Consider the following 121,010-nt stretch of genomic DNA (forward strand, 5'->3'; position numbering starts at 1 on the left):
GAAAAGCAGCGCCCACCAGCTGCTCCCTGCTCTGGTCTCCAACTGAGGTGCTAAGGTTGTGGCTGCGGCCGATCTTCAGGCCGCCATGGTCTCCCGGCCGCTGCTGCCATTCCGGAGGGGGGGCCTCCACGCTGCAAAAAGCGGTGCCCGCCAGCTGTTCCCTGCTCCAACCCTCCATTCGGCTTCCCGAGCCTCCATTGGGCTTCCCGAACTGCCCAAACTGCAAAAGCCCGTCGTGGAGCTCACAGAGCTCAGCCGAAGACCGCCTCCATCTTAGGCAAAAAAAACCCTGTCATATACTTATGACAGTTGCAGTGTCCTGGGGTCATGTGATCCTCATTTGTAACCTTCCCAGCTGGCTTCTGACAAGCAAAGTCAATGGGGAAGCCAGATTCACTTAAAAACTGCAGTGATTTGCTGTGGCAAAAAAGGTTGCAAAATGGGTCACAACTTAACAATTGTCTTGCTTAGCAATGAAAATATTGGGCTCAATTGTGATCATAAGTCGAGAAATAAATGTATACGATCCAACTTCCCTTAAGCTCTGAGAGCAGAAAAATAAAGAGATATGTTATGTCATGCCCACATCTTCTGGTTTTATATGATTCTCACTGTGCCCTTTCCTTTCCTATCACCCAGAAGCTTTTCAGAACCACAGCCAACTTCCTCTATCAAGCACTGGTCCAGTTTACAATTTATGGCCGTCTCTGTTGAGTGACAGATCAGCCATTAGATGATCTCATTTGCTGTATGCTTTGTATCATCCTGTCTTCAATGGGAAGGAGGGAATGGCAGATCTGCCAAAGGCAATCATTGCAGGGGGAAGAATTATCCAAAAGCAGGTCCCACAGACAAGCAGGGAGAAGGAGAAGCATGCACTTTTCACCAGATAATTTCCACAAAGCCCTAACTGAGAAGCCTCCAGAAAGACACTTTGGTAGGCAAGATCGCAGTTAGTCTAATTCCAAATGCCACTGCAAGGAATCCGTGTAGATCCCAAGGGACTGGAGTCTGTCCATTCCCTCACAGACTGATGTCTGGGTGTGGAAAGAGAAGAAAGTATCAGAAAGAAGAAAAGCATACTGGGTGTTCTAAAATATAAAGGAATATGTGGCTTTACCCTGTCTTTGTTCTGACCTGCCCCTTCATACTTACTACCTTCACCACTGCCACGGGATGCAGCTTTCAGGAGACTACTACTGACAAAAGGCAGCCTTCCACAGACTCCAATTTCTCATGGGCCACCAAGTCTTTTTTTTGCCCGTCCCTTTCATTACACAAGAGTTCACGAGCTGATGATGAATCACTGGCTTGCATGGTTATTTCAGCCATAAGCACCTAAAGTACAGTATATTCCATGGGGTTGCCTTCTTATACATTAGTTTGCCATTGATGGGCAAAACCAACTCTATTTTCAAGCCTTCCCATCTCTTTGTCCTCCTCTCTTAGTTTTCCTCAGCCCCCCCTTTGGCACCTGCACCCTTCCTTAGATTACTAGCATGGTCTCCCTGACACCCACCTGCCCGTTCCAAATTGTGGCCTTCTCTGCCAATGCAGCACTTTCACACTTGATGTCTTGTCACTTGCTGTCTTTTCCTCTTCCTTCACTGTGCCCTTAAGCCCTCATCTAAATTTTGTAATATGTCTGTAGAAATTAAAGATGGACTACAAAACCATTTTGATTTTATTTTTTTTTTATCTCCTTTGTGTGGCAAGAGACTTTCAATAATTACCGTTTTCCCTGTAAGAGGATCTACAGCGTGTACCCAAACAGTTTCTCTTGTCACAGCATGGGTCAAGTATGTCAGGGTGACATCCCTAGCTATGGAATTGACTGTAGGAAAATGACCACCTTACCCCAGACTCCTGTGTTCCTACCTCATGGTTCCTCTCACCCATTGGCCTTGAACTCCGAACCCTGCCTAGGCCAGAAACACCAGCAAACTGGCAAGGCAAATTTCTTCAATTTGCTGGCTTATTATGCTTATTATGCTCATACTGAAGTAACTGACAAGCAAGAGGATTTGCCAGGAGGGGCCTTGTCCTGTTGTGTGTTGGGGGAGAGTAGGGTAGCTTCCCCAGTGACCTACTTTCAGGGACAAATCAAGATTGTGAGTTTCCATTCAGGCAGAAGATGAGGGAGGCCTGAGCAAATGAAGGAATCACTGAATGTATCTTCCTAGCTTCCAATCACTAGTATTCTAGCATGTTATTAGACACCCATCAAACCAAATAAGATTCCTTAGAAGTCGGGGTTTCCTTTTGTAAAGCCCCAAATATGAAATCAAGAACACAAAGGACAACAGAAGATAAGATGGCCTTTCCATAGAAGTTGCAAAGTCTTAGAAAGTGAAGTCGTAAATCATAACGAAATCAAAACACTTAAATTTATAACGGCTAAAGTAAAAATAAGCCTTAGGCTGCAATCTTTTGTCTGCTTATATAAGCGGAAGCCACCATTAAACAAGCTTCCTGTTGCGTGACATAACTAATACATTGCCCTCCTAGTTAGTTTAAGATGAGGAGTGAGCAAATGGAGTTTGGCAGGATTTATATTTATATTTATTTATTAATCATTAATCATTTATTAATCCAAGTGGGAAAGCCTTCGGGTCCTTCCAGTTATTGCAGGGCTATACCTCTCCTTTCCCTGACCGTGAAATATTGACAGAGGCTTACATTATCCTGAAGACTTTTGTCAAAATGGCTAAGTTTTTATGACACAATTGCCAATCCTGTACAATTTCAGCATCTTTATTATTCCCTTCATAGCAGTTTTGTATTACGAGGTTTTTGTTTTTTATTCTGTCACTCTGGGAAAGAATGTGAGGTGAGAAAGCTATGTACTCTTCTTTTTCTTGATGAACCTTTCATCTTCACCTTTGATAGGGTAGCTCACTGGCAGGAAATAAGAAATTGTCCTTCATAGCCTTACAGTTATCACTCAAGCTTGGAAGATTGACCATTTATTTATTTTGACACACTTCATGCACAGTTGGGGAGACTGCTCTTTGAAAATCTGCAAAGAAAAAAGAAACACCTATGTTTGCTGTGAGAAGTTACCAAGGGTGTCAAATCAGTGTTCCTTTCACTGGAAAGGGAGAATTTCTTTCAACATTAAAAGGTGAGGATAGATTTTAAGGACACCTTTTAAGTATTCTCAAGGAGGAGAAAGGCGACCAAAGCATTACAAGAGTGAAAAAGCTCCAGAATACTAGAGGAGCTAGGAGATCCAAAGGCAAAACCAACAGCCATGAGGATACATAATTAACAAGGTACACCTCTATATAGCAAAATGCCATGTTTTGTTCTCCATTATTTTTCTTAGGTTGATTAAGTGACTTTCCTGGGTGTGTCCTTCTGCAGTGCACAGTACCTTAGAGAGAGTGAAAAATCAAGTGATGAAAAAACTTTTTGAAAGTGAGTGAAGTGGGCTAAACAAGGAGGTTTCAACAGAGTGAATGGAATGAAAAATAAAAGCGGTGACGTGATCTGGGATGTGACTGAAGCTAAGAAGGCCTGGAGGGAGAATTTAAACATTTGTATGTGAATCAAAGCGATCTATCAAGCAATGTGATAGAAACAAATAAATATTAGTATCCAAGTAAAAAAGGATAAAGATAAAGTCTTAGATACTACATAAATGTTGGCTGCAGGTGTACAGCAAGTGGAGAAATGTTAAAATATGGTTGTGTTTTATTAACAGAGAAAAGGTACATCATATCTCACATACAGTATGTGCAAACACTGCATTTGTGCCTGATGATTGTAAGAATGTCATTAGTATTCTTTTAACCAAGAGAAAAGTGATAGGAGCAAATACAAAAACTACATGGGAGATTTTGTTAATTGCCTCAGAAAGTGACAGAAAGGGTACAAGAAGTGAAAAAGAAGTGCAGTGCCGTGTATATCAGGCAGGTGACGTACAGTCCAAATTTTTGCTCAACTGTCATGAGAAATGTCAGAAAAAAGATGTTTTGTAAGTTTGTTGATTTAAAGAGTATGAGAAAATGAATAAGATTGAATTAAGGAATATTTGAGTGAATATAAAGTTGAAGGGTGGTTTTGAAGTTGGTGAGCAGGCCATGGTGAAAGTCAAACATGCACGAGAATAAATGAAATATTTTGTAAATGATTCAACACAAAGATGACATTAAAAAAGGATACGCCATCATCCCGTGATTATATCATATATTTTGTAAATGAATGCAGAGAGTGATGTTTAAAGATATGGTGTTGCAAATATGTATGGGCAAGTGCTTTTAAATATAGATGATGTTCTGCCATTGACTGAGAACCCCAATGATTTGCAGAAAATGTTGAATAGATTTGAAACTAAATATTTCAAAGATCAAGAAAGCTATGTTTAATAAGGAAAACGGAGGAAATGGAGTGAATGATTGCAAGTTATAAATGATCTGAAGATAGAATAATTTGAACCTGCTCATTTCTGCTTCTACTGAAAATTCTGGGTTGATTTGTTCAATAATCCAGCGTTATTTGACCATGGTATTCTCAGTTGTCTTCTCCAACATTTAAAAGTTCAAGTGTCAATACTTTTCCAATCCTGCTTCTCCAAAATCCAACTTTAGCTTCCAGGTAGTGTCACAGGTCACCTTTGCTTTCATAGTTCTGGTTTTTGTAGGCATAAAGGTATGGCATTTGAATACAGGGTAGGTCTTGGTAAGTGCAGATAATTAAACCCATGAAATGGTAGCATTATTCAAATCCATACTATAACCAAGTGACAGTTCTATGGAAAATATGATAATTAGTTCCAGCTTGACATAAATAGGCAATAAAAAATTTTAAACATAAAATTTTATACAGATATAAATAAAATATTAGTGAAGGATAAAACAAGTTTTTAATTTAAATTTATGATTTACAAAGTCACAGTGTAATTATAGAAAGCAAAATAAAAAATTAAATTCTACAATAGATTCAGGCATCTCATTCTATTTTAGTGTTGCTATGACCACGTTCATGTTATTCAATTATATCAAATTTTTGCTCCAATGTAATAAGCCTCTTTTTTTAAAAAAACAAAAACCACCTTGTACTGTTTTTGTCGAAGTCTACGTTTTCTCCATTTTGTACACCCAAAGATCAGCAGTGTCTAAAACCCCAACAGCAACTGTGGATGCCCTAGCCTCAATTGTGCATTGAATTTGGGGTTGCATTAAATGCAACCTGGTTTCAATTTACAATTCACATTAAATCAAATACAGGTACTCAACTTAGGAACATAATTGGGCCTGGCAATAAGTTGTGATTGTCATGAAATGGGTCATCAAGTGACCAATTTTATAACCTCTTTTGTGGTGGTCATTAAATGAACATCATGGTTGGAAAGCAACCACTGCAATTGTTAAGTGAACCCATTGTTCGCTATGGGTGGTTTTTGCTGAAAACTAGAAGTAAACATTGGTGTCCGGCAAAAATGTCATAAATCAGACTGCGGGATGCTGCAAATAGACCAGTTGCTGAGCACCCAAAATGTGATCACATGACTGCAGGGGTTGGAGTGGGCAGCCATCATAATTAGTTTGGGGGGGGGGGTTCTGTTGTAATTTTCAACAGTTGCTAAACAACTGGTCCTAAATCAAGGCTTACCTGTATCACATTACTTGAACTCACACCAATTGCAACCATCCTATCTTTTCCAATGTCTTCATGGCTACTCTGCCAAGCACTAATCTGCCCATTTCTTGACTGATTCTTCCTTTTCTGTTGATGGCTGATGCTAAAGAGCCTAAGAACAGATGCATAAAAGAATGAATGAATCAAGGAGAAAACTGAGAAGGTTGTGGTGGCATAAAAGAGACTGGCAAGACGAAAAGGCAATGCATAAATTAATGTATGGACATTTTGAAAACAAGGTTGCTTAGAAAGGTATGGAGAGGTACAGTGAATGTTAAATATGTAACTTATTTCCTTCCCCCCTCTGTCTCTTGCTTATCTCAAAACACACATCCATTGTTATTAGAATGCATTCTAAGAAATTGCAATAGTTTGGTGTAGCATTTAAGGCTCCAGGCTAGAAAGTAGGAGACTGTGAATTCTAGTCCAGCAAAGCTCACTGGGTGACTGTGAGCCAGTTGCTCTCTCCCAGCCATGGGAAGGAGGCAATGGCAAATCACTTCTGAAATGTTGCTGAGAAAACTTGCCAGTTGCCAGTTGCAAAAAATTGACTCAAAGGGACCCAAAAAACCTCCTGACACCAGCCAATAAGAATGTAAATGACAATCATGCCAAAATTCAATGAAAGTTTTTTTTATAATAAATCGTCCTTTTGCTGGATTTTGCAGTGTTGTTTCTCTGTGTCATATATGTTGATATATGCATAGTTCTGTCTTTATTTGTTTTTGTCATATTTATGTAGTGTATATTGGAGGTGATGACCCTTTAAGAACTGTGTGCAATGAAATTTCATTTTAATGTATGCCGATTAGTGTACATTCAAAATAACAATAACTATTCTATTCTATTCTATTCTATTCTATTCTATTCTATTCTATTCTATTCTATTCTATTCTATTCCTAATTCTAATTCTAATTCTAATTCTATTCGATTCCTCTGTTGAGGAATATTAGTTGGATGTATACATGTAAATAAAATTATACCTAGTTTAAATAGATAATATTTTGGCTTACTATTGTAGCTTATTCATGGTTAAACGCAGCTAAACATGAGAAATGAACCTGTCCAGCACATAATTGGGGTTCAACTTGGTCAGGAACTTTTCTATTATCAATTTTATTTATAAATATGTTTAGATACACATATGCATATGTGTGTTTCTCTTACAAATTTCTTGGATGTCACAGAAAACCTGTCCCCCAGGGATAAAAAACAAGAGTCCCTCAAACTGACTTTACAACTCCTATAAACTTTTCTGGATTTAGTTGCAATCTGTTAACTTGATTAACTCAGAGACTACAATCTAGTCCAGGCAGGAAGAAATGTGGGAGCTAAGTAGACCTGTTGGAAGGATGAAAAAGAGGAGCAACCTTGGATTGCTTGGTAACAGGATAATATTAGCTTTGTATCACTGATGGCCCCAGCTGCATAGCCGGACCTCTCAAAAAAATGTTCACCAAACAGCTTGGGGAGCTTCACATTAAATCAGGCAACTTGCCAGGTTTGAGAGAGCCAACAGCTGTTTAACAGGCGGAAGGAAGGGGGGCTGCCAAGGTTCTGAGACAGCGGACTCGCCTGCCTTATCACTCAGCTCCGTCTCAACCGATGCATGCTCCCGTTTAGTGTGCTCAATAAAGTGGGCCAGATGACCCACCTGTCAAAACTGACCACCTCCCCAGGCCCCCTTCCTGTACCTACATCACTGTTGTAATTGGTGACAGATGGTTTCCGGCTGGCTGGTGACATTCATAACGTGGGAAGACAGCAAAACCAACAGCTTTGCCTGACACTTTGCCTTCACATAAAATTCAGGACACCGCCACTTGGTGGCAAGCCAAAACAGAGACAATGGGGATGGCACATATTATGCCAGTAGTTTTCCCCCAAATGAAGGACAGGTTTGCATTTTTACTCAGGAGCAGAAATAGGCAAGCCCTTGGGAGTGTGCTGCGTGTCCTGGAGGGAAGGAGAGCTGATTTTCACAAGTATTTTTTTTTAATTCCATTTATATCCCGCTCTTCTCCGAAGACTCAGGGCGGCTTACAAGCTTAGCAGTAGCCTTCATTCTATGTATATGCCTGCTTATTAGGGCTTTCACACACACCCCAAGCGGCATTATTACAAAGTCAGCTTAATTGCCCCTAACAATCTGGGTCCTCATTTTACCTACCTCGGAAGAGTCAACCTTGAGCCTGGTGGGATGCGAACCTGCACTAATTGCAGGCAGCTGGTGTTACTTAAGGAGGCATTAGCCAACTGCTCCACCAAGGCTTTTGAAGCCCTAAGACTTCTTGCTTCTTCTGGAGAACTATATTACCAACTCCCCCACCTCACACCCTTTTTTTCCACCCGTAGATCATCCTTCTATGAAAAATCTGAAGAATTACTGCTAGGAACACTGCTCTTAAAAACCAGATGAGGAGACCAGTAGGATCTTGATTGGAGTGGAGATGTCAAACTGACATAAGCATATTTAATTGAGAGTGATTTCACAAGCTTGTCATCTTCTTTCCTTGGTTTAAGCACCACATGAAGTGTCTTTTTATAAACAGTGCTGGCTTGCCTGCCTGCTTGAGTTCTTTCTGGTGCATGATGCCCAATCTGGATCCAGCGGAAAATCTATGCTAGTTATGAGTTTGAGAGGCCTGTGCTTTTGGCTCATTACTGTGTGAAGTTCTCTATAGGGCCCAAAAGATCCAAACCTTCGGAACAATACGGTCTTTTGCCCAACCCTCACTTTCTCTCCCTGCCGTAGGTACAGGTGAAGCCAGCTGACGACGGACCCGCTTCCTCGGCAGGGAAATGCTGACTCTGCTCTTCAGTGAGCTAAGCAGAAAGGCCTGTTCCATCATGGAGTTAGCAGAGGTGGGGCGGGAGGGGCTGGGAAATGGAGCTGCAATGGAGAATAGGAGGCAGATCCTGGATGGGCCTGAGCCGGGCCTTCCAAGGTGGATTGAGCCCACGGGTCTTGCCTGGTACAGGAGATGGAATGAATGCTGACAGAACAAAGGCTTTTATGCTGTCTGTTAGTTAAGACTGCGGTACAGAGATGCAGCCTCCAAACAGGCTCATTGAAGGAGAGCACCTGGAATCTCTATCATGTCCCTTGTCTCTCTTTTTTTAATGCATTCTATGTTTAATACAAATTCAGGTATTTTTTTCAAATCAGTCACTATGGACTTAGCTATTTTCATGACAGGTTTACATATCTGATATTGCTGATATTTTGGGAGGATTTTTTCGCTTTGCCCATTCACTGACCCACTTTTATTCTGTATTTTGCTCCACCCTGTGTGTGCATTCTTCTTTAACACAGCTTGTCTCATTTTGAAAAATAAGGCATATACAAAAGTAGGGAGTATGGCACGAGTTTTGAGATAATACAAGATGCGTGACTATTTATAGATGAGGTAATATATACTATGACTTGATTAATTAGGACACAGGTGTCAAACATCACATCACATGATATATCGTGATGTATTGTGACTTTGTTTTTGCAGAGGTGGGGGTGTGTGGCCTGCATGTGACGCATCCAGCCCGCAGGCCACCAGTTTTACACCCCTGAATTAGATTAAAGTTTGAATATCTTTTGACTATTCAAGATTTCCCAACTTTGGCTGTGCATTCTTGCTTTTCTTTGAAGATGTTTCACTCTTAATCTTGCAACTATAGTTGTGCCTTCTAAAATGTTCTAAAGAGAATAGTTGATTTGTGCTACCAATTAAAACTTCAAAATGTGGCACATATTATTTGTGTGCACACTCTTATGCAAAATTTAAAAATAATGGATGGGTGTTAGTCTTGAGACCTGACATTAACCATTTGCTCCTAAAAAGGACTATCAGGCCAGTTTGCCATGGAGGAAAAATGTCCATTTTCTCTCTTTTACAAATAGTAGGCTGGGGAACACTTTAGCAACAGCAAGTCTGTGTTTCTGAATCAGCTCAAAAGCTTTGTGCTGGGCAGGGATTTTTAGAATTTGAGGGAGGCCGAGACAGACGGTTTTATTTCAACCCCAACTTTCTTATTCCTATGACATTTGTTCAAGGGCCGCATCCAGAAACCCCTTCCCCCCTTTCATCTCATCTCACCTATGCTGTTCAAGCATTTGGATTTGTGACTCATTGAATATGTTTTCTGACTTCACCAGGGATGTGGGTGTGAAAAACAATCCTCAAGCCTTAGAAGCGCCTTTGGACATTTATATGGACCACTTGCCTGCAGTTCCTTTAACCAAGCACATCATGAAGTGCCATTTTGGTTTCAAATCTGAAATGCTGCATAGCTCTATTGCCTGTTCCAGCCAAGAGGAGTCCTGAATAGAATTACAGTAGGAAGCTGCTTCCTATTTTCTCCTTCAGTGCAAGAATCTGATAAAGCATAAATAGCACGGTCTCTCTCTCTCTCTCTCTCTCTCTCCTAAATGTGCCTTGTAGAATGGTAGTAGAAGTAATACTTCCTCCAGCACCTGAATAACCTCTTTGCGGTTCTTATTTTCAAATAAGTGCAACAACAAGTAAGAGAAAGGATAATATAATTCTACGATATTTGTAGCTTGTAAAGGGGGTAGTGCTTTATATTTCCTGTTCCTGGGTCAGATGAGGGAATTGATTGGGCGTCAAAAAGAGAAGGGTTGTTGTGGTAAGAACTATGGATTTCTTAATAGAAGTGAATGGGGGTTTAAAAAGAGGTTCAATTACCTCAATTTATGAACCTAAGAAGAACACTATAAAAAGTATGTCTATAGGAGGGTCACAGGACGTAAGAAACCATATACAGCTAATAACATCAGCAGATGCTCTGTTGAGGCCACTGACTGATGAAACCACTTTGTTGATTTCCCTCATTATTCTGCCATATCAAAGTTTTGCTGTGAAAAGCACTAATGGGATTTAACAAGATCCTTGATTAAATCAGTTACTATAAAATTTCTTTTTCTGAACTACTGATGATTCTGGCTCAATGTTCACACTTCCTTGTCTAAATGTTGTTTCGATTTAAAAATTTTGTTAAGTTCTTCAGCAGTGAAACCTAGCTCTTAGACAAAGAAAGCCTAAATTCTGCAGGTTATGTAAGTATTACAAAGGCAGAAAATTGACAAGATGGATTTAAAAACTGTTTCTTCTGATTGTGGAAATGGTATAAGAGGTATTATTTTTAATCTGCCTTTATTAATATTCTTTTAATAAGTAACTCAAGGTGGTGAACATACCTAATACTTTTTCCTCTTCCCACAACAGTGATTCTGTGGCAAGGCTTTGGCTTTTCATGTCTTCATGTGTACCATTCTGGCCATTAATAATTACAACTTGAGCTTTATTACAACATATGGCTGGGTATTTGTGTGGATTAAAGATGAAATTTTCAAGATTCTAATTAGTATATCTGCTGTCTTTTTTGTGTCCCATGTAAAAGGTTTCCTTCTGCATTCTTTTGAAAACTATGTTTCTTTTGAGAGCAGTGAAGTTGGCTAAATCAGAATCTTTTTATTGGACCCAGAAATCTTTTTTGATTTAGATTAGACACCAAGACTTTCAAAATATTTAACAGATTTGTATTTCCCAATGTAATTCTGAGTTACACAGGTATACAAAAAACAGTATAAAACAATAAAATATTTGTGATTAAATATAAACATTAAAACATCCATGGTAAATAAGCTGACCATATTTTATGTAAAATATCTGCAGTACTCATACATGAGAAGTTACATTTGTGGGGAAATGTGGAGTTCAAAATCTTCCCTGCACAAGCCAGGGGATTTTTAACAAGTGACAATGGAATACACCCCTTCTTTTCCTAAACTGGGAAATCTGGGCTATGGGGAGTCATGTATGTCTGCAATAGCAGATGCTCTCCCCAAGAGTCTGCATTCAGGGAAGATTGGAACTGAAGTAACCTCTATTTTGATCCACCAAGGAGAGAGGGATTTCAAAACATCCAATGACTTTGAAAAGTCTTAGTCTGGGTAGCAAAAGTTTGCTAAGATTGTTATGGTGAATTCTTGAAAGTTGCTGCTGTTGAAAGGAATGGGTGATAGTGTCCTATGTGCTTTATAGTGCTTACCTGAAAGTTGAAGAGATGGGCATTAGGAAACTTGATGTAATTAGATCTTGATTTGATCTAATAAAGCACTCCTTGGGATATTAAGTAAAAGGGAGTCATTAAAATCATTGGATGCAGAATAGTTATGCCTGTGGTGTAATGTAGAATCAAGCTTTTGAAATGGAAGACATCTTAGCAAATTTTGAGAATTCTAACTAAAAATACAGATCTACAATGGGAGGTTTTGACGGATTGCATTATATCATTCATCCACCTAGAACGATTCTGGGAAAACAAAGCTTTCTGCTGCCATATTATTTGGGGGCATTACTCCCCCCCACATAAAACAATACAACTGTACTCGTTTTTTCATTTTGTTGAATCTGGTTTGTTTTAAATATATATATCACGCATTCTGGCTTTTTTGAGTTCTAAACCATACTGACTTGTGTCAATACTCAGTGACGCCAAAGTAATTGGGTGATTACCCCTCTCCCCTCAAACTGTATTTGTATGCATTTGCATGCTGCATATTTGCAAGAGTGTAAATGGTTTATAAATCGTAAATCTATAAAATCTATAAAGCAAGCCATCCTAATAAATAGATTACTAAAGCTATTAATAAGAATTGCTGTTATCTGTATTTGTTTTTATGATTTTGCAAAATCCCATCAAAGCGGGGGAACATCTGACCTTGGGGTAAAGCTGTTCTAAAGTGAACAGACTACTGCTTTATAGCCAATCTTTTACCAAGTTGTCTAGTTAAATAAATCCTTACATACACAATTATGGTTTCATTTTGACCTGTGGGGGTATGCTGGTTCAAATGCACAAGGAATTTCATAGCAACTGAAGTTCATAGTAGAATTAACAATAGTCTTACATGTCAGTGGTATCTTATCCATTAAGTCTGATGACTCTTATGTAGCCCAAACTGCACTATTCAGAAAGCAGAACCAAAAAACATGGTAGGATTAGGTATATATACTTTACTGGATTACTACCTATTTCAAACCATAAGTCTTTTGTTGTAGGTTCTAAACACAATAAAGATCCCTGTGATATTATAATCCATATATGGTTACACAATTTCAGAGTGCTTCACACATTACATTAACCCATACATTTTATTTGGTTTTGAATTAATGTGCTCTGTGGTCTCAGTCACTTTGGTTTATGAACCAGTTTCTGGCTTAGCATGATGTGTTAATCAGACCATTCTAACTTGCTTAGTAAATATTAGAATCAACTGTGTATGCTGTTTGTTTTCAAAGTGCCACAAACATCTTATTTTTGCTGCAAAGGAATTAGTGTTCTATCTCCCCATACAAGGGATGGCCCTTTATACAACTGCGATAATGCCTACTCAGCATGGCAAGTGGTGGTGAATTTTGCATGCTGGGCCACAGGTTCAAACTAGAGCTTACTGTTCTAGATCTTCAGATTATGTCACAGATGTTGATAGCACAACATAGTTAAAATATTTACCGAAGGAAAATTTACCATTCTCTTGTTTTTCGATAGTATGCTCAGTATCTTTTGGGGTCTGCATGGGCATCATTTCTTTTTTTAAAAAAAATACCGTAACCAAAAAGACATGGTAGCTAAAGAATATCCCATCTCCACCCGAGGAGTGAACAAGAGGAATTACCTTGTTTGGAAATAGATGTTGTACCAGACCGGGAGATAAAATAACATAATCTATAACAAGCCATTTTTAATATAATAATCTGAAGTCAAATCTGGGTTTGGGTGATATACTAAGCCAAACCATAATATCATATAACTATTCCCAGTGTACTGTATGGTATCAGTGCAATTGTTACTTTAATTATATTTCCATTTGGTGAGTGTGCTTTTTGTAGATAGAACCATTTACGTTGAGAGGCATCAGATTTTGGATGCTGAGATAATGTCTGTGCAATCTGAAGCTATTTATGGGAGGAAGCTCTCTTGCATTCCACGAGTCTTACTTCTAAGTCAACATGCATCAGAATGTATTATTATTATTGAAATTGTCACCGGATGAATTTACAGACTAACCTTTGGATCTATTCCATTGTGCCAAATAGAATTTTAAAGGAGTGAAAAACTTCTCTACTAAAAACTTTGAGAACGCTGCAAAAATTGAAAACTCTGTTCCTGACTAAAGAGATTAGTACTGTAATCTGTATAGTTCCAGTAAGTTTACTCACCAGTCTTTTCCCGTCTGTATGAATAAACCGTCTTGTTCCCTATGTGTTTGTACATTGCAGTTAGCATCTTTTGCAGCATAAGTAGTTCAGTGTCTATTTCATCTGCACTCATCTCTTTCTATTCAACAGCCGATCTTAGCGCCTCATATTGTACCTCACTTTCTAGTGAAGTCAGCTTCTGAATATATTGCTGTTTCTGTCCTAGAATGACATTTGTAAAGAATCAATTAGTGTCTGCCATCCGTCTTTAACCTCATTTGCCTTTTGTAGATCTCTTCAATACTTGTACTTCTATATTCCTATTATAACTGTAAATTTTCCTGTGACTTACCTATCTTTTAAAACAGACATATCAAACACAAGGCCCGGGGGCTGGATCCGGCCTGCAAAGTGGTTTCATGTGGCCCACGAAGCCATCCTGGAAACAGTGAGGGAACGGCCCCCCACTGCCTTGGCCCTGGCCCAGAGATTCTCCTTCTGCCAGAGACCCTCAGATCTGTCCCACTCCTGCTCACATAGGCACCCTTGATGTGAACGATGTAGAGCTAGCCACGCCCACCCAGTAGGCCATACGCATCTAGCCACGCCCAACCAATAGGCCACGCCCACCCAGGCCACACCCACCCGGCCCCCTGAGGGCAACCGCAATGCTGATGCGGCCCTCAATGAAATTGAGTTTGACACCCCTGTTTTAAAAGCATCTTTCCTTGCTTTTCATTGTTATAACATTTTAAATTGAATATATTTCTTTGTCCTGTCTTGCTTGATAGTTTGGCTGTCATATTTCCTTGCCCATGAGTTTTTACCTTGCTACTTTTCCTTTCTATCAGGATGGCTTATTCTGAAAGTCACGGTCATTTATGTTTTGAATTTTTTTTGCTTTAGTTTTGATAACAGCTCTTTACATTGCTCTTAAATTCTGTCTGTATGACAGACCTTTGTCAAATATTCAAAGCCCATCAACTTCCCTTAATTTTATAAGAGGAACCATATATAAGTGATACTAAAACATTTCAATTTGTTCCTTAATATCAACTTGAAATGTCATAACTGACTGAACTTCATTTTTTATTTTTCTAATTCCTATCATGTAATCTGAATCTGATCTCATTTGTCCAATGATATTTGTGAAAAATTGCTAAAAATAAAAATAAAAATTCCTGCAAAACTCTACCAACCAACCATTGCAATTACCCAGTCCAAATCTTCCAGGTTTCATCTTTCCAATTTTCACCTTTCCTTCCAATCATCCATTACTTACCCTTTCTGAACTTTGATTTGGGAAACTTCAATGTTTGTTGGCAAATTAAAAATTATTATATATAATTGTAATAATTATATATGTATGTATGTATATCTATATCTATATATATGTATGTATGTATGTATATCTATATCTATATATATGTATGTATGTATATATATATCTATATATATGTATGTATGTATATCTATATCTATATCTATATATATCTATATCTATATATATCTATATCTATATCTATATATCTATCTATATATCTATATCTATATCTATATATCTATATATCTATATATCTATATATCTATCTCTATCTATCTATCTATCTATCTATATATATATAAATTTCAATCATTATATTATACATTGGGACATATCCTTAACACTATCCTGTTCTTAGTACTATTCCAATTCTTAACAGTTTTATGTTATAAATCATTTGTCAAGTAACTTGACCTGCTCATACCATCCAAGTTCTCTTATTCCTAAACATCCAATTTAGAATGGTTTATTTTATTTTATCAATTTTAGGTTTTCCTTGGTCCAGAATTATAACCGATTGGTGCAGGTCTGTGCAATATAGATAAATGATTCTCATATTTCATCTGCCAGTTCTACTGGTCCTTATAAAATGAGGATATGCCCTTTCAATATCAGTGAATACATTTCCTTGGGGCTTCGGTTTGGCCTATCAACTTCCAGATATAAATATGAAAGTTCAACATTTTTTCCTCAATAAACCTTAAAACATACTGGTAAGGATGACTTGATTAAGAGCTTTTAGCCTTGCCAGCATCATTCTCAATGAAGATACTGGGTCCTCCCAAAATTGTACATTTAACATATAGTCAGGTTTCATTGCAGAGGATGTTGGAAGCTGCCCCTCCTGTTTGGATAATAGGCTGGTACCATCCCTCCCCTCCTTTTTTCTCCTTTGAATATTGCTCTAAATTTTGTAGAATTCAGAAGGCAAACACTAACTTCTTTGGAGGGCAGACTGTCATTTTACCCTATTGAGCAAATGCTACAACTTTGAGGTCATAGATCTATCCAGATACATTTTCTAGCCAACAAATCAAAAAAGCTATTTAGGTGCTGAATCCAACTTCCCTAAGGATTTTAGTTGACTCATAAAATTTTCATTCGTTCTATGTAAAAAAATTATGTGGAAAAAGTTTTGCTCTTGGGAAAGATTCTAATAGGGCCTCTCAGCAAGGACTCAATTTACTAGACGTTTAGATGGCTCTGTTGTGCCTACAAAAAGCCTATACGTTTGTTGCAGATTCTTTGAGCAGTTCATAAATCAAGTTAAAATTCCAATTAGAACACATCTTGAATGATAAGGAATGATTCTATAGGGACATGACAAAGCATATTCAGATGGAGAAGATAATCCACAAAATATGTAAGCATCAAAATAAATGAACAGCTTTTAGTACACACATTATTCACTAAAATCATGCCAAAATGACAGCATTCATAACCAAAATGAATAAGCAAATTATTTAATATTAATGGCAATATTTATAATAAAAGTACTCCAAGGATTGCAACCAATTATTTTAAAAATATAGACATCCTCCAGAAATAAAATCAAGTCTACAACATATAATCCAGTTCTTCAACATGTGAAGGTTCCATCTACCGCTCCACTTCGAAAGTTTTTCTCCTAAAAAGGAAAAAGAGCATTTACTCACTTTGTTAGTGAAGTTTCAGAAAGGCACTATCTTTGAAAGAAGAGCTATAAATGGAGGCATCTTCTCCACAAAATTACTTTTCGTTAATTAAACATCATTGGCATGTTTTTATTTAAAAGTCTCCCTCTACTCCTTTACTATGCATTTACAATGTGTTATTCGGACAGTGCATTTATAATATGTATATTCTCTAAGGCAAAGACGGAATTGTAATCTTAGGTTTTGAGCATGTCCAAGCCTAGAAAGAAAATGAGAAAAGTATTAAGGACGTAATTTACCTCCGCGAGCTGCACCGCACCAGCCAACTGCAATTATACAGTTACGCGTCGTTCAGTACAAATTCACATTGCAACATGCTAAAAGAGCAGAGGGGGAACAACAACTCTTTCGCCCGGGGAGGAAAAGAAGAGTTCACGTCCGAGCTACACGAATCTTTCCCGCCTTTACCGTCTCTCGGGATATTTACTCGCTCGGTTCCTTTTGCGCGCGTTACAGACTGCGCGAGGATCATCCCGCTGACCGCACCTGGCTTATAGTTGCCATGACGTCGCCCTGCTAACACCCCCTCGGTAGGCTTTGGCTCCGTCGCCGCCGCGTGCAGCTCCCTGGGACGCGCCCAACCGCGCCTGCGCAAGAGGGCTGCGGGCTTCGGCTAATTGCAGCGCCGGAGCCGGTCACGTGCTGGCGCTCGGGGCCGCGCCTCTACCCTCCTCCCCAGTTTGCCCGAGCCAGTCTCGGGCGCGCGCACTCAGGTCCGAATGTTGTGAATAAAACGCGCCGTTTGTTCCAGCCCGGCGGCGCAGGCAGCTCTTAAAGGACCAGAGCCCGGGGTCGCCGGCGCCTCCTGGAGGGGGCGGCTCGGAGGAGGCTGGCGCGCTCGGCGAGCGAAAAGGAAAACAAAGAAGCCACCGGAAACAGCCGTGGGGGGCGCGGGCACGGGGCTGAGAGCCGGCGCCCGGGAGCCTCGGCGGAAAGGGGCGCTTATGTGGGGTGCAGCTGCACCCGGAGAGGCGGCGCAGACCGACGGGTAGGTAGATCGAGAGGGGGATCGTCGCGTGCATGCGACTGCGAGCTGGAGGGGCGCGCCGCTTGGACTGTGAAGCTACGGTCCTCCCTCCGGATGGTTTAAGGTCCTTTTAAGCCGTAATTAAAACCGGGTTTTTAAAAATGCAATTTGGGTGGTGTTCGGTTTCTGCTTAGGATGGTTATGGGTGATGCTGCTGAGGGGAGGGTCAAATGGGCGGGCATTGTAAACTGCGGCTTCCCAACAATAAAAATGCAGTCCTCCTCCTCGACTATCCGCTGCACCTGCATCGCCTTGGATCCCGTCTCCAGGCCTTTGGGAGCCAAAAAAAAAAAAAAAAAAAAGCCAAGAGAATTTCCTGGAAAACCGTCGCCTTCTTTTAGGCCAGAGTGGAACGGGACAAGAAATTGCGGTCGACCCCCGGGTGAAGGATGAACTGCTCCTGCCCGATCGAAATTTGGTCCAGCGTTTTGCAGCAAGCGCAGAGCCGCCGTGTGGCAATTAAAGTGCGGGATTTATTCCGATTGGGATTGACAGGCGATGACAGATTTCGAGACTGAAAAATGGTTGGTGAGGTCCGAGTCGCAGGTTTGTGTTTTGAAACCAATTTCTGAAGGTGAATTGTGAAGGCAAAGGACTGGTGCAGGCAACAGGAAGCAGAATGGTAGCTCTTGGGGGATCGTGGTTGGAAGTAGCCTTCAGGCACTGCCTCCTTTTCTCTCTCATACAGAGAGGGGTGTTTCCTTTTTGAGCATTTATGGCCCACGGTGGTTTCCTGCATGCGTCCCTCTAAAGCTGCTACCGCTTTTCCTTTGCTGCAGCTCTCCAGATGTCTTTGACTTGAATTTCATGAAGTCCGGATGGAATGGTGTGTGCGGGGTGGGGGAGAGATTGTGGGAGGCACATTCCAAATGATGGAGCATCTATCTGTGTGGGAGATGCAACCCGACAGGTGTTTTATGTCAAGATCCCATTCTAAAAGAACCACTCTTGAACAGAGCCAGTCTCCTTTTTGATTCTCCCAAAGTTTGCGAACCTCTCTTGTTACCCAGAAACACTGAAAGCATATTGTAGGTTGTTCAGCAAGGGGGGGGGGAGAATTTTCCTTCCTTGATTTCTCCAAATGGATACAGAATGAAATGGTTTGAAATGAAAAGGAGGAGGGGCACAGGAAATGTGAGCAAAGTTACTTGTTATTAGGTGTGGTTTTAGGGGAGAAAAAATCTTAATATGGTTTTGAAGAGTTTATTGGTGCTGGGGCTGCTGTTACTATTAAAAAAATTAAAATAGATATGAGTAGAAATCAGAATTGCTCTTTAATTTTGGGACATAGTAACTGGTCTACCTATATTTTCTGACTGCTGTACCAGTCAGAAAATACAGCTCCTAGATGAATTCATCTGTCTTGGATTTTTCATATATTGATATATCTTGGGACCCCTTTTTCTTTCTGCCTTCTTTGTTTCTCTGTTTAACTTGGAAGGTTCATGGGAAATATGAAGCATGTGGTAGTGACATTCTGCACAAGCAATGTGGAGAGATGGGGTTGGCTCATTTTGATATTTTTCCAAATATCTGTACTGCCTTGATGATTTGGTACATTTTTCCTTTAAAAACCAGCATTTTACAGAACACAACATTATTTTCTGTGGCATGCCTGGTGAGGCCTGAAGGCAAATATGCATTATATATGTTAGCTGATTGCCAGTCTGAACAGCCAGAGGTCATGGAACTTGAAATTTAACATAATGGAACAGCTAGAAGGCTTGGATAATGTCTGAGAAAATACTTGGTTTAGGTGCAGGAAGCTTTTCCCAATCTGTATTTGGATTGCAGTTCCCGTAATTCCCAGCTAGTTTTCCTTTGAGAATTATGATCGCAGTATACCTGGAAGGCACCAGGTTGAGGAAAGCTGTTCCACTATAATGCCCTATTATGTTATTCTGAAGTGTTTTGCCAGTTAACATAGCAGTGCTGATCAGTGAAAATAATCGCTTTATTGTGTCAGTTAACACCACTTGAAATGGAAAGCTTGTATAGCAATGGCTAGCCAGGGAATGATTAGATGAATTGACACATTGGTAGTTGCCAGAAAGTAGATGCAGTAAAGTTGATAGTTAAGATGATAAGAGTGCCTTCTTCTAACATTTAGGACTCTGCTGAGTGTCAAATGGTAAAATTATTTGACTCAGGCAATGTGATTTCCATTCCACTGTAAATGGAAAAGTAGCTTGGGCATGTTTGGATCTTTTCCTGTGCATTTATATGTTTAAAATAGTCCTTTAATTTGGAGAAGTTGCAAAGAGATTTTACCGTACAATATTTTGTGAAAATTAAAGTGATACATTTGATAGACTTAGAATTCCATAGTCACCATAGAATCTAGTGAATCATGGCTCATTTCAGAAAAGCTAAGCATAGTTGGTGGACTTAAATTAGTTGTCGGATGGCAGACTGTATGAAATCTCAGGGTTATAGACTCCCTTCCAAATATTTGGGGAGAAGACAGTGGCAAACCACTTGTGAACAGTTGCCAAAAAAACCCCCTCCATTAATGTCTCCAGAAGCCACTAGATGAGCTGCATTTGAGTTTTACTTGTTACTTTTAAGGAGCTGCAAGTGTCTATTAAAAAAATGTGAAAAGATTCATCTGATGTCTTGTAATACTCCTTGCTGAACATCTCACCCTATAATTTAAAACAGAACAATCAGCAGTAATGGGCAATTGAAAGTGCAGATAGTTAAAATTGAAGGTAAAAACCAAATACTGTGGTGAATCAAAATACATTGTCCATCTTTTGAAGAAAAGCATTCAATCCAATTCATTTTATTAGTGCTACTAAATCAGTATTTTTTCTAAGTTTCAGAAACATGAATTAGTTTAGAGTGTAGATCCAAACCATTTAAATTTACCCAATCTACAAGTTTCTCTCTGCCTAAAGCAGTGTTATTAATGATGTAACTACTAGAATTTTCTTACATTACAGCTTCTAATCACATTCTATCCATATAGATAAAAGCTTTTATTTCCTATTCCTGCAAATTATTAGATATCCCTGAGATTGGACAATGGAAACTAAGAATGCTATTGAGATATTTTATTTATTTATGCATTTTAGACTATTTTATGAATTTGAGTTTCCAGAGGAACATGCATTTAATAATTGCAACTGATTAATAGCAAATAATTAAAATTAGAATAACAGAGTTGGAAGGGACCTACAGGTCAGCTAGTCGAACCCCACCCAAGCAGGAGACCTACACCATTTCTGAAAGATGGTAGTCCGATCTCATCTGAAGGCAAACTGTTCCATTGGTTGATTGTTCTCACTGTCAGAAACTTCTCCTTATTTCTAGGTTGAATCTCTCCTTGATCAGTTTCCATCATTTCTTGTCTGACCTTCAGGTGCTTTGGAAAATAGGTTGATCTCCTCTCTGTGACAGCCCCTCAAATAGTGGAAGACTGCTATCATGTCTCCCTTGGTCTTCTTCACTAGACTAGCCATGCCCAGTTCCTGAAACCATTCTTCATATGTTTTGGACTCCAGTCCCCTAATCATCTTTGTTGTTCTTCTCTGCACTTTTTCTAGAGTCTTAACATCTAGTAGTATGTGGTGTTAGTAAGCGTTTATAGAGTAGTATACTATACTAGAGTAGTATACTATATAGTATACTATATAGTATACTATAGTATACTATACTAGAGTAGTATACTATATAGTATACTATAGTATACTATATTAGAGTAGTATACTATATTAGAGTAGTATACTATAGTATTACTATAGAGTACTATTAGTACCTCATGTGATCTTGATTGAATCCCTCAATGCAATTTAGGATTGCATTGGTTTTTTTGGCTGCTGCCAGACACTGTTGGGTCATATTTAATTGATTGTCCACTAAAACTCCAAGATCCCTCTCACAGTTACTGCTATTAAGCCTGGTTTCACCCAATCTATATGTGTACTTTTGGTTTTTATTGCCTAAATGTAAGACTTTACTTTTCTCTACACTGAATTTCTATCCCACTTTTTTTAGCTTTCCACAGCATACTATGTCCACAGCATCTTGCTGGTCTATTAATTTAGTTACTTGGCCAAAGGATGAAATAAGATTGGTTTGGCATGATCTGTTTTTGACAAAGCCACACTGGCTTCTAGTTTTAACTTTGTTTCTAGATGTTTGCAGATCTGTTTTTTTATTATCTTTTCCAGTATCTTCCCGGGTGTTGATGTTAAGCTGATTGGTCTGTAGTTTCTTAGGTCTGTTTTTTTCTCTCTCCATTTTTTGAAGATGGGAACCACATCAGCTCTTTTCCAATCCTCTTGTAGTTCCTCGGTGCTCCAGGATTTGTGAAAGATATGGTACAGTGGTTCTGAGATGACATCTGCCAGCTCGCTCCTTCAGAACGCTGGGATGTAATCCATCAGGTCCCAGTGATTTATATTTATCAAGATCAGACAGATGTTCTCTTACCATTTTTTATTTTAAATTTTATTTCTAATCTGTCTTTTTCAGTTATGTTTTTGGTAGATTGGGCTATAATTTATTTTTGCATGAAGACTGATGCAAAGAATGAGTTAAGCAGCTCTGCTTTCTTTCTGCTGCCTGTTACTTCCTTGCTGTCTTCTCTCTTTAGTGGACCAACTGTTTTCTTGATTTTTTTCTTGTTATTTATATGTTGAAAGTCACTTTTTAAAAAAATTATCTTTGACTTTTGTTGCAGGAGAGATCAGAGAGATCAGAGAATTATCTATATAATTCTTCTGGCAACAATGTGGAGGCAAATACCATTATACCAGTACATAGTACAATAGAATTTGTTTAGAGGTGACAGGGAGTTTGTGTTTTGAGGTATACAACTCCTTGTATCTCAGCATTGGCTTCAACTGGCAGAGGTGGGGAAATGCAGCAGTGAAACCCCTTGTGTTTGTGTAAGAGCATTTATAAGTAATTCTAGCCATTTTACAAACATGGTTACTGACCCTGTTCCCCTAAGGGTAGCTGTGCTGGATGGTCCTCTCTAAAATATTTTTTTCTTCAGCAAGTCAGGTCTGTTTGATGACTGTGGAGAAATGAATATTGGAAAAGACCAGGAGGACAATTCTGATCGGTAACACAGACCATTATCTTCATATACCAAATGCCTTGATGGTCTGCTCTTGCTGAACCAGAAGTTAACTTACAAAAAATTTGACTGGAGGAGGATGATTTTATTTTTTCTAAATCAAAAGCCTTGACCTCTCTTGAATTTAATATTTGATTATGGGTTGTTCATTTAGGGCACAGGTCTGCAACCTGAGGCTCCGGAGCCACATGCGACTCTTTCAGCTGTCTCCTATGGCTCCCAGTCCTCTGCCATGTGCAGTTAAAAAAAAAAAAGTGGGACTAAAAAAATTTCAACCAATCAATTCAAATATGCAGGGTAGGTGCATATCTCGCCTTGGCTCCACTCTTCAGTCAAACCCTGTTCTGCGCATGTGCGCATGTACGCACATGTGCACACATTTTTTGCAGCTCCTAGTTTTTCCTTTTGTGAGGGAACCGGTTCCGAGTGGCTCTTTCACTGTTTCAGGTTGCTGACTCCTGATTTAGGGCATCATAATCTCCCATTGGAATAATGTGGCAGGTTCTAGATAATTATTGGAAACAATAGTTTATTAATTTTCTTTGTGTTGTCTGTTTTTAATGTTACTATGGAACTGTTGCAATGTTTGGATATTGTTCTGCTTTTACACGGGTAAACAAGGCTAAACCTCCTATTGCTTGTCCATTTTTTTCTTCTAGCAGTAAACATAAAAAAGTTTCTAACACCAAACATCAGGAAAAAAATTCAATTCATAGAGAGCAACTGGGAATCAGTTGAACTTTGAAGTATAAAGTCTCACATTGCCAACAAGATTGGTTATTTTTGTGTAATGAGAAGGGAGGTGGGTTTCTTGGCTACCATTTTTGTGTTTATAATATATATTATATATAAATTACAATATAAATTGTCTTGAAAAAGTGATAGTGTTCTTAAGAGTGGAATGTATTTAGAAAAGCATGTGGAACTTATACAAGTTAATGTATAAGTAATGAATTGGTAGAAACTCATGATGTTTCAACATGTAAAGGACCGAATAACTGCTTTTAAGATGAAATTGTAGGCAGATTACAAAAGTGACTATACGTAGCCATAGTGAGAAGATTCCAGAAATATTATTTGTCCATTCTTAGAAATGAATTTGCAATTAATAATGATACTGGTAGTCCTCAGCTTATGATGGCAGTTGGATGTGGAATTTCCTTGGCTAAGTAATATAGTGGTAATGGGTGACATCATGTGACTGCATCAATTAGGAATCCCAGCAGTCCTGGTTGCCCTTGTTGTAACCTCAGTACCGTGTGGGTTGTTAAGTAGGAAGAGATGAAAGTCCCAGGCTAGGTAGGGTCAATGTGTGCTTATTTGTTGTGCCATGGTTAGTGCTAGGATGTATGCTATGGAGAATAGGCTGGTGATCAGGTGCTACTCCCTAGTGGGGTTCTTCAGGGGGGAAAAGTGACAGGAGTGATTTATAACCTTTACTGCAAGCTTCCCATTGATTTGTGGGAAGCTGGCAGAGAAGGTTGCAAATGGTCACACGACTGTGGCTTCCTGTGATTTCATAACAGCAACCTGGGCCCTCAGATTGCAATCAAGTGGCCACAGGAATGCACTGACGGCTGCAAATTTGCAGACTGGTTATATGTTCCCTTTGTTCAGTGCTTTTGTAATTTTGAATGGTCGCTGAATGAGTGGTCACAATTCAAGGACAACCTGTAAATGTGCTTAGGGGATGATTTAGGCAGGGAGTCACCAGCTTAATGACCGCCACAGTTTAGCAATGTAATCCTGAGTTCAATTATGGCCATAAACTAAGGGCTACAGATGGCCATCCAGTGGTCCTGTTTAGAATGAGGAGATCCCTTTTGTGCAAAGGAGAGAGTGGGGGAGCTCCTTCAGGTCCAATGGGAGGAATGTTCTTAAATAAAATAATCTGACTTCACTTAGAATTGGGTGCCAACTGGGCTGGTCCACTGAAGATGACCAGGAAACACTGGAACTTGGTTTTCTGACAGGAATTTGAGCCAGTTATTACCAAGGAAGTAGACAGAGCCCCCAGGGCTTGGTAGTCTGCCATCTGGACTTATTTGCCTTTCCTGGTTGGATAAGGTCCCCAAGACAGAGTAGCATGTTGTTGTCTCTAATCAATGATTAATGCCTCGTGGGCGAGGTAGAACTGCCTGTGTTAAAGAGGACTATGGTATGACTCCTCTCAAAGTACATGAATCTGGGTGCTTACAATATACGGTAATAATAAAAATTAAGACAATTGATAGAGATAATTGAAAGGGATAGCCAAGAGAATCTATTTTTTCCACAATGCTTAGAAATTATTCAAAATTAGAAAAACACATAGTTGGAATATATACACATATATTATGGATATACATATACATACATATATTATACATACATACATATAGGTGTATGTATGTATATATATGTTGTTGTTGTTGTTGTTAGCTGCGAAGTCGTGTCCGACCCATCGCGACCCTATGGACAACATTCCTCCAGGCCTTCCTGTCCTCTACCATCTTCTGGAGTCCATTTAAGCTCACTCCTACTGCTTCAGTGACTCCATCCAGCCACCTCATTCTCTGTCGTCCCCTTCTTCTATTGCCCTCGATCTTTCCCAGCATTAGGCTCTTCTCCAGTGAGTCCTTCCTTCTCATTAGGTGGCCAAAGTACTTGAGTTTTAGCTTCAGGATCTGGCCTTCTAAAGAGCAGTCAGGATTGATCTCCTGTAGGACTGACCGGTTTGAACACCTTGAAGTCCAAGGGACTCGCAGGAGTCTTCTCCAGCACCACAGTTCAAAGGCCTCAATTCTTTGGCGCTCAGCCTTTCTTATGGTCCAGCTTTCACTGCCATACATTGCAACTGGGAAGACCATAGCCTTGACTATACGAACTTTTGTGGACAGGGTGATGTCTCTGCTTTTTAGTGTGCTGTCTAGATTTGCCATGGCTTTCCTCCCCAGGAGCAAGCGTCTTTTAATTTCTTGGCTACAGTCCCCATCTGCAGTGATCTTGGAGCCCAGGAAAATAAAATCTGTCACTACCTCCATTTCTTCCCCATCTATTTGCCAGCAATTGAGAGGGCCAGATGCCATGATCTTGGTTTTCTTAATGTTAAGTTTCAACCCAACTTTTGCACTCTCCTTCTTCACCTGCAACAAGAGGCTCTTTAGTTCTTCTTCACTTTCTGCCATTAGAGTGGTATCATCTGCGTATCTTAGGTTGTTGATGTTTCTTCTGGCAATCTTAATTCCAACTTTTGATTCATCTAGCCCTGCCTTTCTCATGATGTGCTCTGCATATAAGTTAAATAGGCAGGGTGACAGTATACAGCCTTGCCGGACTCCTTTCCCAATTTTGAACCAATCAGTGGTTCCGTGTCCAGTTCTCACTGTTGCTTCTTGACCCGCATATAGATTTCTCAAGAGACAAATAAGATGGTCTGGTACTCCCATCTCTTTAAGAACTTGCCACAGTTTGTTATGATCCACACAATCAAAGGCTTTAGCATAGTCAATGAAGCAGAAGTAGATGTTTTTCTGGAACTCCCTAGCTTTCTCCATGATCCAGCGTATGTTGGCAATTTGATCTCTAGTTCCTCTGCCTCTTCGAAATCCTGCCTGTACTTCTGGTAGTTCTCGATCCACATACTGCTGAAGTCTAGCTTGTAGGATTTTAAGCATGACTTTACTAGCATGAGAAATGAGTGCAATGGTGCGATAGTTTGAACATTCTTTGGCACTGCCTTTCTTAGGAATTGGAATGTAAACTGATCTTTTCCAATCCTGTGGCCACTGTTGAGTTTTCCAAATTTGCTGGCAAATTGAGTGTAGCACTTTTACTGCACTGTCTTTTAAGATTTTGAATAGGTCAGCTGGAATACTGTCACTTCCACTAGCTTTGTTGTTGTTCAGCGTTTCTAAGGTCCACTTCACTTCACATTCTAGGATGTCTGGCTCGAGGTCAGTGACCACCTCATTGTGATTATCAGGGACGTTAAGCTCATTCTTGTATAGTTCTGTGTAATTTTGCCATCTCTTCTTAATCTCTTCTGCCTCTGTTAGGTTCCTGCCATTTTGGTCCTTTATCATGCCCATTTTTGCCTTAAACGTTCCCTTCATTTCTCCAATTTTCTTGAAAAGATCTCTGGTCCTCCCTATTCTATTGTTTTCTTCTATTTCTTTGCACTGTTCATTTAAGAAGGCATTCTTATCTCTTCTAGCTATTCTCTGGAATTCTGCATTCAATTGGGCGTATCTTTCTTTTTCTCCCTTGCCTTTCGCTTCCCTCCTTTCCTCAGCTATTTGCAAAGCTTTCTCAGACAGCCATTTTGCTTTCTTGCATTTCTTTTTCTTTGGGATGGTTTTGGTTGCTACCTGTTGTACAATGTCACGAACCTCTGTCCATAGTTCTTCAGGCACTCTGTCTATCAGATCTAATTCCTTAAATCTATTTGTCACCTCTACTGTATATTCAACAGGGATATGATTTAATTCATACCTGAGTGGCCTAGTGCTTTTCCCTACTTTCTTCAGTTTAAGCCTAAACTTTGCAAGGAGAAGCTCATGGTCTGAGCCACAGTCAGCTCCTGGTCTTGTTTTTACTGACTGTATAGAGCTTCTCCATCTTTGGCTGCAGAGCATATAGTCAATCTGATTTCTGTGTTGACCATCTGGTGATGTCCATGTGTAGAGCCGTCTCTTGGGTTGTTGGAAAAGAGTGTTTGCTATGACCATCGTATTCTCTTGACAGAATTCTATCAGACTGTGCCCTGCTTCATTTTGCACTCCAAGGCCAAACTTGCCTGTTATTCCAGTTATCTTTTGGCTTCCTACTTTAGCATTCCAATCCCCCATGATGATAAGAACATCATTTTTTGGTGTTAGTTCTATAAGGTGCTGTAGTGCTTCATAGAACTGGTCAATTTCATCCTCTTCAGCACTGGTGGTTGGGGCATAGAGTTGGACTACTGTGATATTGAATGGTTTGCCTTGGATTCGAACTGAGATCATTCTGTCATTTTGAGGATTGTATCCCAGTATTGCTTTTCCTACTCTTTTATTGACTATGAAGGCTACTCCATTTCTTCTGAAGGATTCTTGCCCACAGTAGTATACCTGATGGTCATCTGAATTAAATTCACCCATTCCTGTCCATTTTAGTTCGCTGATACCTAAGATATATATATGTATGTCTATGTTTATATCTATATATCTACCTATCTACCTATATGGCTATTGAATGTGATTAGCAATGCTATTGAAAGAACATGAACTCCATTCAAAAATTTGAAGTCTTCCTCAAATTGGAATAAGAAGAAGCATAAACATTGCCCAAAGCCATAGGAGCAGTTGATATAACTTCCAAAAAACGATACATTTAAAAAAAAACTATATTCAAAATAGGAAACAGCTGTGAGGTTGAACTACTATGGGCATGTTAAAGATTGATTAAATTAACGTAGAACGCTAGCAAAACTGAACAAATTGATTCTATTTTTTACTATTGAGAATATAGGACACATATTTATGGCTTTTCTGTTAGGAAAATCAGATTGACTGAGACAAATGGGATAAGATGAAGTTTTAAACCAAACTAAAATAAACCCCAAAGTCCAGACAATATCCACTAAAGACTTCTTAATGAATTTAAATTTGAAACTACTGGATTTTTCATTCAAAAAACCAAATTTTCTTTAACGTCATCCTCTGTCCTTGGAACCAAATTTTCTTTAACATCAGTATCTGTTCTTGAGGCCTAGAAATTTATTCTTGTTTTAAAAAGAAGAGTTGAGGAGCAATAAAGGAAATTATGAGCCAGTTATATCTCTATGTGTATGCCTTCAAGTCAGTGCTGACGTCTGGTGATTGTCTGAAGAAGTCCTTGTAATTTTCTTGGCGAGATTTTTTCAGTGTTTTGCATTGTTCTTGGCTCTAGGGCTGAAAGGCTGTGAGTGCACATGGCCACCCAGCTGACTTTGTACGTAAGGTGGGATTAGAACTCATGGTCTCCCAATTTCTAGGGTGTTGCTTTTTAACCACTACACCAGATTGACTCTCCAGGTTAATTTCTCATTTGTAGGAAATAGTTGAAAATGCTAGAGAAAAATAGGCAAATACATAGCAGAAAACTGTCTTGGCTTTTACAAAGACATTTTCTTATGAGCATTCTAACCTTTTTGGAGAGTATCAGAAAGCATACCACCTTTATAATAGATACCGCATACTTGGATTTTCAGAAATCCAATAACAGAAAAAAAAATTCTCACCAAAACCCCTGAGGATAGGTGTTCTCATAAGTGGCAACTAGCTACGAAAAAAAAGGAAATAAGATTACAGATAATTCTCATAATGGCAAGATGTGCGAAGTGGGATTCATGTTTGGACGTGTTTTTTTTTAACTTGTGTCTAAAATATCTCAAGAGGAGGATTAAATTATGAACTCACCAGTTAGGCTTATGATACCAAAAAAGCAGGGGATTGAGAAGAGTTCCTAAAGGCTTCTCCTAATTGTGTGGATTGGCTTCAAAATAGCAAAGTGGTGCATGCTAACATAAAAGGTCCACGTTTCACCTATACCTTAACATGAAAAGGTCTGAAGAGGTAGTTACTGGCCAGAAAGAGATTTTGGAGTCATGAGGAACAGCTTGAGGAAAAAATCAACACTATATGCAGATGCTGTAAAAAAAACAACAGGCAAATTTTATGGTTGGAATCAATAAATTGAAAGTAAAACTGACAATATAATAATGTTCTTACACAAATCTTAAATGAGTCTACAGTTGTAATATTGTATATGGTTCTGATCACCACATATTATGAAAAGATGTAAAAAAAGTAAATAATTTATTAAGGATTATTACTTATTAAGATGAGGACCATGTCCTCTGAGGAAAGTCTGTAGCAACTCATTCTCAATCTTTTGATGTCAGTGCTAGAATGTGAGGTCACCCAGTGAATAAATGCAGGATAATTCAGGAGTCACAAGATTAACCGGGTTTCTTCTTACACATGGTTAAAGTATAGCATTCACTGCCAGCAGCTGTAATGGTATCTAATTTGAGTGGTTTTTAAAGAAGATCCTAATATTACTGCTTAGTACCTCCTGTATCATAGGCAACCTTCCCCAAAAGCTGACTCCTGGGTAGTGACATGAAAATGTTAATATATTCTTACATTTTTAAGATGAGACTCTGGATGTTTCTTACTAATATATACCTAATCCAGATAGCGTTGGAATTAATAATAGGCATGTTTATGTTTATCATTGCAGGACTTCTATGACTTTCTTCGCTAATTTTATTGTATGGTCAGATTTGATCTATGAATTGTTTTGTTGGGTCATTTTTCTTCCCCTCTCCAAAACAATCACTCCAAATGACCATTCCATTGGTCAGCTTGATAATTGTATATAAAATATGCAATATCAAATAAAACTGTTAATGAATTACACAATCTAGGACTCAACCTCTCTTCTATCCTGGCTATTGAATTATATTTCTCTCTTAGGGCATGATCTATAATCTTCTCTTCTGAGTGAAAAATGTTGGACTTCAGCTGGAAATTCAAAGTTTAAATCTCTTTCAGCCATAGGTTTCCTTGCCCCATTTGCTGTCTTACATTTTTAATTTATCTGCCTTGGTTGTCCTGTGGATTAAGCTGGAGTGCTCTGAGCTTCTTAAAAGAAAGAAAGAGATAAAGTTGGATTCACAACTAGATGTACCGTATATACTTGAGTATAAGCCGAATTTTTCAGCCCACTTTTTGGGCTGAAATCCACTTCGGCTTATACTCCAGTCAACAAAAAAAAAAGAACTTACCGAGGACTTGCGCGTGGCCGAGCTACTTTGCCTGACGCTGCTGGGGCCGCCCGGGCGCCTCTGCTCGCCCTCAGCAGCACCTGGCCCGGAATCACATGCGAAACAAGCCCGGCAGAGGAGCCGGAGCGGCGAGCAGAGGCGCCCGGCCCAGATCCTGCAAGGCCCGGCCGAGACACGCCACCAGCAGCGGAGCTGCTCCGGCTCCTCTGCCGGGCTTGTTTTGCATGTGAGCTACTTTGCCTGACGCTGAGAAGACCCGCTTGGGCACTCGGGTTGGTGTCAGTCTCCGCAGGCCCTTCTCGTTTCCAGGAACGTCAAGCGCGCTTGGCTTCCCACCCCCACGGCAGGGCAGGGCAGGGCAGAGACTTGCTCGCCCTTCTGACGGCCCTGAAGAGAAACGAAGGGCTTGCAAACTCCCCGCGAGAAGCTGGGCGAAGCACGCGGCTGGGCGAGTGTGTGCCTGCGCGCGTATTTACGAAAGAAACGCTCCGAGAGTTCTTCTTTCTCCGCCCCCTTGGGGGGAACTCTAGCAACTGCTGTAGCCACGCTTCTCTTCTCGGCTCCGAAAATAGGGATTTCTACTCTCTCTCTCTCTCTCTCTCCCCTCCCCACCCCGCATTCTCCTGCCTCTTCGATTGCGACAATAAAAGGGCGAAGTGTGCGCTGGTTTCTTCCTCCTTCCTCCCCCCCTCCCCTCCCCTCCCCGATTGTCAGGTGAGGCAGCTGGAGGTCTGGCCGGGAGATTGTAGCCATTTTGAAACGCCGCGTCTTGAAACGCCCGATCAGCTGATTTTCGGGTGGAAGAGCCGTGGCTTGAATCTGTTTGCATCTGCCTGAATTAGACCGAAACGGCCTGAATTTGACCAGAGTTGCTTTGTAATGGCTGGAGGAACTGCAGAGGAGGTCTTGTGGGTGGCTGCTTCGCAGACCTGGCGGTTGTAGCGGCATGCAAGGTCTGCGAAGCAGCCACCCACACTCTCCAAGCCACCATCGGACCCGAAAAGTCCCGTGAGGCCCGTGCGACCGTCGGTGGCTGTTTCTAGCTGCCGCTCAGTTGATCGCACTGCGTGACCACCGGTAGACGTCCCCGGCTGCCCCTTAGCTGTTTGTGCCGGCGCGGAACCTCCGCAGCCGCTCGCCGTCTCCTTCAGCCGCCGATCAGCTGTCTGTGCTGACGTGGACCCTCTGCGCCCGTCCACAATCTCCTCCGGCCGCCGATCAGCTGTTGATGCGGCCGCGGAACCTCCGCAGCCGCTCGCAGTCTCCTTCAGCCGCCGATCAGCTGTCTGTGCTGACGCGGACCCTCTGCGCCCGTCCACAATCTCCGGCCGCCGATCAGCTGTTGATGCGGCCGCGGAACCTCTGCAGCCGCTTGCAGTCTCCTTCAGCCGCCGATTAGCTGTTTGTGCTGGCGCGGAACCTCCGCAGCCGCTTGCAATCTCCTCCGGCCGCCGATCAGCTGTAAGTGCGGCAGCGGGTCTGGCGTTCGCCCGCCGAACAGTTGGGGGGTGCGGGTGCCAATGGGCCTTCGGTGCTGCGCGGGCATTGTTGGAAGTGCTCCCCTCGTCCCCGTAGGGCTTGACACCCCCATTTCGGCTGCTTCGCAAACTGCTTCCTCCACCCCACCCCACCCCACCTCACCCCTCCCCGCAAAAGATGCCGGGGTCGACAGCGTTTTTTCTACCCGGAACAAGCAAACACGCAGGCAACCCTGCACTATTCAGCTCAGTCAAGTCACGCTTGAAACGGCTTGAAATGCCCGATCAGCTGATTTTCGGGGCGGAAAGCATGCAGTGTTGTGTTTTTTTTCCTCCCCCCGAAAGTGAACGGCAGCTTTCCGTACTAGTGTATTTGTACTGCCGCGAGTGACAACTGACAAAGCTTGCCGGTGTGATCTTGATTTTGGAACTGATGAAGTCTGTTAACTAATTGATTGGCACTCCGGTCGCTCATCGCCGTGAAACTAGACCTTGTTTTTGGGTTGTTTTTTTTTGTACTTTGGGCTGATCAAATGGAATAAATGGAATAAATAAAAACACTGGCATGTCAAGACACCAGCACAAAGACCAAGGTACAAGCAGCTCTCCTTCAGTCATTATTGAAACATTTGATCAGCCCAACTTCTTCTTCTTATTATTATTATTAAATCTGTTTTTTAACCAAGCGTGACTTCACTGAGCTGAATAGTGCAGGGTTGCCTGCGTGTTTGCTTGTTCCGGGTAGAAAAAACGCTGTCGACCCCGGCATCTTTTGCGGGGAGGGGTGAGGTGGGGTGGGGTGGGGTGGAGGAAGCAGTTTGCGAAGCAGCCGAAATGGGGGTATATAGAGGATGGGAGGTTCCCACCGAGAGAGCCAGCAGAGTTGTTGTCGAAGCGCGTCACACGCCTTTCCAACCACCAGAGAAGGGAGGAATAAGAAAGAAACACACACACACACACACACACACACACACACACCAGAAAATCGAGGAAGCTTGCGTAAGATCTGAAGGAGACACGATCGTGGGAAAGGCATCGAGCGTGCCGTGGAAAAAAAAGAAAGGGTGGACTTGGGCTCGGCTGGTTTCGCAACGGGAAATGGGAAATCCCCGCAAAAGATGCCGGGGTCGACAACGTTTTTTCTACCCGGAACAAGCAAACGCTGCCCCAAAACTGGGGCGTTTCAAGCCATGGTCCTCCGGCAACAGTCGCTTAAGCTGCAGTTCATCCGGTTCCCCCAGCCTTTCCAAATATTCCAGGCTGGAGCATTCACTCCCTCCGCAGTTCCTCCAGCCATTACGAGCCGTTTCTGGTTAAGTTCAAACAAATACAAGCAGATTCAAGCCGTGGCTCTTTCCGCCCCGAAAATCAGCTGATCGGGCGTTTCAAGCCGCGGCGTTTCAAAACGGCCACAATCTCCCGGCAAGACCTCCTCTGCAGTCCCTCCAGCCATTACAAAGCAACTCTGGTCAAATTCAGGCCGTTTCGGTCTAATTCAGGCAGATGCAAACAGATTCAAGCCACGGCTCTTCCACCCGAAAATCAGCTGATCGGGCGTTTCAAGACGCGGCGTTTCAAAACGGCTACAATCTCCCGGCCAGACCTCCAGCTGCCTCACCTGACAATCGGGGAGGGGAGGGGAGGGGGGGAGGAAGGAGGAAGAAACCAGCGCACACTTCGCCCTTTTATTGTCGCAATCGAAGAGGCAGGAGAATTCGGGGTGGGGAGGGGGGAGAGAGAGAGAGAGTAGAAATCCCTATTTTCGGAGCCGAGAAGAGAAGCGCGGCTACAGCAGTCGCTAGAGTTCCCCCCAAGGGGGCGGAGAAAGAAGAACTCTCGGAGCGTTTCTTTCGTAAATACGCGCGCAGGCACACACTCGCCCAGCCGCGCACTTCGCCCAGCTTCTCGCGGGGAGTTTGCAAGCCCTTCGTTTCTCTTCAGGGCCGTCAGAAGGGCGAGCAAGTCTCTGCCCTGCCCTGCCCTGCCGTGGGGGTGGGGAGCCAAGCGCACTTGACGTTCCTGGAAACGAGAAGGGCCTGCGGAGACTGACACCAACCCGAGTGCTCAAGCGGGTCTTCTCAGCGTCAGGCAAAGTAGCTCACATGCAAAACAAGCCCAGCAGAGGAGCCGGAGCAGCTCCGCTGCTGGGGGCGTGTCTCGGCCGGGCCTTGCAGGATCTGGGCCGGGCGCCTCTGCTCGCCGCTCCGGCTCCTCTGCCAGGCTTGTTTCGCCTGCGAGCTACTTTGCCGGCCGCTGCTGAGGGAAGATCTCTGGAGAGGAGCATAAGGTGAGCTGCTGCATTTCCCAGCCTCGGCTTATACTCGAGTCACTAACTTTTCCCTTTTTTGGGGGGTAAAATTAGGGGTCTCGGCTTATATTCGAGTCGGCTTATACTCAAGTATATACGGTAATTAAAAGTGGTAGAAGGGAATGATAGATAGGAAACAGAAAAGGCAGATAAATGAACCAGCAAGTCAAAATTATTACGAGTTAGCTATACAGGAAAATGTTTAAATGGAGACCATGTAATATGAAGAGAGTCTATCACTGAATATGTGGGGATTTTTTCACCACCTGCTGTTGTGTTGCAGCCTGCCAGCTGATTGAAAACTTAAAACTCTTTTTGTTACAGCGCTTGTGTTCAGTAGCTGTTTCGTCACTTTTTGCAGATCCCAAAGTACCGGTGTGGATCTGCGTTTGGAGTGTGAGATCCAGCATCACCTTTTGCCTTGTGAACATCCCCAATGCGACCATGGGAACTGGCAGTGAATAGGCGGCCTCCTGTCCCATTTGACCAGCAACAATTCCCAGGGGAGAGCTGTGGCAGTCCAGCACACCTCAGGAGAAGGTAGAGTTCTTCAGCTTTTAAGTAATGTTGATAATCCGTGCCGACCAGCATTCTCCCTGTGGGCTTCAGGGCATTCAGTCTAGTCAGTGGCTCTAAGATTCCTTCACCATCCCCCACGTCAGTACTAAGCAGGCCCACCTCTGCCTCTCTCCACTTGTTCTGAAATAATCTCGGGTCAACCAGGAACTCTCACCTGCTGTGACTGCCTTCTCTATCAAAGCCAATATAGCACGAATGCTTCACCCAGCGGTACACACATCCCACCAGCATCCATTCATGGTGGATCTCCATGACCAGGTAAGGTGGATGTTGTGTCCTAAATACACTTAGAAACCTATGGCTGGGATATTGTCCCGCCTGCCATAGAAACGTTGGCTAACATTTGGAAGAGTCTGTGTTGGCCAAGAATAGTAAAACCGGGGAGACTATACAGTTCTTATACACTGAAAAGGCAAACGGCGTGGTTGGAGATAGCCAAGGCTGAGCATCCTTTGAAAGCTTTTGCCTGTGAAAGGCTGTATAACTGAAAGTGTGAATCTGTTTAAGATATAACAGTTATTGGATCCAGTTTCTGACTGAAAGAAGGGCAGTGCAGGACCACGTGGGGGACATAAAACTGCTCATAAGTACACCACGTGCTGTTTAGTTGCCTGGCTGTTTTACTTGCAAGTTGTGAGAGAACTTGTAACGTCATAGGAAAGAGCATGCTTTTGTATGGGTAACAATCCAAGCTGATTCCTTAGTAACTTCAGTTGAAAGATTCACAACTTTTGGTTGGGAAGCACTTCTGCTTGAAACCCTGAGGTGCATTTTCCTGATTTCATTTAGAGAATTTCCCCTTTTTGCTGCTAGGGAAGGAATGCAAAAAGCAGTGCAAGTTTCTGTAGCAGCTATTAGGACCATTGTGAGGTCAAAATTATCCAGCTTTTGAGATTGAATGTTGTTCTTATGGCAACGCATATACAGCTGCTCCTGGAATTCTGAAACTTCCAGCAGGTTCAAGCACTTGACCTTTGACTTTTAGACACTTCCATGGCAGCCAACAATTATAGGAGCTGTAATCCCACAATTGCATCTGATAAACTTTGTGCTTCTCATTTCTGCTCCAGTACTCTATAGACAAAATTTCTTTCACACAAATATGTTTCTGGCCTTGCTACCAGAAATGTGTTGACTGATACTGATTAGTCTCTTGGCTGGCTGGCATCATTTTTCAGCAAGTTGGCAGCATACAGTTGTTGTACACTGGATTATGAATGTGTGTTGTGTTAGTTACATTAAATTCCCAATAACAAAAAAGAAATTTTTTTTAAAAAAGAGATTGTTTCTCTCGCGACCTGAATCTGTAGGCCAATAGTATGCTTGACAAGACAGGAAATGTTTTCACACTTTTTAGACTATGCAGTTAATTTAATGCTCCAGCATAAAAACTTGTTAAACTAAAGGAATAACATGGGAAAATGTTTTCAAGGAAAAGAGAAGAGTGATTCCAGGTTGTGCTGATGTTTGCTTTTGAGCCTCGTGTGTCTGAAATATAAACCTTTCATGGGTATTGTTTATACATGAAATGAAACCGTGTAAGCAACTGTCTAAGCAATGTATATGAAATAAAGTTTAAAAGTACTGCTTTGGGGAAAGGCAACAAAGCATCCTGGAGAAGGATTGTCATTAGGGTACTTTAGCTTGTTAATGAATAGGGAAAGTGCAGGATGTACAGTTTACAAATAGAGAAAAAACTGGATTGTTGATTGCCAGAGAAAGCTGGGTGTTGGTGGTTTAGACTCAGAAATACAACCGTGACAATCTGGGAATATTTTCCAGGAGAGTTTTTCCCATTTTCAATTGCAATTTTTGGATCATGAACACTCAACTTCAATTGTTTATGATTCTATGTTTTGTGAAACTTGCATCACGGGGTTATTATTAATCTCCACTGGATTAAAATCTCTGCTCTGTTACTTAGTGGGTGTTTGAGTGAGTGTGTACAAAGGGAGAAATAAATAAATAAAAGGAAATAAGAGATAAATGAAGGAAATTTAACAAACATTAAAATACCTAAAAAAAAGAGAGCTAACAAAAAAATATGGTGTTGATTTCTGACTTCTCCCTTTTCATACATTTGCTAATTTGTGACGTAGTATTTGTAAAATACTCAGGGGCCCTAAAAGCTATTTAGGCTGTAAGTGATTGTATGTATGTGCCTGATGTGTGGTATGTGTCAGTTATTGTTAATTGTAAGGTAAAACAACCCTTTCGGGAGCAAATCTGGGAGAGTCCATTGAACCTGATTAATACTTGGATGGAAGACCATCAGGGAAGAAACGCTATTGAACAGAATAAGACATTTTTGAAAAGGTCCAAGGTCCAGAAGAATGGAGTGGTTAAATCAATTTCATGTTTTTTGCCGAAATGTTTTTTTTTAAGAAAAAAAAAACCTCCTCATGTACGTATCTAGGTAGTCAATAGGGACTTAGCTTAACTTTACGTAAAGCAGATGTGACTTCTCGGTTCTTATTGTTACAAAATTATGCATCAGTATGTGGCATAATACAATGCTATCTGTGATAAAATCAATTGCAGAATTGGAAAGTGTGAAATACCAATCCATAGAGGATTTTTAAATAAGAATCTCAAAAAAAAAGAAAAGAAAAACAACATGCTTATTTAACTGCACCTTAAAACTGTTATTGAGTTGGACAATATTCCATTTCCACATAAATTAATTAGAAGCATTTTAATTAGAAACAGCTGAGTAACTAGTTGTTTGATTGTGCAATAAATGTCTGAAGAAGCTACTTCTTCCAAATATGAAAGAATGAGAAAAATGTTATTTTCAGGTGTAACTATATATATCACAAACATGATTTCAATAGCACCTTGGCTCTTGTTTAGTTTTCCACCATTTTAATGTTTTGTAGATGTGAGCCCAGTGCCAGCCAAGAAAAGGAAAAGGAAATGACATCCCAAAGATTTCTGTCCCAAGAAGTTCAACCTGAACTGAATTATGATTAGTTTCTTGTAAATGCCTGACTTTCCATTCCAAGCAACGCTCCTCTGGTCACAAAACATAAATACTATTTTAACAGGTCTGAGTGTACAAAAAACATCACTTGCAGATAGCCACATTTGGCATAGGAAATACCAGTCTTAACATGCTGAATGTTAGCCCTTTTCTCCATATGCTCTTGTCACAATCACAGTGTTCCTCTACCCTTTTTTTCCCCTTTTACAAATTGATTGATTCCACCCACTCTCTGCAGCCATGGGAGATATCACCCAAAGTCCCTTCTTCGCTCTGAGGGGGACAGCTAAAGAGATGTCTCCTGAAGAATTGTTATTGTATATGAGGAATGGACGTGGTGGCTCAGTGGGTTAGGATGCTGACCTTGTTGATCAGATGGTCAGCAGTTTGGCAGGTTGAATCCCGAGTGCCATGTAACAGAGTGAGCGCCTGTTACTCATCCCAGCTTCTGCCAACCTAGCAGTTCGAAAGCATGTAAAAATGCAAGTAGAAAAATAGGGACCACTACGGTGGGAAGGTAACAGCGTTCCGTGCGCCTTTGGCGTCTAGTCATGCCGGCCACATGACCACGGAGACGTTCTTGGACAAACGCTGGCTTTTCGGCTTTGAAACGGAGATGAGCACCGGCCCCTAGAGTTGGAAACGACTAGCACGCATGCGCGGGGGAACCTTTACCTTTACCTTTTTTATGAGGAATGGAGTAATTGGTTTTTTAAAAAAAGGCATGGACTATTTCACAAGCCAATATCCATTCATCCATCCATCCATCCATCCATCCATCCATCCATCCATTTATTCATTCATTCATTCATTCATTTATTTGGTTTATATACCGCCCTACTCCCGAAGGACTCAGGGCGGTTTACAAGGCAAAATTTAAAAACAATACAATATAACATTAAAATTAAATTAAATTAAGTCTAGCCCCCAAAAATTAAAATCACAATTTAAAAACATTAAAACCCCTCAGTCCAGACCAGATAGCTCAAAGAGCCAGGTTTTTAGGTCCCGGTGAAATGAACGAAGGTCGGGGGCAGTCCAGAGTTCCGTTGGCAGTTGATTCCATAGGGCAGGCGCGCATACAGAGAAAGCCCTCCCCCTGGGGATCGCCCGTCGGCAATCCTTGACCGGCAGTACCCTGAGGAGGCCCTCCCTGTGGGAGCGCACAGGACGATGGGAAATTGATGCTGGCAGCAGGTGCTCCCTCAGATAATCCGAGCCCATGCCATTTAGGGCTTTATAGGTCATCACCAGCACCTTGAATCTCACCCGGAGGGCAACTGGAAGGCAATGCAGCTCGCAGAGAAGAGGTGTTACATGGGAGTATCGGGAGACTCCCATCACAACTCACACGGCTGCATTCTGCACCAGCTGAAGCCTCCGAGTGGTCCTCGGGCAGCCCCATGTAGGGAGCATTGCAGTAGTCTAACCGGGAGGTCACGATCGCATGGGTGACTGTGCGTAGGGCATCTCGGTCCAGATAGGGCCATAACTGGTGCACCAAGCGAACCTGGGCAAAAGCCCCCCTGGCCACGGCTCCTATATGATCTTCCAAACTGAGCCGTGAATCCAGGAGGACGCCCAAGGTGCGGGTCCTATCAACGGGGGGTAACACCTCACCCCCCCCATAGTTAACGATGGAAAAGATTGGTTAGTCTGAGATGCCGGTATGCACAGCCACTCAGTCTTGGCAGGATTGAGACGAAGCCTGTTTCTCCCCATCCAAACCTGAACCGCCTCCAGGCAACGGGACATTGTCGAGGGCATCACTGGGTTGGTTCGGGGTGGAAAGAAAAAGCTGGGTATCATCAGCATACTGATGATACCCCACCCCGAAACCACAAATGAGCTCACCCAGCGGCTTCATATAGATGTTGAACAAGAGGGGAGAGAGGACCGACCCCTGAGGAACTCCACAAATGAGAGGCCTCGGGGCGGACCTCTGTCCTCCCGTCAACACCGACTCCGAGCGGCCCAGGCGATAGGAGGAGAACCACTGTAAAACAGTGCCCCCTACTCCAAACCCCCTGAGACGCCGCAGTAGGATACCATGGTCGATGGTATCAAAAGCCGCTGAGAGGTCTAATAGGACTAGGACAGAGGAACAACCCTTGTCCCGAGCCCTCTGTTACTTTATCCAATTATCAGAACTGGCTTTATACCCTGAATATACATGTTTATTAAAATATCCATGATAGATTCAGTTTGCATGTCTATGTGCTCACGCATCTGTATATTTCATGAGAATAACCATGTCTTTCCTACCCTTGCATCACATTACAGGGATAGTTAAGGAGCAACAATAAAAACAAAAGGCATAGTAATGCTAGAAATAGTGCAAGATCTTTAACACAATGCTGCATGTGTATGATTTACACAGCTACGAAGGAAAAGTTTCACTAAGGCAGATTTGCAAGACAGGTTTAGCAACTGTCTTATTTAGCAGCCGTTTGCAGTTATGACAGTGATGAAAAAGTAACTTTATGACCAATCCTTGCACTTATGATCTTTGTCCATAAAGCAAAGAAAAGCTGAAGTAAGGTATTAAACACAGTTGCAATTTCATTCAATGATTTTTTTTTTAATTCCATTTATATCCCGCCCTTCTCCGAAGACTCAGGGCGGCTTACAAGCTTAGCAGTAGCCTTCATTCTATGTATATGCCTGCTTATTAGGGCTTTCACACACACACACCCCAAGCGGCATTATTACAAAGTCAGCTTAATTGCCCCCAACAATCTGGGTCCTCATTTTACCTACTTCGGAAGGATGGAAGGCTGAGTCAACCTTGAGCCTGGTGGGATGTGAACCTGCACTAATTGCAGGCAGCTGGTGTTACTTAAGGAGGCATTAGCCCACTGCTCCACCAAGGCTCTTAATTTAATGACTGACATTAATAATAACAGAGCCGTCTCATCACTTCACGCATCCCCTGGAGTGCATAGGTCTGCTAGCATAACCAGGTCTAGAGGGACTTTGGAACCCTATTGCCATGTCCTCTTACCACACTCCTTTTACCACATCCTCAATATGCGTAGGGTTATAGCTTCTCTATCATCACAACCACTGGCTGAAATGATGGGAGTCATTCTCTGTCTCATTTATAGGTCATAGCCTAGGAAGGCTATGAAAAATACCATTGACAAATCTAGAAATACTGACTTTAATTTTCTGCATTCCAAACAAAACTTTCTCCATCACTAACCTATAGGTGTGTCCTCTGGCAACATAAAGCTGCTGCTCATATTGAACTGTGGAGCTGTGTTCGCGGATGCTGCAGGAAAGGCAGTCAGCTAAAATTATGATTTTATGAGCAAAAGACAATTCCCACCCACTCACCTCACCCAATCTTCTAATTCTTTCTTCAGCTGAATTTCCTCATAATATCTTCTGCCACAGTTCTTAATATTTCCCAACACTCAATAGACTTAGGTCTAGTGGACTTAATAATACCCTTAACATGGTTTCAGAACAATCATGGTCTAGTCTTAGCAAGAAAAACCCTGGAAAATGTATAGTTCCATCAACCTCCCTTCACTTCCTTCAAGAGAGGTTGAATACCAAGGTGACTTTCTCATTTATTGAATGTTTACTTTAATGTAAATCCTACTGGTTGCAATATACCGAATTGTAGTCCAGGTTATAATTCTCACTTGAGGATGTTCTTCCATGCAGTGCCAAGCCTCAGTAAAGTCTCAGCAGGCATGAACTGGCATAGAAGTGGGGGAGGAACTTTTCCACAGAAAATCTTACCTAATGTCAGAAATAGAGAGAAAACTACCCATGAAAGCCCGAGCATCCTGCTGAGGCAAGGAGATCTGCAAATACAACTGAAAGGAAGGATTAACTGTATTGAAAATAAAATTGCTCATCCTGCCCAGGGCCTGGTTGTTTTGGGGCTGTCCTTGGAAAGCAAGAATGGTGTTCATTTAAAAAAAATGAACATGATAAAAAGGCTGCATAAAATTGTGTTCATGTGCCATATTTTATAGCTTTATTATGCCTCTCAAGTACTATATATAAAATAATTGTTTTCTGGGTATAATGCTAAATTCCATTAGCAGCAAAAACTTCCTATCATATCTTACAAGCAGGGGAATCATAAGTTTATCACAGAATTTCAATATGCCCTCTTACCAAACTGCCAACATAAGCAGAATAAATATATGATGTAAGTCGCATATTATACACTCCAAAGAGAGAAGACTAATTTACAATTATCCTATCCACATAGATCCAGAAGAAATGGGATGGTAAAGGGAAAAACTCAATGTAAAAATAGCACACACAGAGAGGAGATTTTGTTTGTTGAAACGTATTCAAGAAATATCTTCCAGAAAAATAAAGCATTAATGAAATACTTCTGAAGCAGTAGAAATTTGGAGTCCATTTTTTACTCAGTGCGGGATTGGAATGTTGGCTATCAGTGTGTTAGGTTTCCAGGAAGGCTAGAGATGACAGTTACTCTTAATAATGACAAAAACTTTCTACAAAGGAGTCTGGAAGGTTCCGGAAAGGATGTTCAGCTCCTGGGTCCTCCCATTTCTAAACTAAAACTAAAACTAAAATTCTATTTTATTGAAAGTATCTGTAGTAACAGAATGTTTTGAGTCTCATTGTGCTGCACTTCCTTCTCCTTATACTTCAGTGAATTAGGGAGGTATCTGTCTGAGTTGCTTCCAAATGTTATCTTATTCTGAACTTAAAAAATACTTCAGCCCCTTTTGCTTAAGTCTCTTCGAGGTTACAACTGAAGAAATGACTTATGACCGTTTTTCACACTTACAGCATCACTGTGGTCATGTGATAAAAATTTGTGGACTTGACAACTGGTATATGTTTATGAGTTTCACTGACCCATTATATAAAAAATGCTTTGCCTGCTGAATCATACAATAGTCATTTGTCTAAGTTCCATTTCAATAACAATTTATAAACCTTAGCAATAATATGTTCATTACCACAAAATAGAATTTCCAATTCATTTTTTGGAAAAACTTTTTTTATCTACTTTAAACCTTCCTTTGAATTATACATGTACAAACCAATGGCAAACATTTCTAACTCCTCTTTAGATTTGAGGATAGAGTCCCCATAACTGAAGAATAAGGGACGCGGTGGCTCAGTGGGTTAGGACGCTGAGCTTGTCGATCAGAAGGTCGGAGGTTTGGCGGGTCGAATCCCGAGTTCCGCGTAACAGAGTGAGGGCCTGTTACTCGTCCCAGCTTCTGCCAACCTAGCAGTTCGAAAGCACATAAAAATGGAAGTAGAAAAATAGGGACCACTACGGTGGGAAGGTAACAGCGTTCCGAGCACCTTTGGCGTCTAGTCATGCCGGCCACATGACCACGGAGACGTCCTCGGACAAGCGCTGGCTCTTCGGCTTTGAAACAGAGATGAGCACTGGCCCCTAGAGTCGGAAACGACTAGCATGCATGTGCTGGGGAACCTTTACCTTTTTAACTGAAGAATATTATTTGACTATAAGTCCAGCAATCTGGCCTCGCCACCTTTTCTTTAAAAAAAAAAAGCTTCCTGGCGTAACACCCAAAGAGGCCTTTTTGTAGAGAACCTTATTTTATATTTATTCCAAACTCTTAGGATGGCACATTTAATAAAGTGGTTGTTGAAATCCATATTAACCTTAGAGGATTAGATGATCTCATTTGCTGGATGCTTTGTGTCATCCTGTCTTCAGTGGGAAGGAGGGAATGGCAAATCTGCCAAAGGCAATCACTGCAGGTGGAGAATTATCCAAAAGGAGGTCCACAGTCAGGCAGGGGAGGAGGAGAAGGAGGAGCAAGCACTTTTCACCAGATAATTTCCACAAATCCCTAAGTGAGAAGCCTCCAGAAAGATGCTTTGGAAGGCAAGATCACAGTTAGTCTAATTCCAAATGCCACTGCAAGGAATCAGTATAGATCCCAAGGGACTGGAGTCTGTCCATTCCCTCACAGACTGATGTCTGGGTGTGTGGAGAGAAAGAGAAGAAGGTATCAGAAAGAAGAAAAGCATACCGGGTGCTCTAAAATATAAAGGAATATGTGGCTTCACCCTGTCTTGGTTCTGACTTACCCCTTCGCACTTACTACCTTCACTGCCACAGGATGCAGCTTTCAGGAGATTACTGCTGACAAAAGGCTGCCTTCCACAGACTCAGATTTCTCATGGGGCCACACCAAGTGTGGTTTTTTTTTGCCCATCCTACTTCCCCTCCCTTTCCTTTCCAGCGGATGATGAATCACTGGCTTGCATGGTTATTTCACCCATAAGCACCTAAAATATAGTATATTCCACAGGGTTGCCTTTCCGACTGAAATGCAGCTTCTTATACATTGCAGGTTGCTACTGATGAACAAAACCAACTCTATTTTCAAGCCTTCCCATCTCTTCATCCTCCTCTCTTAGCTTTCCTCAGCCCCCCTGCACCCTTCATGGAACTACTAGTATGGTCTTCCCCCCCCCCCCGGCCTGCCCATCCCAAATTGTGGCCTTCTCTGCCAATGCAGACACTTTCATACTTGATGCCTTTGTCATTTGCTGTCTTTTCCTTCACTGTGCCTTAAGCCCTCTTCTAAATTTTGTAATATGTCTGTAGAAATTAAAGATGGCCAACAAAACCATTTTGATTTTATTTTTTTCATCTACTTTGTGTGGCAAGAGACTTTCAATAATTACCGTTTTCCCTGTAAGAGGATCTACAGCGTGTACCCAAACACAGTTTCTCTTGTCACAGCATGGGTCAAGGATGTCAGGGTGACATCCCTAGCTATGGAATTGACTGTAGGAAAATGACCACCTTACCCCAGACTCCTGTGTTCCTACCTCATGGTTCCTCTCACCCATTGGCCTTGAACTCCGAGCCCTGCCTAGGCCAGAAACACCAGCAAACTGGCAAGGCAAATTTCTTCAATTTGCTGGCTTATTATACTTTTGACCTCACAATGAAGTAACTTGACAAGCAAGAGGATTTGCCAGGTGGGGCCTTGTCCTGTTGTGTGTTGGGGGGAGAGTAGCGTAGCTTCCCCAATGACCTACTTTCAGGAACAAATGAAGATTGTGCAGTTTCCATTCAGGCAGAAGATGAGGGAGGCCTGAGCAAATGAAGGAATCACTGAATGTATCTTCCTAGCTTTTAATCACTAGTATTCTAGCATGTTATTAGATACCCATCAAACCAAATAAGATTCTTTAAAAGTCAGGGTTTCCTTTTGCAATGCCCCAAGTATGAAATCAAGAACACAAAGGACAACAGAAGATGGCCTTTCCGTAGAAGTTGCAAAGTCTTAGTGAAGACGTAAATCATAACAAAATCAAAAGCTGTTAAATTTATAATAACTAAAGTAAAAATGAGCCTTAGGCTACAATCTTTTGTCTGCTTATGTAAGCAGAAGCCACCGTTAAACAAGCTTGCTGTTGCGTGACATTACTACATTGCCATGCTAGTTAGTTTAAGATGAGGAGTGAGCAAATGGAGTTTGGCAGTTTGTTATGATTAATAAGAGAAGTTTTTTGTTTTTGTTTGGTTTTGGTTTTAAATACCAAAGGGCTACTTTCTTCCATTTATTAATCCAAGTGGGAAAGCCTTCGGGTCCTTCCAGTTATTGCAGGGCTATACTTCTCCTTTCCCTGACCGTGAAATATTGACAGAGGCTTACATTATCCTGAAGACTTTTGTCAAAATAGCTAAGTTTTTATGACACAATTGTCAATCCTGTACAATTTCAGCATCTTTATTATTCCCTTCATAGCAGTTTTGTGTTACAAGGTTTTTGTTTTTTATTCTGTCACTCTGGGAAAGAATGTGAGGTGAGAAAGCTATATACTCTTCTTTTTCTTGATGAACCTTTCATCTTCACCTTTGATAGGGTAGCTCACTGGCAGGAAATAGGAAATTGTCCTTCATAGCCTTACAGTTATCACTCAAGCTTGGAAGATTGACCATTTATTTATTTTGACACGCTTCATGCACAGTTGGGAAGACTGCTCTTTGAAAATCTGCAAAGAAAAAAGAAACACCTATGTTTGCTGTGAGAAGTTACCAAGGGTGTTAAATCAGTGTTCCTTTCACTGGAAAGGGAGAATTTCTTTCAACATTAAAAGGTGAGGATAGATTTTAAGGACACCTTTTAAGTATTCTCAAGGAGGAGAAAGGCAACCAAAGCATCACAAGAGTGAAAAAGCTCCAGAATACTAGAGGAGCTAGGAGATCCAAAGGCAAAACCAACAGCCATGAGGATACATAATTAACAAGGTACACCTCTATATAGCAAAATGCCATGTTTTGTTCTCCATTATTTTTCTTAGGTTGATTAAGTGACTTTCCTGGGTGTGTCCTTCTGCAGTGCACAGTACCTTAGAGAGAGTGAAAAATCAAGTGATGAAGTGAAAAACTGTTCTAAAAGTGAGTGAAGTGTGCTAAACAAGAAGCTTTCAACAGAGTGAATGGAATGAAAAATAAAAGCGATGATGTGATCTGGGATGTGACTGAAGCTAAGAATGCCTGGAGGGAGAATTTAAACATTGGTACGTGAAAGAAAGCGATCTGTCAAGCAATGGGATAGAAACAAATATTAGTATCCAAGTAAAAAAGGATAAAGATAAAAGTCTTAGATACTAAATAAATGTTGGCTGCAGGCGTACTGCAAGTGGAGAAATATTAAAATATGGTTGTGTTTTATTAATAGAGAAGGTGTATCATATCTCACATATGTGCAAAGACTTCATTTGTGTCTGATGATTGTAAGAATGTCATTAGTATTCGTTTAACCAAAAAAAAAGTGATAAGAGCAAATACAAAAACTACATGGGAGATTTTGTTAATTGCCTCAGAAAGTGACAGAAAGGTACAAGAGGTAAAAAGAAAGTGCAGTGCTGTGTATATCAGGCAGGTGATGTGCAATCCAAATTTTTGCTCTTCAACTGTCATGAGAAATGTCAGAAAAAAGATGTTTTGTAAGTTTGTTGATTTAAAGAGTATGAGAAAGTGAATAGATTGAATTAAGGAATATTTGAGTGAATATAAAGTTGAAGGGTGGTTTTGAAGTTTGTGAGCAGGCCATTGGTGAAAGTCAAACATGCACGAGAATAAATGAAATAATTTGTAAATGATTCAACACAGACATTAAAAAAGGATACACCATCATACCATAATTATTTTATATATTTTGTCAATGAATGCATAGAGTGACGTTTAAAGATATAATGTTGCAAATATGCATGGGCAGGTGCTTTTAAATGTAGATGATATTCTGCCATTGATCGAGAACCCCAATGATTTGCAGAAAATGTTGAATGGATTTGAAACTAAATATTTCAAACATCAAGGCAGATAGGTTTGATAAAGAAAATGGAGTGAATGATTGCAAGTTATAAATGATGAAAAAATAAGTGCAGGTGGTCCTCATTTAACACTCACTCATTCCGTGATTGTTCAAACTTATGACAATGCCACATGAATGATACTTATGACCAGTACTTGAGTTTCTGGCCATTGCAGTTCTCCTTCAGTCACATGACTGTCACCCAGGCATTTGGCAACTGTCCTGGCGTTCTGACCATTGAAGCATCTCAAGCTCACAATTCCAATTTGCCGCCTTTTCTCCTGGTACCCACAAGCAATGTCAATGGGGAAGCCAACAGAAAGTCAGAAGTTGCATTTACCTGAGGTTCCTGCTTAATAACCAGCAGTGATTCACTTCATGTTGGTAACCAGAGGCTGCTAGAACAGCCATCAAATTGAGCAACTTGGTTTTGTGATTTCATGTTTTACAATTGCCTTGCTTACTATGGAAATCCTGGTCCCAATTACTGCTGCTCAGTGATTTATGTGATAATTTATGTAACTTGGGAGAGTCTTTACTAAAGATGGGGAAATGAATGGAGAAATTTTGAGATGCAAATGCTGGTGGAAAGATAGTGGGTAGTACACGGAAAGAATATTTATAGAAAAAAGTGAAAATGACTATATGAATAAAGTATCCTTCTGCCCCCCCTTTGTTATAAAGAAATAAAAGTTGGAGAAATATAACAGTATGTTGAATACAGTGGGAATGGGAATTTAAGATATGCGTGTGGTAAGAAATAGGCTCAAGAATGAATGGATGCTGAGTTAATGTGGGTGGAATACAAAAGTGAAGGACCAGTATGAAAAAAGGTAGGTTGAGGTTGTTTGGTCAAATAAAGAGAAGGAGCAAGGACTGAATTACAGAACAGATTAAGTATTGTACCAATGAGGCTTTTTTGACTCTTAATCACATAGATTTTCTCCATAACAATCTATCCTTTACCTGGTCTTTCAGATCTAATAATTTTTTATTTTTATTTTTTTTATTTTAATTCCATTTATATCCTGCCCTTCTCTGAAGACTCAGGGCGGCTTACAAACTTAGCAGCATAATGCACTCATAATAATGCACTCATCAGCACCGTGACTGAGTCCATCCACCTTGTTCTGCTTCTCTTCTTCTTCTTCCACCTTTCCCAGCATTAGAGCTTTTTCTTGTGAACTTAATCTTCATGTAAGGGTAGAATAATTTGAACCTGCTCGTTTCTGCTTCTAGTGAAAATTCTGGGTTGATTTGTTCAATAATCCAGGTTTGTTTTTTTTACCATAGTATTCTCAGGTGTCTTGTCCAACACTTAAAGTTCAAGTGTCAACACTTTTCCAGGGTAGGTCTTGGTAAGGGTAAATAATTAATCCCATGAAATGGTTTCAAATTCGTACTATGACCAAGTGACACTTCTATGGAAAATATGATAATTAGTTCCAGCTTGACATAAATAGGCAGTGAAAAATCTTAAACAAAAATGTTTATACACATATGAATAAAATATTAGAGTGGAGGATAAAAGGAATATATTTAAATTTATGGTTTACAAAGTCACAGTGTAGTTATAAAAAGCAAAATAAATAAAATCTATCATAGATTCAGGCATTCCAACGTCTCATCCTATTTTAGTGTTGCTATGACCACGTTCATGTTGTTCAATTACATCAAATTTTTGCTCCAATGTAATAATAATAATAAGCCTATTTTTTAAAAAAAAAACCTGTACTGTTTTTGTCGGATGAAGTCTATCTTTTCTCCATTTTGTACACCTGAAGATCAGCAATGTGTAAAAACTCCAACAGCAACTGTGGATGCTCTAGCCTCAATTGTGCACTTGCTAGCCTTGCATTAACTGAATTTGGGGTTGCATTAAATGCAACCTGGTTTCAATTTACAATTCACATTAAATCAAATACAGGTACTCAACCTATGACCATAATTGGGCCTGGCAATAAGTTGTGATGGTCATAAAATGGGTCATCAAGTGACCAATTTTATAACCTGTTTTGTGGTGGTCATTAAGTGAGCACTGTGATTGTTAAGTGAACCCATTGTTCGCTATGGGTGGTTTTTGCTGGAAACTAGAAGTAAACATTGGTGTCCAGCAAAAAAGTCATAAATCACAGTTACCTGACTGTGGGACGCTGCAAAAACATGGATCAGTTGCTGAGCACCCAAAATGTGATCACGTGACTACAGGGGGTGGAGTGGGCAACCGTCAGAACTTTAGAACCAGGTCATGATTAGTTTTTTTTTTGGGGGGGGGGTCTGTTGTAACTTTCAACAGTTGCTAAGCAACTGGTCCTAAATTGAGGATTACCTGTATCGCATTACTTGAACTCACACCAATCGCAACCATCCTATCTTTTCCAATGTCTTCCTGGCTAATTTGCCAAGCACTAATCTGCCAATTTCTTGACTGATTCTTCCTTTTCTGTTGATGGCTGATGCTAAAGAGCCTAAGAACAGATGCATAAAAGAAGAATGAATGAATCAAGAAGGAGAAAACTAAGAAGGTTGTGGTGGCATAAAAGAGACTGGCAAGACGAAAAGGCAATGCATAAATTAATGTATGGACATTTTGAAAACAAGGTTGCTTAGAAAGGTATGGAGAGGTACAGTGAATAATGTTAAATATGTAACTTATTTCCTTTCCCCCTCTGTCTCTTGCTTATCTCAAAACACACATCCATTGTTATTAGAATGCATTCTAAGAAATTGCAATAGTTTGGTGTAGCATTTAAGGCTCCAGGCTAGAAAGTGGGAGACTGTGAATTCTAGTCCAGCCTTAGTCAGCAAAGCTCACTTGGGTGACCGTGAGTCAGTTGTTCTTTTTCAGCCATGGGAAGGAGGCAACGGCAAATCACTTCTGAAATGTTGCTGAGAAAACTGCAGGCAGTTGCCAGGAGTAAAAAAATTGACTCAGAGGGACCCCAAAAAACTCCTGACACCAACCAATAACAATGTAAATGACAATCATGCCAAAATTCAGTGAATTTTTTAAATAATAAATCATCCTTTTGCAGGATTCTCTAGCTATTTGAATGAAAACTGGCTTTAGGAGGCAGGCAAATGCTAATGCAAAACATTTATTAGTGAAGGCTGCTTTTGGGGAAGGAGGACTGTTTGAAGAATAATACGGAGAACAGAGAGGGTGTGGAGGGGGTGATAGATTAAAAATAACAGGAGCTCCAAGCTAAGGTTTGCACAGCTTTGGGAAGAGCATTGAAATTACTGGTTCATCTATAGTGTAGTACTGAGGAATATTGGTTGGATCTATACATTGTAGAAAACTAAGCATTATAAAACTTAAGATTATAACTAGGTTAAACAGATGTATTGGCTTACTATTGTAGCTTATCCATAGTTAAACACAGCTAAACATGAGAAATGAACCTGTCCAGCACATACTTGGGGTTCAATTTGGTCAGGAACATTTCTGTTATCAACTTTATTTATATTTAAATACATGTACGTATATATGTGTTTCTTTTACACGTTTTTTGGGTGTCACAGAAAATCCTGTTGCCAGATATAAAAAAACTATTGCCCCTCAAACTGACTCCCCAACTATTACAGACTTTGAAATAATAGGAAATATTTGTAGCTTGGGTTTTAGATTTTGGCTGTGGTTTGTTCTCCAAGCTTGTTTTAATATAATTCCTGAACGTTTCGTTACCAAACTAGGTAACATCATCAGCAGGATTTTCTTATCCTATTTTCAACAAGCTTGGATAACAAACCACAGCCAAAATCTTAAAACCCAAGCTACAAATATTTCCTATTATTTCAAAGTTTTATGGGCGTAAAATTATTGAGACCTGATTTTCTGTCAAAGGAGCAATTAGCAAACATATTGATTTAGATCCAACATATTAATATGTAAGAAACCAGACCATTCGAAGTGCCAATCAACAACAGAACCAATCAGCTGCTCAGGATTCAAATTTAGCTTCAAATAACTGACCACACTGGCACACAAGACGCTTATGAGCTAAGGAGAATAGGACAGAAAATCTTGCTTATGATGTTACGTAGTTTGGTAATGAAGCGTTCAGGAATTATATTAAAACATGCTTGGAGAACAAACCACAGTCAAAATCCTACAGACTTGTCTGGATTCCGTTTCAATCTGTTAACCAACTAACTCAGAGAAGACTACAATCTAGTCCAGGCAGGAAGAAATGTGGGAGCTAAGTAGACCTGTTGGAAGGATGAAAAAGAGGAGCAACCTCGAATTGCTTGGTAACAGGATAATATTAGCTTTGTATCACTGATGGCCCCCCTCTGCAATCAGCTGCATAGCCGGACCTCTCAAAAAAATGTTCACCTTTTAGTAGGGCAATATTGGAAGAAGGAAGAACTGCCGACTATAGAAGAATGGACTTTAAAAGTTTCCAACCTGGCGGAAATGGCAAAGATCTCAGCGTACTTGAAAGACCATTCGCAACAGAGATATATTGTGGAGTGGAAAAAATGGATTGATTATATCCAGAATAAATATGGGACTAAAAAGTTTCACTTAGCATTTGAATAAGTATTGATGTGATATTTATATTGCTTGTAGTTATTTTATAAGAGTTAAAGTGCGATAGATTTAATAGTTTATTGTTTGCATATGGTAGACTATGATTGTTTGTATTTTTATACCTTGTATTTAGCTCTGGGAAGTCGGGGAGGGGGGAGGGGGAGGGAGGGAGGTGTTTGGGAGGGTTGGGAAGAGGGGAGGGGGTTGGGAGGGGTTTTGTTTTGTTTTGTTAAAAATAAAATGTACTGTAAAACTTTTCAATAAAAAAAATGTTCACCAAACAGCTTGGGGAGCTTCACATTAAATCAGACAACTTGCTAGGTTTGAGAGAGCCAACAGCTGTTTAACAGGCGGAAGGAAGGGGGGCTGCCAAGGTTTTGAGACAGCGGACTCGCCTGCCTTATCGCTCAATAAAGTGGGCCAGATGACCCGCCTGTCAAAACTGACCACCTCCCCAGGCCCCCTTCCTGTACCTACATCACTGTTGTAATTGGTGACAGATGGTTTCCGGCTGGCTGGCGACATTCATAACGTGGGAAGACAGCAAAACCAACAGCTTTGCCTGACACTTTGCCTTCACATATAAAATCAGGACAACCGCCACTTGGTGGCAAGCCAAAACAGAGACAATGGGGATGGCACATGTTATGCCAGTAGTTTTCTCCCAAATGAAGGGCAGGTTTGCATTTTTACTCGGGAGCAGAAATAGGCATGCCCTTGGGAGTGTGCTGCGTGTCCAGGAGGGAGGGAGAGCTGATCTTCACAAGTATTTTGAAGCCCTAAGACTTCTTGCTTCTTCTGGAGAACTATATTACCAACTCCCCACCTCACACCCTTTTTTTCCACCTGTAGATCATCCTTCTATGAAAAATCTGAAGAATTACTGCTAGGAACACTGCTCTTAAAAACCAGATGAGGAGACCAGTAGGATCTTGATTGGAGTGGAGATATTGAACTGACATAATTGAGAGTGATTTCACAAGCTTGTCGTCTTCTCTCTCCTCGTTTTAAGCGCCACATGAAGTATCTTTTTATAAACAGCTCTCTCTCGTGCGTGATGCCCAGGCTGGATCCAGCGGAAAATCTATGACCGTTCGAGAGGCACATTACAGGCACTACCGTGTGAAGTTCTCTATAGGGCCCTGCTTGCCTTGGGTATTCCTCCTCTATTGTGTTCCACATACCTCCTTAACAACAAATGCGAAACGGGCCTACATTTGGGGGGCGTGGCTTGGGCCTTCAGTGTAAATGCCCAGCTTTATCCAATTGATTCTAGGTGCTGTAGTGGGCCCTTTATTAGAAAAACACATCTTGGGTGGGATCATGTGGATTCTTTTTTTAAAGGAGAGTTTTTCAATTAGTCAGTGGATGGGCCTGCTGAAGAAGTCCGCAATGCCAGCAAAGTTTTGCACACCAGTAGCTTTGGAGGAGTTTGAAGTGGGTTGACGGGTGCTTCAGGGTGTTGGAGTGACTTATGAATTTTGTCCTTTTGGAATTTGAAAAACATTTGGCTTTCCCGGTCTTCCCTGGTACAGGAGAAGGGATGAATGCTGACAGGACAAAAGTTTTGATGTTATATGTTAGTCAAAGCTGCTGTACAGAGATGCAGCCTCAAATAGGCTCAGCTGTAGACACCACTTTCCTCCTTGTGTCCAAAGGAGAGTAGAGTTGTATAACGGAATCTATGATTTGATCAGTTGAGTGGCATAGGATATAGATCCCTTGATCTACATTTCTCTAATTTGTCAGTGGGGCATATTTCCAACAGCAAGAAAGCTGAAGGGCCAGCAATGTAAGCTGTGCACATCTGTTGGCTGCTAATGCAGATGCTGATGGTCTTGGTTTTGTATTGAGACTCTACCAGAGTTCTCTTTTTAAACAGCACATTTGTTATTTCCCTGCCGAAACTAAGTAGGGAAGAGCAAAATGGTAGAGAACAGCAGAGGTCAAAAGGCTTCACTGGTGAATTTTCTTTGTATTTTTTTTTGTGTGAATGTCATTGCAAACTTTTTTTAAAAGAAAATTTATAAACAGTCAACATTGAAGGAGAACAGCTGGAATCTACTGTCTACCTTCTTTTTTAATGTGTTCTTTGTGAAACATAAATTCAAGTATTTTTTTTAGATCAGTCACCATAGACCTAGCTATTTTCTCAAAAGGTTTACATATCACTATTTTTGGGAGATTTTTTTGTCTATGTCCACTCACTCACCCACTTTTATTCTGTATTTTGCTTATGTAGCTCCACTCTTTATGTGCATTTTTTTAACATGGCTTGTCTCATTTTGAAAAATAAGGCATATACAAAAGTAGGGAGTATGACATGAGTTTTGAAATAATACAAGATGAGTGACTATAGATGAGATAATATATTCTGTGACTTGATTAAAATTTGAATATCTTTTCAATATTCAAGATTTGGCTGAGCAGCACATAACCAGCATTTTCAAGTATGACAACTTTAAGATGGGAGAACTTCAAGTTTCAGAATTACCCAGCCAACCATGCTGGGAAGGGAATTTAGGGAGTTGAAGTCCATCCATCTTAAAGTTGCCAATGTTGAAAAATATTGATTTAGACTGTGTCCCATTAATATGGCTATATTTATGAAATTTCTGGAAAATTAGTATAATTTTGTTATATATTGCAGGCTTTCAACACCATTTTGCTGAGCACTCTCATTGAAAAGCTGACTGACTTGAAATTTTCCCCCTCCATCTGCGATTGGATTCAAGACTTTCTCAGGGACCGGTTACAAACAGTGAGGGTCAGGTCTGCTTTATCCACCCCCCTGAAGCTTTGCACCGGCTCGCCACAGGTCTGCGTGCTTAGCCCCTACCTGTACTCATTGTACACATATGATTTTGTATCATCTGACCCACAGGTCTGCAACCCGCGGCTCTGGAGCCACATGCGGCTCTTTCAGCCATCTCCTGCGGCTCCCAGTCCTCTGCCATGTGCAGTCCAAAAAAAAAAGTTCAACCAATCAATTCAAATATGCAGGGTAGGTGCATATCTCGCCTTGTATCCACTCTTCAGTCAAACCCTGTTCTGCACACACACGCATGTACACGCATGCGCACGCATTTTTTGCGGCTCCCAGTTTTTCCTTTTGTGAGGGAACCGGTTCCGAGTGGCTCTTTCACTGTTTCAGGTTGCTGACCCCTGATCTGACCCATCTACTGTGATAATTAAGTTTGCAGATGATACTACCGTAGTGGGTCTTATTACAGGTGGGGATGAGACAGCATACAGGGGGGAGGTACAAAAACTATCCATATGGTGTTGCAACAACAACTTGCACCTGAACATTGGCAAGACGAAAGAGATGGTGCTAGACTTCCGGAGGAAAAAGGAAGAACCTGCCCCACTTTACATGGGGGGGGGGCTGTGTGGAGAGAGTTTCCTCCTTTAAATTTCTGGGAGTCTACCTCTGTGAAGATCTTACCTGGAAAGTTAATACAACCCAGGTGGCCAGAAAGGCCCAACAGAGACTCCACTTCCTCAGGGTCTTGCGGAAGAACAGGGTAGAACAACGGCTAATGACCCTCTTTTACAGGTCTACTATAGAGAGCGTCCTCTCGTACTGTATTGTGGTTTGGTATGCTGGTCTGACAGCCGCAGATAGGAAAGTATTACAGAGGGTGGTGAGCACAGCACAAAACATTGTGGTATGTCCCCTGACACTGGATGACATCGCCAGGGCTTGCTGCCTTGGAAGAGTGAGGAAAATTCTCAGGGACAACTCGCACCCTGGTCGGTATCTCTTTACTCTCCTACCATCAGGTAGGAGATATAGGAGTATAGCCAGCCGCACCAACAGTCTGAAGAACAGCTTTTATCCATGGGCTGTTAGGCTCTTGAACGGGAAATAATTTTATAAACTTTATGCATGATAGACTTGCGAGGCTGGTGTGTTGTGCAATTAGCTCAAATGGTGTAATAAGATGGTTTGTTGTCACTGTGAGTTGGGGGTGGGGGCACGAAGGGAGGCTCAGCCAATCTCAATGTATACATGGTTGTAACTTGACAATAAAGGTTCATTCATTCAGAACTAATATGAAAACAAATCCTTATTGGGCTCACTGAAATTTAATTCCAAGTTGGTGGATGTTATATAATTTTTTATCTCTTTATATATGTTCAGAGGGCAGGAGCCATGGCAAAAAAGGCTTTTCTTCTGGATTTAAATTTAGATATGATCCATGATTTTCTTGTTTTGGTAACATTCATTTCCTCTTTGAGTTGTAACTATTTTTCTTCTTGGGTATGCCCCTTCAGAATAAAAATGGTTCACAATGGAAAGACTTGTGAACCAGATACATAATTTTACTATAACAAGGTTGGGCAACTACAGCAAAAAGTCAGATTGGTGTAGTAGTTACTGTAAGGTACAAAGCTAGAAATGAGGAGAGCATGAATTCTAATCCTACCAAGCACAAAGGCACCTGAGTGACTTCGGGCCAGTCACTTTCCCTCAGCTCTAGGAAGCTTGCAGTGGCAACCCACTTCTTGCCAAGAGAGCTGCAGAGACTATTCTAAGCAGCTGTTGAGAATCAAGATTAAGTTGAAGGTGCATGCACACACGCATATACACAACACCATAGAGTAAACTTTTATAATACACTTGATGTCAAAGAGTTGTAACTATGAGCCAAATAAATAAGATGGGGAGGAGACACACAGGCAAGCTAAAGATTACCTACAACCTAGGTGGACTTTTCACACATGCACACTCCCTCACATGCCGAATGAGTGCCTTATTTCCATAACACAAAGGCTTTTCTCTGATGTGATCCTGAAGGAGATATAAAGAGATGTTACCACTCTGAGGCTGAATCCTGTGACTTTATTGTAGGACTCATCTTGCTCCATGGGCACTTGATAGCTATTTTTAAATTAAATAAGGAACATATTTTCCCAATTACCAATAAAATGGACTGTGGGCAAAGTGATGCTACTGCTTCTTGTGATAAAGTAGAAGTCATCAACCTGGTGCCCTCTAGCTACTCCCAAATTGGCAGTCAGCATGTCCAGTGGTTGCATTGGCTGGTATTTCCAGGAATTGCAATTTCACCACAACTGGAAGGCATCAATTTGGGTAATTTATGTTGATATTTTGCAGAACAAAGGTCTGTTTGTATTCTTACATTCACATAGATTGGCTTGCCTCAGCAAAAATTGACTTGTAGCAATCAAATGAATAATTGCTATAAGGATAGTAATGGAGAGATGATGAAACTGTTGAGGTCTTTGTTTGCATGTTTTATACTACTTTTAACAGTTATATTAATGATTTTGTTACCCTTTTCTATTGGTGATCAAGTAAAGAATAAAAGCAGCTGCAACTATTATTTTCCACCTTTACTCAGAGGGTGGATGTTCAAATTTCTGATGTCTTTCTAGTATACCTGTAATTACAAAATAATAACTTTTATTTTCTAACAGCAGCTAAAATATGAATAATTTCAAAAGCTATTTTGAGTTTTTGTGTAACATTTTTGGCTATTGATTTGAGTCCTTTATAGGAGGAATGTTGTCCATGGGGTCGCGATGGGTCGGACACGACTTCACAGCTAACAACAACAAAGGAAAACCATTACTACTTAAAATGCTACTGTATGACCCCCATTGGGGGAAAAAAAGCTTTCTGCTGCCATATTATTTGGGGGCATTACTCCCCCCCCCCCGCACAAAACAATACAACTGTACTCATTTTTCCATTTTGTTGAATCTGGTTTGTTTTAAATATATATATATATCAAGCATTCTGTCTTTTTTTTGTTCTAAACCATACTGACTTGTGTCAGTACTCAGTGACAGCAAAGTAGTTTGGTGATTAATCATAATCATAATAGTAAAGTTGGAAGGGACCTTGGAGGTCATCTAGTCCAACCCCCTGCTCAGGCAGGAAACCCTATACCATTTCAGACAAATGACTGTCCAGTCTCTTCTTAAAAACTTCCAGTGTTGGAGCATTCACAGCTTCTGGACGCAGGTTGTTCCACTGGTTAATTGTTTTGTCAGGAAGTTTCTCCTTAGTTCTAGGTTGCTTCTCTCCTTGATTAGTTTCCATCCGTTGCTTCTTGTCTTGCCTTCGGGCGCTTTGGAGAATAGCTTGACTCTCTCTTCTTTGTGGCAGCCACTGAGATATTGGAACACTGCTATCATGTCACCCCTAGTCCTTCTCTTCATTAAACTAGACATACCCAATTCCAGCAGCCGTTCCTTATATGTCTTAGCCTCCAGTCCACTAATCATCTTTGTTCTTCTCTGTACTCTTTCCAGAGTCTCAATATCTTTTTTACATTGTGGTGACCAAAACTGGATGGAGTATTCCAAGTATGGCCTTACCAAGGCATTGTAAAGTGGTATTAATACTTCACATGATCTTGATTCTATCCCTGTTAATGCAGTCTAGCACTGTGTTGGCTTTTTTGGCAGCTGCAGCACACTGCTGGCTCATATTTAAGTGATTGTCCACTAGGACTCTGAGATCACTCTCACAGTTACTAATATTGAGCAAGGTACCCCCTATACTATACCTGTACATTTGGTTTTTCTTGCCTAAATGTAGAAACTTACTTTTTTCACCACTGAATTTCATTTTGGTACATAGCGCCCAGTGTTCAAGTCTGTCCAGATCCTCCTGTATCTTAAGCTTATCTTCTGGAGTGCTGGCTATTCCTGCCAGCTTGGTGTCGTCTGCAAATTTGATGAGTTCCCCATCTATCCCTTCGTCCAAATCGTTAATGAAGATGTTGAAGAGCACTGGGCCCAGAACAGAACCCTGGGGCACCCCACTACACACTTCCCTCCATGTAGATGCGGTTCCATTGAGGACCACATGCTGAGTAAGGCTGGTTAGCCAGCTACGAATCCATCTGGTGGTGGTGCTGTCTTACCCACATTTTCTTATCAAGTAGTAGTTTGTGATCTACTTTATCAAATGCCTTACTGAAGTCCAAGTAAATTATATCCACAGCATTCCTCTGGTCCACTAATTTTGTCACCTGGTCAAAGAATGCAATAAGATTTGTCTGGCATGATGTTTTTGACAAACCCATGTTGGCTTTTAGTAATGATTTTGTTTGCCTCTAGATGCTCGCTGATTCGTTGTTTGATTATCTTTTCCAGAATCTTCCCAGGTATTGAGGTCAGGCTGATAGGTCTGTAATTTCCTGGATTCATTTTTTCCCTTTTAGGAAGATGGGAACTACATCAGCTCTCTTCCAGTCCTCTGGTAGTTCCCCAGTGCTGCAGGATCTTTGAAAAATATAGTTCAGTGGTTCTGAGATCACATCCGCCAGTTCCTTGAGAACCTTGGGGTGGAATCCATCTGGGCCTGGTGATTTGAACTCGTCTAGGCTGGACAGATGTTCACAATTTTCTTGCCTATCTTGTGTTTTTATTGTTTTTTATGGCACTATTTTTGATAGGTTGGTCGGTTTTTTCCCTTTGTGTAAAGACAGATGCAAAAAATGAGCTAAAGAGTTCTGCTTTCTCCCTGTTGCTTGTCACCTTCTTGTCACTTTCACCCACTAATGGACCAATCATTTCCTTAACTTTTTTCTTGTTTTTTACATGTTGAAAGAAGCTTTTTTCGTTATTTTTGACTTTGGTCACAAGCGTTAGTTCATTTTGAGCCTTAGCTTTCCTCACTTCGTCTTTGCACGCTTGGGCTATTTGCTGATATTCTGTCTTAGTTCCACTTTTTATACTTGTCCTTTTTGTCTTTCAATTTATCAGAATTCTTTATGCAGTCATGCTGGTTTCTTTTGAGAGCTGTTATTTTTCCTCTTTGTTGGTATTGTGCTAGACTGGGCTTTTATTATCTCAAGTTTCAAAACTTTCCAAGCTTCTTGAGTTGTTTTCCTCTTGAGGATTCTCATCCATGGAATCCTTCCCAAGCTCTCTCTAAGTTTATTGAAATTGCCGTATATACTTGAGTATAAGCCGACTCGAATATAAGCCGAGACCCCTAATTTTACCCCCCAAAATTGGAAAAAGTTGGTGACTCGAGTATAAGCCGAGGCTGGGAAATGCAGCAGCTCACGGTAAATTTCTAAAAAAATAAAAATACAGGTAGATAACAATAAAATTGCTTTAATTGAGGCATGTGGAAAAGAGGGTCAACAAAAACAATATATTATCAGTATATTCAACAAAAACAATATATTATCAGTATATTCAACAGAAACAATATATTATCAGTATATTCAACAAAAACAATATATAACATTAAAGTATTAACAATAACTTTAAATGTACAAAAACCTTAACTCAATAAGCAACCAAGCTAAAACACAAGCATCAAAATCCTTCAAAACTGGATTCCTCCTCCTCATCTGTATCTGCAAACAGAGCTTCAGCTGTAGCTGGTGTGAGGTTATCATCATATACATTGTCACAGAGTTCGCTGTCATCACTATCACAGTTGTTGTCCTCATACAAAGAAGTGTCTTCACTGCCATCCATAGCATTACTTATGCCACATTTCCTGAAGGCGTGCTTCACCATGTCCTCTGGAATCTCTTCCCATGCATCACGAACCCACTTTGCTATCAGTTCTATGTCAGGCTTCATCATATTTCCACCTTTTGTTAGTCGGGCTTGACCAGATGACATCCATTCGCACCACATCTTTCGCACACGGTCTTTGAAAGGTTTATTTAAACACACATCTAAGGGCTGTAATACAGATGTAAGCCCACCTGGAATAACGGCTAAAGTAACTTGAGAAGACTTTGCCAATGTTTTTATGTCATCAGATGTGTGGGCTCTGAACATATCCCAAACTAGCAATGATGGTTTTTTCTTTAAGGCTGCTCCTGGTCGTCCATTCCAAACTTCTTCCAGCCACTTTTTTGTTCCATCTTCATCCATCCAGCCTTTAACATGTGGGCGCACTGTAATTCGTGGTGGGAATTTGACCTTTTTAGGCAAGGTCTTTCTTTTAAAAATAATGACAGGCCGCAGCTTAGTTCCATTAGCCAAACATGACAGAACAACTGTAAAATGGTTTTTCTCATTACCTGTGGTTCTGAGTAAAACAGTTTTGTCTCCCAAACTTGCCACGGTTCTGTTGCTTGGAAGATCAAAGGTCATAGGTGTTTCATCCATATTCCCAATATCTCCCAGGTCATAGTTATGGATCTTTCTTTGTTTTATGATGAATGAATGGAATGACATCACTTTTTCATCAAGGTCTTTTGGCAACTTCTGTGAAATCTTTGTTCTTTGCCGCAAACATAGGCCATACCTATTCATGAAGCCAGTACACCATCCTGCTGACGCAACAAAATTTTCAATGCCTGGTACTTTTAATTTGTCATCTTTAGCCATTTGAAGGGCACGTAAGCGAATTCCCATGCGTGTTACGCAGTAACCATTTTGACGACACTCCATAACCCATTTATGCAATTCAGTCTCTAGAGCCACATATGGAGTTGTTAAACCACATCGAGCTTTTTTTGCCTTTGGAATCTTTTCCAACTCAGCTTTCATTTTCCGCCACTCCCTCACTTGTTTTTCATCAACACCAAATTCCCTACTTGCAATACTGTTATTGCTTTTTTCTGCTCTTGACACAACCTTTAGTTTGAAAGCAGCTTCGTATGACCTGCGTCTTTGTTTTGGTGCAGGAGTACTAGAAGTACTGGGCTCCATTTCTAACAGGAATGGGGAGGTCTGCTAGGGAGGCGGCAGTCAAGCGTTGTTTCCCTCCTCGTGGGTGTGTGTGTGGGGGGGTGGCAGTCAAGCGTTGTTTCCCTCCTCAGTCAAGCTTGTTTCCCTCCTCGTGCGTGTGTATGTGGGGGGAGGGGCTTGTTTCCCTCCTCAGTCAAGCTTGTTTCCCTCCTCGTGCGTGTGTGTGTGGGGGAGGGGCTTGTTTCCCTCCTCAGTCAAGCTTGTTTCCCTCCGTGTGTGTGTGTGTGTGTGTGTGTGTGTGTGTGTGTGTGTGGCAGTAAAGCCTTGTTTCCACGTGGGCCCCGGGCTGCGCCCCCGGCGACTCCGCTCCCTCCCCTCCCCTCCGGGCCGGGCTTCTCTCCGCCCGTCCGCCCGCTGGCGGGCTGGCTGGCTGGGCTGCTGCGCCACCGCTGGTCCCGGGCGAGGCAGCGGGCGAGCGAGCGAAGGACTTTAGGCATTGGCGAGGCGGGAGGAGGGGGAAGGGCAGGGCAGGGCAGCGTCCTGTCCCGAAGGTGCCCAGACGCAACGCTGGGGTCTGAAAAAGGGAGCCGAGCTGCCAAACGGGACGCGCGGCTCCGGGAAAGGGGGATTGATTCCCCGCCACCTCGCAACCCCGCCGCTCGATTCCACCCGGCCCTCCCGCCGCGCCTCCCCTCAACGAGCGCCGGGGGGAGTCTGTGTGTGTGTGTGGGGGGGGTTAAAGTCCCCTCACCGATCTGCTGGAGAAGCGCTTCCGAGAGCTCCGGCTGAACATGGCAGCGGCTCCCCACCGGCGAAGGACGAGCGTCGAGTCTGGCGGGCCGGACTCCGGCGGGTCCCGGGAATCGCCCCCCGAAGGCGTGGGAGAGCCCGGGAAGACGGCCCAACCTGGAGGCTGGGGCTCTGGGCAGCGAAGCGGTGCGGCGGCGACTGAGCTGAGGCTTTCTCGGAGCGTGAGGCGCGCTGGCTTCCCACTCGCCCGCCACGCAGCCCTGGGTGGCTGCTGGTCCCCTCCCCCTCGGCCCCGGGATGGCTTCGTGCTGACTGCTGACCTCACGTGTCTTGGGCTCCCGTCAGGACTGGGCGCGCGCCTGCCTCCTTCATGCGCTCTAGCGCCTTACGTTTCGCTTTCCTTCCCGGCCTTTACTTACGGTAAGCAGCCGCCTTTCTTTCGGAAACCCTGAGGGTTAGCTAGGTATTGCGCTCGCCCGCCCGGCAGCGCAATCGTAGCGCCGGGTGTTTTTCCTAAGCTTGACCGGACGGAGTGGCGGTGGGGGGGAAGCGCCGGCGGCGGTGAGTTGGGGGCGCAGCGGGCGAGGCAGCGAGCGAGCGGAGGCTGGCTGAGTTCGGGGCGGCGCGGGCGAGCGATGGGGGCGGAAAAGCTGCGGCGGTATGTTCGGGGCTGCACGGGCGAGCGATGGGGGGGAAAGCTGCGGCGGTATGTTCGGGGCTGCACGGGCGAGCGATGGGGGCGGAAAAGCTGCGGCGGTATGTTCGGGGCTGCACGGGCGAGCGATGGGGGCGGAAAAGCTGCGGCGGTATGTTCGGGGCTGCACGGGCGAGCGATGGGGGCGGAAAAGCTGCGGCGGTATGTTCGGGGCTGCACGGGCGAGCGATGGGGGCGGAAAAGCTGCGGCGGTATGTTCGGGGCTGCACGGGCGAGCGATGGGGGGGAAGCTGCGGCGGTATGTTCGGGGCTGCACGGGCGAGCGATGGGGGCGGAAAAGCTGCGGCGGTATGTTCGGGGCGGCACGGGCGAGCGATGGGGGCGGAAAAGCTGCGGCGGTATGTTCGGGGCTGCACGGGCGAGCGATGGGGGCGGAAAAGCTGCGGCGGTATGTTCGGGGCTGCACGGGCGAGCGATGGGAGCGGAAAAGCTGCGGCGGTATGTTCGGGGCTGCACGGGCGAGCGATGGGGGGGAAAAGCGGCGGCGGCTGTGAGTTTGGGGGCAGCGGGCGAGCGATGGGGGGAAAAGCGGCAGCGGCGGTGTGTTCGGGGGCAGCGGGCGAGGCAGCGGGCGAGCGAGCGAGCGGGGGGGAGCGGCGGCTGGCTGTGGCTTCGGGGCGGCGCTGAGCTGCGCAGCCGCCCTCCCGCCCTGCCTGCCCCCTGGCCGGTGCCTTCGCCCCGCAAGCCCCCCCGACTTGCCCGGAGAAAGCGGCGGCAGCGCGGCGCTGCGGGCCGGGAGGGGGGCACGGCGGGGGCTGCCCCTCCTGCCGAGGAGCCGAGCCCGGCGGCGTGTGTGTGTGTGTGTGTGTGTGTGTGTGTGTCAGACCCGCAGGAATGGCTAGTTGCGTTTCTCTGTGTGTCAAGCCCCGTGGGCTCGACACACAGGAAGGGGGGGAATGCCGGAATGCCGCTTCCCTACCAGCCATTCCCGTGGGTCTGACACACACATGCACGCACGAGGGGGAGAAACAGCGCTGGACTGCCGCCAGCTCTGCCGCTCCCTTCTCTCAGCAGCCTGTTCCGAACGAAGGGACAGTTCTTTTTTTTTGTTGACTGGAGTGTAAGCCGAAGTGGAGTTTTTCAGCCCGAAAAGTGGGCTGAAAAATTCGGCTTATACTCAAGTATATACGGTAGCTCTCTTAAACTCCAAGACTCTAGTTTGACTGTATTCTCCCTCTCTCCTCAAGCTGCATTTGTATGCTGCATATTTGCAAGATTAAGTGGTTTATAAATCATGAAACTATAAAATATTCATAAAGCAAACGACCCTAATAAATAGATTACTAAAACTATTAATAAGAATTGCTATTATATGTATTTGTTTTTATGATTTTGCAAAATGCCATCACAGTGGGAAAAATCTGATCTAGGGGTAAAGCTGTTCTAAAGTGAACAGACTACTGCTTTATATCCAATCTTTTACCAAGATGTTTAGTTAAATAAACCCTTACATAAACAATTATGGCTTCATTTTAACCTATGAGGGTATGCTGGTTCAAATGCACAAGGCATTTCATAGCAACTGAAGTTCATAGTAGAATTAACAAGTCTTACATGTTGTTTTTAGCTGCGAAGTCGTGTCTGACCCATCGCGACCCTATGGACAACGTTCCTCCAGGCCTTCCTGTCCTCTACCATCTTCTGGAGTCCATTTAAGCTCATGCCTACTGCTTCAGTGACTCCATCCAGCCACCTCATTCTCTGTCGTCCCCTTCTTCTCTTGCCCTCAATCTTTCCCAGCATTAGGCTCTTCTCCAGTGAGTCCTTCCTTCTCATTAGGTGGCCAAAGTATTTCTGGCCTTCTAAAGAGCAGTCAGAGTTGATCTCCTCTAGGACTGACCAGTTTGATCACCTTGCAGTCCAAGGGACTCGCAGGAGTCTTCTCCAGTACCATAGCTCAAAGGCTTCAATTCTTTGGCGCTCAGCCTTTTTTATGGTCCAACTTTCACTGCCATACATTTCAACTGGGAAGACCATAGCCTTGACTATACGCACTTTTGTTGACAGGGTGATGTCTCTGCTTTTTCTTACATGTTAGTGGTATCTTATCCATTAAGTGTGATGACTCGTATGTAGCCCAAACTGCACTATTCAGAAGCAGAACAAAGAAACATGGTAGGGTTAGGTATACCTACTTTACTGGCTTTCTACCTATTTAAAACCGTAAGTCTTTTGTTGTAGGTTCTAAACACAGTAAAGATCCCTGTGATATTTTAATCCATAAACCATTACACAATTTCTGAGTGCTTCACACATTACATTAACCCATAATATATTTTATTTGGTTTTGAATTAATGTGCTCTGTGATCTCACTCTGGTTTATGAACCAGTTTGTGACTTAGCGTGATGTGTTAATCAGACCATTCTAACTTGCTTAGTAAATATTAGAATGAACTATGGTTTAATACCACAAACATCTTATTTTTGCTGCAAAGGAATTAGTGTTTTATCGCCCCACACAAGGGGTGGCCCTTTATACAACTGTGATAATGCCTACTCAGCATGGCAAGTGGTGGTGAATTCAAACTAGAGTTTCTTGTTCTAGATCTTCAGATTATGTCATAGATGTTGACAGCATTTACACAACATATATTTATTACCCAATGAACATTTATCATTCTCTTGTTTTTGGATAGTATGCTCAGTATCTTTTTTGTGCCTGTGTGGGCACCATTTCCTTTAAAAAAACAAAAAAACCAAAACGACAAATGGTAGCCAATATGCACAAAGTAGGAGATGCTAAAGTATATTCTCACTTCACCTGAGGAGTCAAGAAGAGGAATTAGCTTGTTTGGAAATAGATGCTCTGGGAGATAAAATAACAATCTACAACAAGCCATTTTTAATATATATAATCTGAAGTCAAATCTGGGTTTGGGTGATATAGTAAGCCAAACCATAATACCGTATAACTATTCCCAATGTATGGTGTCAGTGCAATTGTTACTTTAATTGTATTTCCAGTTGGTGAGTATGCTTTTTGCAGACAGAACCATTTACATCTGTGCAATCTGAAGCCATTTATGGGAGGAAGCTCTCTTGCATTCCATGAGTCTTAATTCTAAGTCAACATGCATCAGAATGTATTATTATTATTATTATTATTATTATTATTATTATTATTAGTAGTAGTAGTAGTAGTAGTAGTAGTAGTAGTAGTAGTAGTAGTATTGAAATTGTCACTGGATGAATTTGCAGATTAACCTTCGGATCTATTGCATTGTGCCAAAAAAGAATCTTAAAAGAGTGAAAAACCTCTCTACTAAAAACTTTGAGAACACTGCAAAAATTGAAAACACTGCTCCTCAGGAGCTTAATATTTTAAGCTTCCAGTAAGAAAGAATAATCATCAGTCTTTTTCAGTCTGTATGAATAAACTGTCTTATTCCATATGTGTTTGTATATTGCACAGTTAGCATCTCTTGCAACATAAGTAGTTCAGTGGCTATTTCATCAGCACTACTTTTCTATTGAACAGCCGATCTTAGTGCCTCTCATACTGTACCTCAATTTATAGAGTCAGCTCCTGAATATATTCTTGCTATAAATGTTTCGGTCCTAGAATGACATTTGTAAAGAAATCAATTAGTGTCCACCATCCGCCTTTGACCTCATTTGCCTTTTTCTAGATCTCTTCAATACTTGCACTTCTATATTCCTAATATAATTGTAAATTTTTCTGTAACTTACCTGGTCTTTTAAAAGCATCTTTCCTTGTTTTTAAATTGAATATATTTTTTTGTTCTGTCTTTTGCTTGATAGTTTGGCTGTCATATTTCCTTGCCCATGAGTTTTTACCTTGCTACTTTTCCTTTCTATCAGGATGGCTTATTCTGAAAGTCACGGCATTATATTATTATTATTATTATTATTATTATTATTATTATTATTATTATTATTATTATTATTATTATTATTATTATTATTATTATTTAGTTTTGATAACAGCTTCTCAGGTTTTTCACCTGAATTAAATCTACTAAAATTGCTCTTTACATTGATCTTAAATTTATTTATTTATTTTATTAAATTTCTATTTCTATACCGCCCTTCTCCCTAAGGACTCAGGGCGGTGTACAGGGCAATAAAATGCAACATACAAAAGTTAAAAAGAAAATTAAATTAATTGGCCCTAACAATAAATAGTTAAAATAAACTCAAACCCTTAGTCCAGGCCGGCCTGTTCAAACAATTCTGTCTGTATGACAAACCTTTGTCAAATCTTCAAAGCCCATCAACTTCCCTTAATTTTATAACAGGAACCATAAATAAGTGATACTAAAACATTTCAATTTGTTCCATAATAACAACTTGAAAGTGTCATAACTATTTTTTCTTTTTCTAATTTCTATCATGTAGTTAATCTGAATTTGATCTCATTTGTCCAATGATGTTTGACTGTGAAATTTGTGAAAACGAATCCCGAGTGCTGCGTAACAGAGTGAGTGCCTGTTACTCGTCCCAGCTTCTGCCAACCTAGCAGTTCGAAAGCACGTAAAAATGCAAGTAGAAAAATAGGGACCACTACGGTGGTAACAGCGTTCCATGCGCCCTTGGTGTCTAGTCATGCCGGTCACATGACCACGGAGAGGTCCTTGGACAAACACTGGCTCTTCGGCTTTGAAACGGAGATGAGCACCATCCCCTAGAGTTGGAAACGACTAGCACGCATGTGCAGGGGAACCTTTACCTTTACCTAATCCAACAACTGCATCTGATGAACTTTGTGCTTCTCATTTCTGGTCCGATACTGTAGAATGGTTTATTTTGACAATTTTAGGTTTTCCTTGGTCCAGAATTATAACCGATTGGCGCAGGTCTGTGCAATATAGATACTGTAAATGCTTTTCATATTTCATCTGCCAGTTCTACTGGTCCTTATAAAATGAGGATATGCCCTTTCAATATGAGCAGTGAATACATTTCCTTGTGGCTTCGGTTTGGCCATATCAACTTCCAGATATAAATATGAAAGTTCAACATTTTTTTCTCAATAAACCTTAAAATTTACTGCTAAGGATGACTTCACTAAGAGCTCATAGTCTTGCCAGCATCATTCTCAAAGAAGATACTAGGTCCTCCCAAAACTGTACATTTAACACAGTCAGGTTTCATTGCAGAGGATGTTGGAAGCTGCCCCTCCTGTTTGGATAATAGGCTGGTACCATCCCTCCCCTCCTTTTTTCTCCTGAATATTACTCTAAATTTTGTAGAATTCAAAGGGAAATACTAACCTCTTTGGAGGGCAGACTGTCATTTTACCCTATTGAGCAAATGCTACAACTTTGAGCTCATAGATCTAGCCAGATACATTTTCTAGCCAGCAAAACAAAAAAGCTATTTAGGTGTTGAATTCAACTTCATTAAGGATTTTAATTGATTTATAAAACTTTCATTTGTTGTATGTAAAAAAGTATGTGGAAAAAGTTTTGCTCTTGGGAAAGATTCTGATAGGGCCCCTCAGCAAGGACTCAATTTACTAGACACTTTAGATGGCTCTGTTGTACTTACAAAAAGCCTATAAGCAGTGCCTTTGCACCCCCGCCCCTGCGGCTTGGAGCCACATGCCATGGGGATTCCTTTCCCCGCAGTTGCCACGCCGCGGCCCATGCTGAGCCCCCACCTGGAGCTGCTCCAAACCCCAACCCAGAGCTGTGTTCCTCATGGCAGTGGTTTCCGGCGCCAAACAGCCTCTTTCCAACCACATCCAGAAAAATTTGTAACAAACATTGGAATTCTCAAGGCAATCTGTTACTGGAAGGAAAAAGCAATCCCTGCTGTGTTACTGATCCCAGAGAAGCATTTGCATGTATGCAGGTATCATCAGGGTGCCATAGTTATGGATGAGAAATATTGGTTGCAAAGTTAGCATTTCTGGATGTAATACAGATATTTTGGACTTATTTTTGTTTCTTTGCATGATTGATATTTTAAAAAAGGCATATGCTACTGACTACACTTATGCACATATGTAACATCTTTTGCTAGGATACATGACCACTGCTTGTCCAGAAAGTGAAAAGTGATTGTGACTCAACAAAATTTTAATGTACAAATAGCACCAGAAATTATTTTAGCCTTTTTAATAAATGTTGTTATTGATGTTAAGCTCACCATGGAAAACATCATATATTGTTATGTATATACTAGGTTAATTATTTAAAGACTGAAGTGCAACATAACTACTGTAGATTCTAAATAATCTATTTTTCAAAACACACAACAGTCCAAACAGTAAAAGTAAAGTCCAAATTAAGAATATTTCATTCTTAAGAATTGTTTAATTTAAAGTGGTTTAGTTGTAATAGAATAGATGGTTATAGATTCAAAATAGTTTTCAAGAGTGTACAAAAGATACTATTTTTTTTCTAGCATCAGCTAAATTAGACATATTACATTGAGAAAAATGTTTCTCATTTCTTTCCTGTTACCTTTATTGATTTCATTTTAGAGATGTTAACATAGGAAATAGATTATTTTGTTATCTAATTTTACCTTCCAAAAGACGGAAGCAGATGAAAAATGTTGAGGTTCTTTCCTGTTGGCTTTTTTGAATTAGCTGTTTTAGATTCTAAAAGTTTAGTTCCTAAAGAAGTAACCTTGTAAATAATTTTAATGTCCTCCTCTAGTGCAGGGTAAGCAACCTTGGCTCTTTTATGACTCAAGGACTTCAACTCCCAGAATTCCTGAGCCAGCATGGCTCAGCTTGGAAACCTCTCCCTTTTCCCTCAGCATGGCTGGCTCAGAATTTCTGGGATTTGAAGTCCACAAGTCATAAAAAAGCCAAAATTGCCTACTCCTAAAGCCAAAAGAGGGAGCTTTTTTTTTTTTTTGCAAAAAAAAAAAAAAAAGGGTGCCGGAATGCCGTTCTGGGGGTTATATTAGAAAAAAAGCCCTGCCTATAAGTTTGTTGCAGATTCTTTGAGCAATTCACAAAAAATTAAAATTGCAATTAGATCTCATCTTGATTTTTCTGGTTAATTTTTAACATGAAATATGTGACAGGGAGTTCTTGCTCATCAGAAAAAATGGTTTTTGGATACTAAATTATCAGGAGTCCTTAATGGAGGTCATACAGTAGCATTTTAAGTAGTAATGGTTTTCCTTTGTTGTTGTTAGCTGTGAAGTCGTGTCCGACCCATCGCGACCCCACGGGCAACATTCCTCCAGGCCTTCCTGTCCTCTACCATCTTCTGGAGTCCATTTAACCTCACACCTGCTGCTTCAGTGACTCCATCCAGCCACCTCATTCTCTGTCGTCCCCTTCTTCTCTTGCCCTCGATCTTTCCCAGCATTAGGCTCTTCTCCAGTGAGTCCTTCCTTCTCATTAGGTGGCCAAGGTATTTGAGTTTCAACTTCAGGATCTGGCCTTCTAAAGAGCAGTCAGGGTTGACCTCCTCTAGGACTGACCGGTTTGATCGCCTTGCAGTCCAAGGGACTCGCAGGAGTCTTCTCCAGCACCATAGTTCAAATGCTACTGTCTACATACCAGTAGTAGACAACATTTAAATTCAACTTCTAGGAAAACCACAGTACCAAATGGTTTTCCTAGAAGTTGAATTTAAATCTTGCATACTATTGGTATGTAGACAGTAGCATTTTGGGAGGTGACAAACATATCTGCTCAGTATACAGATGAACAGTCTACTAAAAACTGAATGTCACAAAAACATTCTTATTCAGTCACAGAAAATGTTTAATAGAGGACATTATCAAGTATGCTCTGGTTCTGCCCCCTGTATTCCAATCTCCCCTATTAATGGGGAGTCTTCAGCAAAACTCATTAGTGCTTTGCATGATTTTGTATTTCTAAATTTCATTTTTGTCTGTAGTTGCACTTACAAAAACCAAACATTTTAATAAGATACTTGATTCTTGTGACAGAATTATTGGTGCCACCTCTTCTTCCAGAGGAGCAATCCAAGGCTGCTGGTATGCTTTGGTGCTGATAGAGCAAGCTGAGACTTATTCTGAACTTACAAGAAACATTGATGTAGTTTCTGCCTCTTGGGCCAAAGACAGGATTAGTTTAGACAAGTCTAAATTGTTATTTTTGTTCTCTTGATTTTGTGTGTGTGTCTGGGAAGTTGCTAGACTGGAAGCATTATGACATGACTGTTGGTAACTGACACAACTGGAGGCAACTAAGATCCTTTTGATACGCAAGACAGAAAATCAAAATGGTATTTCTCTTGCTGATAAAAATATAATAAAGTAATAGGTAGCTTGTTGCTCCCCCCATCTGTTTGGTAAGGAGGAGATAGTTTTCAAAACTATAGACCGGTTTACCCCACGTAATAGTAAGGATAGCTCTAGTCAAACTTTTTCTTCCCCCTTTCTACAAACTTGGGAGGGGAATAGGTTATAATAAACAGGAGAACTCCTAGACAGATACATAAATGAATAAGCCTAGCTGTGTTTGTAAGGATTATGTTAATTTGAAGATTCTGAAGAACACAGTGTCCTCCCTTAAAGGCTTATTTAATTATAAGGAAATAAATAATGGAAAATTATACTGCACATTATAATTCTTGGGCTGTTATTTTCTTAAAAGTTAAAAGACATACAGTATGAATGCATGGAATTTTTCAAAAATTTGCTTTAGCAAAGTCCAAATGCTCTTCAGTTTGGTTAGGTAGCAGCATTTGAAAACTACTCAGTGTGTATAGCACTAAGAAGTGGTATATAGGTCTAAACGCAATTTCAATATCTAGCTTATCTGCTTGCTGTTTATTAAGTGGCAACATGACTGCCTCAGTGATTTGGACAAGATGACTAGCAAAGAGAAATCTCAATTGGCTTCCCCCCTTCCTCTTTCCTTTTTATTTATTTATATCCTGCCTTTATTATTTTTACAAACATCCCAAGGCTGAGGACATATCTAACTCATCTTCCCCCTCCTATATTCTCCACAACCACCACCCTGTGCAGTGGGTTGGGCTGAGAGAGACTCACTTGCCCAAAGCCACCCAGCTGGCTTTCACATCCAAGATGGGATTTTGATCTCAAGAGTCTGGACTTTAATCACTAAACGGTCAAGCTTTTAACGAGCAGGCATTTTTAGTTCTCCAATATTTTTTTGGTTGAAGAGATGGTAAAAAAAGTTTTATGCTTTTGAATCAGCAATGCAGGAAGAGCAAAGCTGCCTTATGAACCCCAAATATGATCATCCTTGATCAGAGCCTCTCCCTTTCCCCATGTTATTGAAACATTACCACCAGGTGTGCCTGTATTTATTGCCATATCTGGTTTGTCCTGATAGCTGCCTATTATTGCTTGAAATAATAGAAGTTAAAGTACTTACTCTGGTTAGTGAAGTTTAAGAAAGGCACTACCTTTGAAAGAAGAGCTATAAATGGAGGCATCTTCTCCACAAAATTACTTTTCGTTAATTAAATATTGTTATGTTTTTATTTAAAAGTCTCCCTCTACTTTACTATGCATTTACAATGTGTTATTCGGACAGTGCATTTATAATATGTATATTCTCTAAGGCAAAGACGGAATTGTAATCTTAGGTTTTGAGCATGTCCAAGCCTAGAAAGAAAATGAGAAAAGTATTAAGGACGTAATTTACCTCCGCGAGCTGCACCGCACCAGCCAACTGCAATTATACAGTTACGCGTCGTTCAGTACAAATTCACATTGCAACATGCTAAAAGAGCAGAGGGGGAACAACAACTCTTTCGCCCGGGGAGGAAAAGAAGAGTTCACGTCCGAGCTACACGAATCTTTCCCGCCTTTACCGTCTCTCGGGATATTTACTCGCTCGGTTCCTTTTGCGCGCGTTACAGACTGCGCGAGGATCATCCCGCTGACCGCACCTGGCTTATAGTTGCCATGACGTCGCCCTGCTAACACCCCCTCGGTAGGCTTTGGCTCCGTCGCCGCCGCGTGCAGCTCCCTGGGACGCGCCCAAACGCGCCTGCGCAAGAGGGCTGCGGGCTTCGGCTAATTGCAGCGCCGGAGCCGGTCACGTGCTGGCGCTCGGGGCCGCGCCTCTACCCTCCTCCCCAGTTTGCCCGAGCCAGTCTCGGGCGCGCGCACTCAGGTCCGAATGTTGTGAATAAAACGCGCCGTTTGTTCCAGCCCGGCGGCGCAGGCAGCTCTTAAAGGACCAGAGCCCGGGGTCGCCGGCGCCTCCTGGAGGGGGCGGCTCGGAGGAGGCTGGCGCGCTCGGCGAGCGAAAAGGAAAACAAAGAAGCCACCGGAAACAGCCGTGGGGGGCGCGGGCACGGGGCTGAGAGCCGGCGCCCGGGAGCCTCGGCGGAAAGGGGCGCTTATGTGGGGTGCAGCTGCACCCGGAGAGGCGGCGCAGACCGACGGGTAGGTAGATCGAGAGGGGGATCGTCGCGTGCATGCGACTGCGAGCTGGAGGGGCGCGCCGCTTGGACTGTGAAGCTACGGTCCTCCCTCCGGATGGTTTAAGGTCCTCTTAAGCCGTAATTAAAACCGGGTTTTAAAAATGCAATTTGGGTGGTGTTCGGTTTCTGCTAAAGATGGTTATGGGTGATGCTGCTGGAGGGAGGGAGGAAGGGTCAAATGGGCCGGCACTGTAAACTGCGGCTTCCCAACAATAAAAATGCAGTCCGGGGCATTCCCTCCTCTTCGACTCTCGGCTGCACCTGCAGCCCATCGAAAGCTTCACTGAGACCGTCGATCGGGTCTTCTCCTTTCCGTTGAAAAATGCGAAGGGCCGCTTCTTAGTTTTTCTTCCCTAGGAAGCTCCTGTGTTCGTAGAACCTGGTCTCCTTCCTGTTTCTTTGAGCTAAGGGTGAGGCGGCTGTTGCACCAAAAAGGGGGTGAAAAAGGAAAAAAAAACACGGCCGAGGTGGGGTATAAAAGAGGACCTGGCCGGTGGGTTTGTTAGGCGCGCGGGCAAGGAAAGAAAGGGGGCAGCTTCCTGCTTCACTGACACGTGCTGCCCCTTTCTGCTGTTGTTGACGCCTTTGTCTCGGAGCGAGAAGGCGGCTCGTCCCTTCCTGCGGGGCACGTCAGGCTCCGCTAACGAGCGCTGGGTGAGAGCCGCCCTCTTCTGCTTTCTCTGGCTCGCGTTTCCGTTTCGGCTGGGCAGGCCCGAGGACGAGGCAGGCTCCGCTCTCTTTGTTATTGCTTTTGTTTCGCGCGGAACACGTGGCCTGTGATCTCGCGGTTCTTAAAGTTACAGATTTCCCCCCCCCCCCCAACCCTGGCTTCAGCATTCAATTTTTAACGCCTTGGATCCCGTCTCCAGGCCTTTGGGAGCAACAACAACAACAAACAAAAAGCCGAGAGAATTTCCGAGGAAAACCGCCGCCTTCTCTTAGGCCAGAGTGGAACGGGACAAGAAATTGCGGGCGACCCCCCGGGTGAAGGATGAACTGCTCCTGCCCGATCGAAATTTGGTCCAGCGTTTTGCAGCAAGCGCAGAGCCGCCGTGTGGCAATTAAAGTGCGGGATTTATTCCGATTGGGATTATTTATTTATTTATTTTATTTTAAATTCCATTTATATCCCGCCCTTCTCCGAAGACTCAGGGCGGCTTACAAGCTTAGCAGTAGCCTTCATTCTATGTATATGCCTGCTTATTAGGGCTTTCACACACACACCCCAAGCGGCATTATTACAAAGTCAGCTGAATTGCCCCCAACAATCTGGGTCCTCATTTTACCTACCTCGGAAGGATGGAAAAGGCTGAGTCAACCTTGAGTCTGGTGGGATGCGAACCTGCACTAATTGCAGGCAGCTGGTGTTACTTAAGGTGATGACAGATTTCGAGACTGAAAAATGGTTGGTGAGGTCCGAGTCGCAGGTTTGTGTTTTGAAACCAATTTCTGAAGGTGAATTGTGAAGGCAAAGGACTCGTGCAGGCAGCAGGAAGCAGAATGGTAGCTCTTGGGGGATTGTGGTTGGAAATAGCCTTCAGGCACTGCCTCCTTTTCTCTCTCTTGTACAGAGAGAGGGGTGTTTCCTTTTTGAGCATTTATGGCCCACGGTGGTTTCCTGCATGCGTCCCTCTGAAGCTGCTACCGCTTTTGCTTTGCTGCAGCTCTCCAGATGTCTTTGACTTGAATTTCATGAAGTCCGGATGGAATGGAATGGTGTGTACGGGGTGGGGGAGAGATTGTGGGAGGCACATTCCAAATGATGGAGCATCTATCTGTGTGGGAGATGCAACCCAACAGGTGTTTTATGTCAAGATCCCATTCTAAAAGAACCACTCTTGAACAGAGCCAGTCTCCTTTTTTGATTCTCCCAAAGTTTGCGAACCTCTCTTGTTACCCAGAAACACTGGAAGCATATTGTAGGTTGTTCAGCAAGTGGGGGGAGAATTTTCCTTCCTTGATTTCTCCAAATGGATACAGAATGAAATGGTTTGAATTGAAAAGGAGGAGGGGCACAGGAAGTGTGAGCAAAGTTACTTGTTATTAGGTGTGGTTTTAGGGGAGAAAAAAAATCTTAATATGGTTTTGAAGAGTTTATTGGTGCTGGGGCTGCTGTTACTATAAAAACATTAAAATAGATATGAGTAGAAATCAGAATTGCTCTTTAATTTTGGGACATAGTAACTGGTCTACCTATATTTTCTGACTGCTGTACCAGTCAGAAAATACAGCTCCTAGATGAATTCATCTGTCTTGGATTTTTCATATATTGATATGTCTTGGGGATCCCTTTTTCTTTCTGCCTTCTTTGTTTCTCTGTTTAACTTGGAAGGTTCATGGGAAATATGAAGCATGTGGTAGTGACATTCTGCACAAGCAATGTGGAGAGATGGGGTTGGCTCATTTTGATATTTTTCCAAATATCTGTACTGCCTTGATGATTTGGTACATTTTTCCTTTAAAAAACAGCATTTTACAGAACACAATATTATTTTCTGTGGCATGCCTGGTGAGGCCTGAAGGCAAATATGCATTATATATGTTAGCTGATTGCCAGTCTGAACAGCTAGAGGTCATGGAACTTGAAATTTAACATAATGGAACAGCTAGAAGGCTTGGATAATGTCTGAGAAAATACTTGGTTTAGGTGCAGGAAGCTTTTCCCAATCTGTGTTTGGATTGCAGTTCCCGTAATTCCCAGCTAGTTTTCCTTTGAGAATTATGATCGCAGTATACCTGGAAGGCACCAGGTTGAGGAAAGCTGTTCTACTATAATGCCCTATTATGTTATTCTGAAGTGTTTTGCCAGTTAACATAGCAGTGCTGATCAGTGAAAATAATTGCTTTATTGTGTCAGTTAACACCACTTGAAATGGAAAGCTTGTATAGCAATGGCTAGCCAGGGAATGATTAGATGAATTGACACATTGTTAGTTGCCAGACAGCTTTTATTTGTCATGAGTAGATGCAGTCAAGTTGATAGTTAAGATGATAAGAGTGCCTTCTCCTAACATTTAGGCAGTGGTGGGATTGAAATATGTGAATAACTGGTTCTCTGTGTAGATGCTGCTTCTGGAAGTCCACAAAAAAATAGCTACCGGTTCCGCTGAAGTGGTAGGAACTGGCTGAATCCCACCACTGATTTAGGACTCTGCTGAGTGTCAAATGGAGAAATTATTTGCCTCGGGGTAGTGTAATTTTCATTCCACTGTAAATAGAAAAGTACCATAGACATGTTCGGAACTTTTCTTTTGCATTTATATGTTTAAAACAGTCCTTTAATTTGGGGAAGTTGCAAAGAGATTTTACTGTACAGTACTTTGTGAAAGTTAAAGTGGTGATACATTTGCTAGACTTAGGATGCCATAGTCACCACAGCACCTAGTCAGTCTTGGCTGATTTCAGAAAAGCTAAGCATAGTTGGTGGTCTTAAATTAGTTGTGGGATGGGAGACCTGTATGAAATCTCAGGGCTGTAGGCTGATTAAGAAGCCAAACAAAAAACGTAATTGGGCAGTAGACAGTTGCAAACCACTTGGGAACAGTTGCCAAAAATACTGCATGAATGTCTCCAGAAGCCACTAGATGAGCTGCATTAGAGTTTTACTTGTTGCTTTTAAGGAGCCGCAAGTGTCTCATAAAAAATTGTGAAAAGATTCCTCTGGTTTCTTGTAAAACTGCTTGCTGAACATCTCACCCTTTAATTCAAGACAGAAAAAGAAGCAGTAACTTAAGTTGTAGAATGGACAAAGGCAAATATTTTAGGTGTTGAATTTATTTTTAGTGTTTAAACTGAAGTGAATCTTGATTAAGTGGAAGAAAAAAATTAATGTTAAAACCTGAACAATTGAAATGCTTTACAATAGTGACAAAGGGGGAGATACCTTCCTCAGCTCAGAGGTTATTTTTTTTGTAGAAATACTACTTAATACTGATGCCTTCAAAATGAAAAGTAAAATCTCCTTCAAGTTGAGCTCCATGGCCATATCTATATAATTCTTCTGGCAACAATGTTGAGGCAAATACCATTATACCAGTACTTAGTACAATAGAATTTGTTTAGAGGTGACAGGGAGTTTGTGTTTTGAGGTATACAACTCTTCTATCCTTGTATTTTTCAATTCTACATCCCAGCTCAGTCAGCATTGGCTTCAGCTGGCAGAGGTGGGGAAGTGCAGCAGTGAATCCCCTTGTGTTTGTGTAAGAGCATTTATAAGTAATTCTAACCATTTTACAAGTATAGTTACTGTTCCTATTACCCTAAAGGTAGTTGTGTAGGATGGTCCATTCTAAAATATTTTTTCTTCTTCAGCAAGCCAGGTCTGTTTGATGACTGTGGAGAAATGAATATTGGAAAAGACCAGGAGGACAATTCTGATAGGTAATAGAGACCATTATCTTCATGTACCAAATGCCGTGATCAAGGGTGTCAAACTCGCAACATCTCGTGATGTGTTGCAATGTATCTCAACTTTTTTGCCATTGCTGGCAATGGGGAGGGTGCGATTTCGCCATGATGCATCCAGCCCTTGGGCTGGCAGTTTGACACCCCTGGCCTTGATGCTCTGCTCTTACTGAGCCAGAAGTTAAATTAGAAAAAAATTGACTGGAGGGGGATGATTTTATTTTTTCTATATCAAAACCCTTGACCTTTCTTGAATTTAATATTTGATTATGGGTTGTTCATTTAGGGCATCACAATCTCCCATTGGAACAATGTGGCATGTTCTAGATAACTATTGGAAAATATAGTTTATTAATTTTCTTTGTGTTGTCTGTTTTTAATATTAATATGGAATTGTTGCAATGTTTGGATATTGTTCTGGTTTTTTATACAGTTAAGGTCATTCCAAGCTTGCTTGTCCATTGTTTTCTTCTAGCAATAAGCATAAAAAAGTTTCTAACCCCAAAATCAGAAAAATAAAATGAGTTTAATTCATAGAGAGCAACTGGGAATCAATTGTCTCTTGAAGTGTGAAGTCCCACATTGCCAACAAGATTGGTTATTTTTATGTATGAGAAGGGAGGTGGGCTTTTTGTTTACCATTTTTGTGTTAATATATGTGTTTATAAACTACAGTGTAAGTTGTTTTAGAAAAATATAGTGTTCTTAGGGGAATTTGTTTAGAAAAACGTGTGGAACTTATATAAGTTAATGTATAAGATTAATGAATTGGTAGAAAATCATGATGTTTCAACATGTAAAGGACTGAATAACTGCTTTTAAGATGAAATTGTAGGCAGATTACAAAAGTAACTATACGTAGCCATAGTGAGAAGATTCCAAAAATATTATTTGTCCATTCTTGGAAATGAATTTGCAATTAATAATGATACTGGTAGTCCTCAGCTTATGATGGCAGTTGGATGTGGAATTTCCTTGGCTAAGTAATATAGTGGTAATGGGTGACATCATGTGACTGCATCAATTAGGAATCCCAGCAGTCCTGGTTGCCCTTGTTGTAACCTCAGTACCGTGTGGGTTGTTAAGTAGGAAGAGATGAAAGTCCCAGGCTAGGTAGGGTCAATGTGTGCTTATTTGTTGTGCCATGGTTAGTGCTAGGGTGTATGCTATGGAGAATAGGCTGGTGATCAGTTGCTACTCCCTAGTGGGGTTCTTCAGGGGGAAAAAGTGACAGGAGTGATTTATAACCTTTACTGCAAGCTTCCCATTGATTTGTGGGAAGCTGACAGAGAAGGTTGCAAATGGTCACACGACTGTGGCTTCCTGTGATTTCATAACTGCAAGCTGGGCCCTCAGATTACAATCAAGTGGCCACTGGAATGCACTGACGGCTGCAAATTTGCAGACTGGTTACGGTATATGTCCCCTTTGTTCAGTGCTTTTGTAATTTTGAATGGTCGCTGAATGAGTGGTCACAATTCAAGGACAACCTGTAAATGTGCTTAGGGGATGATTTAGGCAGGGAGTCACCAGCTTAATGACCGCCACAGTTTAGCAATGTAATCCTGAGTTCAATTATGGCCATAAACTAAGGGCTACAGATGGCCATCCAGTGGTCCTGTTTAGAATGAGGAGATCCCTTTTGTGCAAAGGAGAGAGTGGGGGAGTTCCTGGAGGTCCAATTGGAGGAATGTTCTTGAATAAAATAATCTGACTTCACTTAGAATTGGGTGCCAACTGGGCTGGTCCACTGAAGATGACCAGGAAACACTGGAACTTGGTTTTCTGACAGGAATTTGAGCCAGTTATTACCAAGGAAGTAAACAGAGCCCCCAGGGCTTGGTAGTTTGCCATCTGGACTTATTTGCCTTTCCTGGTTGGATAAGGTCCCCAAGACAGAGTAGCATGTTGTTGTCTCTAATCAATGATTAATGCCTCGTGGGCGAGGTAGAACTGCCTGTGTTAAAGAGGGGTGTGTGGTATGATTCCTCTCAATTGGCCATCCTTGGACCTTTTGTTGGATAACTTTCATTTCATTTCCAAAGTGTTGAGAGGATGTCCCCCACTGTTGAAATGGTGATACGCACCCAACCTCAAAGGGTCCAAGATGAAGCACTTTATCTGATCCTTTTTCATTTAAGGTTATCAAAATGAAACCAGATTAGGGTGTTTAAAAAGCATTTGTTGTGTTTGTGGATGTTCAGTGGAGAGCTTGAGATGCGGATGGTGTCCATCCCAGCCCTCCTCTCTCAGCTATATTTGATACCATCAATCATTTCATCCTCTGAAGCAGTTTTGGGGGTGCTGTTTTGAGCTTGTCCTTATTCTTCTTGGGCTGGTTCCAATCTGGTTTTGGGGTGAGTGGGAAAGGTCAAGCCTTAGGACCCTGCAATGTGCGGTGTCTTAGGGTCCCTCCTCTTTAATATTTATATGAGACTGCTGGATGAGTACATTTGGTGATACTCAAGTCATACATCTCCATCACTGGCCAATTATGCAAAGCTGTTCTAGTATTGGTTGAGTGCTTGGAGGATATAAGGAGCTGGTTGGGAATATAGTGGCTCTTAATTGAGAGGGAATAGGGATTTTTTTGTTGTTCTCCCAGATCTGGTGTCATGTTTGATTTTTGCTAGGCAGAGCTACTGGGCCTTTTGGGAATCCTACTGGACCTGTGACTACTGCTGAAAGAGCAGGTGACAGCTATTCGGGTGGAGCCCTTTGCACAGATTCATATTGTATGCCCATTGCACCCATCCCTAAACTAGGAGGTTTTGTTCTAAGTCGTTCATGCTGTGGTCACTTTCTGGTTGTTATTACAATTTATTCTATGAGGGGCTGCCTTGGAGGCCATCCAGAAATTACAGCAGGTCCACAGTGCAGCGATACATGCAGTGGTTTACCCATATTATACCACTGATGCATAAGTTGCACTGGCTTCCAATTACTTTCCAGATGCAGTTCGAGGTATCATTTTTTAATGGTGCAGGGCCAGGTTACATGGAACCACTGCTCTGCCTGTTCCACTGCTGTATTCCAGTTCTCTTTCATTAAGTGTAATCTGATTGAAAGTGCACCTTTTCCATAGTGCCCCATGCTTTCCCCTGAGATCTGGCAGACCCCCAATTTTTAGCCTTCTGGATGGCCTTGAAGAGCCGACTCTTCCCACAAGCAATGTGGTAGAGTAGGCCTGGAGTATGCCCAGTAAAGAGACATGTTGATGTGTGGGACATTTGCCTTTGGAGTATCAGCCATGTTGGTTAGGGTTTTTATGAGGTTTTGGTATTTTTATTGCTATTCTGGGAGCTTCCTAGTGTTATGGTACATAGCATGGGCAACCATATAACTTTTAAGAAAATAAATAAATAATTGGGATCATGAATAACAGTTGGCCTAAGTCAGAATTCTGGGTTGCTTACTCTATATTCTGTGCACCTAATTTTTATATTCTCTGCATATTTGTTATCAAACCTTGGCTACAGAGATTGCCATAATTTTTAGATATAAAACTAACACTCTATGTTGATGAGCGTAATAAGGACATGATACTCTGAATTTCAGAACATTGCTGGGGTACTCACTAAGGGCAAAATAAAACTGCAGGAAGATTAGAGAACATTAGAACAACATATATTGTTGTAATAAGAAATGCACTTGCATTGTGTTATTCAATGAAGATCCATTTATATCTATAGGAAAATGGAGATATGGAGGTTACATTTTAAGAGGAAGAGAACCATTTTGTCATGAGAGTACAGAAATCAGCAGCAATAATGGGTCTTGGAATGTAGTTGGAAATACATACAAAACAAGGTAAAACTTGAAGTTATTTGCCATTTGACACATGAAAAATAGATGATTCCCCCCCCCCCCCACTATCCAGTACTTTTCATTTATATAGCAACTTCCAAAAAGTGTAGGTAGGTTCTTTTCTTTTCTTTCTTAAATTTCTATGCTGCCCATCTCACTAATACAGTGCCTCTGGGTACTTAACAGTGTAATAATAGAAAAACAAGACTGATAGAGATAAAGTTGAAAGGGACAGCCAAGAGAATCTGTTTTTTCCACAATGCTTAGAAATTATTCAAAATTAGAAAAACACATAGTTGGAATATATACATATATATTATGGGTATACATAGACATACATAGATAGATTATACATATATACGTGTATATCTGTATCTACCTACCTACCTATATTCAGAAAAAAAACTACAAAGTCCAAATAAACACCATAATGGCTACTGAATGTGATTAGCAATGCTATTGAAAGAACATGAACTCCATTCAAAAATTTGAAGTCTTGCTCAAATTGGAATAAGAAGAAGCATAAACATTGCCCAAAGCCATAGGAGCAGTTGATATAAGTTCCAAAAACCCATACATTAAAAAAAACTATATTCAAAATAGGAAACAGCTGGGAGGTTGAACTACTATGGGCATGTTAAAGATTGACTAAATTAACGTAGAACGCTAGCAAAACTGAACAAATTGTTTCTGTTTTTACTATTGAGAATATAGGACAGATATTCATGGCTTTTCTATTAGGAAAATCAGGCCTAGAAATTTATTCTTGTTTTAAGAAGAAGAGTTGAGGAGCAATAAAGGAAATTATGAGCCAGTTATATCTCTATGTGTATGCCTTCAAGTCAGTGCTGAGGTCTGGTGATTGTCTGAAGAAATCCTTGTAATTTTCTTTGCGAGATTTTTTCAGAGTTTTCAATTGTTCTTGCCTCTAGGGCTGAAAGGCTGTGAGTGCACATGGCCACCCAGCTGACTTTGTACGTAAGGTGGGATTAGAACTCATGGTCTCCCAATTTCTAGGCTGTTGCTTTAACCACGACACCAGATTGACTCTCCAGGTTAATTTCTCATTTGTAGGCAATGGATGAAAATGCTAGAGAAAAATAGGCAAATACATAGCAGAAAACTGTCTTGGCTTTTACAAAGACATTTTCTTATGAGCATTCTAACCTTTTTGGAGAGTATCAGAAAGCATACCACCTTTATAATAGATACCGCATACTTGGATTTTCAGAAATCCAATGATGAAAAAAAAATATCTCACCAAAACCCCTGAGGATAGGTGTTCTCATAGAGTGGCAACTAGCTACGAAAAAAAAGGAAATAAGATTACAGATAATTCCTCATACTGGCAAGATGTGCGAAGTGGGATTCATGTTGGGACCTGTTTTTTTTTTAACTTGTGTCTAAAATATCTCAAGAGGAGGATTAAATTGTGAACTCACCAGCTAGGCTTAAGATACCAAAAAAGCAGGGGATTGAGAAGAGTTCCTAAAGGCTTCTCCTAATTGTGTGGATGGGCTTCAAAATAGCAAATGTGTTTCAGGATGAACAAATGCAAAGTGGTGCATGCTAACATAAAAGATCCAAGTTTCACCTATACCTTAACATGAAGAGGTCTGAAGAGGTAGTTACTGGCCAGAAAGAGATTTTGGAGTCATGAGGAAACAGCTTGAGGAAAATATCAACACTATATGCAGATGCTGTAAAAAAAACCAAACAGGCAAGTTTTATGGTTGGAATCATTAAACTGAAAGTAAAACTGACAATATAATAATGTTCTTGCAGAAATCTTAAATGAGTCTACAGTTGTAATATCGTATATGGTTCTGATCACCACATATTATGAAAAAAAGAGTAAATAATTTATTAAGGATTATTACTTATTAAGATGAGGACCGTGTCCTCTGAGGAAAGTCTGTAGCAACTCATTCTCAGTCTTTTGATGTCAGTGCTAGAATGTGAGGTCACCCAGTGAATAAATGCAGGATAATTCAGGAGTCACAAGATTAACCGGGTTTCTTCTTACACATGGTTAAAGTATAGCATTCACTGCCAGCAGCTGTAATGGTATCTAATTTGAGTGGTTTTTAAAGAAGATCCTAATATTACTGCTTAGTACCTCCTGTATCATAGGTAACCTTCCCCAAAAGCTGACTCCTGGGTAGTGACATGAAAATGTTAATATATTCTTACATTTTAAGATGAGACTCTGGAAGTTTCTTACTAATATATACCTAATCCTTGGAATTAATAATAGGCATGTTTATGTTTATCATTGCAGGACTTCTATGACTTTCTTCGCTAATTTTATTGTATGGTCAGATTTGATCTATGAATTGTTTTGTTGGGTCATTTTTCTTCCCCTCTCCAAAACAATCACTCCAAATGACCATTCCATTGGTCAGCTTGATAAAGGTATATAAAATATGCAATATCAAATAAAACTGTTAATGAATTACGCAATCTAGGACTCAACCTCTCTTCTATCCTGGCTATTGAATTATATTTCTCTTAGGGCATGATCTATAATCTTCTCTTCTGAGTGAAAAATGTTGGACTTCAGCTGGAAATTCAAAGTTTAAATCTCTTTCAGCCACAGGTTTCCTTGCCCCGTTTGCTGTCTTATATTTTTAATTTATCTGCCTTGGTTGTCCTGTGGATTAAGCTGGAGTGCTCTGAGCTTCTTAAAAGAAAGGAAGAGATAAAGTTGGATTCACAACTAGATGTAATTAAAAGTGGTAGAAGGGAATGATAGATAGGAAACAGAAAAGGCAGATAAATGAACCAGCAAGTCAAAATTATTACGAGTTAGCTATACAGGAAAACGTTTAAATGGAGACCATGTAATATGAAGAGAGTCTATCACTGAATATGTGGGGATTTTTTCACCACCTGCCGTTGTGTTGCAGCCTGCCAGCTGATTGAAAACTTAAAACTCTTTTTGTTACAGCGCTTGTGTTCAGTAGCTGTTTCGTCACTTTTTGCAGATCCCAAAGTACCGGTGTGGATCTGCGTTTGGAGTGTGAGATCCAGCATCACCTTTTGCCTTGTGAACATCCCCAATGCGACCATGGGAACTGGCAGTGAATAGGCGGCCTCCTGTCCCATTTGACCAGCAACAATTCCCAGGGGAGAGCTGTGGTAGTCCAGCACACCTCAGGAGAAGGTAGAGTTCTTCATCTTTTAATTAATGTTGATAATCCGTGCCGACCAGCATTCTCCCTGTGGGCTTCAGGGCATTCAGTCTAGTCAGTGGCTCTAAGATTCCTTCACCATCCCCCACGTCAGTACTAAGCAGGCCCACCTCTGCCTCTCTCCACTTGTTCTGAAATAATCTCGGGTCAACCAGGAACTCTCACCTGCTGTGACTGCCTTCTCTATCAAAGCCAATATAGCACTTGTTCAGTTTCTTGGTGAAAAGCTTTACAGATCTTCAGCAAGAAATCTTTTATAAGCTTATGGACAAGTTGCTGCAGTCACGTTACTATTGATGTGGGACAGATATCAGAAATAGTTGGAAATAACATTTTACTCCATGGATGAACCATTTATGGTAAGCTTTTGTTTGATGACCATATCTGCTTCTAAATAATGAGATGGTTTGCTCGGTGGCTTAGAATCTCGTCATGTCAAGAAGATTATCTGTGAAACCAAGTGAGGTTTCAGTGCTTCGTGCCTTTCTTCTGCTGGCATTTTCTCTCTGCAGAGTGAAGGACTGACACATAGCAGAATGCTGGCAGTTATGCTGTAGAATCATTGTATTCGAATGCACTAATTGCATTTATGGCCTAATTTGCTGCATGAGCAGCTAGACCTGCCTCCGCCCCACATAATATCACTATGTTGACCTAACCTTGCCATTAAAAATTGTTGTACTCATAGCTAAGAGGTCAGCACAGATAAGAGGCCAGCCCCTAGGGTCACCCCTCTATATTTCTCTCCCCGCAATTGGCACCACAGCCCTCCTTTCCGGCACCACTGGGGCCGACGTGAGCAACCTCTGCAAACCCTCCTAGCCCAGGATGAGAACTACTTGCACCTGGCTTTTTTCCAGCAGCAGCAGCAGCCACAGCCACAAGTCTCTGTAGATGAGCACCCAGCGTATTTTCTGGCCACCACGCCACCACGAATGCTTCATCCAGCGGCACACACATCCCACCAGCATCCATTCATGGTGGATCTCCATGACCAGGTAAGGTGGATGTTGTGTCCTAAATACACTTAGAAACCTATGGCTGGGATATTGTCCCGCCTACCATAGAAACGTTGGCTAACATTTGGAAGAGTCTGTGTTGGCCAAGGATAGTAAAACCTGGGAGACTATACAGTTCTTATACACTGAAAAGGCAAACGGTGTGGTTGGAGATAGCCAAGGCTGAGCATCCTTTGAAAGCTTTTGCCTGTGAAAGGCTGTATAACTGAAAGTGTGAATCTGTTTAAGATATAACAGTTATTGGATCCAGTTTCTGACTGAAAGAAGGGCAGTGCAGGACCACGTGGGGGACATAAAACTGCTCATAAGTACACCACGTGCTGTTTAGTTGCCTGGCTGTTTTACTTGCAAGTGATGAGAGAACTTGTAACGTCATAGGAAAGAGCATGCTTTTGTACGAGTAACAATCTAAGCCAGGGGTATTAAATTGCCGGCCTGCGGGCCAGATGCATCATACAGAAGTCATGCCCACCCCATTGCCGGCAATGGCAAAACTGTCCCGATACGTTGCACGACGTTACATGATGTCGCGAGTTTGACATATCTGATCTAAGCTGATTCCTTAGTAACTTCAGTTGAAAAATTCACAGGTTTTGGTTGGGAAGCACTTCTGCTTGAAACCCTGAGGTGCATTTTCCTGATTTCATTCAGAGAATTTCCCCTTTTTGCTGCTAAGGAAAGAATGCAAAAAGCGATGAAAGTTTCTGTATCGGCTATTAGGACCGTTGTGAGGTCAAAATTATCCAGCTTTTGAGATTGAATTTTTCTTTGCACAAAGAGGAATATATAAACACTTTATAATTCTTTGGATGTTTGCCAGGTAGCCTATGATGGTGTCTTAAAACAATACAGGTGAAACTTGAAAAATTAGAATATTGTGCAAAAGTTCATTTATTTCAGTAATGCAACTTAAAAGGGGAAACTAATATATGAGATAGACTCATTACATGCAAAGCAAGATAGTTCAAGCCATGATTTGTCATAATTGTGATGATTATGGCTTACAGCTCATGAAAACCCCAAATCCACAATCTCAGTAAATTAGAATATTGTGAAAAGGTGCAATATTCTAGGCTCAAAGTGTCCCACTCTAATCAGCTAATTAAGCCATAACACCTGGCCATTCAAAAGTGTTGGGGACTTTCACAAGGAGTGGACTGAGGCTGGAGTCAGTGCATCAAGAGCCACCACACACAGATGGATCCTGGACATGGGCTTCAAATGTCATATTCCTCTTGTCAAGCCACTCCTGAACAACAAACAACATCAGAAGCATCTTACCTGGGCTAAAGAAAAACAGACCTGGTCTGTTGCTCAGTGGTCCAAAGTCCTCTTTTCTCATGAGAGCAACTTTTGCATCTCATTTGGAAACCAAGGACCCAGAGTCTGGAGGAAGAATGGAGAGGCACACACTGCAAGATGCTTGAAGTCCAGTGTGAAGTTTCCACAGTCTGTGTTGATTTGGGGAGCCATGTCATCTGCTGGTGTTGGTCCACTGTGCTTAAGTCCAGGGTCAACGCAGCCGTCTGCCAGGAGATTTTGGAACACTTCATGCTTCCTTCTGCAGACGAGCTTTATGGGAATGCTGACTTCATTTTCCAGCAGGACTTGGCACCTGCCCACACTGCCAAAAGCACCAAAACCTGGTTCAATGACTGTGGGATTACTGTGCTTGATTGGCCAGCAAACCTGCCTGACCTGAACCCCATAGAGAATCTATGGGGCATTGCCAAGAGAAAGATGAGAGACATGAGACCGAACAATGCAGAAGAGCTGAAGGCCTCTATTGAAGCATCCTGGTCTTCCATAACACCTCAGCAGTGCCACAGGCTGATAGCTTCCATGCCACGCCGCATTGAGGCAGTAATTGCTGCAAAAGGGGTCCAAACCAAGTACTGAGTACATATGCATGCTTATACTTTTCAGAGATCCGATATTGTTCTATGGACACTCCTTGTTTTATTGATTGCATGTAATATTCTAATTTACTGAGATTGTGGATTTGGGGTTTTCATGAGCTGTAAGCCATAATCATCACAATTATGACAAATCACGGCTTGAACTATTTTGCTTTGCATATAATGAGTCTATCTCATATATTAGTTTCCCCTTTTAAGTTGCATTACTGAAATAAATGAACTTTTGCACAATATTGTAATTTTTTGAGTTTCACCTGTATATGTAAGGATGATTAAATAGTTTTGTTCCTCTCATTTTTATTACATTGTTTCATGTAATATTGTAGGGGTTTAAAATGTGATGCCAGAAATCCATTTCAGCATGAAGGCATTGTTTACAGTTTTTAAAAATAAGCCTCAGAATCCAGCATATTTTTTTTTATAAAAGCTGAAGCAGCCAGAGTGGAGGGAGTGGAATCATAATCAGTGTCATGTGCGTTCAGTATCTGAGGCATGCAACATTATGGGAAAAGCCTTTCGGGCCCTTTAAAATCTGTGTTCTTTGAGCAGTGAATCTGCACCTATGTGACTGCTATAATTGTGGGAATATTGTTCCTATGGCAACATGTACACAGCTGTTCCTAGAATTCTGAAACTTCCAGCGGGTCCAAGCACTTGACTTTTGACTTTCCACTTAGGCTTCTGCCCAGTTAATCTTGCTTCTCCTTGGCTTGGTAAGACAGCATCAAATAGTCTTTGCATTTAGCAGGAGGGTAGGTCTCTTAAGAATCCATTGGTTTGTAGATATTGCTGGACTTCAGACACTTCCATGGCAGCCAACAATTATGGGAGCTGTAATCCAACAACTTTAAGGGATGCGGTGGCTCAGTGGGTTAGGACGCTGAGCTTGTTGATCAGAAGGTCGGCAGTTTGGCGGGTCGAATCCCGAGTGCCGCGTAACAGAGTGAGCTCCTGTTACTCGTCCCAGCTTCTGCCAACCTAGCAGTTCGAAAGCACGTAAAAATGCAAGTAGAAAAATAGGGACCACTACGGTGGGAAGGTAACAGCGTTCCATGCACCTTTGGCATCTAGTCATGCCGACCACATGACCACGGAGACGTCCTCGGACAAGCGCTGGCTCTTTGGCTTTGAATCGGAGATGAGCACCGGCCCCTAGAGTTGGAAACGACTAGCACGCATGTGCAGGGGAACCTTTACCTTTACCTAATCCAACAACTGATGAACTTTGTGCTTCTCATTTCTGGTCCAATACTCTGGACTAAATTTCTTTCACATAAATGTTTCTGGCCTTGCTACCAGGAATCTGTTGACTGATACTGATTAGTCTCTTGGCTGGCTGGCATCATTTTTCAGCAAGTTGGCAGCATACAGTTGTTGTAGACTGGATTATGAATGTGTGTTGTGTTAGCTACATTAAATTCCCAATAACAAAAAAGATTTTTTTTTAAAAAAAAATACAGATTGTTTCTCTCGCGGCCTGAATCTCTAGGCCAATAGTATGCTTGACAAGACAGGAAATGTTTTCACACTTTTTAGACTATGCAGTTAATTTAATGCTCCAGCATAAAAACTTGTTAAACTAAAGGAATAACATGGGAAAATGTTTTCAAGGAAAAGAGAAGAGTGATTCCAGGTTGTGCTGCTGTTTGCTTTTGAGCCTCGTGTGTCTGAAATATAAACCTTTCACGGGTATTGTTTATACATGAAAGGAAACCGAGTAAGCAACTGTCTGAGCAATGTATATGAAATAAAGTTTAAAAGTACTGCTTTGGGGAAAGGCAACAAAGCATTCTGGAGAAGGATTGTCATTAGGGTACTTTAGCTTGTTAATGAAAGTGCAGGATGTACAGTTTACAAATAGAGAAAAAACTGGATTGTTGATTACCAGAGAAAGCTGGGTGTTGGTGGTTTAGACTCAGAAATATAACCGTGACAATCTGGGAATATTTTCCAGGAGAGTTTTTCCCATTTTCAATTGCAATTTTTGGATCATGAACACTCAACTTCAATTGTTTATGATTCTATGTTGTGGTTATCTGAAACTTGTATCACCAGGTTTATATGCCTTTGATTTCTTATCCCTAATGCTTCATTTTTATTCTTTGGTGTTTGTGCTGGTTTGAAATCACTTCCTTTTATGGTTTGCATATGACTAGCACTTCCTTTTTTCTACTATTGCTTAGTATCAGATCTATTCTGTCATATATTAAAAAGATGAGTGGGAAAGTATAAAAGTATAAAATACATAATGTGATTATGCTTTATCTCGCCTTCGCTTCCAGGTGCATCAGGGAGCTGTCCCTCTCTCCTACACGGTGACCACAGTAACAACACAAGGCTTCCCCATTCACACTGGCCAGCACATACCTGGCTGCAGTGCGCAGCAGCTCCCAGCATGCTCAGTGATGTTCAGTGGACAGCACTATCCACTCTGTTGCCTCCCACCGCCTGTGAGTCCTTTGGCTTAAGAAGAGCAGGAAATAATTATGGCTGAGAGGATGACCTGGTGTGAATTACCAATACTTGTTTGGACATGGGGTGGGGGTTCATGACAACTATGGACTTAACCCAAATAATTAAGGGCCTGACGTGTAGAAGAAGCCACATGCTTAGTCTAATTTTCATCTTGGGACACTGGCAATATGATCCGAATGGTCAGATCAGATCCCTGCCATAGTCTGATCACATTCTAGTTGCTTTGAAGTTTTCCATGGCTGTTTCCTGATGCAGAGCGAGTTTGGGGTTGTTCCTGAGGCTCTATGATGCATAGACAGATCTTGGTTACTGCTTGGTATAAGAGTACAATGCTGACCATAGATTGGGTTGCATCTATACATCCCCTCACTGCTTGTAGATCCTGTGATGCCCTCTGGTTTTTCAAAGGAGTTGCAGGAGATGAAATGACAGAACAGGTACCCATAGCACTATTGAAAACATAAAAACAGGATATATCTGACAGAATATGGATAAGAGAGTTTATGAAGGATTACCTTCTGACCATAGGAGCAGCAACATGTAATTATGTTTCTGCTCTTAGTACATCTGCAGATAGATAGCCAGCAGCCCTGTTCATCATGATTCAGATCATCCTAGAAGGCAGGGCCACTGTGAGGAGTATTCAAGGCCCCTGACAGATTAAGTTGCCAAACAAGATAAGATAAAATAAGATACTCTTTATTGTTGTTTTTTACTCTGGGCACAATGACACACATCAAAAATGAAATTTAGTTGCTCACTCTCAAAGTGAAACATACATGACACACACCTAAACTTACTATACACAACCTATGTATAAGACCCACCCCCCTACATATACATAACAAATATTAAATACTGTGCATCTTGAATATATAACGGAAGGAGGAAGCTTGAGAGTTCACAAGGTTAATACTGTATGGAACAAAACTGGATGTTCTGCTTCGGATACCACAGAGCCTCCTCCCAGAAGGTAACAAGGAAAACAGGTCATGAAGAGGATGTGTAGTGTCCCAGATAATCTTACGGACCCTGTTCAAGCAACGCTTCTGTGCTATGTCCTGGATGGGAGGGAGGGAACTGCCAATGATCTTTTCGGCCATCCTCACCACTCTCTGCACCGCCTTCCTGTCTGAAGCAGTGATGCTTCCAAACCAGACTGTGATGCTGTATGAGAGGATGCTCTCGATCGTCCCCCTTTAGAAAGTGGTAAGGATAGGAGAAGGAAGATGTGCTTTTCTCATGTGATGCAGAAAATGCAGACACTGCTTCACCAGTGTCTCGCTGTTGAGCGACCAAGCCAGCCTACTCGTTAGCTGCACACCCAGGAATTTGATGCTGGTAACTATCTTTGGTTATGTTGACTGAGGCTTGATCATGTGCTACCTGGGGAAAGCTTTGAGTCTGTTAACCTGAAGAATTATACAGAGTCCTTGGAATTGTAAACTCAAGTCACCTTGATATTATCTCCATGTCCTTTTGTCTGGTTATGATTATCCAGGAGGTGGTTAATTCATCTTTGAATGAAGGGGTAGTTTTTTTGTATTTAAGGAACCTGTGGTTCTCCCAACCCAGTACTCAAGAACCATTACTCGACCCAGTAATACTGAATAATTCATGTTGAGTTTCCAAGTTCCCCTTTGGGAGGAAGATTCCAACTTGGCTTTTGGGAGGAAGAAAAAGGTGGCTGGGGTGATAGCCACTGCCAGTAGAGGTTTTTCTCAAGTTCATCTTGTGCACCAGTTGTGCCTGCTCCTGGAATGTGAGGTTCTGCTCAGTTGGGTCTTAGTCACTTCTCATTGGATAATTGCAAAACCCTCTACATGTGTAGAGTGAAGAGCACATAGAAGCTGCAGTTAGTCCAGAATTTGGCTCTGCGGGTAGTTATGTGCATGTCTTGGTACCACCATGATACACCGTTACTTCGTCACTACTTTGTGAGCTGTACTGGCTTCTGGATGCAAATCAAGATGTTGGTCATGACCGTCATGGATAGAACTGGATTTTGAGGATGTCTGTTCCTAATTTTCTCTGTGAAATCCAGTTAAACCAACTAAAGAAACCAAGCAAAGCCCTCCAAGACATCTTAAATAGGCAAAAGATCAAGTAGCCCCAAAAAGAAAAGAAAAAGAGGCATATATAATATACAGTGTAAGATGAACTCCTTTGGCAGACAGCTCTTTCAGCTACCCTCCTGAAAGAAGAGGGAGTCATCGTTGCAGGAAGCAGCAGCTTGCAATCTTCCCCTCTGACTCTTCCCCATTTACTTTCTTGGGAAACCAGCAAAGAAGATTGCAAATGATATTCATATGATTGTGGGGTACTTGGCAACCAATTGTAAGTGTGAACAGGTTGCCAAGCACTCAGATTGTGATGATGTGACTATGTGGGGGGGGAGGATTGGGGCAACATTTTGCAATAGTCATGAACCACCAAGGCTATTATAATTCCACACTGTTGTTAAAAGAATGGTTGTAAGTCAGGCTACCTGTAAAAAAAGCTAAGGAGGAACCAAAAAGACCAGGACATGCCTTTCCAGCAACCAACACCCAGGTAAGCAGGGACTAACACCAGAGAAATAAGCACAAAACAATAATCAAGGAACTCCAAAAAGAAAACAACACCCCCATCAAGCTGGCAAGACAAGCTACTTTACATAACACAAGGAGGAAATGCCATGCTTGTAATGATGTTACCTAGTTGTGTAATGAATCATCTGCAAGCAAGCAACCAACCAACCAACCAACCAGACTCAAGAGAGTATCAAGGACTCCACAGTTCTACTCTTGAGTTACATATATTCTGTTCTATTGGAGAGAATAGATAACTCGATTTCCATTTAAAGGCCTTTAGGCCCTTGCTGGTCTTTGGAGATGGCATTTTGCTGCCAAATGGATTCTTCCCTTTTTATTGGCAGGCTGAGGTCAGTTGTTTTTCAGGTAGACATGTTGATCCTAAATGCACTGAAGGTAGCTTTCTTTTGAAGACGCTGCCTTTCTGTTTTCGTCTCACAGCTGATCCAGGCCTGTGCCATGCAGCAACTCCATGTCTCTTATCAAACATTCCCACCACTCATTTCCAGTGATCATTATATCCTGCACCCTCCACCACCTGTGCCACCACACCAGCCTCCACATATGACAGCCCTCGGCCAGTTTGTCCCTCTCCAGCCACAGCATCCTCGCATGGTAAGTCTCTCAAGATGGCATAAATTTGATCGGAAGTATTTGTACTCTATTTCCCTACTCCTGACATCTACTGTTGTGCAGAAACTTGTAGCATACCATCTACTGATTTCCTAAAATCCTGGAATGACTCTTCAAAGGAAGTATCTTGTAGCACTACAAGAAGAAGCTTGCACATGGTCACTTACATGATAGTCACTTGTCTAAAGGACTGCAGAGTCTTTGGCGTGGGGCTACTCTTGAAAATCAAAAGTTGAAATTGGTTCAGAATGCAGATGCACAAATAATTATGGAAACACCTCAGTGTACCCAAACCACAACATGCTTTGAAAATTGCACTGACTCCCTAAGAGCTTTTTGATGCAATTCAATGTGTTGTTATCTGTAAAGCTCTTTGTGGCACAAGGCAAGGTTACTTGGGGAACTGCCTGGCTCCAATTGTCTTTGCTTACCTGTGAGATCCAGCAGAGTAGAGGTGCTTTCGGTTCCTTCCACAAAATTGTGTTGCTACTGGGGTCCAGTGGTGTGTCTTTATTTTTTGCACTTCTGGAACCTCATTTCCTCTGAGGCTTAAATGGCCTCAGCCTTTATGTACTCCCACAAGACCCTAAAAGCCTGGCTCTTCCCCCAAGCATTGGACCAGACATGGGATCACCCTATGTATATTGTCAGACCATTGAATAAGATATGTGCTCCTTAGCTTCTTTCTTCTGCTGTTACTGTTATTAAAGATACTGTATTTTACGTTCCAGTTTTATTATTTTTTATATTATGTTTTAATAATTAATTCCTTTGAAATGTAAATTGCCCAGAATCCCTCTTGTGTATTGAATGGCCATATAAATCTAGAGGGGGGGGGGAGAGAAGAAAGAGAAAGAAAGGAAAAAAGAGAGAGAGAGAGAAACTTGGAACAAGGCATGAAGAAAATGTGAGATGATTGAAGCAGTGAGTAGCCATACTTCGGCTAATTAGATGAAAAAGACTAGAAGCTCACAGAATAAGCCTTCTTCCCTGAGGACGATAATCAAAGGAGTCAGCCAAGAGTAAAAAGAAGATTTAGCAGATGTTTTTCATCCTGCAACTCAGATCTTACTGTAGAAAGAAGATGTGAGCCTTCAGGGAAGAAAGCGGGTACCTATGGAATGCAGTGGTCAATCCCTACAGAACAGAGAAGATGCAGTTTGGTCATTCTAGGAAATGTGACTTACTTTGTTGCTAGCTTTTTTCCTGCAGATAACACAGGAAGGCACAAAAGAATCAGCTGGGTTTGGCTCATTACTTCTGACAGCTGGATAAAACTTAGTTGAGCAAGGGGGAGTAGGAAGAATGGAGTGGGGGATCAAGACCTGTTCCCTCTCATTCCAGAGTACAGCACGTGGAATAATGAGATTTACATTACAAGAAAATCCATTCCACTTGAATGTTAGGAAAAGGTTCCTAAGTAGAGAGACTTGGTGGCTTAAATGGCTACTGCCCTGATTTTTATATATATTATATATTAGTTCAACAAATTAATCTTATGTAATCTTTTCCCACAGCCACTTCAGAGGATAGAAAACGAGGTGGAGCTTCGGGGTGAACAGCACTCAATGGGGGGCTTCTCATATTCTCCTTCCCATCATACTCCTGCCTTGTCTCCCTCTGTACCATTGTATCTTCCACAAACGCACGACCCACTTCACCCAGAACTGTCATTTGGAGTGGTAAGTGCCGTGTTAAAGAAAAAGCTGTTCTCTGTGGCCTCTGGGACAGATAGAAGAGGGTGTCTTAAAAAAAACCCTTTTGTTTGGCCACCAAGAGCCATCATACCTTAGAGGGGAGGGGCGGGGTGGGGTGGGGTGATAGCAGTGTGATGATTTGTTGAGGGAACTGCTGAAGGATAAAAACTGGGCATCTCCTTCCAGGTTACATTCCAGAAAAGTAAGGAATGTTAGGGATTTAGAAGATGCAGGTGGATAGGCAGATCTAAGGGAGGCTCAGCTTTAGAACTGAGAGTATTTCCCCTTGTCGGAGAAACATGGCTAGGAATAAAGTCGGGACTAGAAAAGGCCGTTGATGCAATAGAGCAGGGGTGTCAAACTCTATTTCATTGAGGGCCGCATCAGCATTGTGGTTGCCCTTGGGGGGGGGGGCTGGGGGGGCGTGGCTGACTGGGTGGGTGTGGCCAGCTCAACATCACATGGGGACACCTATGGGGAGCCAGGTGGGGCTGTGGGGGATCCAGGGGTCTTGGTTGGAGGGGGGTGAGACCCTTCCCATTTGCCGGGGCCGTTGGGTGTGTGTCTGGCAAGAGTCTCGTCCCTCGTGTGCAGTGGAGCTGGAAGACAAAGTTGGGTGGCAGTGATGTCCATCTTTGCTTGCCCGTGCCTGCTGTGGCTAGGATGGAACTGGCAGCTAACTGGCCACCCAGCGCATCCAGCAGGCCTGATCATGTCCCTTTCCACACATCCCCCCCAATGTCTCTGCATCTGCCTACCACTTGGTTGACTGGTCCAGCAGCTGTAGCGCTTAGACCCACCTGCGCTGTGTGAGTTGTGAGATCCTGGGATGCGCTGGCCAATGGGTGGCCGAGGGAGTGGCAGTTTGCAGCTGCTGCTGGGCACCTCCGCCCCCCCCCCCCCTGTGCACTACCTCCTGTGCATGCTCCCAAGGGAGGCTGGTGTTTAACATGTCTGCAGTAGAGATTATAATTTATAGAAATAGTTGAACCCATTGAAAACCTTATATGCAGGTAGTCTTCAACTTACGACAAGTTTGTTAATGACCATTCGAAGTTACAACACTGAAAAATGTGCCTTAGGACCGTTTTTCACAGTAACGACCTTTACAACCTCCCCATGATCATGTGATCTAAATTCAGATGCTTGGCAACTGGTTCATATTTATGACTGTTTCTGTGTCCCTTTGGGACCCTCTGACAAGCAAAGTTAATGGGGAAGCAGATTCACTTAACCACCGGTTTACTAACTTGCCATCTGCAGTGATTCATTTAATAACATGTTTTGGGCTCAACTGTGGTCGTAAGTCGAGGACTATCTGAATTCAATAAAAGCCCATTTGTTCCTATGTTAATCAAGTGCCTGTGTTATCTTCAATTGGTCTTACGTTCCACCATTATACTACAAAACAAAAATGGGGAAAAAAGGATAATAAAGGAAAAGACACTCTTCCCCTTCAAGACAGTGTATGACAGGGATCCCAGTGGATGGGCCCGTGTCCTTTCTTACCGGAAGTCCTTGGGCTACATTCAGAATTGCCATTGCTAAGTGATGGTGGTCATGCAGTGCACTGTCACGTGACTGCATCACAGAGCAACAACAATCGCAGCTATAATGGCAGTCTGGGTTGCCATCCTAAGCCCAAGACACGTGGGCATCATTAGGTGAAAATCCGTGGGAGTTGAAGGTAAGGAGTGTGAGGATGCTACAGGAGGGATAAGAAAGGCTGGGTGGAGGCCATGCGTGAACACAGGAAAGCTGGATGGCGCATCAGGGTGCAAGCGCAGGAAGATCAGAGGGTGCTGGGTGCGAACATAGGAAGGTGGCTGGCATTTACCAGAGCTACTTGTGACTTTATTTGCTGAATTCTCCATTGACTTTTCTTGTGAGAGGCCGACGGGAAAGGTCACAGTGATTCTGTGCCATGGGGATACCGTGGCAACCAGAACTTTGAGGACTGGTCAATTGTTATTTTTTGCCCCTCTCCTTTTAGCTTGCAATTTCCTAAGATTGCACAGATTTATAATACTGTAATGTTTTAGATGTGACAGAGGTAGCCAGCTAAGATTCCAGTGACAGAGAATGTGGTTTCTACTGCTTTGCATAACTTCTTTCTGTTCTCTGTTACTAGGACAACAAGAATAAATTGATGCAACATAGTAAAAAAGCAGAACATGTTCTTTTTTGATTTGCATAACAGATCATGCTTTTCTTTATGCAAACTTTTGCTTGGATAGAATATGTTGGTTCTTTTTTCCCACGTGGCATGGAATGTATGCAGAGTTTATGGATTAGACAACATTGATGAAGCTTGTGTTGTTCCCACAGCCATATCCACATATGATGCCCCGGCGGCTCAATTCCCAGCGATACAGATTACAGCAACCACTGCCTCCACCGCCACCACCTCCACCGCCATACTACCCAAACTTCCTGCCGTACTTTCTGTGAGTATCTGTGATAACAGTGAGGAGAACCCTGAGTTGAATATTCTCCTTTGGAATAAGTGTGCAGAATTAAAAGCTCTGCTTTCCCTAATAGCCACTCTGGGAGTATGGACCACCATCTTTCCCCAGCAATATCCTCCATCAGTTTTGGTGTGCCATGGGTGCACATGTTATTTCCATGTCTGTTCACTGCTATTTATTTTTTTAAAAAAACTGCAGTTCAATGCTTCCTGTATCGCCAACAGCTGTGGGGCCCACAATAAGTTTGGACTTGGATGTGGATGACGTAGAGATGGAAAACTATGAGGTAGGCTTGCTTCTCTGTATTATTTGTTAGAATTAAGAAGGGCTCTTGGACAGACAGATTTGGATTTGGGTGTGTGTGTGTTACAACAGACTAACAAGGATGTTAACTGCTGAAGGACCAGGAAGGACAAAATGCTTTTCCATCAGGAGTGGAAGAACTATGACCTCCTATCTGTTCTGGTACTCGGATTTCTTTAATTGTGACTTTTAGTACTTGCTGCTGGTGGTGGCAATAGTATGTCTGGAACAAATTCTGGCTGATAGATCTTGAGTTGTACTATTAGAACCAAGAAACTTCACATCTGTCAGCTCTGCCCTCCAGAGCTGAGAGAAGACAGCTGAGATTAATACTTAAGGAGTGGCAGTAGTTGGAGAAAGCTAATGTATAGCAAATACTGTTCCTTTTGTGGGGACATTTCTTACGGCAGAGGAATACAATTCTGATGGAAGGTCCATTTAATCTTTATATGGCATTTTGGACTAGGGGTGACATTTTAAAAGTGGGCAAAGCCAGACAAAGATGCAAAGGATAAAGCCAATTAAGGTGGATTGATAATCAGAATAAAAATGAGTTGTCAGGAAAGATTAATGTTTTCAGAGAGTTAAACTTCAGTAAAAGATAGTTCATTGTCTTTTATTTCTTCAAAGTTTTGATGGTGAAAGATTCATCTCTCTGCCTTTCCTGAAGTTATAGACCGCATTGCTTATAAAGGATTAAAGGGGTATTCTCAGCAGTGGAATTGCTTGCTTTGTATTCCTTTCTTTCATTTTGTTTTCTATCAGGCATTACTGAATTTAGCTGAAAGATTAGGGGAGGCCAAGCCACGAGGACTCACCAAAGCAGATATTGAGCACCTTCCATCCTACCGCTTTAACCCAGAGAGCCATCAGTCCGAGCAAACCTTGTAAGTTCTCGAAGCTGCTTTAGTGTGAAGTATTTCTGAATGCCGTGCCTTCAGGCTGTCCTGCAACCTCACTGCTTGGATTTTTCACCCTTCCCAGGTGTGTGGTGTGCTTCAGTGACTTTGAAATCAGGCAGCTGCTGCGAGTTCTGCCCTGCAACCACGAATTCCATGCTAAGTGCATCGACAAATGGTTAAAGGTAACATTCACTAGTTCGATTGAGACTTTATTAATCAGTCTCCAATAAAAAATTATTTAGGTACTACCTGTCTTTAGTGGGTCCAGTTGGTTTCTGAAACGACTGTAAGGAAAAGGCTTCCCTGGTTTCGCAACATAGATACATCTATGTCATTTTTCTGGCAGTCATAGGATAGTGGTTCCTTTAATCCAGCTACTTCCACTTTCTAGAATGAGAATATTATCTAGCAACTGATTATTTATAAGACATTGTAAATTAGTAGTCTCAGCTAATTTTTACTGGTATCCAAAGGTGGGGCAGGAGAGCACAGCATGGGTAGATAATATGAAAAACTATCCTGGATGAGGACAGTAATCTCTTTGATATTGTTGCCAATAAAAGTACACGGGCATATCCATGCAGTCAACGGAAGAATTCTGCAGTAATGCTAAATTTGAGCAAAGAGGAGACAGTTGGGGATAACTTTTAAAGCAGTTAGGTGAGCCTTTAACTGTTCCAGTGCAGGCAATTCATTCTCATTCCAATGTGTTGCAAAGCACCTCTTGAATGCTTTGCACAGCCTCGCTGCACATTATTTGACAAACTATTTTCTTCTGAGGAACCTAATACTCTTGATAGCTTCATTACGTGACTATGACTTTTAGGATTATATGAAAAGGAGCAATATTCCATCAGGTGTTTTCACAGCACGAATGACTTCTTAAATCTCTATAGAGTTCACCCTTTATTGTCATTTTTCCTTCATTAATAAAAACTCCAAATCCTTTCACCTTTCATGCTTCCATTCTCATTTTTCTCTTCCGTGATTCCCTTTCACAGAGTAAGTGACTTGTGCTAAATGCAATAATTTTAAGAATTTAAATAGGAAAAACTTATTTTAGTTCCTAATTGGTTACCGCTGTTGCAGTGGACTCCATGGTTGTATGATCAAAATTTGGGTGTTTGCAGCCTATTTGTATTTACGACCAGAGCATTTATTTATTTATTTATTTATTTTATTTAATTTCTATACCGCCCTTCTCCCTAAGGGACTCAGGGCGGTTCACAGGGCATATATAAATAAGTATACAAAAATTAAAAGAAAATTAAACCATGCCCAAATTAAAATATAACAATAGTGAAATAAAAAACAATTAAAAACCCAAATACCCCTTCAGGCCAGACCAGCTAACTCAAACAAATGGGTCTTCAACCCGCAACGGAAGGATCGGAGGTCCGATACCATCCGGAGCTCAACCGGCAGTTGGTTCCATAGTGCCGGGGCACCCACAGAGAAGGCCCTCCCCATGGGGGCCACCAGTCGACATTCCCTGACTGGAGGCACCCTGAGGAGGCCCTCTCTGTGGGCACGCACAGGGCGGAGGGGAGTTGACGCCGGCAGCAGGTGGTCCTCGAGGTATCCCGGACCCATGCCATGTAAAGACATAAAGATCATAACCAAGACCTTGAACCTCACCCGGAAGACAACTGGCAACCAATGCAGCTCGCGGAGCAAAGGTGTAACATGGGAGTACCGGGAAACTCCCAAGACAACTCTCGCGGCCGCATTCTGTACCAGTTGGAGCCTCCGAGTGGTCTTCAAGGGAAGCCCCATGTAGAGAGCATTACAGTAGTCTAGGCGAGAGGTCACGAGCGCATGAGTGACCGTACACAGGGCATCCCGGTCCAGATAGGGCCGCAACTGGCGCACCAGGCGAACCTGGGCGAAAGCCCCCCTAGTCACGGCTACTACATGATCTTCCAGGGTAAGTCGTGAATCTAGGAGGACTCCCAAGTTGCGAGCCCTATCCACGGGGGGTAACAGCTCACCCCCCATAGAAAGGGATGGAACATTTTGAATGTCCCGGGATGCCGGAATGTACAGCCACTCAGTCTTGTCAGGGTTGAGTTGAAGTCTGTTCCTCCCCATCCAGACCCGAACCGCCTCCAGGCAACGGGACATCACAGTGAGGGCATCACTGGGGTGGTTTGGGGTTGAAATAAAAAGTTGGGTATCATCAGCATATTGATGATACCCAACTCCAAAACCACGAATGATCTCACCCAGCGGTTTCATGTAGATGTTGAACAGGAGAGGTGAGAGAACCGACCCCTGAGGAACTCCACAAACGAGAGACCTAGGGGCCGATCTCTGCCCCCCTGCCAACACCGACTGCGAGCGTCCCAGGAGATAGGAGGAGAACCACTGAAGAACTGTGCCTCCCACTCCCAATCCCCTGAGACGCCGCAGCAAGATACCATGGTCGATGGTATCGAAAGCCGCTGAGAGGTCTAATAGGACTAGGACAGAGGAATGTCCCCTATCCCGAGCCCTCCAGAGATCATTCACCAGAGCGACCAATGCCGTCTCCGTGCTGTACCCGGGCCTGAAACCCGATTGGTAAGGGTCCAGATAATCCGCTTCTTCCAGGACCAGAGGGAGCTGACGCGCCACCACACTCTCAACAACCTTCGGAAGAAAGCGAAGGTTGGAGACTGGACGAAAGTTGTTCAAGACAGCTGGGTCCAAGGCAGGCTTCTTGAGGAGAGGTCTCACCACCGCCTCCTTCAAGACGGTGGGGAAATAACCCTCACTCAAAGAAGCAGATATGACTGCCTGGAGCCAGCCTCGTGTCCTCTCCCTAGCTGCATAAACCAGCCAGGAAGGGCACAGATCCAATAAACATGTGGTGGAGCTCAGCTTCCCCATAATCCTGTCCACTTCATCAGGGGTCACAGAATCAAACTCCTCCCAGATAACATCGACAAGACCGCCCGTGTCCTGATCGCCAGACTCTGCCCAGCTGGAGTCCAAACCGGTCCGAATCCGAGCGATTTTATCCGACAGATGTTGACTAAATTCCTCGGCACGACCCTGCAAGGGATCCTCCCTCACCTCCTGATTAAGAAGGGAGCGAGTCACCCTAAACAGGGCGGCCGGGCGATTATCTGCGGACGCGATGAGGGTGGAGAAGTAATTACACCTCGCCACCCTCATCGCTGCGAGATAAGACCTAATATGGGTTCTTAACCGCAACCAGTCGGATTCATATCGGCTAGACCTCCAGCAGCTCTCTAGGCCCCGTTTCCGACGCTTCATCTCCCGGAGCTCCGCGGAGAACCATGGAGCTCGCTGGGATCTGCACCGGGTCAGGGGCCGCAAGGGTACAACCCGGTCAAGTGCCTCAGTGGCTGCCCTTTCCCAGGCTTCCACTAAGGCATCCGCCGAGTTGTGAGCAATGGAGGCAGGTGGGGACCCCAGCGCTGCTTGGAATCTATCAGGATCCATTAAGCGTCTGGGGCGGAACCATCTGATTGGCTCCGTACCCCCACGGCGGGGGGTGGCAAAACGGAAGACCATCCGCAGGAGGTGATGATCGGTCCATGACAGGGGCATAATAAATGGAGAGCCCCCACCAAGATCATCCAACCACCATCCAGATAAAAAAATCAGGTCAAGGGTGTGGCCTCCCTCATGAGTTGGTTCAGAAATTACTTGCGTCAGGTCCATGGCCGTCATGGAAGCCATGAACTCCCGAGCTAGCTCAGATGAACCTCCCAGGGATGGTAGATTGAAGTCTCCCAAAACTATAAGTTTGGGAAACTCAACCACCAACCCCGAGAGGATATCAAGCAGCTCGGGCAGGGCTGCTGCTGCGCGACTAGGCGAAATGTACACCAGCAGCAAGCCCAACTGCGCCCCAGAACCAAATCTCACAAAGAGAGACTCACACCCGACTATCTGAGGAACGGTGGTCTCCCGCGGACATAAGGTCTCCCTAATAGTCACCGCCACACCCACACCCCTACCATGAGCTCGTGGCCAATGTAGCACCCGGAAGCCTGGTGGGCAGAGGTCAAACAAAGGGACCCCACCCTCTGGGCCCAACCAAGTCTCCGTGATGCAAGCCAGGTCCGCGTGCTCGCCCTCAACTAAATCCCTAACGAGGGGAGCTTTGTTAACCACGGACCTGGCATTCAGGTACACCAGCCGGAGCTCAGGAGGCTGCACATCCTCGCTCCCGGAGCCTCGGGGAAGAAGCAGAGGGTCGGAGCGCCTCACCGCTTGCTCCATCTGCCTATGCTTCCCCCCTCCCCGCCCTTCGGCTGCCTTGCACACTGCCACTGCGACCTACTTCTGCAAACCCCAACAGAGTTTCGCCTTCACCTCTCTCCTGTTGCTGATGAAGTGCACCTTACCAATGGCAATGCAGCTGCTGACTCCTGGCAAGACCTTGGGCTTGTGCAGGATGGCCTGGAGGTCAAAGGTGGGAGGGAGATAGGCGAGCGGGGAGAGTTGAAGGAGAGACAAGTATGGTATGGAAACAGAGCGTCATCTGCCAAAGGGAATTTGCCCGGCACAGCCAGGGAGGACACAGCAGGTCAGAACTGGAAGTCTGTATAGGGTAGGAGAAGCATGTGGTCCTCACGTAATAACAGTACAATCCTCATCTCATAACCGCAACTAGAAATACCAGAACTGCCATTGCTAAGTGGTGCGGTCACATAGTGTTTCACAACCACTTTGCTTAGCAACAGAAATTCTGGTCCCAGTTCAGGTCAATGACTAACTGCACATACAATACATATTCTTTGAGTACCAGTACCGGTTCGATGAATGAATTGAATTCATTCATTGTAGGCTGAATATTTTGATGAACGCTATTGGGTTGCTTATTGAATTGCTTGGACGTATGACTTTCCCTTCAGAAGGGATGTGACTACATTTCAACTTAGTAATTCTGAAATCGGCAGCCCTCAAAGCAGAGAAGTCCTTTTAGTGGAACTGCTGGAAATTTTCCAATAGGTAAGGTTGGCCAAAAGGCCATATCCGAAGTCATGCTTTCATTAATCGTTGCAGGCGAACCGCACATGCCCCATCTGCCGAGCAGATGCTTCAGAAGTGCATCGGGAGGCCGAATGAGGTTCATCAACACACTGCTGCACAAATTTACTCCAGGATACGGACCTTGGACCAGAGGCATGGGCCAGCCTGTATGCTTAGCCTCTGGGGCCTCTCCTGGGATGCGGTGAGAATATAAGCAATGTATGACACTCCCTCCCCCTCACCCCATGGCATGGACTGGGCCTGGTGGTTGAGCCAGCTCTGCGGTGTCATGCTTTGTAGGGGGAGGCATCCCCACGTGCTCTGCACTCCAAAGACTCGCCATCCTTGCACCATTGTTTTCCAGGTGTTTGCATTCCTTCTTGATTTGGGGTTTTCCTTTCCTGTTTGGTTTTGTGGCTGTCTGACCTAGATTTTTATCCGAATTCATTCCTTTCTGGCAGAGCCAGATTTGGGGGCCTTGAAAGCAGAACAGCTCCAAGGGAGAGGGGAAGAAGTGCCTGCTTCAACCCCACCACCTGCTTGCCTAGAGTACAGTGCTGCAAGATAGTAGCGGGGGGAGGGGGAGTATGTTGGTTGCAACACTGATGTAAGCCACTTGAGGCCTTGCCAAAAAAACATCTGTGGCTGTCTCCACGCTAATCATGGCCCAGGACCACCCTGTGTTTTTCCCTACACATGCACAGAATAGTCCCACCAGCGTCTCAGACTCTCCCTCCCCTTTGCATGCCTGCAATGTTGGGTGGAGTTCAGGGTTGTTCTCACAAATTGCACAGTGAGGTAAAGAAAAATGGGCCTAAATTTAAGTCCAGCAATATTCTGCTGCAAGGCAGTTTTGGGGGAAAGACCCATTTTCCCCCCCAGAAAGCTCGAAAGAGAGGAGGAGTATGCAAGTGAAAATCCCTACAATAAAACAGCCGGCTCTGTTTATTACATACTTAATGAAATGAAGGCTTGTGGCTTGTGTTTTGAGATACAGAATCATGTAATAATTGATGTGTCTTCCTTTTATTTTCCCTTTGCACACTCGGACCCCTTTGGGTTGGTATTTCTTCTCAGCACCCATCTCCAGAAAGCACCTCTCCTCCATCCAGTTTTTGAGCATCCCGGCAGACTGCCTGCATACGCTCTCTCTCCCTAGTGTAGGGGGTTAGGGTGAGATGCTCAGCAGACTGAGGCAAAAGCCTTCAACTGCTCTTCCTCGGCGCTCTGTCCTGACTCCAGGCTAAGCCCTGAGAGCTGTTGGGCAGCTCCGGAGGACTCGGTGGTAGGATCCTGGGCGGAGAGAGCAGGCAGGAATTATTTATCTTATTATTTACCCTTGCACTAGCTGTTACGGAGAAAGCCTTTCTGGTGATCTTCCTCCCTCCACGAGGCTGTATGCAGTGCTGCATCAGCTTTTGTAGGGCCAAGGAGGCCCTTTTCATCCTATCTTTTTCGATTTCTTTCCTTCAGCAACCTCCCTTCCCCCCCCCCTTCTTCCTCTTCACATTTGGCCTACTGATGCTCATCCTGATGAGTTTTTCTGTATGGCCTGATGCTTGTGCGCTCGGTCAGGAACCATGGCCAATTTGGCCATGACACTCAAAGCTGTGTGCCTTCTTGTGTCTGCGCGCACACACACACACACACACACACTCCTACCTAAAACACCTGCTGATTTGAAGCAAGAAAGCAACCAACCTGCCACCCTGTTACAGAAACCTGTTATCGTAAAAGTAATAAATTTAAAAATTGTTTTGCATGATTATACCATGGAATAAGAGAGAAGCCCTCGCCATTTAGTTGGTTTGTGTCTGAAGCCTGGAAGAATCAGAGAAGATGATAAAAATCTAATGTAAATGTTCACAAATTATGCATGTATGTTATGACCAGCTTGGAACTTGGTATTGGCTATCTCTCTAGCCAGCTGTGGGGTGATGGGGTGGGTGGGAATGAGGGGGTTCTTTGTGCTCAGCTGATTACTGCCATGCACTGTACTGCACATGTCCGCAACGCCTCACAAGGACCGTTAACGCTTTTCAGGGCATTTCTCTCTTCCCCTCCTTTCCCTCCAAATTAGAGATTGGTTTGAAACCAGGCTGGGCTAGGAGGCAGCATAGTTTTAGTAGAGAGCCAGATTGGTGTAGTGGTTAAGGCATCTGGCTAGAAACTGGGAGACCGTGAGTTCTAGTCCTGCTTTATATACAAAGCCAGGTTGGTGATCTTGGGCCAGTCAGACTCCTTAGCCCAAGGAAAGAGGCAATGGCAAACAACTTCTGAAATCTTACCAAGAAAACTGGAGGCCCTTGTTTAGCCATTCTTCAGGAGTCCACGCTGACTTAAAAGATGTACACACACACACACTCACACACACGGTTTTAGTGGACTTAATTTGAGGTAGAGTTGCAAGGCTTAGGGACAGATCTCTTGTGCGTTAATAGCTGCCTTGGAAGGAGGACTCTGGCAGAGTCACTTTCTCCTTCGTGGTGCTGCAGAAGTAGGAGAAAAGGGACCTAGTGACTACTCATTTTTCTCCTCTCTTCCTTCCTTGCCTGGTTTGTCTTGTCCTGTGTCAACTAGTAATGCTCCAGGATAAGTCTGGCAGTGTCATAATTGGTCTCTGCCTACCCACGGTGACATAGTTTGTGTTGTCCTTGAGTTTGATGGCAGCTTCTGCCCTCCCTCAGTGATACTCTTCCAAATGGTTAGATCTCAGCTCTTTCCCTTCAAAATGGGAGCAACAAATAGGTACAGGGACTGCGAGGGATCCTAAGGCCAGGAAGCATTCCCTGAGCCTTTCTAGAGAAGAGAAGTGCGTTATCTTCCTTGTGCTCTGACGTCCAGTTCTTGATAAGAGGGCCTGATGAATTTATGGAATAGCTAAGCAGGGCTCTACTTAAGGGCCATATGGATGCAAGGGAACAGGTTTAGGCAGTGTGATTTCCCACAAGTCTGAGAGGGGGCTCCATCAGCCAAGAGCAGAGAAGGGCTAGTAATGGGAAGAGCAGCTTCTGTGTCCACTTTGAACATGGATGGTGACTGGAGGGACATGGCTCTGGTGCCATGTAGTTGTCAGTTTTTTCTGAACATGCCAGCTCGTAGCAATATTTACTTCTAAAGTAGGAAAAAAAACAACATGTGGCTGGGGCCAGTTGGTCTTTTGCCACTCGTTCTGATAGCCATGTCTGGTGAAGTGACCAGCTTCTTCCCCAGCAATTGTTGAGATTCTTCCCTCAGCGAAGGAGAGGTGATCCTCAGGGTGCAAGGAGGAGGAAAATGAGAGGGACGCTCGCAAGCTGTGTTTTGTGGCTCTTTTTGTCCTAAGTGACAGTAGTAGTGCTTAATAATACAGTTCGTCCCTGACTTGCAACCGTTTGTTTAATGACCGTTTGAAATTACTATGATATTACTATGGGACTTTATGACAGGTCCTCACACTCAATGACTGTTGTGGTACCCCAGCTGTCATTAAGCACGATTTGTATGCTTGGTAACCAGCATGTGATTACGATGGTTGTAGTGCCCTGGGGTCACTTGCAACCTTCGCAGCGCAAGTCAGGGGCCACCTACAAAGGTCCTCAGACCTTTAGTTCCTGCAAAGACCCATCAAGGCAGGATGGATAGACTGGCATTCCTTTATTTGAAAGTAGCGGCGGGCGTGCAGATTGATCAATGAACTAGAATCTTTGGGCAGGTCCCAGCTTTCCTTCTGGAATAACAATCAGTGGTTTCCATTTGTTAAGATGAAGAGCAATGCTACTTTTTAGACCTCTTTCTTTTCCTGCTCCACTCACCCCACTTACGTTTAGGGGATGCAAGTTACGGTACATCCCCCAATAAAGAATTTCCTCTTTCCCCTCCTCCTTTTCAGAGGGGGGGAAGACTAGCTGCAGTGGGACATCTAAGCCAGGTCTCGGCCCGGGTACATGCAGACACCAAGGAACGGGCCGCTTGCCATCCTCTCCAACTGCACAGACACCAGCAGCTTCTCCTTCCCAGTCCTCCAGCGATGCGTCACGCTCCCTCTCTCCTACCATGTCAAGCCAGTGCCTTGTGTCAGACCCACCTCTTCCCCAGCCTTTCCCCTTGTTTCACAGCTTTTGAAGGGAGAGAGAGGGAACCAACCCCTTATTCCATGTGATACAAATAACCAAAGGTCTTTACTGTGTGTATATATATATTAAAAAGCTAAAACAAACAAACACGGGAGGTGTTTCTATATTTATAGCCAATCAGAATAGTGCCGATGCCCAACTCCTTCAGTGTCTCTTCTCCTTCCCCCGCCATCTTTTCAGAAAGGTTATTTGGAGGTGGGGAGGGAAGGGAAAGCCTTACGGTTCTTCTGATGGTGACTCGAAAGCTCACAGCTCGTGTGCTGCAGAATTTATTCCAAGGAGCAGCTAAAAGTTATCATGAAAAAAACAAAAAAAATATATATTAAAACATTTATTTAGGATGTTTGTGATTGCTGATTGCGCTGTAGATGCCACTGTTTACCAATGATTTCCTGTGGTGGGATAGTGGGCTGTTTACTGTTCTTTTATACCAGTCCCGTGCCCTCCAGAAGGATAGCTCAGCTTCACCCTACAAAGAGAGGGGCCTCCCTGTAGGGCACCAGGGCATTTGTTCTGTGTTAGAAAGTTTATATATATATATTATATATATATTATAAATATATATATATAATTTTTTTTGCTCTGTTACTTGCACATTTACAGTTACCTCATTTTTCCCATGTATGTATTTGGAAAAAAAGGCTAATATATAGAGAAGAAAAAAATATCTTAAATCTCTAAAGTGTTTGTTTTGTTTTATTCCATTCCATTGGAATCATATTGGTTTGTAGCATTTAACATAACTAGTATGTTGTATTATATATGTGTATTATACTGATTGAAATTTTTAACAGATTTGTACTTTTTTTAAAATGAAAGTTGCTAGTTCTGCTTGACCAAGTAGTGCAATCATTATTTTTTTTAATGTTGTGGCTGATTTTGAGAGGGATATTCACTAATAAATGTATGATGTATACCAAAGAGGGCAGAATGGGCTCTTCTTTTGGCAAAGACAACACTATCAGAAAGGCATATTTCCCCCACATACTGTACAATCACACACACCCTTAAATTGATTAAAATATCTTTGGCTTATCCAAAGAGCTAAGAATGAATAACCTTACAATAACCTGAACATGAAGCTCATATAAATGAGAAAAGGTTTTTAATAGTGATTGTGGATGCAGTAATTACGAACCATATAACTAATTTAAAGGATTATGAAATAATCACAGAGACGACCAAGTTCTTAAAATTGTTGATTAATGAATTCCACATAACCGTGAATGGCTCCATAACAAATTATCTCTGCCATGCGAAGATTGGGTGGGGGTGGGGGGATACTGTGAAATGATTGTCCTCGTAAAATTAATTGAGATCAGTAAACTTAGAGCATGAGCAACATCTCCCTATAGTTTTTTAAAAAAAACCTAGCATACAGTGTGAGAGTAATGAAGATCCAGCAGCTATTTGGCAGAGGAAATATTAGTATACTTTATGCAAACACCTTCAGTGTTTGAGGCAGTTCATTCTCTAAAAATGAGCAAAATATATCTCACAGCTCAAACAACAGTGGATATTTGTTTATGGGATCTTTTTGGATTGTTAAATATCAGGGTTAGATTTTGGAAAGTAACATACATACTAAAAAGAATACAAAAAATGCCTGAAAAAGCATCTTTGAACAAATTCAGGGAGCTTTAACTAAGATTTAAGCATTCATTTGACTGCAACGCTTGCTTTCCTCCCTGGTCCAGTCAATTTCAGTGTACTTGCTACCTATCCTGAACTGGAAATAATTAGTAATATCAATGTTAGAATTTGCCTTTCAGAGTTTTTAGAAGATAGATAGATAGATGCAGGGCTTTTTTTCTCATAGAACACTCAGAACAGTGTTCCGGCATCTTTTTTTTCTTTTTTTTTCTTTTTTTGGAAAAAAAAAGCTCCCTCTATTGGCTTTTGAAGGCCTATTGCAGTCTTTTTTATGACTTGTGGACTTCAACTCCCAGAAATCCTGAGCCAGTCATGCTGAGGGGAAAGAGAGGTTTCCAAGCTGAGCCATGCTGGCTCAGGAATTCTGGGAGTTGAAGTCCTTGAGTCATAAAAGAGCCAAGGTTGTCTACCCTGCACTAGAGGAGGACATTAAAATTATTTACAAGGTTACTTCTTTAGGAACTAAACTTTTAGAATCTAAAACAGCTAATTCAAAAAAGCCAACAGGAAAGAACCTCACATTTTTCATCAGCTGTCTTTTGGAAGGTAAAATTAGATAACAAAATAATCTATTTCCCACGTTAACATCTCTGCAATGAAATCAATAAAGGTAACAGAAAAGAAATGAGAAACATTTTTCTCAATGTAATATGTCTAATTTAGCTGATGCTAGGAAAAAAATAGTATCTTTTGTAAATACTCTTGAAAACTATTTTGAATCTATAACCATCTATTACAACTAAACCACTTTAAATTAAATAATTCTTAAGAATGAAATATTCTTAATTTGGACTTTACTTTTACTGTTTGGACTGTTGTGTGTTTTGAAAAATAGATTATTTAGAATCTAGTTATGTTGCACTTCAGTCTTTAAATAATTAACCTAGGTTTTACACTTAGCCTCACAATTGCCCCAGCATTACTCAGGAATTTAAAAGAAACTTCTGAGCTGAAGTTTCAGCAAGCAAACAACTTTTATTTTGATCAAAATAGAGTTGGGTGGCCACATCTCTCTTTGTGGCTGGTAGAGAGATGAAGGCAACAACCAGGAAAGATGTCTTCCACCCCTTCACAACAAAGAGATCTGGTCTTGGTACTAGGAACCAAAAGGTACAGAAAAATAATTCCTAGATTATACCCAACAACCCAGGCTCCACCATAATTCCTCCCCCCCTTCCCTTACCATGCTCTTTTCATGTAATCAATCCCCTGTACCTAAAGCATGAAACATTTGCTTTTATATAACTAATTTCCCAATATAAAGCACCTACAAAACTGCCTGCACATAAACAAAGATGATTACAAAGTATCACTACTAATATCAATATTACTAACGTCAATCTTAAGCATAATAAAATCCTTTCACTAGTATATACATAACAATATGTGGAGTTTTCCATGGTGAGCTTAAAATCAATAACATTTATTAAAAAGGCTAAAATAATTTCTGGTGGTATTATCTGTACATTAAAATTTTGTTTACTCACAATCTTTCACTTTTCACATTCTGGACAAGCAGTGGTCATGTATCCTAGCAAAAGATGTTACATATGTGCATAAGCGTAGTCAGTAGCATATGCCTTTTTAAAAATATCAAACATGCAAAGAAACAAAAAAGTCCAAAATATCTGTATTACATCCAGAAATGCCAACTTTGCAACCAATATTTCTCATCCATAACTATGGCACCCTAAGGATAGCTGCATACATGCAAATGCTTCTCTGGGATCAGTAACGCAGCAGGGATTGCTTTTTCCTTCCAGTAACAGATTGCTGGGAAATACCAAACATGGCCTTGAGAATTCCAATGTTTGTTACAAATTTTTCTAGATGTGATTGGAAAGAGGCCTAGAAATGCCAGCACAAATACAGTACATCACACTTGCTGAACGTGCACACGCAACTAATTACAATCTTCACTTATATGTGATATATCTAAAATGAGATGGGCTGTCTCAACTGCAACTTGCAAACCGTTCCGTTTTGCGGCAAAACAATCCAGGACAAGCTGATCAGCAGAGCTTAGAAAGGACTCATTAACACAGTTTTTGGGAAGGAAAGAAACAGAAGGACAATTTAACATCTTCCAGTTGATGTTATGTAACATCTTCTGGGAGTTGAAGTCCACGAGTCATAAAAGAGCCAAGGTTGCCTACGCCTGGCCTATTGGCTTTCGAAAGCCAATGGGAATTGCTGCTGAGCGCACCAAAAGACGCAGCCGGCAAATGTTGCACAGGCAAGTTGTCTGCAGCGAAGGCAGGAACTTTGCACCCCTTCCTGCTGCCCAACTACACCATCTCAACTAGGTAAGTAAGAGAGGACAAGGAGTGGGAGGTGGATTCTGTGGAGTCTATGTGCACTCCTTCCTTGTGCTCATCTGTGTCAACCAGGCTGGTGGCCTACCCGGTGCTGGACCTGCGCCACTGTCACCTCACCCTGTGCGTCTAAGTGGCCGCCCTGCATCGCCTGGTCTGCACCGCCTCTGCCGCCCGCATCGCACAGCCCCGCCATATAGAGCAGGCCCCACTGCTCCCACAGCACCAGCCATGTCGGCTCTGGCCCTGGGGGGGGGCAGCCCACTGCCAACACCCCTTGCACCCATGACTGCAGCAGCGCCCCCGCCTCCTGCACCCGCCAAGATGAGAGTTCCAGCACCTTTTTTTTAGAAAAACACTGGATAGATGATAGATAGATAGATAGATAGATAGATAGATAGATAGATAGATAGATAGATAGATAGATAGATAGATAGATAGATAGATAGATAGATGTTATTTCTCACATCTTTACATAATTGTACCTGGCACATTCCCAGGCACACTTAAAAATAATGCTACTCTGGTGTTGCATTCAGTCTTGCATTCGTCTACATTTCCCTTTGTATGGGGGAACAGTATTATTGCAGACAGAAAACAAATGGTTCGCATACAATCAGGTACAGATACAGGTTCAAGCTTCATTACCATTTTATATTTATAGTTTAACATAACTGATTATATGGTCTGCCTTAGCATTTTCCAATGATTTCACAATATTGTATCACAATGCAGATCTTTAAAATACCCTTAGCCTGCCTTCATTTCAGCTCTTTTTCCCCACTTCCAAAACAAATTTTAATTTCCAGTAATTGTTTTTGCATATTCTTTGCTTCTTTTAATGTTAACTTGAAATTGCTTGCAGTTATCTTTTTCTCTGTGTACACATTAAGCAATATCTTTCATCCCTGTCAATTTTTCATTCATTTTGTTAGATAATCTGTAATTTAATACTTTTCCATACAGAACTCATTTCTCTTTTGCAGTGTTTCTATTACTATCATTTCTTACATGTTTTTGTTTCCTTATTTTCTTGCCAAGATATAACCTAAACATGATTTTACATTCAGAACTTCTCATTATTCTTGCAATCTTCACCAATTCTCAGTCACCCATCATATACAATCAAATCAATGTGCCTTTAGAAATAAATTTATTATTTTGCCACATGCATATATGAATAGTGTTAAATCACTTATTGAAAATGACTTTTTCTAAACAGATATTTACCAGCTATGGTTGGTGCAGGAAACTTTAGTTCTAAACTTGCTTTGTTTGCAACCACTAATCCTTAGTAAAAGAACCTATATTTCAACCAAATGGAGTCGAGGGTCTTTCTTTCCTAGGTCTTCCCACCTATTTGGGACAAGCCTGACATTAGGCTAGATTGCCCTGGTGACCCGCATCATTCATTTGTAATGTTGCACCATTTTTTTGTTAAATCTAATTTCTGGTTCTTCCTATATCACCATTCACTGGAGCAACTACCACCAATGACTTTTTCTAAACAGATATTTACCAGCTACCATTCTCGTCCTTTCTTGGGTCTCAGAATGGCCCAGTCATTTTACTGTACTCCCTCATCTTGCTTCTGTCCATCCATTCAAGATACTACCTGTCAGATCTGCCATTTTCAGCTTTGAGCTTTGCTGACTTCCTGCCATAAATCGCTAGGGAGGGGGAGGGGGAGAGGAAATAGACAATTGGCATGTAGAAGGCAGAGATGGCCAAAGGGGGTGGGGGCAGAGGTGTGAAAACCAGCCTGTTCCAGTCTTCAAGGCTGCAGAGCTTGGGAAAGGAATGTGAATTGCACCAAACATCCCAGTCACCTAGGCCGCAGCTCATTGGACTAAGACGGACTGGTCAAGGGAAAAGGGCCTGACAGCAAAGGAAAATTTGTAATGGTTGGTGCAGGAAACTTTAGTTCTAAACTTGCTTTGTTTGCAACCACTAATCCTTAGTAAAAGAACCTGTATTTCAACCAAATGGAGTCGAGGGTCTTTCTTTCCTAGGTCTTCCCACCTATTTGGGACAAGCCTGACATTAGGCTAGATTGCCCTGGTGACCCGCATCATTCATTTGTAATGTTGCACCATTTTTTTGTTAAATCTAATTTCTGGTTCTTCCTATATCACCATTCACTGGAGCAACTACCACCATCCTGAAGATACATTTTGACATCTTCATTCATTATTAAACCTGGACTTCCACTTCCCTGGGGATGTATATTCGTCAATACCAGACCACTTTATTCAGATTTATTACACTCATCGTCCTTTAAGAAACACAATAAGCATATTTTTCTTTCATTAATTCATAGTTTATGATTTACCTCTTAGGATTGTCATTATATTGTGCATGTCACCGTAGCTGTTGATATCTATCCCTCATGACTTGTTAACTGAGATGCTCAATTCTTTTTTAACAAGGTAGAGAAGATAAAACTTAGTTAGCAGTCCAAGTCATTCCTATGCCACATGCAGCATCCTTCTAGCAATAAGGATACTGACCAGTTTGGACACAATTTGGCCAGTATGCCATGATAAAGCTAAGGCTATTTTACAGCTAGTATGGTCACAATATTCCATGCAAGCTAGCATATTGAATCTAGAAAGACTAGCTTGAAAACCAAAATGTTGCTTCTATCCCACCAAACATGCAGGCTGACCCACACTTAGGATGCAAATTTATTGGTTTTCAGATTGCGAGCTATAAAACTTCCAACTATACAACCTTTATTTTGCTTAAGCTCCTTCCTGCAAAAAACTTATTTCCTTATAATTTCCTTAAGATGTCTATAGTGAAGGTGGAAACATTAGGAAATCATTCAGGTTCTCTGGAAACTTAGCTTCTTTTAATATTCTTTTTCTTGTCGTCCGTATGCCTCTCTAGGAATTTGGTAACTTCCAATGTACATAAAGATTATTTTTTCACATTTGAATATCTTTCACTGTACATTTGCATTAGGTAAAGGTAAAGGTTCCCCCGCACATGCATGCTTGTCGTTTCCGACTCTAGGGGCTGGTGCTCATCTCCGTTTCAAAGCCGAAAAGCCAGTGCTTGTCCGAGGATGTCTCCGTGGTCATGTGGCCAGCATGACTAGACGCCAAAGGCGCACGGAACGCTGTTACCTTCCCACCGTAGTGGTCCCTATTTTTCTACTTGCATTTTTACATGCTTTCGAACTGCTAGGTTGGCAGAAGCTGGGACGAGTAACAGGCGCTCACTCTGTTACGCGGCACTTGGGATTCGACCCGCCAAACTGCCGACCTTCTGATCGACAAGCTCAGCATCCTAACCCACTGAGCCACCGCGTCCCTTAAAGTTGTTGGATTACAGCTCCCATAATTGTTGGCTGCCATGGAAGTGTCTGAAGTCCAGCAATATCTGCAAACCAATGGATTCTTAAGAGACCTACCCTCCTGCTAAATGCGAAGACTATTTGATGCTGTCTTACCAAGCCAAGGAGAAGCAAGATTAACTGGGCAAAAGCCTAAGTGGAAAGTCAAAAGTCAAGTGCTTGGACCCACTGGAAGTTTCAGAATTCTAGGAGCAGCTGTGTACATGTTGCCATAGGAACAACATTCCCACAATTATAGCAGTCACATAGGTGCAGATTCACTGCTCAAAGAACACAGATTCTAAAGGGCCCGAAAGGCTTTTCCCATAATGTTGCATGCCTCAGATACTGAACGCACATGACACTGATTATGATTCCACTCCCTCCACTCTGGCTGCTTCAGCTTTTATAAAGACATTTGCATTAGCTTTATGCAATTTTGTCTTCTTGGTTAAACATTATTTCTGTTGCTTAAAAGCAGCTTTATTTCCAGTAGTTGTCGCTGCTCTTTATCTATGCTGGTGACTTGCGAAAACGTATCCCCTTAATTTTATAGCATACTAAACTCACGGTACATGAAATACAAGGTGTTTGAGCACTAGTTTTAGTGTATTTATAAAACTGACAAAATTCCAAAAAGCCCTGTATGTGGGAAATAATATGCACATAGATGTAATGTCAAGGAAGAAGGCAACTGGAACTGTTGGCTGGATCCCAATTTCTTTGACATTAAGAACCTCAGAGGATTGATGAAATTTGTTACGCTTCAAGGTAACCTTTTTCCTACCCAAACACAACTATTTAACAGTGGAACAGCTTGCTTCCTGAAGTTGTAGGTGCTCTTATCAATGAAGGTTTTCAACAAAAGACTGAACTGCCGTGTGTCCATAATTGTACGAGGATTTCCGCACTGAATAACAATGTGACTAAAAGAACTCCAAGGTCCCTTCCAATCGTGTAATTCTATAAAGCTGGTTTCTCAGATTGAATTAAATATTTTCTTCAGACCAAAATTTTGGGAAGGATATTGTGAATGCCCTTAGTCCAGCCTTCTTAAAGAAGGATGTTTTTAAAAGCTGCTACTTTAGCTGCTCAGTAAGGGCACATCCATTTCTCAAATCTCATTCAGATTTTCAGTCATCAACACTGTCAAAACAGGATTCAGTGAAGATAGAAAAACATTTGAATTAGGCACGTTAATAGCTTATCAGTGTACTGGCAAATGATTAATACGATGAATGATCCCAAACATTTTATGGTTGATCTTACCAGGACAATACTGTTGATACATGGAAATTGACCAGGAATTATTTTTAGCACAGTGATGAAAGTGAATGTTATGTTCATTCATACTTTTAATCCATAAGGAGAAAGGAGAGGAAAAGACCAAAGGTAGAAACTTTCCTCCATAAATGGTGGGCTTTCCAAAAGGAACTTAAAACATTTACATTAGCTTTGTGGAAAATTATTTACATCAAAGCACAGCCATTTACTTCGTTATCTCAGGATTGCCAGAAGACTAGACACTAGAGCTAGATTCAAGTAAATTTAAGACTACTGTAAGGTTTTAAATTCTACTGTACACATGCTACCAATAAAAACAGAGATTATATCTTTCTTTGTTTAGAAAATTTTATTACATGTACATTTAAAAACAAAAGTGGACATGATTCAACTTCCCTGGCTACAACACTACTATTAGTATTACCTTATGTTACAGAAAGAAAAAACAAAAACTTAAAATACATTCTATGACAGGACAGAGTATAACAAACTGTACATATAACATCTGTAATTTTTTTTTGTAAACTGTCTTTCGGTCGTCAGCGTTATGTTTACATATCTTTCAGTTGTGTCCCGATATGGGTGCTAATAAGAAGTCCTTACTTTATCAACTAATCAAACAATAGTCTTCTCAGCGATCCTCAAATTTTGCCAAATTTCATAATACTCTTTCAGTTTTATTTTTAATCTCTAGGGTTAACCTGTCCATTTCGGCGCAGGATAAAATTTTATCTATTATTTCTTCTTCAGTGGGGGGGGTTCCTTTCTTTTCCATTTTTGGGCATATGCCAATCTTGTTGCGGTTAAAATATGCAATAATAAGTAGAAAGATGCTTTGCTGAGTATATCATTAATAATCCCTAATAAGAAACTTTCTGGTTTTAGATCAATTTTTTGTAGTAATATTTCTTCCAACCAATTTTTTTATCCGCTGCCAAAAATTTTGCGCTTTTGAACATTCCCACCACATGTGATAGTAAGTCCCTGGAAGCCTTCTGCATTTCCAGCACGTCGGTGAGATTTTTTTTATCTATTTTTGCTAACCTTATAGTGGGAAGGTGCCATCTATAGAACATCTTGTACAGATTCTTTATAGGAGGTGGCTAGTGTTAACCTCCTATTTCTATCCCATAGTGATTGCCAATTATCTAGGTCAATACTGTAACCAAAATTTTTACTCCATGTTAACACTGTTTCTTTTACCTGTTCTTCTAACAATTCTTGTTCTAATAGATATTGATATATCTTTTTTATCATTTGGTCTTCTGTTCCTAGGAGGATTTTATCTAATTGTGTATGCTCTAATTTTATCCCTGGTTCTTTTTTGTCTTTTCTATATCGTGACTGTATTTGTAAGTATGCCCACCATTCCAACTCTTTACCGTCTTCTAATAGTCTTTTTCTTGTTTTCAGATCTCCATTTTCATCTAAGAGATCCTTATATGTGATTACTCTTTCTAAATTTATGAATTTGGGGTGCATGAATATCTCTAATATGGATAGCCAATTGGGGATTTCTATGTAGTTATTTTTTATCCACACCTCTAGTAGTGCCCGTCTAATATGATGATTCTGGAAGTACTGATGAGCCTTATATTTTCCGTCCCACATTATAGCACGCCACCCAATTTGCATGTCATGACCTTCTAATGCTAGTAGTCTTCTGTTCCTTAAGTGTATCTAATCCTTATCCATACCGCTATTGCTGCTTGATAATATTTTTCCCAATTCGGGAGGCCAAGCCCTCCTCTTTCCTTTGCATCCTGTAATAATTTTAATTTAATTCTCGGTTTTCTACCTTGCCAGATAAATTTGGATGTAGCTCTGTTTAAATTTTCAAAAAAAATCCTTAATTTAATTGGTACACATTGGAATAAAAAGAGTAATTTGGGAAGTATATTCATCTTGATTGTCGCTATTCTCCCCATAAAGGAGAGCTGCAAGTTTTTCCATCTGTCTAGGTCTGCTGTAATTTGGTCTATTGATTTGTCATAATTTTCTCTTTTGAGTGTAATACATCTTGCCGACAGTTGGATCCCCAAGTACCTAGGGATGTGATGAAACAGCCCTTTTTCAATATGTGATATACAAAGTACTGACTAGAGCCTTGTTTTACTTTAGTTAGGCTAGTGTAGATGAGAAGTGATTTTTTTCTAGTCTCATCTCCCTATCCAACTGTCTTATAAACTAAGCTGGAAGATAAATGCCCAGTCACAGGATAAAGTCATGAGGACTATGCAGTTTCATTCATCTCTGTGCTCTGGGATATACAGGTAGTCTTTGACTTACAACCACAATTGGAAACAGAATTTCTGGTGCTAAGCAAGGCGACTGTTAAATCTGAGTCTATGACCTTTTTGCCACATTGTTAAGTGAATCACTGCAATTGTTAACAAATTGTGTGGTTAACTGAATCCTGCTTCCCCCATTGACTGCTTGACTGAACCGGACTAGAAAGGTCAGAGATCAGGTGACCCTGGAACACTGCAATCCTTGTAAATACAGGCTGCTGCCAAGTGCTCAAATTTTGAACACAAGACCTTGGGGATGCTGCAACAGTTGTGAGAGTATTGGTTATGTCACTTTTTTCCAGGGCTATAGTAACTTCAAATGGTTGCTTAACAAATGGTTGGAAGTCTAGAACTACCTGTATAAAAACGTCAGAATATATACTGTATATCTGTGTGAAAAGAGTGACAAAAGAAATAAACTTGGCTACTTCCAAGTTGTGATTATCTTATTAAACAAATGCTATTTTGGTGCCCTGGATGCATGTTTTTCATCATGAAATGTGAACTCTCAAAACGTTATTTTCCATGGGGGGAAAATGCACCAATACACAAACCTGTTTTTTCTGATAAATGCCCACAGACTGGAACCACAGACTCGACCAGCAATGGTGAACCCTTTGGGCTCTGCATGTCAAAAATTAGGAAAAATGCCTACCCTGACTCCGCTGGCCCGTCAACATGCTTCCCCTGAACAAAAATGAAACAATTCTTTATTTATTGCAAAAAGAACAAAACAAAACAATTGTCTGTGTGATCCTCAGCCTCTGCTGCATGCCGCTTACCTTCAGGTAGTGTCCTCTTTCTGCTGACAGGCCTCAGTGACCTACCCAAGGCAGCTGTGGGTGACACAAGGCCTCGAAGAGGCTTTAGAGAATCCTCTCATGTGGCTTCTGCAGCCTCTGAAAACCACACAAAACCACACCCCCTTCTGGCACAATTTTCAGATGGGACAGAGGATGCATATGAGAGCACACCCCATTCTCACAGAGTCTCCACAAAAATGGGGTGTGCTTTCAAGGATAGTTGTTGTTGGGTATTGGTGAAAGCTGGCATTTCATCCAAAATATTGTGGTGTGTCACCTTTGACACGTTATGTCCTAGGTTTGCTAACACTGGATTAGACTACAGTAAAGGTCTCACTGAGAAGAATATAAGTGTACTTATAACTGCTGTTAAGAAGATAGGAAGTCATTTATTACCATTTTTCGTATTTATTTTTATTTTGGGGGCTTTGTTTCTTTTCCACTTTTTTATTACTTTTCCTTATTGTTTTCCTCTTCTATCCAACATTTGTATTGTTTTTGTTAAAAATTATTCAATAAGTTATTTAACTTTGGTTACTTGGCAGTGCCAAGTGACAGCAACATCATGAAGGCATATGAGAAGCTGGAGAGGTATCAGGGCCTGAAGGAGGAAGTGGAGAGGATGTGGAAAGTAAAGACTAAAGAGGTCCTGGTGGTGGCAGGAGCACGGGGTGTGTGTGTGTGTGTGTGTGTGTGTGACTCCTAAGCTGGGAAAGTGATTCAAGAACAGATCCCAGGAACATCACAGCTTTCTCTGTCTAAAACAGCACTGTGCTAGGTACAACTAAGATACTGCGCAGAGCCCCCCCAAACTCCCAGGCCTCTGGTAGAGGATCCGAGAAGATGCATATCATCCACAGGGGTAAGAAGGGAACTTTCTTAAAAAATAAAAGGACTCACCAATGCTGTGCTGCACTGGTGTTCGATCCAAATATTCAGCATTCCCATTTCTCCTTATCATCATCAAGGGGGGGGGGAATGGAGCATAAAATGCCCAGCTAAGAATGTGATGCTTTCAATCTTTAGCAGTAGCTTAATCACAATTTAGTCTATCATCGGGTCTTTTAATGCATATGGAGGAAAATGTATATATGTTTTAGTACGTGTGCGCATATGCCATCATTAAGGTCATCCAAACTCACTACACACATGCATACACATTCAGAGAGTAAATTCCTACTTCATAGTTTTCCTTTTAATTCAAGTTAACTGCTTTCTCCTCTTAATTGTTGGTAAGACATAGGAGAAGACTGGTGGTCTTCTGCTTCTGTTCAGGTCAAACAGAACAGAGAAGGGAAGCCAAGCGTAGCAAATTAAAAGCAATACTGCATTTGCTCATGCCTCATTC

The 121,010-nt window shown here is 42.0% G+C and overlaps 1 protein-coding gene and 1 long non-coding RNA gene across 5 annotated transcripts; one reads left to right on the plus strand and one right to left on the minus strand.

The window, feature by feature from the left end:
• Positions 1–2,746: 2,746 nt before the first annotated feature.
• On the minus strand, positions 2,747–14,443 carry LOC310635309. Its single transcript, XR_014491380.1, has 4 exons — positions 13,888–14,443; positions 5,617–5,755; positions 4,441–4,753; positions 2,747–3,019 (listed from the first exon to the last, which is right to left on the minus strand). It is a non-coding gene; the product is annotated as an uncharacterized lncRNA (long non-coding RNA).
• Positions 14,444–17,611: 3,168 nt separating this feature from the next.
• On the plus strand, positions 17,612–105,790 carry RNF44 (ring finger protein 44). Of its 4 annotated transcripts, XM_083354103.1 has the most exons (12): positions 73,161–73,440; positions 77,790–77,858; positions 84,677–84,855; positions 85,650–85,881; positions 90,104–90,271; positions 93,311–93,484; positions 95,020–95,184; positions 97,528–97,646; positions 97,866–97,953; positions 98,736–98,857; positions 98,955–99,054; positions 103,895–105,790. In XM_083354103.1, the coding sequence occupies exons 3-12, from the start codon at positions 84,752–84,754 to the stop codon at positions 103,955–103,957; spliced, it is 1,335 nt and encodes a 444-aa protein (XP_083210229.1). In that variant the 5' UTR covers positions 73,161–73,440; positions 77,790–77,858; positions 84,677–84,751; the 3' UTR covers positions 103,958–105,790. The 4 variants fall into 4 exon arrangements, with proteins under 4 accessions (XP_083210231.1, XP_083210232.1, XP_083210229.1 ...); XM_083354105.1 differs by lacking the exons at positions 73,161–73,440; positions 77,790–77,858; positions 84,677–84,855 and adding exons at positions 17,612–17,872; positions 34,940–35,118; XM_083354106.1 differs by lacking the exons at positions 73,161–73,440; positions 77,790–77,858; positions 84,677–84,855 and adding exons at positions 22,942–22,985; positions 34,940–35,118.
• The last annotated feature ends 15,220 nt before the right edge of the window (positions 105,791–121,010 follow it).

Source organism: Vipera ursinii (assembly GCF_947247035.1).
Source record: "Vipera ursinii genome assembly, chromosome: 2".
In the NCBI taxonomy this organism is placed as follows: Eukaryota; Metazoa; Chordata; class Lepidosauria; order Squamata; family Viperidae; genus Vipera; species Vipera ursinii.

Coding starts and splice junctions, on each gene's coding strand:
- RNF44 (XM_083354105.1), top strand. CDS start 35,015: ATGCGACCATGGGAACTGGCAGTGAATAGGCGGCCTCCTGTCCCATTT. Junction 93,485..95,019: donor AGCCACAGCATCCTCGCATG/GTAAGTCTCTCA, acceptor CTTTTCCCACAG/CCACTTCAGAGGATAGAAAA. Junction 98,858..98,954: donor CATCAGTCCGAGCAAACCTT/GTAAGTTCTCGA, acceptor CACCCTTCCCAG/GTGTGTGGTGTGCTTCAGTG.